General features: G+C 46.6%; 3 protein-coding genes across 10 annotated transcripts; 2 read left to right on the top strand and 1 right to left on the bottom strand.

Moving 5' to 3' along the window:
* Window positions 1-7,322: 7,322 nt before the first annotated feature.
* On the top strand, window positions 7,323-8,252 carry LOC133041519 (uncharacterized). Its single transcript, XM_061122263.1, has 2 exons — window positions 7,323-7,680; window positions 7,858-8,252. Exons 1-2 carry the CDS (start codon window positions 7,323-7,325, stop codon window positions 8,250-8,252), a joined length of 753 nt encoding a protein of 250 aa, XP_060978246.1.
* Window positions 8,253-8,313: 61 nt separating this feature from the next.
* RIMS3 (regulating synaptic membrane exocytosis 3) lies at window positions 8,314-45,349 on the bottom strand. 3 transcript variants are annotated; one of them, XM_061122261.1, is made up of 9 exons: window positions 45,220-45,349; window positions 28,679-28,869; window positions 23,537-23,702; window positions 22,922-23,169; window positions 17,392-17,533; window positions 13,632-13,744; window positions 10,054-10,155; window positions 9,573-9,712; window positions 8,314-8,694 (listed from the first exon to the last, which is right to left on the bottom strand). In XM_061122261.1, the coding sequence occupies exons 4-9, from the start codon at window positions 23,136-23,138 to the stop codon at window positions 8,482-8,484; spliced, it is 927 nt and encodes a 308-aa protein (XP_060978244.1). In that variant the 5' UTR covers window positions 23,139-23,169; window positions 23,537-23,702; window positions 28,679-28,869; window positions 45,220-45,349; the 3' UTR covers window positions 8,314-8,481. The 3 variants fall into 3 exon arrangements, with proteins under 3 accessions (XP_060978244.1, XP_060978243.1, XP_060978245.1); XM_061122260.1 differs by having other exon boundaries at window positions 28,701-28,869; XM_061122262.1 differs by lacking the exon at window positions 28,679-28,869 and having other exon boundaries at window positions 23,537-23,705; window positions 45,220-45,346.
* A 22,561-nt stretch (window positions 45,350-67,910) lies between these two features.
* Window positions 67,911-130,278, top strand: NFYC (nuclear transcription factor Y subunit gamma). Of its 6 annotated transcripts, none has more exons than XM_061122257.1 (11): window positions 67,911-68,127; window positions 98,191-98,268; window positions 102,093-102,205; window positions 109,187-109,258; window positions 110,674-110,787; window positions 113,996-114,091; window positions 119,159-119,332; window positions 122,470-122,628; window positions 126,028-126,135; window positions 128,538-128,597; window positions 129,856-130,278. In XM_061122257.1, exons 3-11 carry the CDS (start codon window positions 102,101-102,103, stop codon window positions 129,973-129,975), a joined length of 1,008 nt encoding a protein of 335 aa, XP_060978240.1. In that variant the 5' UTR covers window positions 67,911-68,127; window positions 98,191-98,268; window positions 102,093-102,100; the 3' UTR covers window positions 129,976-130,278. The 6 variants fall into 6 exon arrangements, with proteins under 6 accessions (XP_060978240.1, XP_060978239.1, XP_060978241.1 ...); XM_061122258.1 differs by lacking the exons at window positions 67,911-68,127; window positions 98,191-98,268 and adding exons at window positions 83,121-83,221; window positions 85,051-85,111; XM_061122256.1 differs by lacking the exon at window positions 98,191-98,268 and having other exon boundaries at window positions 67,912-68,127.
* The last annotated feature ends 12,174 nt before the right edge of the window (window positions 130,279-142,452 follow it).

The following is a 142,452-nucleotide window of genomic DNA, read 5'->3' as shown; positions in this document are numbered from 1 at the left end:
ATCAGGTTTTGGCTCCAGCCGGTTCCCCTGGTAATCATAGACTAGCTCTAATTCTCTGTGTGTGCTCTCCAGATTTCAAGGTAGCAGTTTGCCTTCCAATATCAGTTCTCTGCCGGGTCCAAGAAACATCATTGATTCTTCTTCTGTTGATCTTAAAGAGAATACATTAAATGTTTTCATTAACATAACATTTATTACAGGTTTTTATGTTGTTGTTCAGTCGCCCATTCATGTCTGACTCTTTGTGATCCCATGGACAGCAACATACCAGGCCTTCCTGTCCCTCACTGTCTCCTGGAGTTTGCCCAAGTTCATGTCCATTGCATCAGTGATGCCATCCAGCTGTGTCATGCTCTGATGCCCTCTTCTCCTTCTGCCCTCAATCTTTCCCAGCATCAGGGACTTTTCCAATGAGTCGACTGTTCGCATCAGGTGACCAAAATACTGGAGCTTCAGTTTCAGCATTCAGTCCTTCCAACGAGTATTCAGGGTTAATTTCTTTTAAGATTGACTGGTTTGATCTCCTTGCTTGACAGTTTGGGAGTCTCCAATGGACTGTCGGAGTCTTCTCCAATACCACAGTTTGAAGGCACCGATTCTTTGGCACTCTGCCTTCTTTAGGGTCCAGCTCTCACAATCATACATGACCACTGGGAAGACCATAGCCTTGACTATATGGATCTTTGTCAGCAGAGTAATGTCTCTGCTTTTCAACACATCGTCTAGGTTTGTCATCACTTTCTTGCCAAGAAGCAATCATCTTCTGCTTTCATGGCTGCAGTCATGATCTGTAGTGATTTTAGAGTCCAAGAAGAGGAAATCTGTCACTACTTCCACCTTTTCCCCTTCTATTTACCATGAAGTAATGGGGCCATACGCCATGATCTTAGTTTTTTTAATATTTAGTTTAAGCCAGCCTTTTCACTCTCCTCCTTCACTCTCATTAAGAGGTTCTTTAGTTCCTCTTCGGTTTCTGCCATTAGAGTGGTCTCTTATCAAAGCAAGGAAGTTGCCAGTAGTTTTATTACAAATACGATTAAACCTTACAAAATGCTTTTTCTGCATTAGGATAATTATTTCTCTCTGTTAGTCTATTGATGTGGTGAATCACAGTGAAATTTTCTATTGAATCACCCTTATATTCTGGGATAAATGCCAGCTGATCGCGCGCATGTGTGTGCTCAGTTGTGTCCAACTCTTTGCAGCCCCATGGACTGTAGCCCATCAGGCTCCTCTGCCCATGGACTTTTCCAGGCAAGAATACTGGAATGGGATGCTCTCTTCTACTCCAGGGGATCCTCCCAACCCAGGGATTGAACCCATGTCTCCTGCATTGGCAGGCAGATTCTTTACCTCTAGCACCACCTGGGAAGCCCAGGTGATCATGATTATATCATTTTTAATACACTACTAAACTTCATAGTTTATATGTAGGATTTTTTAATATATTTGATTCTATTTGTATTTTCTTAGTATTTACTCTAGATTTTAGAATGGATACTTAAGGAAGATTGAAGTTATTCAGTATCTTTCACCTCCAAGAACATTCCAAGGACCAATTTATGTGCTATCATTCTCTAGTATTTTAGTTCATGACTTTAATTTAAAAAAGTAAGGATTATTAGTTTTATAATCTCTATGTTAATAGTTACTAATCTTATTTCTTTGCTCACATTTCTTTCTTACATTTCAGCCATTCCATCATTTTCTTTACAACAGCAAACATAGTAAATGCTATGTGCCAGGCACTGTTCTGAGCACTTTAAACGTATTACCTCACTGAATTCCCCCAATAACCCTATGAAGTGTGTACCATTTTCCTTCTCTTTGAAGAACCTCTTTCAGAATGTCTCTATGGATCTCAGTTTTGTTGTCTGTCCCTCTTTTCTTAATTTTACTGACTCTCTTTTAAAAAAAAATTTTTTTTTTTTTTTTTTACTGGCTAGAAGCATGGAAGTTCTTAAAACCCATGAGAGTGTATGAGATGTCTCAGAGAGCAGAAGTGGGAAAGAAAGAAAAAACAGGATGCTGGGGGAGCACCAGAGCTTAGATATACGTCTCATGAGCCTTCCAACAAGAGATGGTGCCCAGTGGAACTGCAAGGTCAAGGGCCAGAGCCAAAGCAGTGGAGTTTACTCGGAAAGGCTCTTGGTAGGCAGGTGTCAGCCTTTCCCCTGGCAAGTATGTGCTGTGACATTGCTATACTTTATCCATCTTCCATACCCCCCGATCCAGTCCTAAGAGGACAGTGGCACTGCCCAGAAGTGACTATATCCTTCCTTGAGGCAAGGAAAGAAAGGGGTATTCCAGGGGTCACAGCACTGGAGGTCAACAGCTATGCTTACTGCTTGTATCCGGTGTGGCTGAGCGAGCGAGACTGCCCCAGCCACATGCCTGAGCAGAGCTTCTGGACCCAAGTGCTCAGAAAGCAGCAGTGGGTCAAGGGCAGTGGCCTCAGCTCCGTCTCACCTTTCCCTCTATTTGGTTCTGGGCATCCCTTGTGGACTATGTGGGAATAGAAGGCTTTGAGAGCCTGTAAGCAGGGATCCTGGGAGACAGAGCCAGGAAGCTGCCTGAAGTGGTCAGACTCCATGGCCCAGTGACATACTGTGACAATGGATTTCCCAGATGCCCAGGTCAGACCTTTCAGGGCTTTTTCTGAGATGTACTTTTCTCTCCTGCTTCTCAGCCAAGGCATCTTCCTCTTCCTTGTTTCAGTCCCCTGGAACTGTTTTCTCTCTCCTAGAATTAAGAACCATCTTCAGAAAACAACACGTGAAACCATTTTCAAACTGACTTTAATAATTTTTTTTTTTTTGCTGCCCAAATACTGTACATGCAGAAGCCATGTGAAGGATTTTCTCCTCAAGGGAATTGGCAAGAATGTTGTAAGAAACAGCCGGTAGTCCTTCCCAGCCATCCACCTGCCACCTGGGAGCCACAACGAGTTTGGGAAGATGCTGCATATAGAAAATGTAAAAGGCTAATTGCTTATCTAAACAGTGTGCTTGTCAGTCCCTATCCGCTCTCTCTTTGCAGGATGCATTTGGAAATTCTAAAAAAGGGGTTCCTGCCTCCTGTGAATTTACATTCTCAAGGAGTGGATGAAACAATCAAGCCAGCTTTTCCTAAGGAAGCAGCAGCCACTCTGCCTGTTAAGATGGTGTCTGCAAAAGGCATTCTGGAGAAGAGTGATATATATATTTTTTTTATTCAAGAAGCAAAATACTTTGAAGGGAAATAAGTTCCCTCTCTCCTCCCATCAGAGAGCCTCTTCTTTTAAGATTCTCCCACTGATCCCGTTCTAGAAGCAGAGACCAGGCCCGACCCAGCATCGTCTGCTGGTGGGGATACTGACCTACGCAGGATGCAGCTGAGGCTGTAACCTCGCGTCAGCACCTTGGACATTGTCCGTTGCAGACAACCCTTAATTATCTCACCACATAAGAGGAAGAGAACAATAAACCACGAGGAGGGGGAAGGAGCAGAGTCCGCTAGGATTCCCAGAGTTCTTGTCAGAAGCAGCATCTGGGCGTGGATGGGTGAGGACCTGCCCCCAGGGCTGGAAGGAACCAGCCTGTGGGACCAGGTGCCGGGTATATCAGGCTCATAATCCTCATCAGCTCCAGATCAGACTTTTAAAACCTGGAGGGAACCATGGAATAACTAGCAAATGCTCTGGTTTTGCAGATGAGGAAGCTGAGACCCAGAAAAGGGAGGAGACTTGCATAAAGTCACAGTTTCTCTGTATATAACAGCCTTGGATTCTCTGTAGCCGGCTGTCCAGGCCATTGACCTTTGGGGTGGATGTTCTGTTGCCTTTGGGATTCCCAGGGCCCATTTCTGTTTGCCAAGCTCTCTGGAACCCAGGCCCAAGGACCTTCCTGGCATTAGTGTGAACTGTCTGGGAGGCTGAAGGCTCCTGTCCTTGCTGGCCAAGTTTACAACCAGAATGTGGGGAGGTTCTCCTGGAGCAGTAACACGCATGCTTTGTGGCGAGCATCCTCCCCGAGCCAGTCTGGGCCCCTGGGAGAATGCAAGTTTCCCTCACAGGCACAGCCTTACTGGGCCCACAAAGGCCTGAGCTCAGGGTTGGGGGGAGAGGAAGTTGCTTTGCTACATGGAAAGATTAAGCCCTTTGTCAGAGAACAAGGTCCCACCATGGGGCATGCCGACACCCGAGCCGCATGTGTGAGGCTCAGCTGGCAAAGCTGCTGCCCGAGGAGGCCAAGTTGCTCTCTTTGGCATCACTGACATCACTCTGAGATGCTCAGGCACTCTTTCAAAATAACCCTTGCCCAGCCAGCCCAGGCCGATCCAGTTCCCATCAGGCCTCACCGGATCAGGTGGGGCACGCTTGCCCTTCAGTCACGACTGTTTTTGTTTTGCCCCAATCTCTTCTGACCTGAGTGAAAAGCAGACTCGAGGGAGAAGGTAGGGGACGAGTCTACGTTCCTATCTCCTCCCTGATCATGCAGGTGAACGGTAGTCCAGTACAGGAAGCAGCATTTTAAGGAACCTCTTTCTGGGTCAGGATATTGGAGAAGAAAACTCCGGGGAGAGGAAGAGAGAGGGAGAGAGAAAGGAGCCGGCGGGCAGCAGACCTCTCCCCCTCCTGGCAGCCACTGCAGATACCCTGCTGGCCGGATGGCCTCCTGGTCCTGAAGGACACGCACCCGCCCCCCCCCCCCCCCCCCGACCCTCTCCACCGATGAGCAAAGGCAGCAATTTGTCCACAGGGTTACACAGTGCAGGAAGCAACCAAAGAAGCAGAAGAGCAACCTTTCTGAAGCCCTGCTGCTTTCTGGGCTGAAGAAGATGGGGACTTGGAGGTCATCAGGAGCTCTGGAGCCCTGGCTGGGGGGTGGGGGTGGGAGCCCAGCTTCTCCTGGGCTGCAGGGCGTGGAACAAGGACCCTGGTCACGTGCCAGGGCTCCTGGTAATGCAGTCTAAGATTGTGCTACATTTCATTTCCAAAGAAGTGCCCTTGCAGGGCTCTAGCGTCTTTAAAGGGGGCGGGAGGCTCTACTCAAGGCTGGCAGTAAAGAAGAACTCAGGCATGCTGGCCCTGGTGGGTGTTAGGCCCCCGGAAGAACCAGTGATCCCATGAGTGGTGAGCGAGAGGAGTAACCCTCTCTCTCGGCCCCCTGAAATGCTGGCAATGCCTGGGCTTGCTGCATACGGAGAGCCTCCTTTCCTAAGAGTGCTGGGTCAGGCGAGAGACTGGGTGGGGAGTAGTTCGGGAGATGGTTTGACAAAAGGGATGTGATCCTTCAGGGAAGAACCAAGACTTGGCCCCATTCGCTGGAGTCTGATTCATACCAAAGGCCCATCACAGCCATCCCTTTAGGAAAGGAGTCTGTGAAGGAAGTGGGACAGATTGAACACGGCAGAAACATGAAGACAGATGCTCTGAATCATATCATGGTTCCTGCCCACAGCCCGGCAGCGCTGCAGGGCTGTCTGTGCCACGTCTTCCATGAAACCTGCCTGAGCAGAGGGAGATGGAGTGACAAAAAGCCCAGCCTGTCATCAGCCCCAGGGTCCCCTGGGGTGAGGAGCGGGCACGTGGAGCTGTGACACTGCATCTAACAGTGCCTGGGAGGAATCATGTTCCTCCCCTCCCCACCGTGCCCTCCTCAAGGGATGGATGCTCCCCGCTCCAGGAAAGGCCAGCAGTCACACTGCTCCCTCCTCCACTGGGACAGGCTTGCTCCAGAGCAGCCTCTCAGACAAGCCCCTGCATCCAGGAGGCCCAGACAGACCCGTAAGTCCAGCCGCTCACCACCACATGTACATGGAGCCTCACTAGACTTCATTCTCATGGGAGAAAATCCAGGTGGGGTAACTGGATTAACTTGATTTGGTACAAAGGGTTAAAGGTAATCCCCTAAGGTCGACTTGGGTGGGGAATGACTTCCCATTAGTGAGTGTCCGACCTCTAGGACAGGTCAGGCCATCCCTCTGGCTAGTATGTGCCCCCTAGCCAACCTTCCCCGGAGGCAAGGGGCCAGCAGCCTTTGACTCCCCAGCAGAGCCTCAGCTGGTAGCTCCCCATCTTTTGTCTTCCTGGGTCCCTAGGGGAAGAAGGGTGACACCCTCTCTGATAGTTCTCGTTTCCTGGGGGTGACCGCACAGTCTGGGTGTCACCGCTCCATGCCACATCAGGAAAGATCTACACGAACCTATGGGTCACGAATAACCCCACCACTCCAAAGCTATCGAGTATTTGCACACCATTCTGAGGGTGATGGCTCTGCATCACCCACAGGACATACAAATACTCTTCTGCAAGCGAGTTTCCTCCCTCTCCCCACCCCAGGATCCAAGACCACAGAGCCCTTTGCCATGGGAAATGCATTACCCAATCCCAATGCCAGGGGAGAAATTCTGAGAAACAGAAAACTCAACCCAGCTATCTCCTCTCTCCACAAACACAACAGTTCCTGTCCGGCTCCGGCAAGTCAGCCCAGGCGCTCGTTTTGTTAGTTCTTGTTGCCCTCACCCACATTTTGTCCATGGGCAGTTTTCTTGGGAGGGAGGTGGTCAGGCCCTGGCTTTAGCCCAATGCGGATCCTGCCAGAAAAGGAAACCCCTCAGTGGAGAACGGTCTGTCTCAGAGAGCCTCTGTCTCCACATCCCCGCCTCAGCATCCATCCCCATGTCCACCTGGCTTTGGTGATGAATGGAGTCCAAGCACCTCTCCACAGCTCCCCCCACGTACGCAGGTGAGAGTTATGCCGTGCTCGGGGGTGATGTCTGGGGAAGGGGCGGGGGCCCCAGACCTTGACCCCTCCTGCTACCTCTTTCTCCCCTGCAGTCATGGACCTGAGGGCTGCCATGTCCATCTTCTGGGCAACCTCTTGCCTTTCACACTAGACCCGAGGAAGCAGAGGGACAGATTTGGGCTCCTGAGCCAGACTTCAGGATTCCCAGCCGGCATCTCACAAGGTCCAGTCCAGGCCCTGGTGCCCACCCCCAGGGGCCCAGCTGTCCAATCAGGTCAGGGTTTGAGTGGCTTTGGGAAGCTCCAACCAGACAAAGGTGGAAAGACAGCAGAGACAGGAGCGGCGTCAAGAGCAGGCCGGGCCACTCTCCGGAGGGCAGCGGCAGAGCGTGGGAGGCGGGGAGGCCGAGGGGGTGAGTATTGCTTGTACAGAGCTGGTGACTGTCACGGTCTATAGAGTGTAGAACCAGGCTGTGCGGGAGCCCAGAGGCTGGAGCTTCAGTAAGTCTGAGCTCTCAAACACAGACGCTGGTCTAGAAATGAGCAAAAAAAAAAAAAAGAAAGAAAGAAAATAGAGCCCCTAATAGTCAGCTTCATGCAGCTAATCCCTGAAGGTCGGACAGGATTCTTAGAGCAAGTCAGTCCCAGCCCTCCTCCTTCCTGCCAGCAGCTGCACCCTCCGTGGCCCCTCAATAAGCCAGGCCCCTTCAGGATGAGCCCCGAGGGGCACAGGGCCACCCTCAGGGCCTGGAAAGGACACGGGTGCTGTCGGGGGCTGCCCACCCTGGTAGACAACATCCCCTATGAGGCCAACCTCTTGCAGGTCAAGACCATCCAGTCCGCACCTCCTGGGGTCCACTGGGAGGGCTCCTTTGGCATGTCGGAAGCGAGGAGGCTTAAAGGGAGACCGGAGGTGAACAATGCAAGAGGAGGCACCAGCACTTCCTGCCAAGGTACCTGGCCTGCAGCCCTGGGAACTGACACCCCCTCGGATCTCACTTTTAGGAAGCGGGAGGTGTCAGCTGGAGGGAGAAAGTGATCTCCAAGCCCGCAGCTCCCCAGCACTTTCTGCTCCCCGGGGCCCTGGCCAGGGCCCTAGGTGAGCTGCTATATGCTGTGGGTGCATTCAGGAGGAAGAGCGGCTGGAGAGCTCGGTGGAGAGGAGTGGTGTCAGGGTTCCCAGAGGGGCCTCAGTGTGGCCAGCTGCAATGGATGCTACATTCCTCAAAAAAGAGCAGCAGTGCTGGGAGAGGCAGAGGTGGAACAAAGGACAAGACAGAAAACTAAGCAGAGGACCACCAAGGACAGGTACGGCGGGGAACACGCGGGCTCTGCCCTGAGCCCGGGGCAGGCGGGAGGAACCAAGGGCCGTGTCCCCCACTTCCACCCCTGGATTCGGCAGGGGAGTGGGGGTGGGGGAGTCCTGGCCTCACAATTCTCCTTTGGGTTTCTTTACCACGAGACACCGAGAGACATGGGTTTCAGCCCATATAGTCACCAAGACCGACTACACCCAGACAAATGAATAGATCTAACATGGTCACACACAGACACACAGACACACACACACACACACGCACACGCACACGTGCACGCACTAGAGACTCCAAAGACAGCTGGGCTAGGCCCAGTAGCCAACGGGCATGCAGCAGGGCAAGGGGGCCAGAAAGACGTGAGGACTATGTACAGGGGGGAGGAGGTGGGAGGCGGCCACACCCCTTCTCACATCGCAGCCCGGCCTCTCCCAGAGGTCCTTAGGAGCACGAGGGGCTGGTGGCACTCTCCAGCGAGGACTGGGACAGGCGTCTGGTGAGGGAGCCGAGCGTAGAGTCTGCCACGGAGGACGTGGGGAAGAGTTTGTACCAGCCGGTGACTGCAGCACTCAGGTCCAGCTCGTCCAGCATGATCTGGGCCATGCCCATGAAGCACTTGTGGTCCATGCGGCCGTAGTCTCCCCAGACGATCACCTACCGGTGGGAGGAAGCGAGAGGAGCTGAGCCAGGGCACAGATGGGACTGCGAGAGGCAGAACTCAGACGGACTTCAGGCAACAACTTATTAAGTACTTGTGGTGTGCCAGGCTTATTAAGCACTTATGGTATGCATTATGGTGTACAGACTTTATATATATTCTCTCCGTTGTTACAACCATCTAGGTAGAGGTGCTGTATGGATTATTATTTCCACAAAAAGGAAATGTAGCTCAGAGTGAATAACTAACCCAAAGATACACGGCACAGCTGGGATTAGAAACTGGGCCTGACTTCCAGAGCCTCCTAGCATCCAGGATGACAGGCTTCCAGAGAGGGAAGCAGGCCGAGTCCAGGACCTGGGCCACAGCTCCCACTGTGTTGCTGGATCACAATGGGATGATAAACATTACCACCAGGTGGAAGAAGGCGGTGGTCAAACTCTGCTTCTAGGGGACTTCCCTGGTGGCCCAGTGGTTAAGAATCTGCTTTCTAATGCAAGAAGTGCAGGTTAGATCCCTGACTGGGGAGTTAAGATACCACACATGTCTTGGCCAAAAAAACCAAAACATAAGACAGAAGCAATATTGTAACAAATTCAATAAAGACTTTAAAAATGGTCCACATAAAAAAAAAAATCTTAAAAAATAAAACCTGCCTCTACCTACCAGCTGTGCAACCTGGGGGCAATCGAGTTATCCCCCCAAACCTTGGTTTCCTTATGAATCAACAGGAGGCAATAACACCTCACTAGGTTGTAACAAAAAATGGGTAGAGGGTATAAAGGTGTTGGCACAGGATAAACCATAAATACATTTAAAATGACAGTCTGCAGTCTTTGAGAGTTGCCCCGCCCCCTGGCCGTGAGATGCTCACCTGCAGCACCTTGCCCTGGGGTCCCTCGTCGAAGAGCAGAGCCTGCTGGTACAGGGGGTCACAGGTCTTCTTGGCCACCTTTGTCTTCTTCTTGGCCAAGCAGGCCCCGTTCTCAAGTAGGTAAACCTTGATATAGGTGGCTGAGGGATGGAAGAGAGCATGATGAGGAGGGGTCCCGGGGAAACTGCTGTGGCCTACCCCATCCCCTAACTTCCACGTGATCCTGGAGGGGAGCAGGGTGAGCAGGAGGAGCTGACCAGTGGACAGCAGGTGGACAAGATGGACTCGAATACCAACTCCTCCATCCTCTCCTCCCATTCCGCCCCCTCACTGGCCTTCCAGGCCATCCATGACTCCACTGTTGAGAATACTGATTAGGCCAATGGGGAGCCAGGACTTGCTAGACCCAGAGCTCAGCTGTGAATCCCTCCCTGGCAGGACCCCATTTCCAAGATCCCTCATCCCAGCTACTCTGCCTCACCTGGGAGGGATTTGGAGCCGGGTTTGGGGGTCAGGCCCCGAGCCTCAATCACTTCCACCTCCAGCTGGCCACTCCGGTCCATGATGGCAATGTGTACATCCCCTGCAAGGGAGAAGGAGGACAGTCGAGGCAGAGTCAGCCCAAGGGGCAGGCCGGCCCACAGCATGCAGTCTGCAGAGGATGCTCCAGCGCTGAAAGGGCTCAAGACAGACAAAAACTGCATGCGCTGGAGCTGCTCTCCAGAGGCCAATTTAAAGCAGTTGAGAAATGTTTTGATAGGGCCCTTGGGGTGGGGTGGGGGCCTGACCCTCCAGGGCCCTGCTTAGGGAATCACAAAGGAAAGCTGGGTTGGGAGAAGGGAGGGGGCCTGTTTCACTGAGCGGAATAGCAAGTTTGGGGACAGACTTCTGTATCAGGAAAACAGGAGAGGCTGTGTGCTCAATAGATGTCTTCACCTTCTACACAGCAGCCATCAGCTACTCCCCTAAATAAACATCAAACAGATACTTAATATCAGTTTGGAGAGGTGACGAGATACAAGACTGCCCGGGCCATGAGGCACGCCCTAGAAATGAGGGCCTGTTCCCACCCTTGATAAAAGATGGGGGAAGGCAGCAGATGTCCCAGGAGTACAGAGTTGTTGTTCAGTTGCTCAGTCATGTCTGACTCTTTGCAACCCATGGACTGCAGCATGCCAGGCTTCCCTGTCCTTCCCCATCTCCTGGAGCTTGCTCAAACTCACGTTCCTTGAGTCAGTGATACCATCCAACCATCTCATCCTCTGTAATCCGCTTCTCCTGCCTTCAATCTTTCCCAGCATTAGGGACTTTTCTAATGAGTTGGCTCTTGGCATCAGGTGGCCAAAGTACTGGAGCTTCAGCTTCAGCATCAGCCCTTCCAACGAATATCAAGGATTGATTTCCTTTAGGATTGACTGATTTGATCTCCTTGCAATCCAAGGAATTCTCAAGAGTCTTTTCCAACACCCAGCTCAAAAGCATCAGTTCTTCAGTATTCAGCCTTCTTTATGGTCCAACTCTCACATCCATACATGACTACTGGAAAAACCATGGCTTTGACTAGATGGACCTTTGTTTGCAAAGTAATGTCTCTGCTTTTTAATACACTGTCTAGGTTTGTCATAGCTTTTCTTCCAAGGAGCAAGCGTCTTTTAATTTTATGGTTGTGGTCACCATCTGCAGTGATTTTGGAGCCCAAGAAAATAAAGTCTGTCACTGTTTCCATTGTTTCGCTGGGTCATTAATATCTTTTTTGTATTCTGTATATTCTTGCCACCTCTTCTTAATATCTTCTGCTTCTGTTAAGTCCATACCATTTCTGTCCTTTATTGTGCCCATCTTTGCTAGTCACTTGGGATGTCCTTCAGAAGGGTAGACAGGGAATTCTCTGGCAGTCCAGTGGTTAAGACTCTGCTTCCACTGCAGAGGCACAGGTTTGATTCCTGGTCAGGGAATTAAAATCCTGCATGCTGCATGGCCAAAAAAAGGGGGTTCAGAATCATAAGCCTAATGCAGAAAAACTAAAATGGGCCAGACTTTGGGTTCAGCCACTCATTTTAGAGTCTGAACCATTATGCCACTGTGTATTTGCACACTTTGGAAGATGGGGACTTATGACTTTCAGGAGACATCCTGCAATTCATCCCTCTCCCTCTAGCTATTCCTGACCTCCCCATGGGGAATGGGGGAGGGGAGGTCTCAGAAATTAATTAATCTTAACTCTCACTGTAACATCCTCAACAAGGAGAGCCAATGCAAACCTGTCCTTCCCAATTTAGGACACCAGGGGGCGCCATACACGAGTGTTCCAGGCTGCGATGGCGCATAAGCCTTGTGCAAGTGGCTGGTTTTTCTCACCACCTCCCAGTCCTTGGCTGGGCCTAGAGCTGGAAAAAGCAGACTCTCCAGGCCCTTAAAAGCCTGAAAGCAAGGACTGGGAATTAGCCAAATCCCACCCAGGAGCCAGATGGGAACTGCCACTTACCCTCTGAGGGTCCCTATGGACCCTCTTCCAGTAGACAAAGGCTCCTGTGTGAGCCGTTTCCAGGAAGACAGGGCAGTGCAGTGGGAGGAGTCCTGGCCCGGAATGGAATGTCAGCTCCACTGCATGGTCACAGCAGGGCACTGTCTGCACTCAACTTTCTCATTTGCTGCGAGGTCGAAGGTTAGACACTGTCTATGTGAGGGCTGAGTGCAGACGTCTGGGTCAGACACTGCTCAGGTCAGACTGATGGGGAGGGAGGGGTGGAGGCGAGCGGGCATCTCTAGGGAAGCTAGCCTGGGAGCTGCTGCTTGAAGCCAACACAGCCAGAATCTGAGGGAGAGAGAAGGGGAAGGAGCCAGAATTGCAGCTAAGAGGACCAAGAATAGACCGTAGGGAGTACTTGCTAGCTACAGAGAGGAGGGATAAGAAAATTACTAAAAGGCTTCTAGGTGCCAGGCACTGTTAGAAGTAACAAGTCAAATAAGACACAGTTTCTAAGGCATAAATGTAATATTTCATGCAAGCATCACACAGGGACTCAAAAAATTGTCTTCAGATTGCAGAACTAAGGCAGGCATTATTATTCCCATCTTACAGATGACCATACCGAGGTTCACAGAAGGGACGTGGCTTGCCCAAGATCCCACAAAGAATCAGTGACAGAGCAAAATCCGTGGACGTCGATGCCACGATAATCTTATGCCTGACACTAGCACTGCCGGTCGTACTCCTGCCTGGAAAATCCCATGGACGGAGGAGCCTGGTGGACTGCAGTCCATGGGGTCTCGAAGAGTTGGACACGACTGAGCGACTTCCCTTTCACTTTTCACTTTCACGCACTGGAGAAGGAAATGGCAATCCATTCCAGTATTCTTGCCTGGAGAATCCCAGGGACGGAGGAGCCTGGTGGGCTGCCGTCTCTGGGGTCGCACACAGTCGGACACGACTGACGCGACTTAGCAGCAGCAGCAGCAGCACTGCCGGTCACATAGTAGGCGGTGAGATAGTGGGTGAGAGTGGTGATGTGAGGGAGGGAATGTGCCAGAAAAGCTGCTGCAGTGTGGCCAGCAGAGAAAGGCTGGAACCCTTCTCCTCTCTGCTGTGGGAGGGACTGAGGCTCGCTGTGCTGACGCCTCCTCACTGGCATAAGAGCCAGAGAGAGGGCTCCTTTCTGCGGCTTGTATTGCATCATGTGGGGCCCCCGCTGAGCTCACCTGTTCTGCTGCGTGGCTGCCACTGCCCTACTCATCCTGCCCTTAAGAAGACTCACCCAGGACTTCCCTGATGGTCCAATGGTTAAGAATCTGCCTGCCAATGCAGGGGACATGGGTTCAATCCCTTGTGCAGGAAGACTCCACTTGCCTCGGGGCAACTAAGCCCATGCTCCACAACAATGGAAGCCTGAGAGCCTTAGAGCCTGTGCTCCCTAACAAGGGAAGCCACTGCAATAAGTCCGAGCACTACCACTAGAGAGCTGCCCTCACTGGCTGCAACCAGAGAAAGCCCACGTGTAGCAATGAAGACCCGGCACAGCCAAGATTAAAATAAATAATAAATAAAAGAAAAAGACTCACCCATTGGCGGTGTTGCCAGCGTCTGTCGCCCCACAATCTGGGCTGGTCCCAGCCCATCCAGGAAATCGCTGAACTGGCTTTCGGCCCCAAGCCGGGTGGTGGGGAAGATGAACCTGGAGAAGGGGGCAGAGGGGTATGTGAGGGTATCTGGGTGGCGGGAGGCAGTAGCCCTGCCCCTGGGGCACTGTGTACTCCCTCTGTGCCCCCAGTCTCCCCTGGATATACTGAAAGTATACCACTGTGACTGGGGACGAACAGAACTGTTCATCTGCACATTACAGAAAAAGACTTTGATGTCACTTGAGCAAAGAGACTAACCATCATGATATTAAATCTTCAAGCGCTAGGATTTCTAAGGTGACCCTGAAAAGGCAGGACTTGCTAGATAATTTGTGTCCTCACCGGGGGTGTTAATGCCAAGAACCAGAGACAAAGGTCAGATATTTCAATGCCTGGAGCAAGTTCCAAAAACAGAGGTTGAGTTGACTATGAGTTTGAAATCCAAGTCAGGAATGTTAGGTGGCGCCCTAAACAGCAACTGAGACCAAAATAACACAATTACAGGGTTGAGATTAATGACAAGTGATGGGGGGGGGGGGGGGGGGTGGTCCACGGCTGTGGGTGGAAATAGTAATGAGAAAAACTGACAGTGATTGAAAGTTGGCCAGATGCCAACAGTGTACTACATGCTCCAAATGGGTATGGTTTCATCTGCACAACCACTGTGGGTGGCAGGAGCTATAATCCAGTTTTACAGATGAGAAAACGGAGGCTCCAAGAGGTAGGAGACTTGCCTTGCCTACAAAACACTCAACTCATACAGGACGATGGTGAGGATTAGGGCAGAGGGAACAGGAGAAGTTCCAGACAGGAAACAATCGGCAGTAGTTATTGCCACTGCTGGTGTGATCATCATAGGAAATGTGCTATTTTTGCATGTCCTCAAGCCCAGATGTTCTGGGTGTGGCCAGAAGAGAAAGGACAGGTGAGGGAGGGCTGGTCCAGAACTGCCCAGAGGCTATAATGGACCACAGGATATTCCCAGATCTCGTAGGACAGCCCAGGCTCCTGCCTCGAGAGAGAAAAGGCTGTCCCAGAAGCAATCCCCTGTTGGACCCTTTGGCCTGAGTCCCTTTTGGTCAGAGACAGGCAGGAAGGGGAGAAAGGCTGAATACACTTATCAGAAGGGCCTGTGTCTCTCCCTTGCCAGGATCAGCCTCCACTCCCTAGAAAGGGGCTTTGAGGTCCATCCATTTGTATTGGCCAGAGTTAGCAGTAGTCCAACATCACATTTTTTGGATAGTGGGATCTGAAAAGGCTAAATGAATAGCTGACAGTCTCAATTCATGTACTTGCCTCAAAACTCCACAGATCTGTAAAACACAGGCTGGTTATAAAAGTCATCACCTCAGTAGAACCAAAAGTTACCTTGCAGGTTTGCTAAGTTATTTCAACTTCTTAGGTCTCAGACATATCAATGGCCCAGAGGGAGTTTACTGAACATGCCTTATGAATATATATATATATATGATGAAATACTTCTCATCACAACAAGAACACTAGAACACCTTTTAACTCAGTATTCCCAAGGCTAGGCACCCATCCCACACAGTATCAAAAGCGGGCGTGATGGACCTCCCTGGTGGCGCAGTGGCTAGGAACCCGCCTGCCAATGCAGGAGACGCAGGTTCGATCCCTGGTCCACAAGCTGCAGAGCAACTAAGCCCATGCACCACAACTACTGAGGCCTGTTATGCTCTAGGGTCCGAGAGTCACGACTAATGAGCCCCTCTGCTGCAGTTACTGAACCCCATGTGCCTACAGCCTGTGTCCAGAGAAGCCACTGCAGTGAGAAGCCCTTGCACCGCAACTACAGAAAGCCCGCACACAGCAACAAAGACCCAGTGCAGCCAAAAATAAATAATAAAGTGAATAAATAAATATAGAGTGTATATGTCAAAAAAAAAGTAGGCATGATCCCAATGTTCATAAGCAGTACTATTCACAATAGCCAAGATGTGGAAACAATCAAAATGTCCAAAACAAATGAATGGATAAAGAAAGTGGGTGTATTATGTATCCATAAATATATATATTTATCCATGTATATATATATAAATATAAATATATATATATATATAATATATCCCCATACAATGGGATACTACTCAGCCATAAAAAAGAATGAAACAATGCCATTTGTAGCAACATGGATGGACCTGAAGATTATCATACTAAGTGAACTAAGTGAGACAGGGAAAGACAGATGCCATATGATATCACTTATTCATGGGATCTAAAAAAATAGTACAAATGAACTTATTTACAAAACAGAAACAGACACAGAAAACAAACATAATGGTTACCAGAGGGAGGGATGGAGGCATAAATTGCCTCCATATGGGATTAACAGATATACCCTACTCTATTAAAATATAAACAGAGCACTACATTCAATATCTTGTAATAAACTATCATGGAAAAGAGTCATAAAAATAATATAGACATATACATAAACATCACCAAATCACTTTTCTATATACCTGAAACATAATATTGTAAATCAACTATACTTCAGTTTTTTAAAAAAGAGAAAGGATAACAACAAAAGGAAATATAACTCTTGAGGTCACAGAATTTCAGGAGCTTAGTATAGACAGTGCTGAGATTGTGAACAAAGATTTTGGGGTCAAATGTCCTTAATTCAAAACCTGACTTCACTATCACTTTATAGCTGTGACCTTGGGAAGGTGCCATACCCTCTTCCTGTGCCTCAGTTTCTCCACGTATAAAATGGAGAGACTGGGAGCACCAACATCCCTGAGGGCTACTGTACTGACTGAGACACTCTTTCGGGCCTGATAGTGGCTGGTAGATTGCAGAATAAGAGGCCCTGATCTGAAGAGCCAGCAATGCCTTGCATATGGTAAGACAAGTTCAAGCAGCTACTCGCATTCACAGAAGCAGGCATAGTACTGAGACGTGATCATAGAATCTCAAATAATAGGGCCATAGAATTCTGAAAGTATTGAGCCTTAATGAAGCTGATTCAGAAAATCTTAGTCATATATCCATCATTTCATAGATTTGAAGAGATCAATGGAATATCTAACCCAGAGACTTTCAAATTTTTGACTGCAACCCATATGTATATGTAAGAAATACATTTAACGTCATAGAACTATGTGCATCTATATATACAAAAAGAAGCTCACAAGGTAACTCTTCCTTCCTCCATAGTTTATACCTGAATTTTCTATTTCCTTTCCTAATGTTGGTTTTGACCCACTAAACCGATTTGACTTCCTGCCTGTGAGTCACCACCCAGTTTGAAAAAACACCAATCTAGTCCAAATTCCTTCTCTAAGCTCCAAGTAAGTCCACCTGTGAGAATGCCATTCATCTGCGCTGTACCAGCTGCTTTGCATTTAAAAGATTTTAGGAGCCCATTTTCCTTTCTAGCTCTCTCCTCTGGAGTGGAAAGGTGGGTGAGTCCTGGGAGGTGGGAGGCATGAAACATCCCAAAGGGATGGGCCGCTCTTGGGCCACTGGAGTATTCTGATGGGGAACAGCGGCCAGGAGCAATAGGAAGACTGGGGCCCAGGCAGCTGGTGTCCAGGGGTTGGGGACCAAGGGAGGCAGGAGTACAGAAGAACTCAGATATCTGGCCTGCAAACCCAACCAGATTTTCCAGCCCTGCGCCGGTGACCAGAGGACCCAGGTGGAGGGTGGGGACACGGCAGGGGTGGGCTGAACGCACGTGCCATCGGAGCTATTGCTGTTGGTGCTCCCATCTGTGGACTCCCGGCTGCCCTGGCGAGGGACCCGACTCCGCATCTCCACGGCAACGCCCGTCTCCGTGCTCCGCCGGATGTTGCTGCGCAGTTTCTTGGTGGCCCCTTCTGTGACCCCCCCCCGAAGCAGAGAGAGGGAAGAAGGTCAGATCGCTGATGAGGCTTCGCTGAGATCACTGCTGAAGTCAACCTCTTGGGAGGGGGCAGGATAGGCAGGGCTCTGACTGGAGGCAGGGGCAATGCTGAGATGACCTCTAGAGCCAGCCCACAGCCTGACCCCTGGTCCTGCTCAGCGCAGTGACGCAAAGCAGATGAGAAGGGTGGCTGAAGGCAGAGTGGAGATGTTGGGGCTATGGGTGGGGAGTCAGCCGAGTTCAGCCCTTGTCCCTCAGCCTCATCCTCACCAGGATCCCCTGACCCACACCTTCCCACTCAATCTCAGCCCTTGCCCCAAAGGGTTAAGTTTCTTCTTCTGGAAAGTTTGCCTTCTCCAGAATCCTCAGATTTGTTTTTCCTTTTCCAAATACTCTCATGAACCCTATCACCCCCAGAGGTCACAAACCACCTCTGTGAAACCTTCACAGGTCCTATAAAAAAATCCACATGAACTCTGGTCACGGGCAAACTAACCACCCACTGTCAATGTGGCTCTGAATGTGGAGGGGGTTGTGTGTGGAAAGGCCACTAGAGAAAGAAGTCAGAGAGAGACTGCTAGGTTGACCTGAACTGATTTTGGCTTGAGGAAGAACCTCAGAACCTGTGTGTTGAGAGCTTACCCCCAGTGTCTCTTTACCTCCTGTCTGGGGAGGGGGGTGCTCTACATCTCTAACCCCTCTCTTTTGTCTTGCAAGGAACATGGGACACTTTGCTTCTCTGAGCAGCGTACCATCCTGCCTGGTTTCCACGGCAACCTCCTCAGCATTGCAGTGTGGTCCCTCTAGACACTCTCTCCTCCTGGGCGCAGGGCTAGGGCAGTGAGGGGGCAGAAGACAGCTTGTGGGTTTGCAGGGACTTCCCCTCCTGGAGCTTGTATGCCTGAGGATCTTGATGGGGAAGGAAGTGGTGTCACTCTGAGAGGGACGGTACCAAAGGAACCTTCTGCTGTCACTGGTTAGAGGCCCAGGCAAATTAAGAGCGGAGTTGCTTATAGGGATGGGGAGAGACCAGGGTGAGGCAGGCAGCACAGAAGCATGGGGAAAGTGGAGCTGGTCACCCTGGCAATTTCCACTCACACCCAGCAGTGGGTTGGGAAAGGATATTCAAGACCCCAGCCTGGGAAAAACAGGGACTTTATCCTCCTGCTTCGCCCTACTTATTTTTCAGGAAGTCCCATTGGGAGAAGAAAGGCTGAGAGGGGCAGCATCACTAGTGAGTGGGATGGGAGACTGGGAGTCGGGGTGCTGGTAAGGAGGAATGTCTTCTCTGAAACCTACCTAGCTTCTGGGATATTGGAATAGCTACTATGCAGGAATCAATAAGATCATCAAAGTGTCTGTGTTTCTTACATACACACATATTCACATAGAGTCATATTAGCTCATGCATTTCTTTCACTCAGGCATACATACACAGAGTGCCAACAATCACACATATTGATACAGTGATCTCACACACAAGGTCATGTGTTATGTTCATACATCAGTCACACAGTCACAAATGGTCCTACCAAGTCTTTGTCATATGTACACACGACATAGTTTGCCACATGCACGTGACCTTCACACCACAGCACTAGGAGTTGAACCCATCTGCTCAATCATATATATAGATGCAAATCCAAAAAATGGTGTGTGTTCCACCACACGGGACTGGGCAATCATTGTAGGTGGGGGAGACTTGCCCTGTCCCTTGGTCCTAACTGCCACAGCCCCTCTAATCCAGTTAGAAGACAGAAGGGTCTGTGGGGGCCGCACTTTATCTTCCTTCTCCTCAAATTCCCCCAACATATACCCTGAGCTGAAGTCAGAGCCTTACTACTCATGACTCCAAACCCCCCACTTCTAGAGCTTGGAAAAGCTTTGACCTATTTGAAGAAAGTTTACTTTCTTTGAGCTGCCCGACCTACAGTGAACCACTGCTTAGGGGAGTTACAGAATCCTGAAATGCCCCTGTCATTTCACAGATGGGGACCCTAAAGTCCAGGCACTCATAGAACTGAGTGAGACCTAGGCCCACTGACTCCCAGTCCACTGATGTGCTATTTTTCACTCCCCTCCACCAACTCCACATTGGTTTGAGATATGATTCAGCAGAGATTAAGTTCTATGTCTCTGGGTGGGGAGGAAGGTCTTGCAACCTCAGAGAAAATTCCTCTACTGGTTTCACACCAGTCCAGTATCTGAACCCTGTTGATCTAGGAAGTAACTTTACGTAGTCTTTCTCCCTAGAGAATTGGACCAAGTTGTTTGCAACAATTCTGTGGTCCTTGGGGACCAACAGACTCCAGAAGCCATCCCATCTATCCCACCACAAACAAGGAAGAGGAAGTCAGCCTCCAACAGCACTCCCCAGGGGATCTCCTGGAATGATCCTGAGCCCTTGCCCCACCCCTGGTCCAGAGTCCAGAGCCCAGAGCGAGGCAGCAGCTGTCCTTGGTACTGAAAAGAGAAGCTCTGTTTGATCAAAGGCAAGAACAGCCAAAGATGGCCCTGTGTGGACCCAGCTGAAGGCCAGACCAGAGCCCACTTGTGTCCTGGAAACCCAAAACTCTGACCCCACTTTCCTCTCTGCTCCCACAACCTAAAGAATGTTAGATCTAGAAGGAAGCTCCATTTTACAGAAGAAGAAACAGAGGCCCAGTGGGAAAGTGAGTTTCTCAACGTCCCTCAAGTAAGAGCCAGGACTAATCCTCTAAAGTTTCAGGGTGAGTCTTTGGAAGGCCATTCTAGGGCAACATGAGGAAAATAAAATGGAAGGAACATGCAAAAAGCAGAGGAACTAGAGGGGAGGCTGGTGCAATCATCCAGGCTTTGAAATGAAGAGGAGGGAATGGGCGAGGCTCAAGTCAATGAGAGGTATGGAAGATCCTGGGATGGGCAGACCCAGAACCCAAATAACTGGGTCCCAGAGAGGGATTTGTCCCCACTTTACACAGCCCTGCCCTTCAGAGAACTGGGCCATCGCAGCAGGGACAGCAGGGTCACACTGCTAGGATCTTAACCCAGAACAGAGCTTCCGGGCCAGTGTCCACAGTGATCAGCCCCATACCTCCTTCTGGGGTCAGACTGTCCCATCCAGGAGGATGGGCTCTAAACTGGGACACTGGCAACCCCAAGGCCTGGGAGAAAAAAAACAGGGACAAGGAACTGTAGATGGGAGGGGAGTATGCTACAAGCAAGGGGTGGCTAAAGAAGTCACTTCTTTTTTGGCCCTACTGTGTGACCATCAGTAATAATAACCAACAATTTACCAAGTATCTACTATGTGTCAGGCAAGAGGTGGGGGTACCTCTACCTATCCTATCTCATTCAGTCCCCTGGACAACTCAGCAAGGCATGTATTATTGTCCTCATGCTATAAATGAGGAAGTGGGCTCACAGAGGTGAAGTAGCTTGCCTAAGCTGCCCAGGTAGTAAATGACAGGGTGTCTCTCTGAAGGTCAATTTAAAGTCCTTATCTTTTCCAGGCTCAGATGCCTCATCAATGAAATGAGTACAACGGACCAGAGGGTCTCCAGGGCCCCTTTCTGCTCTGACATTTGGCAACTGGATGATTCAGAGGCCTTCAGTTAAAAGGGCAGTGGGCAATTCCCCTGGCCCCCCAGGCCTCCAGCCGTGCCCTTGCACTGTGCAGAGACAAGTGATCCAGAAGCCCCGTCATTGATCGTTTCTCCACAAGGCTGGAGGTCATCCTGGTGTCTGCTCCAATCCCTGCCTGCTGACTGTGGAGTCTGGGTAGGTGGACAGTGCCAGGCATATCACTGACATGTCTCTCAGTGACTCAGGCACTTGCCCTGGCCTTGGAACAGTGTCTCTCCAAATCATCTGGGCATGAAGAGACCTTTGGGTCTAAAGCTGAGTCAGCTGATTCAGTCAGAGATCAGCAGGGCTTGGTTTCCTAAAGTCAGACTCCTGGGGCCCAATATCCCCTCCACTGTCCTAGTCTAGTCTCCCAACCCCTTGGTCCTGTCCTAGACCAACTCCTAGATTCTTAGATCCCCATCTCCCCAACTCTCTTAGTGTCAGGCACATTCACAGGGGCCATGCCCGTCCAGGGATGCTGATAATAATCTCAAGCCCCCTCCTCGTCTGGCATTTCTTTGAGCCAGAAATCATATCGCAGCTTGATTGCTGGAAAAGACCATCCCACATGCTCCTGTGGAGGGCTTTGTAAAAATCTATTTTAAGGCCTGGAAAAATCCCCCCACCCCCAGCCCCAACCGGGAGTCTCGAGGAGCATTCTCCCCAGATCCTCTGGCGCCCGCACCCCCTCACCACCCCCATCCAGCTGCCTATTTGAAGGTTTCTTAGGGAAGTTGTTACTCTGAGCAAAATAAGCAGGAAGAGATTTTAAAACAAAACCAGCTGGTGTCTGGGTTGATGCCACCAAGGGAGGAGGTCCTGGTGGGGAGGGCAGGCTGGCTCCTCTGTGACGTGAGCTCCAGGGCTGACTGTGTGTGACGAGGTGGGTCACCCGCCAGTCTGGGGCATAAGTGGGATTCTATAACCAGCTGTTTGGGAAAGCATAATGTATTTATCAGGAGGTAGCTATTAAGGTAGTGTGTGAATGTAGCTTTGTGAGGTATGTGTGTACACATATGTGATGTGTTTCTGTGACCACGGGCCACTGAGGGTACATATATGTTACTGTGCTTCCACAATCTGGGTCTGTGCATCTGTGTACAGAGGACTGTGTATGATTTGCACAGCTGGTTTTATTGTGATCATGTTTAGTGTGAAAGGATGTCTTGTGTTCTCCTGGCACTAGGGGTAGCTTTTTTGAGCGACTGCGTGTGCTAGCCACGTGACTATGCAGGGCACGTATCTTTACGTGTGTGTCTCTCTTGAGGATTGTAACATACATGTGCGGCTATTTGTACTTAAGAAACTCAGACATTACAGGTGAGACTGCATCTCCTGGATGTGTCCGTGAAGTGGCCGTGTCTGAGCATGGTGTTAGGAGCACAACGGCTGTATAATGAATAATTGCTGATTAGTGGGTAAGTCTGTAGATAGAGGCGGCAGAGTATAAAGGTTGGGAGCATGAGCTCAGAAGCCCGATGCTGGGGCTTGAATCCAGGCTCCACCACCTACCAGCTATGCAGATTAGGGCGTCTTACTTCCCTTCTCTGTGCTTCAGTACCTATCTCAGAGAGGCACATGAGGAGTCAGTGGGTCAGGACACAGACTGGACTCAGAACACACTGGTGTATAGTACTGCGACATTAAGCGTTTGTGGGGGTGGGAGTGTACACCCACGAGGACAGCCCCTGGGCGCCCTGTGACTGCAAGGTGAGGTGCCCCCCCACCCCCAGCGTGGGGTGCCCCACGGCCTCACCAGCCTGGGGGAGCTGGAGCGTGCTCTTGCTCCACTGGGTCAGGCCCACGATGGCCACCATCTTGGCCCCGAGGCTGCTGCGTCGCTTCTTGGCAGTGCTGGTCCCGGCGCCGTCCCCGGCCTGCTGGGACCCACAGATTTCCCCACTGATGCTGGAGCTCCGCACCACGTTCCTTGAGGCCGCAGCCGAGGCCGGACCTGACTCCCCGTTAAACATGGTCCACGGGGCGGCAGGACCTCAGGCAACCCTGCGGTGGGAGGGGCAGAGAGAAAGGGGTCCCACATCAGACCCCGGGCCACTCGACCTCGGCCCCAGCCCTTCCTAGCTGTGTGACCCTGGGCAAGGCACTCAGCCTCTCTGAGGTCGCGAGGATTAAATGAACAGATCCATGTAAAGGGTGTGCACAGAATCTGGCTCCATCAATGCGATTGTTCTCATCAGCGTGTGGCTGCCCCGACAAGCGACCTGGTTTGGCAGGGAAGGTGGAGGCTGTGCAGGCATGTGACCCACTCTTGAATTCCAAGGGCCTCTACATACTAGCTGTGTGAACTCGTGACCAAACATCTCGGGGTTTCAGTGAGCATCTCAGCAAAATGAGAAACGGAAGCACTTACCTCATAGGATTGTTGGAAGGATTAAATTAGCTCAGATGAAAGTGCCTGGAACCGTGTCAGGCAAAGCGTAAATATTCAGCAGGCGTGACTGTTGTTTTCACAGCCAGTAATGAGAGAAGAGAGAACAAATGTGGCTCCAGCCGGGCAGACTGCCGAAGGGGTCCTCCTGCTTGAAGGGAGTGGGACAGAAAAGTGTAAAGAAGCAGGAAAAATCACCCTTAATTGCATGACTGGGAGGCGGCCACGACAGACATTTTAACCTATTTCCTCCCAGTCTCTTTTCTACACGTTTAAAAAAATAACAACTCATCCTGCCAATACAATTTTCTATCCTGCTATTTTTCACTTAATGTTATATCACAAGACCGTCCCAATGTCATCAACACTTTTTAGAAATGTTTAAATGTTCCATTGTATGGGGGCAGTATAATTAAAACACTTCAATACAGTTACTGCTTAGATCAAGTCCAACTTTCTCATCTCTCTCCCTTTCCCTTTCTCTCCTGTCTTTTAAACAGCACTGCAATAAGGATCTTTGTACACTGATTTTTATCTGCTTATTTCCTTAGGATCAGCTCCTGGAAATGAAGTGACTGGGCTATCGAGTGTGAATGCCGCTGGTAGCTTCTCCCTTCCTGCTTCCTGGCAGCGTGCTGGTTTTATCCACCCCATCCTTTGTTTCAGAGGCAGATCTTGATCTGTTTAAAACAATCAGTGAGCGGCATTCACCTTGGTTATTCTTACTGGTCCAAGGGTGGGCATGTGACTAAGTTGGTTCAATCTGATTTAAGGGGAAGATTTGGATTCCAGGCTTACAAGAGAGGTGGGTGCTTCTCCTTCTGTGTGTCTCTCTTTTCCCTTCCCCAAGGCCTCTCCCTGAGACACAGCCCAGCCTAGGATGAAACCAGTGCTGCTGAGGGTGGTACGGCACAGAGACGCCTCCCTGGAACCCGCCTTCTCTGGCTTTCCAGTTATGTGAGACAATGTGCTTCCCATTGCTTAAGCCAGCTTGAATCGGGTTTCTCTGTTACATCCAGAAGCATCCTACCTAACACCGACAGCATAAACATATTTCTGATTCTCGGAATACATTGCCAAATTCCTTTCCAAAGTCGACAAATTTACTCTCTAATGCTGCATTCAACAAATATTCAAAGGGAATGTAGCCAACAATTCATAGTAACTGGGTTTCTCTGATGGCTCAGTGGTAAAGCATCCGCCTGCCAAGCAGGGGAGGCAGGTTCAATCCCTGTGTTGGGAAAAATCCCCTTGAGAAGGAAATGGCAACCCACTCCAGTATTCTTATCTGGAGAATTCCATGGACAGAGGAGCCTGGTGGACTACAGTCCATGGGGTTGCAAAACAGTCAGACACAACTTAGCGACTAAACAACAACCACCATGACATATTGATGTTCTCTTTGGGCTTCCCTGGTGTATCAGATGGTAAAGCATCTGCCTACTATGCAGGAGACCTGGGTTCGATCCCTGGGTTGGGAAGATCCCCTGGAGAAGGAAATGGCAACCCACTCCAGTACTCTTGCCTCAGAAATTCCATGGATGGAGGAGCCTTGTAGGCTACAGTCCATGGGGTTGCAAAGAGTCAGATGCGACTGAGCGACTTCACTCACAGTAACTATATATTGGAGTGGGTTGCCATTCCCTTCTCCAGGGGATCGTCCCACCCCAGGGATTGAACCTGGGTCTCCTGTATTTCACGCAGATTCTCTGCAGTCTTAGCTACCAGGGAAGCCCAAATGGAGTATTGCTTTTCAAAACTGTCAATTATTATATTGTATACCTATAACATATAATACTGTACATCGACTATACTTAAATTTTAAAAACTATCCCCCCAAAAAAGAAAGTCAGTTATCCCTAAATTGACCTATAGTTTCAGTGTGATCCCAATCAATATTCTAACAGGGCTTCTTGTAGAAATTGGTAAGACTATGTCCTAAAATAACCAAAGCAATTTAAAATTTTTTACCTATTCATTTTTTCACATGGAATCATAAAGGCCTACAGCACTATGTTAGATCCAGGGACAGAACATAGTGATTTGGTGGTTCTATACATTACAAAATGGTCACCACAAGTGATCCCAAGTTTGAACTATTAGTCATATTCATGCTAAGGGTCATCACTTTATTTAATAATATACCTGAGAAAAATATCTTTTCTCTGAGAAGATAATTAAGAAAAAAGTAAGCCCCTAAAACTCCTGGGCCTACGCTGAGTGCCAACAACGCAGTAATGAGCCGGGCCAAATGCGTCCGGCCCTGCCAGAGCCTCCGGTTTGGGGGAGAAGACAGACAGTGAACAACTAGTTATGCAACTCACTGTTTAGTGGCAGTTCCGATGAGAGCTAGGAAAGAGGACGGGGGGCACTGGGAACTACTCTGGGAGCAGGACTGCAGGCGCCCAGGGCTCTGTTTAGTGTGGACGTGGGGTCTCCTGCGGTCATCCTCGAAGTCCGAGGCCTGGGCAGGGTTCAGAAGGGACGGCTGCAGGTGGGCGCTGCACCTGGCCCTCCCCAGTGAGGTCCTGGCCCCCAGGGCGGCGTCCCCCTTCCAGGGCCCTGTCATCCCGAGGGAATCTGATTTTTCAAAAGGACACAGAAAGGGGAGGGGAAACGGGGGTGGGAAGGAAAGGCATCACTCCAGGCAGATAGCAAGACAGGCCCAGACAGCCGAGCAGGGCTGCCTGCGCTCCTGGTCGGCTCCTGTCGGCCTGGCGAATGAGGGCTGACAGTAGGGATGAGTCAAAGCCGCGTCTTGCCTTCTTTGTGGCTGTCTGGCCTGTTCTCGCTGGCCCTGTGATGTCTGCAGAGTCTCGGATTGTATTTCTCCATCCATCCCCCATCAACCTCGCAGCTAATGGAAAGTCCCCCTGGACTTGGGTCTACGATGACCTCTTTAGTTTCCAATTCTAGTGCCAGTCTGTGTGTTTGTTTGGTATCTGCATGGTCTTCTGGTGGACGGCGGGAAAGGGCTTATCTGATACTTTGAACTGGCTACAGCATAAACCTAATTTACTCCTTAGGGTATTTCTGTTACATGCGCAGTTATCTCCATGTCACAGATGAGAAAAATGAGTCTCAGAGAACTGAAGGCCTCGCCCATCCAACTCAGCTAAGAAGTAGCCAGGCCTGGACTCCTGTTCTGGGTCTTTTGTTCTCACAAAGAGACAGATACGCTCAGCAGCCCCTGCCTTTTCGCCCCAGAGCCCACCCAAAGAGGGGAGCCCAGCCCTCCTACACAGGTTTGTCCTGTATCTCCAGGCTGAGAAAACCCCAGGCAAAGTATCTGTGATCCAAAAACCTGCTCTGGCCCAGGTTCCCAGGTTGGCAATGAGCATCTGAGGGGCAGCAGAAACACCACTCAGACCACAGCTGGAGAAGCAAGTGCTTCCTGGGTGCCACAGGGGAAGAGAAGAAAGAGGGTAAGGGACAAAATTCTTAATCCTGCCAACCCAGGGGCTCATGTTTCCTCATGAATAATGAATGGAACCAACAAGCAGATGGTTTGACATCCAGGACTCTGCACCATCCACAGCCGCGTTCTCATCTTTAACTGCCCGGGAGAGCTGCTGAATGTTTTGGAGGGCCCAGGGTCTCAGGGCCTGACCTCTGGTCCCAAGTCCAGGGCAGGGCAGCTGGGAGAGTTCAGAATCAGGAGGTGGGATGATAATGTATATACAGATTCTTTGTGTGACCTTCTCTGGGCCTGGGTTCCTCATCTGTGTGTAAACCGAAAGGGTCGGATAAAGTCTAACTCTTGAGTCCTTTCCACACACAAGGCTGCAGCAGGCTCAGAATGAGAGCTCCGGTTGCTTCTTGGGCAGCCAGTCTAGCTCAAGACAGACAGCCAGTCGGAGCCAAGTACCTGGCCTCTATGAGGAAGGCAGTGCTGCTCAGAGCAGCCCCCCAAATCATCAGAGCACAGGATGGGAACAAGGCAGCAGGTGGAGATGGGAGCAGAGTGGAGAGGGGCCAGCACACAGCATTTCACACATTGGTGGTCCTAAGAGATGACTAAAGGAATGTCTGCAAAAGTCACTGCAACAACGCCCTGCCTCCGAGCAGGACTGCCCCTTTTCTAACGCAGGTCATGGCTCCTGATGGAAGGAAACCCTCCCATGATCTTGCCAGGTCATGGAAGAATCACTCTAAAGTTCTCCCTCCTGAAGACTCTATAGTGACAGCTTGGACATCCCCTCCAGGGGTCCCTTCCCACTGTCTACCATACCTGCCAAGCTCCATGCCAGCATATACCTTCCAAGTTCCCCAAGGAAGGAGTGTTTTCTTTCCAGCCTTCGGTGTTGGATCTGTCCTGGGGTCTCAGTACCCTAAAGGCTCCCCACACCCTCCCCTGAATCCTGACAAAAGCAGGACTCAAGTTTCTGCCTGGCCACCCTGGGCCCCTTGCTCCTTTTGACCATGTGTCTAACCAAGTAATAAACCTTCTCTGAGCATCAGTGAAAGTGAAAGAAGAAAGTGTTAGTCTCAGTCATGTCTGACTCTTTGCAGCCCCATGGACTGTAGCCCACCAGGCTCCCCTGTCCATGGAATTCTCTAGGCAAGCATATTGGAGTTGGGTAGACATTTCCTTTTACAGGGGATCTTCCTGACCCAGGGATCAAACCCAGATCTCCCACATTGCAGGCAGATTCTTTACCATTTGAGCCACCAGGGAAGCCCGTGAGTGTCGGTAAGGCTACCCAAAAGCCCAAGATGAAACTACCTACTCACTCTTTCAACAGAAAATACCAAGGAATCTGTCACAGAGTGGTGGTGACCTGTTAGTCTGGAAGGAATGGCAAGTTACTAAGGCTCTTACTACCCCTCCCTAGACATCACTAATCCATCTCTCCTTCTCACTGGGGCCATAGCTTCAGAATTCTTCTTAACACAGTGCTGCATCACCAACTGATGAGAACCAGCTCATGAGGTCAAACTGATTTGCCTCCCTATTCCAACCCAAGCCTTTCATTTTGCAGAGGAGGAAATCAAGGCTCAGAATGGGAAGGAGACACACCCAGGGTCACAGAGAAAGCTGTCAACAAAATCAGACCTCCAAGCCAAGACTCCTAACTCCCAGGTCCTGTATCACCTGGCAGGTGTCTCCTCCTCCCCTCTCACCTTAAAGAAAACCCCGACTCACTGAACTGATGAATCCGAGTGTAGTGTTCCCATCACAGGGGGCCGCGCCCCTCCCAACAGCTCACCCCTAGGGCATTTACACAAGTCTTCTGTTAACTTCTGAGACACCAGTTTTCAAGAGAGGAGGTGAAGACAAAGTAGCTTCCAGGAGGAGGTGATGGGATAAGAGTCTGGAAGAAAAAAGGAGAGCTTAGAGGAAGGGCTGGAGAGGACACCTGTCCTCCAGGGCTTCCAGTAGCTTGTGGAGTAAAAAAAGACAGACTCTGGAGATAGGTGTGTGCACTTGAGCCAGTCATTCAAACTCTTTGATGCTATTTCCTCCTTTAAAACTGTCCAAACTCCTGGGTCCCCTAACCTACCTTTTAGGGACCTCAATGGTAAATTGCTGGTGCTAATGCCAAGGGACTCCTCCAGGTCCAAATGCTAACGAGTTCTAGATCCTATTCTCCCTCTGTCTTCCCCCTGACTGATGGGGTCTGTGTCCCTCCCCAGATGCTCTGTGACACAACCAGCAGTCAGGAGTGTGTGTACTGGGGAGAGGGTGTTGGAGGGCGGGGGCCCGACTCCCAGCTCCAGCTCCGCCCCCTGTGTGTGACCCTGAGCAGGTCATTCAGCTTCTCTGAACCTCCATCTCCTCTTCTATAAAATGAAGTTTACTGGCCACCTGGATCCAGCCCAGCTCTCTGGGCTGGACTGGAGATCAGATGACTTAATGAGCATCTGTGTACAGTGCTTTTTATTTTTTAAAGCAAAGTTCTTATATAGATATATCTATTTATTGGCTGCGCTGGGTCTCAGTGGCTGCACAGGCTTTGCTCTAGTTGTAGCAAGCAGGGGCTACTCTCTCGTGGTGCTGGCTTCTCTTGTAGAGCATGGGCTCTAGGGTGCTCAGGCTTCAGCAGTTGTGGTTCCCAGGCTCTGGAGCACAGGCTCAATAGTTGAGGTGCAGGGGCTCAGTTGGGCAGCGGCATGTGAGATCTTCCCAGACCAGGGATGGAACCCGTGTCTCCCATGTTGGCAGGTGGCTCCTTCACCACTGAGCTACCAGGGAAGTCTCAGCACAGTGATGAAAAGCACAGGCTTTGAGACTTGCCTGGTGGTCCAGTGGTTAAGACTCTGTGCTTCCACTGCGAGGGGAAGTGGATTCAATCCCTGGTCAAAGAGCTAAGATTCCCACATGCTGCAATGCTTTGCAGCCAAAAAAAAAAAAAAAAGCACAGGCTTTGGAGGCAGACTTAGTTCAAAACCTAGATCTGTCACTTACAAGCTGTATGACGCAGGGCAATTTCCCTGAGCCTACAGTTCCTCATCTCTGAAGTGCAGATAATAATGCCTGCTTTAGGATTCTTAGATGAAATATAAGTATTGCTAAAATAAGGATTGGTACATGCTACACGCTCAGTTGGGCCATCATATGATTACTTTGCATAATGTGCCCTTTGTAAACAGTAAAGGACTCCATAGGTGTTGGTGCTTATTAGTCTGGATTGCATACCAGGTACAACCACTTCATGGGAAGGCTCCGAGACCAACAGGATCACCTCCCACTGCAACCCTGGGTGCTTCTACCCAGAGTCTAGCATAAGTGTGAGACCTGGGTCCCTGCACTTCTCAGTTGAGGTGGGAGCTAGCATGTGATGCTGTGATCTTCCCTGCCAGCATCTCAGCTCCTGGCCCCTCATTGGATGCTGGATGCTAGGTTTAAGGCCCCTGCCTCAACCCTGATCCAGCACTAGGGCTTGCCCACCACACCACTCAGGCCAATCTGTGCCCATGTCAGAAGCCAGACTTAACCTCAGAATCCCTCTTAACACAGTACAGTCTTACCGACTAATGAGAACCAGTTCATGCGCTAAAACTGATTTTTTTAAACCTGTATCTGCAGAAGGCGGGGGGGTCCCTCCTTTCTAGCCTTTACTTTCCCTCAGCAGGGTGAGAAAGATGGGTGACAGAGCTGGTGCATGGTCGGGGATGGTGAGCTGGGCCCAGGGAGGACACCAGCCTGAGAGGGGAGCACTCTGCCAGCTCTTCTCCTCGTTACATGACTTTTATCTGCTCCAAACCAGGTTTGCACACACACTATGCGTAACAGTGAGAGACACAGGGCACAGAATTTCAAATGTGTGACTACACATCATACAGACCCATATAAATTATATTCATTTAAAGACACAATCACCTGTGTACACACACATGCACGCACACACACACCCCTTCCCCTGGCTCCTGCCCAGCTCAGAGAGGCAGGATGAACCTCATCCCTTCAGTGGGCAGGGAAGTAGGAAGTGTCCTTCCTGGATCTGTGGGTTCCCTTGGCCAGGCATGCACACTAGCTCTGAGCAGGCACTTGTGTGAGCCTGCACACACACACACACACACACACACACACTTCATACACACTCTGGCCCCCAATCTCACCCTCCTGGCCCCCATCCCCACAGGCCGGACAAAGGATCTCATCATGAGGTTTGTGGCGAGGAGATGAGGAGGCTGGCAGGGAGCAGCTGCTGTCACCATGGCTACACAGCTGACCCACTTCTCCTCCACCCAGCCTGGCCCCCCTAGCCCAGACAAGGGGGGACAAGCATCTTTGGGCCGGGGGGGCCCTCTCCCATCACACGCAGTAAAGGAGTGGCCTCTGAGGGTGTCGTAAAGGAGGAGTTGAGTCTGCGTCCTGATACAAAGGCCACAGCCAGACATCGCCTGGGGAGAGCAGGGTGCTAAGCACCCAGCCCCTGCAAGACTCAGGTCTCCCCCAGCCTCGGGGCTTCTGGCCTCAGGGGCCCACATGGTTCACGCACTTGCCCTGGACCCATTCTCAGACACAGTCCTCACAGCAGGGCAGGGGGTTGGGTGTCTGGACCCAACCTGTGTCCTCCAGACTCTGAAGACTCCGGGACACGCAGGGTGAGACAGGCCCAGAGCTGAGCGAGCCCGGTCTCCTGTTCGGGACAAGGGTCCTGAGGGTAAGGCTGGTCTTCCCTACTTGGGCTGGGGGCTGCTGGGGCACAGCCAGGCCCCCCTTCCTCCGACGGGGCTGCCTTGTGTCCTCTCAGCCAGGGGGCTCCTGAGGACATGGCCACACATCTTCCCTCAGAACTGGGTTCGCAGAGGCACGACTCAGCTCCAGACAGCTTAGTCTTGTGAGGAGCCGGCTCACAGGTAGGATGAATCACTCCAGCGTGACAGCCTCCCGCGGCTCCCCATTTCCTTCAGGAGAAAGTGAAAACCCCTCACAAGGCCCACAAGAGAAGTGACCCAGGTCATCTGGTACTCCTGCCCTCCCTCTGTATTCCAGCCACACCGGCATTCTCTTTATTCCTCAAAAGGACCCCTTTGCCTCCTGTCAGCCTGGAATGCCCTTCTCCAGCCCGTCCCCACCCTTGTGTTCTGACGACCCGGCAGCGGTCTGTCACACCACCTCCGCTGGCTCAGCCCCACTTCTAACCCTAACCTTTGCTGGCTGAGTCCTGCTCAGTGCTCGGTCCCTGACTGGACGTCACACCCTGGGAGAGTCTTTCCAGACAAGGTTAGACCCCCTGTCGTGCTCCCCCAGGCCCTATACTGTCTTTGCCTGTTCTGGGTTGAACTCTGTTTCCGCCCACCCTCTAAAAAAAGATAAGTTTAAAGTCCTAACCCCTGGTACCTCAGACCTTGTTGGAAATAGAGTCGCTGCAGATGGCAGATGTGGTTAGCCAAACTGAGGTCATCCTGAAGGAGGGTGGGTCCCTCACCCAGAAGGGCTTATAAGAACATGGCTATAGGAAGACAGAGAGAGACCACAGAAAGAATCCATGTAACGATGAAGGCAGAGACTAGGGTGACAGAGCAACAAGCCAAGGAATACCAAGCTCTGCCAGCTGTCACCAGAAGCCAGGAGGGAGCCACAGGACAGCCTCCCTCGGAAGGCACCAACCCTGCTGACACCTTGATTTTAGATTTCCAGCCTCCAGAACTGTGACACAATACATTTCTGTTGTTTTAGGCCACCTGCTCCGTGGTACTTTGTTACAGCTGGTCCTAGGAAATGAAGCAGTCTTGTCTTATCTTGTTCAGTGCCTGCCTCCCACACCATGCCCGCCTCGCCCCCCGCCCCAACCCGGCTGCGTGTTGCTTAGAAAGAGAAACTATGCCATCTTCTGCATCCAGAATCCTCCAGTGCCTGGCACACAGTAGGACTCTGTAAATATTTGTTGAATGAATGCATGGTGATCTAAAATAAGCATTAACATAAAAAGTGGTATTTATAGCTGGATAGTAGAATTGTGAGTCATTTTTATTTCCTTCATGTGACATATTGTGTTTTCTAGAGTTACTACGTTAGAAACTGTATTAATGCTCTCATAAAGAAAAAGTGAAAATACATATTTTTCTTTTAAAAACATACATTAAAATAACAGACATTTCCACCAGCGTGTGTGTTGTGAACAGGGAAAAGTTCTGCTCTCTTGATCACTGTCTTTTTATTGATTAATTGATTTCTTCTCATGTCACAGGAGTGCCTTCTAGAGTCAGATTTACAGCTTGAGCTCTGGGGCCTTGCGGGGCATAGATTTCAGGGGAAAACATCCAGGCAGAGTGCACACGCTTCCTGGCCATCTCCATCACCCAACCCCTCTCACAGCTCGTGGCCAGATGTGGCTGTTATTGCCTGACAGGGCCTGCGAAACTTGGTCCTTAAGTATCGGACTAGAAAACACCCTGGGGCTGAAGACCACTCCCAAACAGAAGCAAGATGCTGCCCTCAGTGGACACACCAGTCCAGAGCTTCTCAAACTTAAATGGGCACAGATATCACCTGGGAATCAGACTGAAACACAGATTCTCATTCCAGGGGTTACAGGAAGGTGGAGCTTGAGTTTTTGCATTTCAAACAAGCTCTCAGGTGATACCACAGTTGGTTGGAGGACCACCCAAAGCACCAAGAGGTAAAGATAAAAATACCCTGGCTGCTCTGCAGAAGGAGTGAACTCTTTAGGATGGGAAGACCAGAGCAGGCATCATGGATCAATTCACTGCAGAACACCTCAAGAGATGGGTGTGATTTGGAGAGGAAAGAGGTGGAAACTAGCTGAGAAGGACCAGAGGAGGAATGGTATGTTCAGAGGCTGGTGAACAGAGCAGTGCAGTTGAAGCAGGAGGTGGGTGCAGCTGCGGAAGAGAGGGCTGGGAACGTAGGCTGGGAACAGCCCAGAAAGGGCTCTGAATGCAGGGCTGAGAAGGTTGGCTTTAATCCTGAAGGGAGTGAAATCTGACATGGCTTAGATGTAACATTTTACAGAGATCAATCGGACACAGTGCAGAATCAGAAGAAAGCCTGACGGCAGGAGGAGCAGTCAGGAGGCATGTAAGAAGGGCTGCACTCCTTCAGACAGTGTTGGTGGAAAGAGAGAAGGGGTGCAAGGAGTCGTGGAGGGGCTTGGGGGACTGCCTGGAGTTGGTGATGGGACAAAGTCGGGGGAAGGGAAAAAAACAGAATCCAACATGATTTACAGGAAAGGTGGGGGCTGACAGGTGCCATCAGCAGAGCATGTGGTCCTGGAGGGAAAAGTTGGCTTAAAGGAAACATGAGTGCCCGTTTCTGATATGATGAGTCTGAGATAATTTTGCAATTCCCCCATGGAGGTATTGGGCAGGTAAGCAGATTCCCTGGAGTTCAGGAGAGCAGAGTGGGTAGGCAGGATTTGGGTGTGTACCCCAGAGGGAAAAGGGGGGTGTGGAAAGGAAGGAGAATGCCTGGAGGAGGGTGAGGAAAGAGTGAGAAGTAATGCCCACAGGTAGGGGGAGGAGGAAAATGAAATCCACTGAAGGAGGGAAAGTCGGCAAGTCAGGGTAGGAGAACTCAGATAAAATGTTATGAGTACAAGGATGACCAATCTGAAGACCTGACCACACCCTGACATGGAGACCAAGGAGAGGCCTGCGTAGCTCATGATGCAGGAGGGCAAAGGAAGCCCAGAGCAAGAGCGCAGCTTGAATGGAAAGCAGAATTTGGACTAGTGGAGAAGGGAGCTGGAATCCCTGGGGAAGGTCTGGGTTGCAGCAGGTTGCAGCAGGTTGCAGCAAGCCCTTATTCTGGCTCAGCCCATGCACAAGAAAGATAGTATCCCCAACCCACAGCACCTGCACATCCACCGACTACAGAAGGCCCAGGGGCAGAGCAGACAACTGGGGGAAAAGGTCTTTGGAGCAAAGTCTATTGCTGGGCAGCATAATTCATCATCCAATTAGGACTCTTTCTAAGAGTGAGCAGAGACACTACTAACAACCACACCACAGTAAGTTAAGACTGTCCCAGGCAAACCTTAGCCCTGGGGGATACTGGATCCCCCCAAATATTCATTTGGTCCCTGTCCTCCCTTCCTAGAAGGGGTGGTGGAACCGGCAGGTGATAGGGACAGCCTAGCTCAGCCTCAGAAGCAGAAGCCCCACTACGGATGTGGGTGGATAGAGAAATCTCTCCCTCTCTCAGCCCCGCTTTAGCCTGAGAGCTGACGCCCCCGCCAGGGACGCGGCAGCACCACGGACAGCGCCGCCACTTCCCTCCCCCCGCCCCCCCCCCCCACCCCCACCCCCACCGCGCGCTCCCTGCTCGTCTGGCCCTATTTGGTCAGGGCCACGGCTGGGTCGGATCAATATTTCATGGAGTAAGGGGCTCCGGTTACCAGGCCCGCTCTGAGCCGGAAGGCGCCGCCTGTGCCCGCCTTCTGCCCTGGGGACCCTCCCAGGGAAGCCAGCAATCCTCGCGGCCCCAGCCCAGACAGACACCGCCCTCAAAGCCCTCCGCCTCCCCGCCCTGCAACCCCGGCCCCGCACCCTCTCCGAGGCACAAAGCCCCAGGTGCCTGCCACATGCTTGCACGCAGCCACTCAGACACACCACACAGCCAGACATGCACTCTACAAAGATTAGGACATACACAAAACAACAGGCACACACCACACCCAGCACGCAAGCAACCGAGACACACAGCACATACACATAGACACACCAGATGCCTCACAGACACACACTACACACAGACACACTCACCACAGACCCAAAAGCACATCACACAGAAGACACCCTGCCACTCACACACACACACACACACACCGCACAGAGCCTCCCCACAGAGACCCTCAGACCATCACTCAGAGCTCCATTCACCATGCGCACATACATACAAAGTCTCTCTCTCTCTCACACACACAATATATGCCTTCACAGAGACCCTCAGACATTTGCCATGGATACACAAGCACATGTCCCACAGGACCCAGGCCCCCACCCTCCTGGAGCCCAGGCCTGCCCTCCCACTGTGAGCATGGGGGGGGGGGGGCAGGACTTACCCCTGCCCACCTGGCCCTGGTCTTGAACCCTAAGGATACATCCTTTGTGTCCTCTGAGGGGCCCCTCAAGGTCACTGTCCAATCCCCAGGGGCAGGAGTTCAGCGGCACAAAGAGGTGGGAAAGGGGACAGCAAGCAGAACAGGGCCTTTGAGACCCCAAAGCCTCCTGGCTTTGCTGTGTCTGGGCCTTAAGCTTTGGGGACAGCCTCACCCTCAACCCGCGGCCTCAGCCCTGTCTGGGACTCCAGCCCTCTGGGAGGACTTGAGGCCTGTCTTGTGCATGGAGGTCAGGGGGACTGTGGAGTCTGCAGCTCCTGTTCCTCCCAGGAGTGCCCAAGTCCTGCTCAGAGGCAAGGGACACCCATCCAGACACCCCCAATTCCAGGAGTCCCCCTCTCAAGCAAGGTGGAGGACAGTGGCCCACATTCTTCTATCTACACGACAATCATGGCAGGATTCTCTGAAAGCACCCCATGCCAGGGCACTGTGTGAGGAGAAGGGAGTAGGCTGGCACAGTATAAGACACTCCCAAATTCTCCAGGCAGATGGAAGGGAGCTTAAAGATTATCCAGGTCCACATACTTGATGTCTCTGGACAACTTCCCAGTCTTGCACTGTCTACATAACACCGTGTGTCCCTCAGTGATTTATGCCAAATCTCCATACCCCTGTATGGCTCATTATTTTCTTGAAATTGACACTATTAACTTAAATGCATTTATTTTACATAGAAATTTTGCATGACTATGCAGAAAGCCAGTACCAATTTTAATAAATAGTAAATGACAGTAAAATAAGTACAGTGAAAACAAAGATATATTATTAAAATTTAGCTACACAGAGCTGCCAGTCAAGATCTCTGCAGGGTTTTTTTGTTTGTTTTTTTTTACTATGCCACATAGTTTGCGGGATCTTGGTTCCCCAGCCAGGGATCAAACCCAGATCCCTGCAGAGAAAGGGCTGAGTCCTAACCTCTGGACTGCCAGGGAATCCCCAACATCTCTGTTTAAAGAGGAGGGCAGCAAACGTTGGAAAGTTGTCAAAGACACACCACCATGGCACCTTCTCCCTGGGACAACCGTGGACTTGACAGAGTTGAAAGGGAGCCAGTTTTCTCAGTATGCAAGCCAAGGGCGGGCAGTAACACATCCATGAGCTACTCTCCGTTCTCTCTGATGGTAGCAGGCCCATGTTGGGAAGGAAGCTCTAGGCCTGCCTGCCTCCTGCAGGAGCTTGGGTGGCACAGAGGCCAGCTGGCGCCCTGTTGCCACATTCCATTCTGGTAATAACAATCCTTAAAAATTGCTAGGTTCTCTCCTATTTACGAACTGTTCTTACACCTACTATCTAATACAAGCCTCACGGCAGGGATGACCATGCCCATTTCTGAATGAGAAAATGAGGTTCTGAAAAGTTAAAAGTCTCCCAGAGCCACACAGCTACATGGGGTAGGTCCACACGGAGGAGCCCCTCAACTCCTAGGCAGATGCTTTTTCTACCCTGCCTGCATCCTTCCAACCCATAGTTGAGAGCCCTTGCTCTGAGCTGGCCCCACACTGGGCAGTCGGGAGCAGACACAGTAACCTGGTGTCTGCCTGTGAGGCCCAAACAATCCTGAAAGGCAAAGGGGCAAGTGAGTAAGGAGCTACGGTTAAGAACTTTCCCTTGGGAGTCACACACTGCTGTCTGTCCCTAGCCTGTAAATGTCACTTCTCTGAACCTCAGTTTCCTGGTCTTTAAAATGGGGATAACAGAGACTTTCCTGGTGGTCCATGGCTAAGACTCTGTGCTCCCAGTTTCAGGGGGTCTGGGTTTGATTCTGGTCAGGGAACTAGATCCCACGGGCTGCAACTAAAGATCCCAAATGATGCAATGAAGATGGAAGATCCTGCATGCCACAACAAAGACCTGGATCAGCTAAATAAATAAATACTAAAAAAAAAAAAATTAAATGTGGATAATAATAGTATCTATCTTATAGGGTGTGAGGGTTAAATGAAATAATACATGTGGGGGCTTCCTTGGTGGTTCAGTGGTAAAGAATCTATCTGCCAAGGCAGGAGACACTAGGGAGTTTGATCCCACATGCCCAAGAGCAACTAAGTCCATGTGCCACTATGCATCTGTGCTCTAGAGCCCAGGAACCTCAACTACTGAGCCACACACCCCAGCTCCTGAAGCCCTTGCACCCTACAGCCCATGATCTACAACAAGAGAAGCCACTGCAATGAGAAGCCCATGCACTGCAACTAGAGAGTACTTCCCACTTGCTGCAACTAGAGAAAAGCCCAAACAGCAACAAAGACCCAGCAGAGCCAAAGTAATTTTTAAAAATTTTTAAATAATAATAATGCATGTGTATAGAGTCTGGTACAGAGTAAGTGTTCAAAAAACTGCTTATTACTAGGGAAGTAAAAGACTAGAAATGATACAGGTAAAGAATGCCTGATGGCGAGAAATGAAGGCATGCATGGTGCTTCACTGAGGGGAGGAAACGAGTTGAGTTCTAGGAGATGAATATGATTCTGGACGAGAGAACTGTCCTGACTGCTCATGTCCTTCTCAAGCCTTTCTCTCTACACTAAAGAGAGGTGAGAAAATCAGGGTCTCACCTCCCTAACTCTCTGTTCAGGCCTCTGAATGACATTTGACAGGTTCTTCAGTTCCTGCCCTGGGTACTACTGCTGCCTCAGGAAAAGACTCCCCTTACAGTCAAAATCCCAGGTCTGTTTTCTCCAGATGCCACCAGATAGAAAGCTTGGGGCCAGGCCCACCTGGCACTGTAAGGATTATAGCAGATGTCTCTTGAAGTACTTGCCCAGATAACTGACAGATAAGAGCCGTGTCTGTGTGTCTGACTTTGTGATCCTTCCCTGCAGGCTGCAGTTGATTGGACCAAGGTGGGCACCTGGCCTCCCCAGAGTCAATCAGATCCTCTCCTGGGAGTCTGGACTTGGGTCTGCCAAGCCCTGGGTTCTATCTCTGAATGTAGCTGGAACTGAAGGATGAAATACAGGAACTATAGGTGGCCCCCATGTCCGGAAAAGCAGAGAAAACCCAGCAGGTGGAAAGAGAAAGGCGAAGGCAGTCAACAGGCACAGAAATCAGTTGCTTCCATTTCTCTTGGCCAACAGGTCTCACCTTCTAGAAGCTAATGATTTTCCTAGTCCTCAGTTCCCAGGAACCCCTTGTGTCCTCATAAGAAACTCTTCTTTATTACTGAGGCTGGTTTGAGTGGGTTTCTGTTTATAAGCACAGACCTAATTAAGGACAGGGGGGAAGCTGGAATCTGGACGCACAAAGATGAACAATCACTGTGCCTGCACCGGAAGAGCTGGGCTTCACAGGAGACTAGGAAGAAAAGATGTGGACTCTGTGCAGATATGACTGAGGGTGGGGGACTCGGCTCAGGAAGGGCCGGGAGGGTTCCTGGGAGGCTTCACAGCAAAAGAGGCAGCTAAGCTTGGTTTTGAAGAATGAAGGATGTTCTCCAGGGAGACAAAGCAGAGGTGGGGAGGCATTCTGGGCAGGGGGAACTAGAAGGGCAGAGGCACAGAGGCACAAAACAGCCTGATGCGTTAGAGGACCAGGAGTTCAAAGTGCGGGGAGGGGGTAAGAGGGGAGACGAGGCTGGAGGGGGTACAGATCATAAAGGGCTTTGAATCCCATGCTAAAAAGCTGAGGCACTTCCTGCCCTCAATGGGGAGCTATTGAAGTATTTTAAGTAGCAGGGGGTGACAGGGTCAGTTCTGTGTTTTGGGAAGATCGCTCTGGGGTTGGACAGGGAAAGGCCTGGAGAAGGCAAGCCTGGAGGCAGAGAGACCAGTTAGGATGCTGCAGCAATGATTCATCTAATCCTTTCATTCATAGAACAACTCATTGTTTACCTACTGTGCGCAAGGACCAGGCAAAACTAGATTCTTGATCCCACGGAGCCCACAGTCTAGTGAGAAAGAGGGACGAGGAAAAGCAGGTCAGGTGTGACGAGTGTCGTGAAGAAGTACAGGGTCCTATGGAGGCGGCTGATGTTTAGTTTCTGGTTTAGGCTTCTCTGCAGAAATGATGTTCGAGCTGGTACCTATCTGAAGGAGATAGATAAGGAGGGGGAGGGCATTCCAGAATGAGGGGACAACAGCCGAGGGAGAGGGCGAACGGTACAGACGATCCAAAAAGGTAGGCAAGGACCAGATCTCATTACAGCCTTGCAGACTACGTCAGTCTGGCTTTTATTCCAGGAAATCTTGGAAGGGTCTTAAGCAGGGAAATGACAGAATCAAACATTTATCTTTAGAAGATCACTCTGACTACAGTGTGAAACATGAAATGAAGCCGGGCAAGAACAGAAACGTCAGGAGACCAGTTTAGGAGGCCGTCACTGTGGTCCAGGTTGAGAGCTGAGGCTGGGCTGGAGCAGGGCAGTGGACAGAGAGAAAGATGACGGAATGGGGAGGGAGTCAGGAGAACCAGCAGCACTTGCTGAGGACCGGCTGTGGAATGTGGGGGTGAAGGAGAGGGAGGTGTCCAGGAGGACTTCCAGCTTTTCAGCTTGAGCAAGTGGGTGGCTGGTGGTGGCAGAGACAAGCTGGGGACACGAGGCAGAGCAGGTGCCAGCAGGCGGAGCTGGGGCCCGAGTGTCCACCTGAGACTGACGGTGAGCCATCTAAATGTGGTCCATGAAGCAGTCAGACAGGTCTTGAGCCCAGAAGAGATTAAAGTCAAGTCAAGGAGATTACCCGGGAGTGGGGGAAGAGTGGGCGGTACAGGACAGCTATGAGGAATCGTGGTCACAGCAGGGCCTGGGAGCAGAGGGACCAGAAGCTCTGAGCTTGGAAAATCAGAACCGTGAAATCCAAAGGCCACCTTTCAACCCTGGGAAGCATCTGGCTTCAGCTCCATCTCTCCTGGCCAAGTATCACTTCTGGGCACAGGCACTTCCCGGCTGAGACAGCCCTCCCTTCCCCACACACCTCCTTCCTTCTCGGCAAACTTCGAGTTATCCTACAGACCCAGCTCATCCTGGTGAAGACTTCCCTGGTCCAGGCATGTGCTCTTCCATCTGACATCCTGGGGCTGGAACCCCAGCTCTGTCACTTGATGGCTGTGTGACTTTGGCCAAGAAACTGACTCTCACTCTCACCATCTATACAATCTCCCTACCTATTTCATAGGGCTGTTTGAAGATGTCAAGTGCTTAGCAGAGAACCTAGCACACAGTAAGCACTAAATAAATGTTACTATTATTAACATCCCACCCACCTTGGGACAGTTAGTCATGCCCTCCACCTCACACCTCCTCCATTTGGGGACTATTTGCAGTCTGTATTGCTCCCTGCCTCTTCCTATTCCAACCTCGTTTGTGGGGCCATATAATACGCAGGGCCCAGTGCTAAATGAAAAACAAGACCCCTTGCTCAAAATTATTAAGAATTGCAAGATGGTGACAGCTAAATATTTAAATGAAGTGTGGGGTCCTTCCAAGCACAGGTTGCCTTGTGCAACCACAGACTGGTGAATCCAGCCTTGCCCCCACCCCCTGCCCTGGAGTCGGGGTCAGCCTCAACGCAAGAGTTAAAATGCCAACTGACATTGCAAAAGGGTTTTGTGATTTCCATTTGGAATTTTGTTTTATCCTTCCTATGGACACATAACATCAACACAGCTGAGGATACTGAAGATCAGAGACAGGTGTGCCTTGCCAGAGGTTCCCCACCCCCATGTACTGCAGAGCTGGGATGTGAATATACGCCTGCCTGGTGCCAAAGCCCTGCCTCTTATGCTCTGGTTCCCCAGGGAGGTTGGGAGAACATGGGCCCAAGAGATAAACTTCGTCAACAAGGCCCAGAGAGAGAGAGCTGAAGGGACTGGGACTGGCCTCCTCCCCCCCAGAATGAATCACATAAACAACTTGCTCCCTGGGCACCCAGGCTGCTGTGCAGGGAAGGGGTATGAGAGGGCAGAAGGTCACCCCCAAGAAGGCTCTGCCTGAGGGCCACAGGCCTCAGTCTGCACGCTCTGGAAATCAGCCCTTGCTCTTTCTGCCTCAGAAATCTTTAGAGGCTGCCATCGGCTTCAGGATAATTCCCAAGTCTTTAGTGTCCTGCTAGACAGACCAGGAGGTCTGGCCTGACTGTGCTGACTCCTGTCCCCTCCCTCCCCTCTCCTGCCCTCCCCACCATGCCAGGCCTGTTTCTGCAACATCAAGGCCTTAGCACACCCAGTTCCCTCCTCCTCTGCCTCCTCAACTCCTTGTCATGCTAGCCTACCTGCATCTCTTTTTTCCAACACATGGCACATGTGTTATTACCTGCTCTGGGCCATCTCTGGCTAGAACGCCCACTCCATGGAGGCAGGAGCTGCCCGACACACAGAGGTTAGTGCATCAGGTGTCCTGCAACAGACGCAGAAGGGCCCTGTACTCTTTCTCCCCTTCCCCCCTCGCCTCCCCAACCCTCCTTTTCTTGTCCAGGCATCCTGAACTCAAGGTGTGAGGAGCCCAAATTTACAAATACAAGAGAATCATCACATAGCCTGCACCCTCCATCTGTCAGTCCTGGGCTAGGGGCTGTTCATCCAGTTACATTGAATTCACCAAGCATCTTCCAGATGGGGTGGGGCAGTATGGATGTAAATGATTCCTATTTTCCAGAGACGTCTGAGTCCTGAAGTATAACAGAGGCTGAAGCGGAGGATGTGGGTCCTGAACCCAAGAACCTGGAGTCCTCTCTGCCTCTGTGACTCACTCACTGTTCCCAGGCAGCTCACCTCCAGCCAGAGAGCAACTGTTTCTAACTCGTGGCCTCAGTTCACACACAGCCCGGGCAGCATATCTCCTTTGTCAGATCAGCAAAACACCAGGGCAGGAGACAGCTTCACTGTCACTGAGAAGCCAGCACAGAAGGCACCCCTCCCCTGAGTTAACAAGATGCCAGTGGGGGAGAATCACGCCCCGGGTCAGCCAAACAGTAGAAGGGGAGACACCCCTAACTGGCAGCACAATGCAGATACAGGAAGCATTTTCGCACCCCAAATCAGCAAAAAGGCCAGTGTGGGAGACACTTCCCTATCTCCCGCTGCATGTCTTGGGTGTATACAAAGTCCTCGAATGTGGTGCTCCCGGAGTAGGGTAGGAGATTCAGTGGGGCTGGATTTCGGCTGCTGCCCAGGGCAGACAAGGCTGCAGCCTGGGAGTGGGAGAGACCCTGGTGAGAGTTCTCACATGGCACTAATGAAATCAACCACCAGCCTGCCCCCTCCTCCCCAGGGACCCTCCAGCCTCCAGCTGATGCAATGCCCGGGCCAGATAATTGTTTTCTTCCCTCCTTAAAGGGCCAGCTGCTGTTCCAGCTGCAGGCATCACCCAGACCCCTGACAGACCCCACAGAGCTTAGCACCTGGTTAGGGACAGGGCACGCCCAGAAAGGAGCAGCTCAGCCCTGGGCTCCGCACAGTAAAATCCAATTATGTACATACAGAGAACCAGAAGTGGCTGTGGGCGAGGAGGGAGGGAGAGTTCAGGCAGAGACAGTGCCTGGCCCACTGAGACCTCACGCCCCAAGGGATGGGATCTTGGTCCCTGCGGAGTCCTCAGCCCTGGGCTCCTGTCTGCCTGTCCCGTTGGGTCCTTGGCCCTGGGCTTGCTCAGGAGTTCAGCAGTTACCTACTGAGCTCCCCTGAGTGCCAGCCTCTGTGCTAAGCAGCTCAAATCCACCATTTCATTTTCTCCTCCCAGCAGATCTAGAAGGTGGGTATGTTTTACTGAAGGAGGCTCAGAGAGAAGTGATTTCCTCAATAGCGCATAGCCAGAAAGTGGCAGAGCCTGGGTTGGAAGCCAAGTTTGCCTGACTCTGGGCTTCGTTCCCTGCAGAGGGTAGGGTAGGTATGGAACCCCAGGGCTGGAGGTCTCTAAGCCAAGCATCCGGACAGAGGGCGGGGAAGGGGTCTGTGGGCCCTAAACAGGCTCTGAAGGACACAGAGCTTGGGCTGCGCACAGATTTCACAGACCCTTCCTTCCCCCCGCCTCACCTCCACAAGAGAATGCCCCATTAGGCTGCCCACATGCCCCCAGGGATAGTTGGCAGCTGCCTGATGACAGACTAATTGGTGGCTGGCAGCAACGGTGGGGCTGGTTAGTTAACCCCTTGGTGACCAGGCCTGGCCCCAAAAGGCCCTTGCCCCACCACTTCAGGCCCCAAATTCAAGGACCCCAGACTTAAGTCATCATGCGCAGAAGACTGGACCAAAAGGGTGGCAGCCTTCCTCTCTCCATCCAGACCACACCCCTGGGGCGGGAATTGGACAGTGATCTTCATCCAGGCTCCCCAGCTGCAAAGGGCCACATCCAGAGAGCCCCCAGGTGGCAGGGCAGCCAGCGTCCCTGTTCTCTGGCCTTGGGACGGCATTGCTCTCCCCAGCCAGGACCACGGGGGCTATGGTCCTTCCCTGGGTTTCCAGGCCCAGGGTGCTGGGAAGAAACCCCTCCTCAGGATGGGTTGTCCAGAGAAGGTGATATGGGCATAAGTCCAGGCATCCTGGGGCCAGGAGGTGAAAACACCCTCCTCTTGAATGAGAGGATGCCCAGTTTGTGCACCAAGGGTCTTGCCAAGCCTCCTTGAACCCTGGATTCCCCACCATGGATTAACCAACTGCCTTTCCTGGCTTCCCAGGAGTCCCCTCTCCCCACGCTAGGGCTGGAGTGGGCATTACCCCTTTTCTTTATATGGGGTGGGGGTGGGGGGGTCCTCTAAGCACCACCATGATGTCTCATTGGAGGAAAGAGTGGCCAGCTTCTCAACCAGGGCACAGGCAGCAAAAAGAAAGGCAGGCTGCCTGCCAGCTCCCTTTCCAGGATAGATTTTAAGCACTTTCCAAAAATGCCATGGAAGGCAATGCTGTTGAGGAGCAGGGGCCCAGGTGCTCTGAGCATCAGCAAAGAACTCAAGACTCTGGGGCCCTCTACTCCATTTTCCGGGCTTCTCCAAACACCTAATGTTCCCTTCCCAAACCTTAGCCCCCACCCGAGTCATTACACACACTGTCATCCTTCCCGAAACCCCCGCCCTAGACCCTGAACACTTAGGTCCCTACGTGGCGCCTCACCATCAGAGACCCTTCCCCCGCCCCGTGGTCCCCCGGACCTCCGCCATCCCCTCCCCACATCCATTCCTAGGCAAGCAAGGCCTATCGACTTACCCGGAGGTGGGGCCGGGGTCCAGACAGGGAGGGGTCTCGGCTGGCCCCGGAGACTCCGCAAGGCGGGGCAGGTGCTGCCCCGGGACCCCGCCCCGCGGACCCGGCGGTAGGCGCGGCCCGGTCCCAGGCGCGCGGCGGACTCCGAGGGGCAGGGGCGCGGGGCGGGGAGGGGCGACGAGAGAGGCTCACGGGGGCATTGCCCGCCACCGGGCCGGGCACCTCCGCTCCGCCCGCCTGCGCTGCCGGCTCCGCAGCCGCCACGGTTCTCAGCCGCCGCCGGGTGCAAAGCCCAAGCCCCGGCTGGCGGGAGGCAAAGAGGGAGGCGGGGCCTGGTGGGGGCGGGTGGGGCCATTGAAAGGGGCGGGGCCGGTGGGGCAGGGCCTATGGTGGTGGGCGGGGCCTAAGGGAATCTGGAGAGTCTCGGTTTGCCTGGTTGGGGGCGACCTACGCTAATAAGGCCTCGAAGGGGCGGGGTCAGAGGACACCCCAAGTCTCTACTTTTCTCCAGAAAGCTCCTGCTAATGCTTGTCTCCCGCCCCCTCCTCCGCTCCCACCTCTACGTCTTTCTGTTCTTTCCCATCTTCCTTCTCTCTGGGGGATCCCCCAGGACTTTACTGGCACCACGAGACCCCTGTCAACCGTGGACCAGATCCAGGAATGTCGGGTGGTGAGAGAAGGGGGAAATGATCTACAAACTTCAAATCCAGTTTACAGATGCAAAACCCGAAGCCCAGAGAGGAGAGAAGGCTTGCCCAAGTGCCTGCTATGAAGAAAAAGACTTTACGGTGTCCCTTTCAGACAGAGGGTAAGAGAGGAGTGTCCTGCCCTGAGACCCAAGTTAACTCCCTCACCCTCTGCTCTCCTCTTCTTCTAGAGCAGTGGTTTACAACTTAGGGTAATTCTGCTCGCCCTAACTCCAGAGTGTCTGGAGACATCTTTGGTGTTCACATCTGAGATTGCTACTGGCATCTAGTGAGAAGAAATGAAGGCTGCTGCAAGACATCTACCAATGCACAGGACACCCCCAAATGTCACTAACGCCAAAGCTGAAAAGCCCTGCCCTAGGACTTTGCCCTCGGCCTAACTGGAGCTTCCAAGTGGGCTCCCCGAGCACTGGGATTCAAGGACACTGTATACAGTCCCTCCTAGAGTCATGTCTGTCCCATCTTCCTGTGCCTCATGTTGCTCAGCTGGTCAATTCCAGTGTTGCTCCAGTGTTTTGGGGGACTCCAGTGTTCTAAGTTCACTGATTTACAGAGGTGCCAGTATTATTACTATTTGCCTTCCTAACTGTTCCCTGAAGGCAGGCAAAGCAAGTAGTCTCCCAGCTGAGGGCATGGATTACAAAGTGACTGGGGAATGGAAAGGTGAGGGGGAGGGGGAAGGAAAATGACTGGGATTCTTTAATAAAAACAACCCTCCTGGGGATGGTGGAGGTGAAGGACAGGGAGAGCAGAGTCTGTGACGATGTGGAAGAGATGGGAGGAATCCAGATTGCTCTGTGCTCCTCCCATGTGTCCCATCACAAAGCCATGTAAACCAGTGGCTCCCTTGGGAATTGAGGTCCCTTTGCACATCTGATGAAAACTTGGACACTCCTTCTGGAGAAATGTGCATATGTACACTTCTACATAATTTCAGGGACTCCAAGGCTCCATAATGGCTTCTAGAATGATTGGGCAGCTGGTAGAGGGAGGGATAGAGGTTGATCTTTAAGTGCATGTAGGAGAATAAACATGTAGGGACAAATAAATAAAGCTAGAAAGAAGGAATGAAAAGGCATTTGCCTTACCTGATTCCCCCCACCCTCCGCATTGCGCAGCTTGTGGGATCTTACTCCCTGGACTGGGGATTGAAGCCGTGCTCAGCAGTAAAACTGCCCAGTCCTAACCACCGGATGTCCAGGGAATTCCTGCACCTTACCTGATACTAAAACATGGTTAAGAGGCTTCCCTGGTGGCTCAGTGGTAAAGATCAGCTCGGCCCATGCACAACAACTATTAAGCCTGAGCTCTAGAGCCTGGGAGCCACAACTGTTGAGCCCATGTGCCGAAACATCTGAAGCTCATTCTGGAGCCCGTGCTCTGAAACCAGAGAAGCCACCACAACGAGAGGCCTTTGCGCCGCAACTAGAGAGTAGTTGCTGCTCGCCGCAACTAGAGAAAAGCCCAAGCAACCACAAAGACCCAGCAGAGCCAAAAATAAATAAAACAAAAACCATATTCTAAAGCCAGTGTATTCAAAGCAGCATGGTATTGAAGCAGACCTAGAGGAATCAGTGAAACAAAATGGAGAGCAGAAATGGACAACCACACAGGGGAATTTGGTGTTGGATGAAGGTAGAACTTCAGGTAAATGAGAGGAAATTCAGTATAGGCCTTTTAACAAATAGGTGGACTATCAAGCAAGTTACTTGGGAAAATATGAGAAAGCTGTGTTCTTACCCTACACGGGTAATATAAATTCCAGGTGGCTCCCATATTTAAATAATAATGCCATAATGTACCAGAAGAAAAATAAGTGAATGTTTTCACAATCTGGGGGGATGGAATGGAAAAGATTTTTCTAAGCATGGTGAAACCTGTACGCCAAAGGGTGTACATTGATAAATTTGACTATAAAAATTATAAAACTGTAAAAATTTGTGTAGAGAAGTGTGATCATATTCAAGTTTGAAAGACTTGAAAGACAAACTGGAAGGCCTACATTCCAGGCCCTCTTCTCTTGCCTCTCTGGCCTGCCAGCCCCTCCCCCAAGCTGCGAAGGGCATGAGCAGAAGGGACGGACGTGACTGTGACAGTCAAGGCAGAGTACATCGCGAAGGCTCCTCCCACGGCACCCTGGCCAGAGCCCACCTGTTCAGGGGCCGGGAAGCCCCGGAAATCCCAGCCTGGCCATCTGGGTCCGCAGCAGGTGCCTTCGCACAGCGGAGCCAGTCTGTGCCAAGGCTGCTCACCACTTCCCTCGTGTGGCCGCAGTAGGAACTGCAACCTTCGATTCCGCTCATGCCGCTTGCCGGAGTTAAGGCTGGAAGACTTTTCTTAATGTAAATAAGAGTTAGATCTTTTGAGGAAGCTAATAATGTTCCAGGCCTTGTGCTAAACACTTAACATAGACTATTTCCATTGACCCTTAAAACAGCTCTTCTAGGTGGGTCCACTGTATTATCATCTCCATTTGACAGATGAGGAAATAGAATTTGAAAAAAGTGACCTGTCCAATCTGTTAAGTGGTGCCATCAGGATTCAAGGTCTGACTCTTGGCCCTACATTTAATGCAAGAAAGATAAGTCCTTGGAGAAACCAATAAAACAACGTTGTTGTTTTTTAAATTAACCTTGAGCCTGGCCTTATCCCAGGTGCTGGCAATTTAGAATTGAGAAAAACAGCCATTAGGAGAGACAGGCAGAGAAACATTTCTGACCCAATGAATCCTGGAAACAGCAGAGAACATGTTAACCCCAGGAAGGGGTGGAGGGAATGGGGAGGGATCCCAGAGATGTCCTTGAAGCTGAATCTTGTCGAGTTTCAAGGAGAGGTGAAGGAGTGGAACAGAACTTACAAGTATCCTATGAGAAGGAAGACTGGGGCTTTGGGGAGGAGCTGTTGGGATAGCTGGAGATGAGGTGGGACAAGTATACTTGACCAAGCTAGAGTTTGGGCACAGAAGATTCAGGGCACAAAGATTTTGAGAACTTTTCCATATTTCTGTTGATTTGGTCTAGGGACCACCTACTCTGCCAATCCAGCTTGCCTGGTTCCTCCCAGATGTTCCCCACCTGGGGTCAAGGTGCAGGTTGCCTAAACCAGAAACCTGGGAGTCAATGTTGACTCACCCTTGTCCTCAGTTCAGTTCAGTTGCTCAGTTGTGTCCAACTCTTTGCAACCCCATGAACTGCAGCACACCAGGCCTCCCTGTCCATCACCAACTCCTGGAGTCCACCCAAACCCATGTCCATTGAGTCGATGATGCCATCCAACCATCTTATCCTCTGTCGTCCCCTTCTCCCCCTGCCCTCAGTCTTTCCCAGCATCAGGGTCTTTTCCAATGAGTCAGCGCTTCACATCAGGTGGCCAAAGTATTGGAGTTTCAGCTTCAGCATCAGTCCTTCCAATGAACACCCAGGACTGATCTCCTTTAGGATGGAGTGGTTGGATCTCCTTGCAGTCCAAGGAACTCTCAAGAGTCTTCTCCAACACCATAGTTCAAAAGCATCAATTCTTCGGCGCTCAGCTTTCTTTACAGTCCAACTCTCACATCCATGCATGGCCACTGGAAAAACCATAACTTTGACTAGATGGACCTTTGTTGGCAAAGTAATGTCTCTGCTTTTTAATATGCTGTCTAGGTTGATCATAACTTTCCTTCCCAGGAGTAAGCGTCTTTTAATTTCATGGCTGCAATCACCATCTGCAGTGATTTTGGAGCCCAGAAAAATAAAGTCAGCCACTGTTTCCACTGTTTCCCCATCTATCTGCCATGAAGTGATGGGACCGGATGCCATGATGTTAGTTTTCTGAATGTGGAGCTTTAAGCCAACTTTTTCACTCTCCTCTTTCACTTTCATCAAGAGGCTCTTTACTTCTTCTTCACTTTCTGCCATAAGGGTGATGTCATCTGCATATCTGAGGTTATTGATATTTCTCCTGGCAATCTTGATTCCAGGTTGTGCTTCCTCCAGTCCAGCGTTTCTCATGATGTACTCTGCATATAAGTTAAACAAGCGGGGTGACAACATACAGCCTTGATGTACTCCTTTTCCGATTTGGAACCAGTCTGTTGTTCCATGTCTAGTTCTAACTGTTGCTTCCTGACCTGCATACAGGTTTCTCAAGAGGCAGGTCAGATGGTCTGGTATGCCCATCTCTTTCAGAATTTTCCACAGTTTATTGTGATCCACACAGTCAAAGGCTTTGGCATAGTCTTAAGGCAGAAATAGATGTTTTTTTGGAACTCTCTTGTTTTTTCGATGATCCAGCGGATGTTGGCGATTTGATCTCTGGTTCCTCTGCCTTTTCTAAAACCAGCTTGAACATCTGGAAGTTCATGTTTCACATATTGCTGAAGCCTGGCTTGGAGAATTTTAAGCATTACTTTACTAGCATGTGAGATGAGTGCAACTGTGCAGTAGTTTGAGCATTCTTTGGCATTGCTTTTCTTTGGGCTTGGAATGAAAACTGACCTTTTCCAGTCCTGTGGCCACTGCTGAGTTTTCCATATTTGCTGGCATATTGAGTGCAGCACTTTCACAGCATCATCTTTCAGGATTTGAAATCGCTCAACTGGAATTCCATCACCTCCACTAGCTTTGTTTGTAGTGATGCTCCCTAAGGCCCACTTGACTTCACATTCCAGGATGTCTGGCTCTATATGAGTGATCACACCATCATGATTATCTGGGTCGTGAGGACCTTTTTTGTACAGTTCTTCTGTGTATTCTTGCCACCTCTTCTTAATATCTTCTGTTAGATCCCTACCATTTCTGTCCTTTATTGAGCCCATCTTTGCATGAAATGTTCCCTTGGTATCTCTAGTTTTCTTGAAGAGATCTCTAGTCTTTCCCATTCTATTGTTTTCCTCACCTCCATCCAATTAATTTCAGGGCCTGCCCTGCCTACCTCCTAATGCTCCCCAGGTTCCCTGTCTGCTCTCCACCACCATGGCCACTCCCCTCCTCCAGAGGGCCATCCTCGCTCCTGAATCCAGCTGTTGAATCCAGTGACTGGGTCTCACCACCTCCAGACCTTCACATACGTGAAATCCGTCTACAGCAAATCTGACCACCTTCCCCCTCCTATGGAAAACACTTTCACTATTACATATGCAAATGGGTAAATAATGAGGTCCTACTGTATAGCTTAAGGAACTATATTCAGTATCCTCTAATAAATTCATAATGGAAAAGAATATGAAAAAGTATATATGTGCAACTGAACCACTTGGCTGTATATCAGAAATTAACACAATATCATAAGTCAACAAAACTTCAATAAAATTTGAAAAAAGAAAACCCTTTTTATCAATTCATTCAACAAATATTGAGCAAGCATTTGTTCCATGTCGAGTAGTGAGGACACAACAATGGGAAGGACATAGAATTTAAAGCCAATTTGGGTGCCAGACATCAGGCGAATGATTACAAGCTGGGATATGTGTCAGAGGAGGGCCTGACCTAGAAAGGGAGGTCCTAGAATGTTCTCCACGGTATCCATCCAAAGTTTGAATAGCAGTCAACCAGATCAAAGAGTCAAGGATGGGGTAGGAATTGATGCAAAAACTCTGAAGGTGCTCCTCTGAGCCTTAGTTTTCTTATCTGTGTAAGAAGATTAACTGAGTCACTGTGTGTAAAGTCCTCAGAACAGGTCCTAGGATATAATAAATTTTCCATAAGTATTAACTATAATAACAATAAGACTTATTATTATTTAAACGGAGAGCCATTGTAAGTATATCAGCAAAGAATTACATGAGACTAGCATGACTGAACGACTTCACTTTCACTTCACTTTCACTTCCATGCATTGGAGAAGGACATGGCAACCCACTCCAGTGTTCTTGCCTGGAGAATCCCAGGGATGGGGGAGCCTGGTGGGCTGCCGTCTATGGGGTCGCACAGAGTCGGACACGACTGAAGTGACTTAGCAGCAGCAGCAGCACTTTTTAAAGATCATTCTGGCTGTAGGAATCATGGGTTGGAACAAGGAAATAATAGATTTGGAGGGGTTAATGAGGAGACTTTAACAGGGGTTCATTGAGAGCTATGGGACATTTAAACTAAGGCAGCAGAGGGGACTTGGAGAGATTCTATGATTTAGGCGGTAGAAACTACTAACCTTGAAATTTGATGGGTGATGGGATGCTATAAGGGGTGGCAAGGGACCTCCCCACGTTGTGACCCTGGCAGCAGGGGATGGTGGTGATGTTCTTTACTAGGTGGGGGAGGCTGGAGCGGGGCCAGGCTGGGGAGATGCTGAGTCCAGTTCTGGACGTGTTCAGGTTCAGGTACGTTGGAGTAAGCTGGAAGACAAGCTGTAGAAGCACCTGGTTAGGTCTGGAGTTCAGAGAAGAAATTGTGTTGGGAGACATAAGACTGAGCTTGTTGGCAAATACATGAATATTGTGACACAGTCAATCCATCTGGAAAAGATGGGAGGAAGGAGATAAATAAATGATTTTTAAGGTCTCTCCTGGTTCCAACACATGTAGGATTCCTAATGCTGAGGTTGGTAGTACTCCAGAGACAAAGAGAAAAAAACCCGCATGGCCTGAACTTGGCAGAGGCCCCTGGGAGGCTGTTTGTTATTCTTTCATCTGACTTTCTGTTACTGAGCAGCTACTATGAGCCACATGCTCTGCTGGAGACGGAAGGGTCAAAAGACCCAAACCCTGTCCTCAGGGAATTCACAGCCTAGTGTGAAAACAGAAAGGGCAAGAGCAATTCCAAAATAGGAACTCAAGTGCCCTAAGGCAAGCCTGGGAGACCTAGGGATGCTTCCTGGAGGAAGTGGTATCCAAGGCAAGAGTGGAAGGTGAGCAGAAGAAAAGTGTGTGGAGAATCTGGGCAGAGAGGGTTGTTGCCGTGGTTATCTTAAAGGTTCTCATTCTTCTTGGGTTTTCCACTTTGGACTCTACTGGTGCGCCCTGAGAGTCCATTTCAGATGCTGAAAAACAGACACTACTACTTGCATCTCTCAGGCTGTGTTGAATTCACCTTCTTCTCCTGGATCCTTCTCCTCAAAACTCTTCCAGCAAACTGCACCCTCCCTGCCAGGTCTTGGATGAGGGTGGGGCAAGAGAGGTGCCCAGGGTGCAGATTTAGGGAGGCACTCACTCTTAGGGGCATGCAACCTGCTTCCCTGATCACACAGGTGCTGTTCACATGTGGATCCTTCTGTTTACAGTGACCCTCCCCTGGCCCCCTGAATATTCATTGGAAGGACTGATGCTGAAGTTGAAGCTCCAATACTTTGGCCACCTGATGCCAAGAGCTGACTCATTGGAAAAGACCCTGATGCTGAGAAAGATTGAAGGCAGGAGGAGAAGGGGACAACAGAGGACGAGATGGTTAGATAGCATCTCTGACTCTATGGACATGAATTTGAGCAAGATCCAGGAGACAGTGAAGGACAGGGAAGCCTGGCATGCAGTCCATGGGGTTGCAAAGAGTCAGACACAGCTTAGTGACTGAACAACAGCAACCTCCCCACCCCATCCTACTCCAAGGCTCAGTTCAGACATCAACTCCTCCTGGACGTCTCCTGCTCTCCACAGTCCTCCCCCTGCCTCCTCCCGAGTCCAAGGTAGTCCTCTGTGCTCACAGCATGGTGAAGACTGCACAACACAATGGTTGCCAGAGCAGGCCTTGGCATCAGAGTCCTGCTGTGCTGTTTATTATCTGCGAACTACTCTCTGAGCCTGTTTTCACTTGTGTCAAATGTGGTACCAACTTCACAGGAGAGCTGTAAAGATTAAATGAGAAAAATGTTTGTAAAGTGATCTGGCGTGATTGGTACAGGGAACTCAGTAAGTGTTCGCTATTATGACTTTGTTTATATTTCCTTCTAAAGCCCTCCTACACTTAGAGATGTAATTTAATTATTTTCCTGTCTCTGTCTTCACTATATCATAAGTTCCTCCGGGCAGGGAAGAGGAGTAGGAGGGAGAGATGAAGGAGGAGGAAGAAGACCTTCCTGGATGACATTTAGCAGGAATGAAGTCTTGTCTGTGATGTAACTCAAGGAGAGAAATGACAAATCGTCTGGGAAAAGTTCTAGGCAGGAAATCTGGAGCCTTGGGCTCGAGTCACATGGCTCCAGGGATGGCACAGTGTCCACTTTGAGGAAAGGCCGCCGGGACCACAGACCCGGTGGGGCTCAGGTTTGGACCATATGGCCCCTCCGACCTCTAGATGTAGCAGATGGGGGCCAGCCCTGAGCCAGGGATTACCATCTCATGATTAGCTGGTGACCTTTAACTAATAGCCCAGCACAGTCATCTGAGACAGGCCAGTTAGAGGCTCTCTTGAACCAAGGAACAGAAAGAAATTGTCAGGTGACAGAGGGAGGTGAGGTAGGGAGGTCAGGCTCCAGCGAAGCCCTGAGCGGAGATGAAGAGCAGGGACCAGCAGTGAGCAGCAGCCCGGCTGGAGGGAGGGAGGAGCAGGACTGTGCAGAGACCGGGAGGCTGTGAGCAGGGAGTCCTAGAGCTGCCTCTGGCGTTTGGATGCCAGTCCTTGAGAGAAGCTCCTTTACCGAGCCGGAGGGGTCGGTTTACCGTTCCTGGCCACCTGATGAGTCTGACTCCACTTATCTTGGCAAGTCTCTGCTCCTCACTGGGCCTCAGTTGGCCTAGACCATCCTTAAGGTCCTCCCCAGATGGATGCTCCCTTTGAACATAACATGCAGTGGTTTTTAGGTTGTGGACCACTGAGTTCAGCATTAGTTAAGCATGCCCACGGTACCCTGGGTCCCTAGAGAGCTTAGTGGCGGGCTGAGGAGCCTGGAGGAGGAGCCCAGCACACAGCTGGCTTTGAATCCGAACCTCTCCCTTCCGCTGCATCCTTCGTTGGATCACAGAAGCGAGGAACCAGCCTGGGTGTTTCTCCAGTGTCTTTTGGCTGCTGGGTGCCCTACCTGTCCCCGGAACACTTTCCTGGACCTGTGTCAGCCTTCAGAGGATTTCAGCGCCAGGTCTGCGCCAAAGAAAGTACCACTCCAGGAAGAATTTGAACAAAGAAAGTTTCCTTTTTTGGTGTTAAGATCTCCTGCCTTCCAGCTGTTTGGCTTTCAGCCTGTGCCCTGCCTTCATCCCTCGACACTAACGACTATGTTGATAATAACACTTTCTTGCCTTTTTATGGGGCTTTGTACTTTTCAGGGCCTTTTCATGCTTGTTGACTTATTTGATACAGAAACCCAGGGAGGATGGGCAAGAAGGAGGGATAAAAGGTAGCACCTATCATTTCTCCCATGCCATCTATCCCCTTAAACCAATGTATTTTAAAAATAAATTTAGAAAAATTATACCTTTGTTCTTTTTAATTTTGTTTCTGCCACGCCACCCAGCTTGTGGGACCAGGGATCAAACCCATGCCCCCTGCAGGGGAAGCTCGGAATCCTAACCAGTGGACAGCCTTTTCTGCTCTTTAACAAACAGATGGAAACGTTGAGATTGAACTTGATTAAGTGATTTGCCCAAGATCACAGAGCAAGTTAGTGGCTGACTGGGTTTAGGAGGTTTCCAATCATGGATCATAACTTGAGTGGGACTTGCCTAACACCATCTTGCAAGATGCTACTGGCCATGGCAAGGTGCCTCTGAGAAAAGTGGTGTTTTGGGCACAGCTGCTCCTTTGAGGCTTCCAGGAGTCATCCACAATCTCACTTCTCCAGGCCCTCAAGAGACTTGACTAACCCCTGGTGGCCTGGATAGCAACAGGAACCCACAGTAGTAAAGGTAAGACATAAGGATTCAGTAACAGTTCCTCTGGTATCAGTCAGGATAAATGCCATTGGAAGAGTCTGTTTTCTTGTTTTGATTGAAGAGCACTTGGGGAAGCGTAACACAGGAAACGTTGAGAACTGCGGGTTTGTCTCCTCTGAAAAAGAGGATGCAGAGGTGATAGTTCCTACCCCTCCTCCCTTCCTAAACCTCATTGGCAGCCAGGGCACACCCTTTCCCCACCTGTCCGTGTTGGGCCCCCTGCCAATTGTGTTTGTTTTTCTATTCCCACCTCATCATTCCAGAGCCCATCCCTTCCAGCCACAGCATGGAGTCAAGTTATCTTGGGAGGCAGGCAGTAAGTTCTCCATCACATGGTTCTAATAGGTAAAGATGAGGAAGCAAAAGGAGCGTGAGACTTTCTCTGGGCTCTCTCCAGGGTCCCCCTTGCTCCCGTCCCAGTGTCCCAGCAGGGGGCTTAATTGCTGCTCTGTGGCATCACCCAGCTCGACACCTGCAAGCAGCACACCTGGGAAATTAATCATGGCAGTCAGCTCAATGGCCAGGGCAATCCCATGCCAGTCTGGGTGAGGACAAGAAAACAGAAAAGGTGCTTGGAATTTCAAACAGAGGTAGTTTATTTCAGAGAACTGCTTGGCTTGGGGGAGCAAAAGGGTAAGGTGGAGAAGACTAGAGATTAGTAGCTGCAGGAAGCTTCTACCATCCCTAGACCTGGAGGATCAAGTGGAAGGGTACTACTAGATCCAGAAGTGCTACTGATGCTACTGGGATATTGCTTTTGAAATGATGCAGTGGTCACTGGAGCCTAGAGCCACCTCTTCAGTACCACTGACACTTTTGGAAATATTGAAGGTCTCTGAACCCAGAATCACCAGCTGCTGCCAGAGTCTCCAGCAGATGCAGAAAGAAAATGCTTTCACTTCTCCTCCAGTCATCCCATCTCCAGCCATACGGTTTCCCACCTGTACTTCCCATTGATTGAATCTGACAGGAAGTCAGCTAGCAAGAGGAGCCTGAGAAATGTGGTTTCAGGGCCCTTTAGGGCCTGGCACTCTTCAGTACAGAGCAGAACATGAAAAAGTCTAGACCAGAGCTCAGAGCAAACAGGCAAATGACCAGCACAAATGCTATTGAAACTTACAACTAATTTTGGCACTTAAAGGGATACATGTATGGGACATCAGTTGATTATCTCATTTCTCCATTTCCCCCTTTCCAATAGCTCCTGATTTCCTTTTCAGGATTCAAGTATTTCCAGGAAGCTGACTCTATCAGGGAAAAGGAGGGCTGAGCTGGTCAATCCCACTGGCCAGAGTGACTGGTTCAGGGTGGTCGCATGAACTCAGCCTGTCCAATCAGAGTGAATCTCAGGATTTTCTTCTCAGGAGGAAAGAGTATCCCTGGAGACTAGGAGACTAATGTTCAGGCACATATGGAAGCCACATGCTTAGGAAGCTCTGGCATACTTGATCAAGCTCTTGTACCTTAGGGTGCCAACTGCTGGTTACAAAGACCAATTTATAAGCATCATGGAAAACCCTGGAAGAGAAAGGAAGTTCTAGGAATCAGCCACTCTTCTCATGGTCTCATCCTGGAACAATGGCTTTAAAATATGTTGTACTGTACCCTCAATAAGAAATAAATTTTACAGTACACATGTATTACTAGCCAAATAAATAACTGAAACATGTTTCACAATAGTTTTCACAATATTTACCCTTGCTATGTGCAATTAATTCAAATTTTCAATTCTATGCTATTCCATTTTTTTTTTTTTTAAATAAAGCTGGTTGCAAACTTCTAAGTGGTTTTATGATCTACTAATAAGCTAGGACCTGCACTTTGAAAAACACTGTCCTAGACTATGCCATCATCAGTTGCTGCAAAATTTGACTTTTCATTTTAAGCATCCTAACCTTTACTAACTTTTCTGCTTCTGTACCCATATTCTCTTTCTCTGCTCTGAAGAAAAGTACACAGTGCCCTAGCTCAGAGGCCAAGCTCTAGCCAATCTTTGCCGAGGACCCCAAAAACTTACCTCTGCAGATCTTTTCTCTCTTTTTCATTGTCAATTTCTGCCTGTCTCCTAGAAAATGCATAGTTTACAAAATTGCTCTGGAGTTGGTGATGGACAGGGAGGCCTGGCATGCTGAGATTCATGGGGTCTCAAAGAGTTGGACACGACTGAGCGACTGAACTGAACTGAACTGATTCCTTCTTAAAACTAAAACAAACCAACAAATAAAAACTCCGCTTGACCCCATTCCAACTTCTACTTCCTTGAGTAAAAGCAGAGTAGATGTGGTTGAATGGGACATGAAACAGAAGGGTAGCCTAGAGGTGAACTCAGTAGAAGGGGTAAGGACCTTGCCAAGAAGGCAAGCAACGGGTGTTCCAGGGAGAAAAACATCATAATTTGTGTAAGCATATAGAAATCAGAAGTGAATTTCAACCCCAGAACTGCCTTCCTTAATTTCCTCTTTGGACACTTCTGCTTCCTGCCTCCCAAATGTTTGCTGTTGGAGCCTGGACTCCGTAGTCAAGGAAGCTCAGGTTCAACCCCAGCTCTGCTGTTTCTGAACTGGCTAACCGTGAATAAATCACATCTCTTTATGTTTCCTCATCTGTGAAATTAGTCTAATAAGATCTATCTTATTGAGTGGGACAAAGATTAAATGAAATCAATATAGGTTAGCTCCTATTATCATCAAGACTTTCCCTGATCTTTATGCAAAACCTCACTCCCCCACTAATAATCATTACCCTTGTGACCACTTGTTGAGCAATCCCCCTGTGCCAGGTGATATGCTAGGGACCATACAAACAGGGCTTCCCGGCCATGAAGGATTCCCTGGCACCTTCTCATTGTAGAGTTTCCTCTTTTTGATCATTTAATTAACATTTTTTAGAGAGAATACCATGCACCAAGGAGTGGACTGGCTTACTTGCATTCATTCATTCTAGCAGATGTTAATTAAACACCTACTATTGTGTCTGGAACTTACTAGGTGTTGGGAATACCAAGACGAACTTGGCTCTGAACCCTGAAGGGTTCACAATCTAGTTACACAGTAAGTGCTATGTAATGAGGATATTTTGTGAGTTGCTCTTTCCTTCTAGTCTCTTGGTCCATGCAACCCTGTCTTTGGCTCCAGAACCTTGGCTGACTGTTTCTGATTGTGTTTTTCTGGCTTGATCTTGGAGCCCTACCTTCAGGACATACCTTTGGGTTCTCAGCTCCCCTCATGGCCATCAGGATTAAGATTAAATTTTTTGTTCCCTGTCTTTCCCTTCCTGGGATCCCCTTCCAGAGGAAAGATATTTAACAGATGTCCAGAAGACAGGAAAATTGCTGGTCTGGCTCTAACCCCATCACACTTTGAATACTTCTGTCTTAAATCACTGCATCTTCTAATTGTTAAACCCAGCTGACTTTTTTTCCCTTTGCAGATCTTTTGCCCCTTTCTCTCTTTTTGGTATCATGTATTATTCATTATCCTTTGCATCTTTCACTTCTACAGCTCAGAGGGGTTAAGGAATCTGTTCAATTTTTAAGAAGTAGAATTGAGACTTAAACCTAGATCTGACTGACTCCAAAGCACATGCAATATCCAGTACTCCATGCTTTCTTCCCAAGCAGACCATCAGTGTGGTCTGACCTGTCCAGTATATAGTCATTAACTACATAGTTTTTCAAACTTAAAATAAAACGAAGCAAAGAATTCAGTTGCTCGGTTGCATTCACTGTCTTCAAGGGCTGAACTGCCGCATGTGGCTGATGGCTGCTATACTGAACGGCACAGATATAAAACACCTCCATCAATGCAGAAAGTTCTGCTGGATCGTATTGGTTTAGATAAAGAGCAGACAGCATTGGATTAGATGGTGTTCTGTCCTCAGATCCCTTCTCTTTATCCTTTCTCCTCTTATTTATTCTCAAGGAGTGGGCAGCCCTTGTTTGGTCTGCCCAACTCTCTACCCCTACTTTTCCTCCCTACTTGCTATCACACCATATACACAGCCTTACAGTGGTTACAGTCATATTTATACGTGACCCTGTGCCCCACAATGATGTTGATTGGTTCAGGGGTAGACATCTGGCTAAAACTAATCCAAACAATAGCTCATTCTCCCAGGAATTTGAAATTGAGACTAAAATCTAATCATCTGACTGATCTCTTAAATGGAGGTACCCTGGGATCCAGGGGTGACCACATTTTCTTTGATTTGAATTGGTAAAACTGGTCTTCAGGGAGATAAATAACAAAACAGTTATACGTATTGGGGAAAATTGAATCTTGGAGCTCAAAGGATGTCAGGCCTCTGTGTCCTTCTCTTTCTCTAAGATCTGCCTTCCTCTGTGATGCCTTTGTGCTCAGACAGGCTCTTTCTGTAAAGCAGAAGTGGTAGCCACCCACAGATCTTTATGACTCAAGACCTACAGAAGAAAAGTCTTGTTTCTCTATGTTCTACATCTTTAGGAAGGCTTTGCTTAGCTTGGCTTGAGTCAAGTGCTCAGCTGTTCAGAAACTGTGATCTGTCTTAACAAGGGCTCCTAGAAAACAAAACCTGAAGAAGGGATTAAGTGCTAAAGCTTTATATGGGATGCATAATGCTAGAGCAGTGAGGATGAGGGGACAGGGAAGCAGGAAAAGATGGCAAGCAATGCAAGGAAACGTTTGTTGCTATGTCTTTACAGTGAACTGTAAAGAGACACATCTAGTCTCTGGACAGTTCTACCCACTCAGACGTGCAGAGAGCCTACAGACTGCTTTTATAGAGAAACTATACCTTCAAACAGTCCATCAGAGGAAGGGAGGGAGAGTAAATTGTTCCTCCATTAATCACAGTTGGCCCTGAAATGAAAGTTACTCAGTTGTGTCTGACTCTTTGTGACCCCATGGACTATACAATCCATGGAATTCTCCAGGCCAGAATACTGGAGTGGGTAGCTGTTCCCATCTCCAGGGGATCTTCCCAACCCAGGGATCGAACCCAGGTCTCCTGCATTGCAGTTGGATTCTTTACCAGCTGTGCCACCAGGGAAGCCTATAGTTGGCCCCACGGGCAGTTAAATCTCTGGTATGGGTTATGTCTCCTGTACATCACTGACCCCTTCAGCAGCTGCTAAGGAAGCCAGATCTCATGCTCTGCGAGGTGGTGTGTCCTCAGGGTCTGCAAAGTGCAAGAGAAGCCAGACTGTCCGTGCTTGCAACTAGTTGGCTTCAGTCAGTGGAACTGCGAGGCCTCACTCAGAGCTGGTCAGCCATGTCTGTGGTTGAGAGGGACCAAGCATCTAATGGTCCGGGAGCCAAATGATGCAGAGAGACTCTGAGGAGGCCCTGGACCAAGGTGTGGGGCTCATGATGACTGCTCAGGGTGGGTCACACACTTACCCCTATGGCTGATGGGGTACGGAGGAGATGCTGTGAGCTCATCCTCCCCCCTCTCTTTTTGGTTCAGATCCTCAGAAAACAGACCCCAAGACAGGGTTAAATGCAAGAAATTCAATACGGAAAACACCTGTGAGAGACAATGGGGGACCAGATCTGAGAGAGACTGGGAGAGGACCACTCAACAGTGAGACAGGTCTGACCCTAAGTGAAGAAGAGAGAAGGCAGGAGTTCTAGGTAGAAGCACCTTAGACTGCAGTGCAGCTCCAGGGAAAGCTTGTGAGGTCACTGAGGAGTCCTTGAGCCAAAGTCGTCCATCAGAAGAGCGTCATTGATCCTAGGCCTGTCCAAAAATCCCCGCTGTGCTCAGTCAGTGGCCAGGAAGTGAGCTTGTGGGAAGTGAGGCATGGGGGTGAAGGGCAATGGATCTCAGAGCGTAGCTGATAGATTTCAGAGCTCGGCAGCTGGGTTGTGAGTACAGTGTCATTACCATTGGAAAGGGCATGGGTACTGAGCAGGCAAGACAATAAGTGTCCATCCCAGAGCTTACAATGTCCCACTCGCCACGCTCTGGAGAAGTCCAGAAATCTTCATCTGGAGACTACTCTACTCCCAGGGGTGAAAGGAGTCACACCATACACCTTCATGTCTCTTGCTCCTCACCTCCGCAATAGCAGATCAACAATCAAGTCCTTCAGTCCTCCATTGGCAACGTCACCTCTGCATTTGTATCTTCCTCCCTCCATGCTCACTGCTATTGATGTGCTCAGGCTCCTGTTAGACCTTGTCCTATGTGGAAGTCTCCAACTGGTCATTCTGCAACCCCACTCCATCCTGTTATTTCTGCCAGATAGCCATTTTGTGTGTTTGTTTTGGTAGCACTGGGTCTTCATTGCGGAGCGTGGGCTTCCTCTAGTTGCAGTGAGCCAGGGCAACTCTTGGTTGCAGCGCATGGGCTTCTCATTGCGACAGCTTCTCTCTTATTGCAGAGCACAGGTTCTAGGTGCCAGGGCTTCGGTTGTTGTAGCACACGAGCTTGGTTGCTCTGCAGCATATGGAATATTCCTGGAGCAGGGATCAAACCCACGTCCCCAGCATTGGCAGGCAGATTCCTATCCACAGACACCACTAGGGAAGCCCCATGTAGTGGTTAAACACAGTTTTGACCATGTCATTCCCATTTGTAAAAGCTTCTATCACTGGGAATGTAAAATGGTATAGCTGCTGTGGAAAACAGTATGGTGGTTCCTCAAAAAATTAAACATAGAATTACCATCTGATCCAGCAATTTCACTTCTGGATATGTACCCTAAAGAGTCAAAAGCAGGAACTCAAACAGATATTTGTACACCAAGTTTCATAGCAGCATTATTCGCAATAATCAAAATACAGAAACAACCCAAACTCCATATCGCCAGATGAATGTATAAGCAAAATATGCTATATACACACAATGAAGTACTATATTCAGCCATAACTAGAGATGAAACTTTGCCTGAAAGGCTATTCGACAAGAGGGCCCAGTCCTCCGGAAGTGTCTCAGGGGTTCGGGTCCACATCTTTAAGCAGTGTGGGCAGGAACAGCATTCAGGAGCAGAATGACAGGGCCTGAGACCAGGGGTGCTCTTTGGCCTGATGGCTGCTGGTTCTGAAGGCGTCCTTGCCCTGATGCCTTCACGTTGGGCTGCTGAGGGGAGCAAATGAAACTGAGAGGCAAGACATAGAGCAGGGCCCTGGTGGCAAGGCCCTTGTCCCCTGTGTGCCTTTGCACCTTCCTCAAGCATGCGTGTTTTCTCTACCCTCCTCTTCCTCCCTCCAAAAAAGAAAGAAATGAAAGTTTGATATGTGCCATACGACATGGCTAAGATCATGGCATCTGGTCCCATCATTTCATGGGAAATAGATGGGGAAACAGCAGAAACAGTGGCTGACTTTATTTTTTGGGGCTCCAAAATCACTGCAGATGGTGATTGCAGCCATGAAATTAAAAGATGCTTACTCCTTGGAAGGAAAGTTATGACCAACCTAGATAGTATATTAAAAAGCAGAGACATTACTTTGCCAACAAAGTTCTGTCTAGTCAAGGCTATGTATTTTCCACTGGTCATGTATGGATGTGAGAGTTGGACTGTGAAGAAAGCTGAGCGCTGAAAAATTGATGCTTTTGAACTGTGGTGTTGGAAAAGACTCTTGAGAGACCCTTGGACTGCAAGGAGATCCAACCAATCCATTCTAAAGGAGATCAGTCCTGGGTGTTCATTGGAAGGACTGATGCTAAAGCTGAAACTCCAATACTTTGGCCACCTCATGCAAAGAGTTACTCATTGGAAAAGACCCTGATGCTGGGAGGGATTGGGGGCAGGAGGAGAAGGGGACGACAGAGGATGAGATGGTTGGATGGCATCACCGACTCAATGGACATGAGTTTGAGTAAACTCCGGGAGTTGGTGATGGACAGGGAGGCCTGGCATACTGCTATTCATGGGGTCGCAAAGAGTCGGACATGACTGAGCGACTGAACTGAACTGAACTGAACTGATATGACATGGATAAAACTTGAACACAATGCTAAGTGAAACATGCCAGACACAAAGGATAAATATTGTATCGGGTTGGCCAAAAAGTTCGTTTGGGTTTCTCTATAACGTCTTGTGGAAAAGCCTGAACGAATTTGTTGGCCAGTCCAATATAATTCCTCTTATATGATATACTTGGAATAGTCAAATTCAAAAGAAGAAAAGAGAACAGGGTTTCCTAGGAGCTGAGGGTGGGGAGGATGGGGAGTTATTGTTTAATGGGCACAGAGTTTCAGCATGGGATGACGAAAAAATTCTGGAGACAAATAGTGGTGACGGTTGTACAATGATGTGAATGTATTTAATGCCAATAAACTGTCCCCTTAAAAGTGATTAAAATGGTAAAAGTAAATAAAAACAAGACTTCCACCACTAAGTTTCCCTAGCAGAAAATAAAACCCAAGAGCCTTAATCTGATCAAAATGTATTTTTCCAGATGATGCTTCTTTCCTTTCATCATCTTATATATTTCCTCCATCAATCCCGCTTCCTATACGTGCTCTAGTGGCCACCTATACATGGCATGCTCTTTCCATAATTCTACACATTTTTGAAATGTCACATCCTCACAAATCTTTCCTGAATTCTTCCCATTGTTTCATACTAAGTGGAAGTAATCTCTTCCTTTTTGAACTCTCACAACATGTGAATTATATCTTTAGCACTTACTGCTCTTCTTTGAGATCAAAGATGGCATCTAATGAGATAGAGGGGTGTAGCTTAAGGTATTCTAGAGAGGTCTCTCTATAGTTTTAACACTTTAGGGAATCTACCATCATCTCAGAACTGGGCCTGGGTCTTGCCAACTCAGAAGTCAGGTTTTAATAATAAGCACAGAGTGGAACCATCTCCCAGGAGGGCTCATATATTCTCTCAGTTCACAAAAATGGATAATTACATACACCAGTTTCTAGCAGATTAATTTACAATGAAAAATGCAATTATCAAGAGAACTGGGATCCTCTAGGTGGTAGCTCACTAAATTCTGTCCCAGAGACAGGACATTTGCTAGGTGAGCACAGAATAACACCAGGAAAGCATATTGATCTTAAGAAGCATTTCTTAGCTGAGGCACCCAGAGATAATTCACCCACTGCAGGGATGACATGGACAAGAAAATCTTAATGCCCAGGTCAGTTTGACTGAGACAGGGCTTAGAGGGACAACATTAGTGCTTGTCTCTGCCTTGTTTTCAGTTGTCATGTCTGAGTAAGTCCTTAGTTCACGGAATCTCTCTCCAAATAGGATACAGAACTATTGTTTGACTGAATAGTCTCCAAATATGGTACAGAATGGTTGGCTGACAAGATTGATTAGGCTTCTATTAAATTTCGATCATATCTGCCTTGAGATTCCTCTCATATGAACTGGATCCCCGTTTGGTTTATTTTTGATCATGTTTGTAGATAAGCTCTTGGCTTACCCCTGAGTGTGTGCACGTGTTATGTGTGTGTGCGCTCAGTCGTGTCCCACTGTTTGCGACTAGTGTACTGTAGCCCGCCAGGTTCCTCTACCATTTCCCAGTCAAGAACACTGGAGCGGTTGCCATTTACTCCTCCAGGGGATCTTTAAGACTCCAGGGTTGAACCTAAGTCTCTTCAATCTCCTGCACTGGCAGGCGGATTCTTACCACTGAGTCACCTGGCTTTCAGAGCTGTGTTTGCCAGTTTAGGCTAGCTAAGTTATGCTGCAATAACAAACAACTAAAACCATCTCAGTAGCTTATGACAAAGGTTTATTTCTTATGTTACATGTCATGTGTGTCAGCTGTGTCTCTGCACATCTTCATTCTGGGACCAAACCTGGAAAAGTAGCCCTATTTGGAACGTGATCCTCTCATGACTGAGAAAAAAACACGGTGGCATCATGAGATGGCTCATACATTTCTGCTCAGAAGTGGATCAAGCTATTTCTACTCACATTTCGTTGACCAAAACAAAGTCAAGCTTGATGACATTAGGGTGAGAAGTTCTAGGGACAGGCCAGATAGGGAGGGTTTTGTTTGTTTATTGGCTGTGCTGGGTCTTCATGGCTGCACAAGGGCTTTCTTCAGTTGGGGCTACTCTCTGGTTGCGGTTTACCAGCCTCGCACTGTGGTGGCTTCTCTTCTTGTGAAGCACGGGGTCCTTATTTGTGGCACCCAGGCTTAACTGTTCCATGGCATGTGGGATATTCCCAGACCAGGGATGGAATCTGTGTCCCCTGCACTGGCAGGCAGATTCTCAACTGCTGGAGCACCAGTGAAGTCCCTGAGGGAGAGTTTTAGCAAAGGAGGGGCAGAGAATATTGATAACCACAGTCTATATAGCAAGGACTAATATTCAGGCTGTATGTATTAGTGTGACTGTTACCAGTTATAAATATTAACTGTTAAAATACTGAAATACTTTCGTACTAGTTGGTAAATAGCTGCAGTTCCAAGTCTCCTGATAACTCGCCCCCCTGGGACCTACTACCCACAAACTGGCAACTGAAAACTTAACATCAAGCATAGAAGGTATCTCCAGGACCCTTCCTGGACTTCACACCTGGTAGATCAGCGCTTGAACACTTGCTGTTGTTTAATGTTTACTATCGTCCTCGGATAATTTCTTCTACTATGTAGATTTTTGTTAGTTTAATTCTGAGGGCAACCTGATTTCCATGCTCCCAGAGGGAAATTGGCTACAGCCCCTACATACTGTCAATGTTTGCTTAGCCACTAAGTCGTGCCCAACTCTTTGTGATCCATGGACAGTGGCCCACCAGGCTCCTGTGTCCATGGGATTTCCCCAGGCAAGAACACTGGAGTGGGTGGCCATGCCCTCTCCCAGGGGATCTTCCCCACCCAGGGATCAAACCCACGACTCCTGCATAGGCAGGTGGATTCTTTACTGCTAAGCCACTAGGGAAGCCCATCTACTGTCAATACTTAAATATAATAATGATCACTAATAATACTAATTTGTGTTGCCCCCTGAACATTTTTACTTCTCTTTCATAAGCATAGTATATGTAAAAACTGCTCAATGAATATTTGTAGAAAGACTTACCTAGCTTTTCCCCATTAGCTAAGCTTCTTTATCTCAACACACTATTTCTTGAGTCTGTTTTTAATTTTTATGCCATTTCTCATGTCTGAAAATATCATTATCGCTACTTTGAAATACTTTTGCACCACTCTCCCTTAAACTGTTTCATTCAATATCCCGGACACTCCCAGGAGGTAGGAATTACATCACTTTATAGATGAAGAAATCAACAAGACTCAGTGAATTCAACTGTCTTGTAACTAGTTAGATTTTATTTATTCATCAAATATTTATTGAGTGCATGAAGTGAGATTTATTAAGGCTGGATTTGAGAACAATTTTCCTGAATTCAAGTCAAGGGTTTATATTCCACTATTCTCAACAACTTTATCACTAGGGTAATAAACTCAAAGGAAGGAAATAATAATAGTGTATTGATTTTATTGTTGAGGACCTCTGCAAAACAAGTCTCAGAAAAGTCATTTGTAAACTTCAAGATAACTACCAGCAAAAGCAGTCTTATTTGTGCTTGCAACCTAGTGCACACTGTTTTATTGTGGATGATTCTACTCAATGTATATTTGATGTATTTATATACAGATTTGGGAACTATTCAAACTGAGTTTCGCCACTAACCAGCTGCGGAGCCTTCATTAAGTTATTTAACATTTTGGCGGTTCAACTTCATCACCAGTAAAACAGAAATAATGCTAATGCCTTCGGACTAAGTAGTTGTGGAGATGAAAGCGGTGAAGTATGAAAACGAATTCTGGTTACAGTTCAGTTTCCAGTTGTTTTTAAACAAGTTTTAATTCTGCATTCAAGTGACAAAAACAATGTGCATATAGACGTGAAGTTACAAGGTGACCATTCTAGGAGACTGCTGTTCTTTATTTTGAAGTATATCTTTACAGTTTTAAATCCCCTTTTACAGTGCTGGCAGCTGTCTTCTTTAACGGCGCGCTCAATCTGGCATTCTCCATGCCGCCCTCCATCCTCCAGCTGTTACCTCCTAAATTAAAAAAAAAAAAAACACCCCAAAAAACTATCTATTCACTTAGATCTTAGAACTCAAAAGCGTGCGTACCATAGCAGAGGTCCACAAAGACTGAACACGCTATCTATGACTCCGCTAGGTGCCTCTGGATCCTCTAAAGGGGGCGGGGTCAGATGGCTCAAGCCTCACCAAGTCGTCGCCCCTTCTCAATTCTCGCGAGACTTCAAGCAACTAAGCTTCTGCGCATTAAAAACACTAAGAGCCAAGGCGCCAAGGGGGAGGGGAAGCGGGGGGAGACGGTGTAAACGGCGTGGCCGCCATCTTGTTTGTACCCCGGCTTAGCGCGCGCTCCGTTCTCCGTGACGCACGCTTCCCCCTCCCCTCCGTCGTGCCCAGGCCTCTGCATTGCCCGACTCCGCCGGAGCGCGGGGGCGGCTCCTGCTCTTCCCTGGACTTCTGAGCCGAGGCGTGTGAGTGTGCGGGAGCGTCCGCGGGAGGGAGGGGGAGAGGTGAGCGGCGGCCGCGGGGGGAGGGGCGGCGCTTCCCGCCTTCGGCGGAGACCTCACTTCCCTCGCGTGGCTACTGCTGTAGTTCGGTCCGGCCTGCCCACCGCCATGTTGTGCTCTCTCTGGGCCCGCCGCCGTCGCGCTTGTGGGGTCCGTGCGCCTTGTCGGCCCGGCCCGCGGGCTTTCTCCCATTGGCGGAAGGCGACGGCGGGGGGGCTCGCTCGTGATTGGTCGGTGGCGGGGAGGCCGAGGACCTGGCACGTTATTGGTCGCGCTGGCTCCGGCCTAGGGGTTGTCAGGGAATCAGAGGCTGTGGGGAAGCAGGCGTCTTGGTTTCGGGCTGCTGGGCGATGACCAGTTACAGCGCAGGCGTGGGGTGGAGGTTGGGGGCGAGCCTAGAGGCCTTAAGCCGGGAGAGAGGGTGATGTCTGGCGAGTACTTAAGGAGTATCCTATGCGTGGCTGGGAGTGGGAGGCACTCCAAATTCCAGAGGTGCCCTCCGTGGAACGTGCATGGCCTGGGATAGGGGCGTGTAAGCCACAAGGGTGCCAGGCTTGGAAACGCTGAAACCTGAGTTACAGGTTAAGAGGATCTTTGAGATCCAGGGGTGCTAGACTTGGAGTATAACACAGGGAATGACCCTGATGTCCACAGATGACAAATCTGAGAGCATGGTATAGAAAGAGAGGGCATCAGGGCCCTAGAGACATATCCGATGAACAATAGGATCAGATCAGGAATTTTGCTAGAGAGTGCCAGTGCTGAAATACAGGTTTTGGTGAAACCCTGGAGTTCGTAGTTCCCAGGTCGGGGCTGTGGTTATGGTGTGAGGAGGAAGTAAACAAATCAGGCTGAGAGGGAGGCAATCTATTGGATAGGTGTGCTTGTTCTTAATAACAGAATGCCCAGCCTAGGGGGCACAGCATTTAATAGTGACAGATCTGTAGGAGTGAAAAAGTAGAAGCATTTGGGGAAACATTTTCAGATTTGGGAATCATATTAAGAGACTATTTATAGATGATGGGGTCTCAGGACCTTGCTGCTAGTTTTAGGTGTTCTATAAGAAGTTTTGTGGCTTAGACAGTAAAGAATCTGCCTGCAGTACGGAGACCCAGGTTCGATCCCTGGATTGGGAAGATCCCCTGTAGAACGGAATGGCAACCCACTCCAGTATTCTTGCCTAGAGAATTCCATGGATAGAGGAGCTTGGTGGGCTACAGTCCATGGGGTCACAAAGAGACCAGCACAACTGAGTGACTAACACACACATGTAGTTTTACTGCTCTAGGAAAGTTACAGATCGGCTCAGTTTCCAAGTTTCCAAAGTTACTGTTTATAGCAGATATCAGATACTTGGCAATTGTTTGTTTGAAAGGATGTTGTTAGGTTCCTCTTTAGTGGAATAGCGCTTGACGGATCCTGGGTCTTGGTGCATTTATTTCCTTTTATATATGTCTAAAAAGCACACCCACCCTTATACACACTAAAAGAAAATTTTTTTTCATAAGCAGCCTGGAGCGAAAATAAGCTAGTGCATAGCATCTTGCATCTTGTCTTATGTAACAGGGTTTGTCAACTCTGTGTGTTTCATATATCAAAAAGTTCTTTTTTAAATTGAGAATTGTTAAAAAGAGTCAGCTTGTTGGGGGTATGTTCCTTCTTCTTTGAATTGTAGTAACTTGGATTGTATTACGTTTGTTCCTCAGGTTTGGAGATCATGGAAACACATTTGTTAAACCTCTGTTTTTCTAACTTGTTTTTCCTTGTCTATTTTAGGTGGTTCTTTCAACTTTAGATAGATACATTTCTGTTTTCAAGAAACTCCTGTGATTTTCACATTTCTCAGTTTTTTGTGAATGCAACTAAAATTTCAAGACAGAAGGGGAAAGTAGTAGAGGAAGGGGATTGACATTTTGGAATACATTTAACACATTTCCTGTTAAGTAGACATTATCATCCTCATGTTGCAGATGAGAAAATTGAAGGTCAGAGAGGTTACGTAGCTTCTCCAGTGTTACTCAGTGATTGAGCTGGGATTAAAATTCAAGTCACCTGATGTCAAAGCGTGTGTTACCTGCTGTGTCTTGCTATCAGCATAAACCTGACGTCAAAACTCCCAGGTAGTTTTACATTTCACAGTGGATCATTTTTCCTTGACTTCTGGATGTTAGGGATGTATTGAGTGGGAGAATTTGAATAAGAATTTGTATTTATTTGAATAATTACAATAAGAGTTTGTTGTACTGTTCAGACCAAAACAGTCAATGTTAAAGAATGTTAACATTGTTAACATTAAATGTTAAATGTTAAAGAATGATAGCCATATAGAATATTGTGTCTTCAATTAGGTGTTTAAATTGTATCCCTTAGTTTCTATTGTGAAGGGAGAGATTTACATAGTAAACTGCCGGAGTTTTTCTGAACCCAGGTAGGTAATAGGGGAAATATGTGCAGAAAGTTTAAGAATCTGCATTCTTAAAACCAGGCTTCAAAATATTGTTGCTATCGACTTTCTATATATGGAAATGATTAATGCCAAGCAGTGAGGAACTACCAAGTACATAGCATAAAGAGCTCACTGGTGAACTTTTTCCAACATCACCATTCTTTAGCACATTTGTCTCCAAACATTGGGACCTATCAAAAAACCTAGTGCCTTCTTCAGACTGGGGTGATTGTAGGATATTCTTATCCTCAATGGCATGTAAATTAAAACTGGATACAACAGAATATTTGCAATTCCAATTTTTCAAGGAAACATTTAAATTCAGGTTTCAAATGAATTGGAAGTCTTATATAATTAGGTGAGGGTCCCCTCCCTCATGCTTATAATGACATTGCAGTGTGGAAGGTGAGTGTCGAAAGTATGAGGGCAGATAGGACGCCATGCATTTGTACATTGGTCATCTCAGCTTCATTTGGCTGAGGCATCAAGTGAATCAAATATGAAGACTGTTAAGACATCCATAACCTAGTCTCTTTTAGCAAATCTGGACAAGTTTACAAGGACAGGCATATACATATATCATTTTTATTCAGCAAGCATTTCTTGGTGGTAGCTCTTCAGCACCAGTACATCTTTCTGCATTCGCCTCCATACCTTCTACATTGTGTGTGTGTGTGTGTGTGTGTGTGTGTGTGTGTGTGTGTGTGTGTGTGTGTGTGTGTGTGTGCGCGCGCGCGCGCGCACACGTCTCACACGCTGTGTCACTTCAGTCATGTTTGACTCTTTGAGTCTGTGGACTGTAGCCCCCCAGGCTCCTGTCTATGGGATTCTCCAGGCAAGAATACGGGAGTGGGTTGCTATGCCCTCCAGGGGATCTTCCTGAACCAGGGATCGAACCTGCTTCTCTTAAGTCTCCTGTATTGGGAGGCCGGTTCTTTACCACTAGCTCCACCTGGGAAGCCCTACATTCTACATTAACCCATGGCCAATCGCTGGGCCTTGTTATCATTTGGAATTAACTACCCTAGAAATCTTGAACTCCCAGGAGGTCTGAGTTTATACTAAAACCTGTGAACATCAGCTTTGTCTTCTAAGCAGAAATCATACTAATACTTGGTGTGTGTGTGTTAGTCGCTCAGTCGTATCCAACTCTTTGCGACCCCATGGACTGTACCTGCCAGGTCCCTCTGTTCTTGGAATTCTCCAGGCAAGAGTACTGGAGTGGGTTGCCATTTCCTTCTCCAGGGAAAGAGGAGGCTGTATGATTGTAAATGTCCAACCTGGAGCCCCTCTCTTACCTCAGGGCCATAGTGTGTGCTGTATGCCTGGTTGCTCAGTCATGGCCAGCTCTTTGCGACCCCATGGACTATAGCCCACCAGACTTCTTTGTCCGTGGTATTCTCCAGGCAAGAATATGGAAGTGGGTTGCTACTCTCTTCTCCAGGGGATCTTCCCAACCCAGGGATCAAACTTGGGTCTCCTGCATGACAGGCAGATTCTTTACCATCTGAGCCACCAGATAAGCCATGGTTGGTGTCTTTTTGAGGCAGTTTTGAAATTTCTTAGTTCAGAGGTACTGAGCCACTAAAGCCATATGAGTAAAATTCAGGAATGTCATGAAAAGTGAAGTGAAGTCGTTTAGTCGTGTCCGACTCTTTGCGACCCCGTGGACTGTACAGCCCACCAGGCTTCTCTGTCCGTGGGATTCTCCAGGCAAGAATACTGAAGTGGGTTGCCATTTCCTTGCTGCCTTTTATTCATTGCTTTTACATTGAACCAACAAGGGTCTAAATAATATGTTTTATCCTCACATAGTGTGAGATAGGTACTATCACCCTAATTTTTACATAAGGAAACTGAAGGGTTGAATAATTTGCTCAGGATCACGCAGCAAGTAAGTGGCAGAGACCAGATTTAAGCATAAGTCTTTAACTTTTTTTTTAATTGAAACTTTTTTCAAAGTTATTTATTTTTGTTGCTATGGGAGGGCTTCTCTCTAGTGGCGGTGTGCGGGCTCTCAGTGCGCAGGCTCAGGAGTTTCAGTAGTTGTGGTGCAGGGGCTTAGGTAACCCATGGCGTGTGGGATCTTCCTAGACCAGGGATCAAACCCATGTCCCCTGCACTGGCAGGCGGACTCTACCACTGGACCGCCAGGGAAGTCCTAGTCTATAACTCTTAATTCTAACACAATTAGTGGTGCCCTTACTCTTAGAAAGTGTTCTAGTGACTCCTTAGAATATTAGGGGAAAAAGAAAAACTCTTGCATCTTAGCTCAGGAAGTGGCCTTTGGTTCTTTGGGGCACACCCCTTTGTCCTAAAGTCCTGAAAAGTGTGGTGACCTTGATAAGGTCATTTCTGTGCCAGGGTAGAGCCAAGTCTCCTAGTCACTGGATTCCCAGGCCACTGCTTATTCTGCTGGACAGCATTCCCTCGCCTGTGGAAGCACTGATTTGATGGCAGAGATGACTTTTAAGAAACCTACTGTATTTTGACAAGTGTGCCTCAGTCACAGGAGGGAGAGTAGCAGAGAACATTATTAAGGTCACAGATGACCTTCCTGAGGTTCATTCCAGCCTCAGGCATACAACCTAAGAACATTCCTTAGCCAGCACTTTCCCATTCCGTTTCTTGTGCCCAAAGCAAACTGCGAGTTATCTGATGTCTTAGTCTCTCTTTTCATTTTGTTTGTTTGGTTTTGCATGCGTGTACTGTGACTAGTTAGGAAGGCTACAAGGTCATTTTAGTATTTTCCCACAGAGGCTCAAAGCACCTAATATAATATTAATAGGTTAATTGTAGGAGGAAATGGCTTTAAAATACCTTGGCCAAAGAAAGAGTGTCTTTGGGAGGGCCGCTGTAGCTGCTGACCTTGGAGTCTGACCTAGGAAAGAATTCTTCTCTGTAAGGTATTTACCCTCTGTGGAGCTAGGGGTCAGATTCTTAACCTGTCTGAGCCTTAGTTTCTTCCTATGTAAAGTTGTGGTTAATAGTAATACCTGTCTTACAGAGTACTTAATGAAAAATGAATACAGTAGCATATGGTAGGTGCCTGTCACTGAATGGGCCTTAATGAGTGAAAGAACACAGTAATTTCTTTTTGAGAATAGTGTAAAATCTGCCTGACAGCCAATTAGAGCTTCCTTGATGAGGAGGCTTGTAATTATCTGCTCTGTTATGTACCATAGGATTTCTACATGGTGGGGGGATGGGGTGGGGCAAGCATTTGACATGAAAGAAATAGTCTGATTTAGTTGTGCCGTTGTGATTTAGGAGCTGATTTCTAGTGGACTGCTGTGAGGTCAGTATTACTTACAAATGCACAAAGTTGTAGGATCATTTGTTTCAGTGTTAAAGTGAAATCACTCAGTCGTGTCCTACTCTTTGGGACCCTATGGGCTGTAGCCTACCAGGCTACTCCGTCCACGGGGTTCTCCAGGCAAGAGTATTGGAGTGGGCTGCCATTTCCTTCTCCAGGGGATCTTCCCCACCCAGGGATCGAACCGAGGTCTCCCGCCTTGCAGGCAGACGCTTTTACCCTCTGAGCCACCAGAGAAGCCTGTTTCAGTGTTAGGTTGTCTCCTAGTCCCCTCTGTTAATCCCCAGGTGCTGAGTGGTCATGGTTCTTATGAGAAGAAAGTGTTTTCATATTTGCCAAAGAGTAATGGTTGTTAAAATCAGAACAACCAGTTTTATCATTATGTCCAGAAAGAGACTTGCATTATATTCATTTAAAATTTTTTCTAATTGTAGAAATAGTTGAAGTAGGACTGTCAGCTTGATTTGTAGTCACCTGGGTAACATTTTCTTTAAAGTAAGCAGAAAGACAACATTGTAGAATGGTTCAGGAAAAAAATCTCCCTGCCTGCAGAAATTTTTGCCAGGTTGCAAAATTTGCTGCACCCTTTCCACAGTTCAGTCACTCAGTCATGTCTGACACTGCGACCCCATGGACTGCAGCACGCCAGGCTTCGCTTCCCTGTCCATCACCAACTCCCAGAGCTTGCTCAAACTCATGTCCATCGAGTAGGTGATGCCATCCAACCATTTTATCCTTCATCGTCCCCTTCTCCTCCTGCCCCCAATCCCTCCCAGCATCAAGGTCTTTTCCAGTGAGACAACTCTTCGCATGAGTTGGCCACAGTAGTGGAGTTTCAGCTTCAGGATCAGCCCTTCCAATGAATATTCAGGACTGATCTCCTTCAGAATGGCCTGGTTGGATCTCCTTGCAGTCCAAGGGACTCTCAAGAGTCTTCTCCAACACCACAGTTCAGGAGCATCAGTTCTTCGGCGCTCAGCTTTCTTTACTTCTCCATGTTCTAATTGCTGGTTCTAGTTGTCTCCATGCTCAGCTTTCTTTACTTCTCCATTTACCCTTTCCACACTTATCCGTGTTTTAGCTGTGATGCACCTGATAGCCGCAAGGCTACCTCTGTGCTCATTTTCAGCGTGGGAGTTGTATTTTTCCATTTTTCATTTTCGTTTAAGTTCTTACTTGTCTGCAGGTTTCATTTAAATCCATTGTACTTTCTTTTATACAGTAAGTGCTTTCTCATGGATAAACTTAAGGTGCAGTTTAGACAGAGGGACTGGTCTAACCTTTGCATTTGAATGTTTCCAGTAGAAAAGGTTTAAATTAAGGTTCAAATCTCTATGTTCAAGGTACATAAGATATCCTATTTAAATGAACACCCTCCATTTAAAATCGACAGTATATTGTTATAAATCAGATTCAAGAATTATTCTTAAACACATTCATGAATATAAGCTAAAATAGTGATCTTGAGCAATGCTTCAATAGTGCTTCAGTGACTCACAGGAAATTATACTGGCGTGTAGAGTATTTTATATCTTATCATTGCCTTACATTTGTTAGAGTTACTGAGGGTTTTCAGAGTCCCTAGTTACTGTTAACCCTGTCCTCAGGAGCTGCAAGTTTTCCATTGCTGTGTCTGTATGAAGTGGGATTCTTTGCCCAGTATTAAGAAAACATATCCCGTCACCTGTGGCATGATCTGTCCATTTAAAAGAGAAAAAAGAAAGTACATGCTATCTCCACAGTTGAACATTTTTGTTTTTCTTAAGTCTCTCAAAAATTATTATTGTACCCTGAAGGTAAGTAGCTTAGAATTTGCTCATTATCAAATGACAAAGTTGGGGCCTATTTAAAAGCAAAGCATACTTGGTTGGCAATTATTTGAGAGGCAGAGGATTGCTATTTATGGTGATATTTAGTGTCATTGTCATGAAAAAAGGAAATGCCATAATGTGTGTAAAACTCCCAACCGTTTTGGAAGATGGTCAGAATAGACTTGCCTGTAGTCTTCTTTTCATTCCACTAAAATTTGTAAGTTGGCCTAGAGCAGCATTTCCCAAACTGTTTCACTGAACATTAGTTCTTACACAATGCTAGTAAGTATCCTCTGGGGGTGAAAAAAGGATCCTTGACAAAATAATGGCCAAAGGCATTTCTTTTCTATATAATTAGTATTGAGAATGTTTGTGCTCATGTACAGCTCTTCAAGAGAAAGAATACAGTATGCAGTGTTTCTTGAACTTATTGGGCCATGAAACCCTGTTTGTGAGAACACTTGATCAGCATTTCATGTTATGATGGGTGTGGAGTAGAGCCCAGTTGAGCAGTTCTGGTATAAAGAGTTTATGAATAAAAAATGAATCCTTTGTATAGGTTAGCTGGGCCAGTAGTGGGAAAGGACTTCTCTGGGAACTTACATGTTTCCAGACTAACATAGACTCTTAGGGATTATGTGATTTCAAAGATCATCTAGTCCCATTGCCAGTAGCAGTATTAACAGAAGCAGTCTCCGTCTTTTGGAGCACTTACTGTTCATCAGGCACTGTGTTATTCTCCATGCATCGTTAACCACTGGTCTCTCTAGAGTAGTTTACCATCCGTTGGTCTTCATTATGCTTTGGAGAATATAATTTATTCTTAAAACACAAATAATTGAGAATTTATGATCCACCTGTGGTCTCACCTATTAGGTTTATTTTATTCATTTGTTTGTTGACCAGCCCTTTACTGAGCACCAGCACCATGTTCCTTATTCTAATGATGTTACCGTTGCTCAGAATGTTTCTGGGACTTCTTTGGAGATTCTCTTCAGAACATCTGTCAGATTTTTTGAAAAATGTGTTGACATACTTTTTTTTTTTTTTTTTTTTACTTGAAGGTGATTTTGATTTGGAAAATAGCTAATAGTTTTTCAGGACCAAGTCAGGTGAAAAATAAGAGTCTGAAGTTACAGTCTGGCAGCCCTCAATTTTCTTTGATCTGCTTATAATTTTTAAAAAAAAATTAAACTTGAAAATGTGAAGATTTATCATTTAAAACAATCGGGTTTCCTTTTTTTCTAAACCAAACAAAATAATACTACTCATGAAGCCGTTCCAAGGGTTCTGGAAGAGATAATGAGGGTAGTGACGCAAGGAATCGGCGTAGTGGATGTTCTCTGTGATGCTAGTTACAATATTTTAAAATTGAAGGTATCCCTGGTGGTCCAGTGGTTAAGAGTAAAATTGAAGACATTGAAATTATCCATTAATATGGGACTCATTAAAAATTATATCCATTCAGTGGAATGTCATTCAATTATTAGAAGGGATGTAGGTCTTTATTTGATAGGGGAAATTATTCACATTATTTAAATGAAAAGATTACAAAACTTTATGGATTATCTAATTTGGGGGAACTAACTTAACCTCATATCTCATTTACATAAGAAAAGCTTTTAAAAGTATATAACCCAAAATACTAATGCTGCTTGATTCTGGCTACTTGGATTAAAGGTGTTCTTTGAAAAAAAAAAAAAAAAAAAATTCAGTCCCACGAACCTATAACAGCATCAGTGCAAAACTGCTATATATGTCCATTTCATCAGCTTTGTGTATAATAAGGCACACAACAAATTTAATAGTCAAATGAAAATGGCTTTGTTTGCCCATCTCAACACATGAAAAGTTCATTTTTCTCTAGATGTTCTCGTCTCTGATATTTCCTGGGACCCTGGGTTTACTTACTAGTCCAAAGGGGCCAATTCAGGACGCCATCAATGAAATGTTCAGGCTGCTGTAGAGCCCAGTTTCTTTGCTGCTGTTTTTGCTTCTGCTGGAATACCGTGTAACCTCCAAGATCAAGTCATCTGGGTACTGAGCAAGACCCTCTCCTTAGCAGGCATTGTCATGGTGGTTGAGACCAGCTGCTGCCGTGACTCTGGTTCTTTAGTCATTCTTCAGGATGCTATATCAGGAGTTGTGCTAGCTTCAACTTTTTGTGTGTCCAGGATCTGGCTTTTGCTTCTTTTATTGAATCTGAAGCTGTCACTGCGATGGGCCAGCATTCCCCCATGACCCTCATCAGTTGGAGCTGAGTAGTAACTGCTCCCCTCCCCTCTTTTTTGGCTGTGCTGCATGGCTTGTGGGATCTTAGTTCCCCAACCCTGGATCGAACCCAGGGCCCCCCGCAGTGAAAGTGCCAAGTCCTAACCACTGAACCACCAGGCACTTCCCCAGGAGCTGCCCGTTTGGATGAGGTGTGCACTCTCCAGTTCCCCTCAATCCCCATTACTCCTTATTATTTCATTGACACTATGGCCAGGTTCAGTTCAGTTCATTCACTCAGTCGTCTCCGACTCTTTGCAAGCCCATGAACCGCAGCACGCCAGGCTTCCCTGTCCATCACCAACTCCCGGAGTCTACCCAAACTCATGTCCATTGAGTCAGTGATGCCGTCTAACCATCTCATCCTCTGTCATCCCCTTCTCCTCCTGCCTTCAATCTTTCCCAACATCAGGGTCTTTTCAAATGAGTCAGCTCTTAGCATCAGGTGGCCAAAATACTGCAGTTTCAGCTTCAACATCAGTTCTTCCAGTGAACACCCAGGACTGATTTCCTTTACTGGTTGGATCTCCTTGCAGTCCAAGGGACTCTCAAGAGTCTTCTCCAACACCACAGTTCAAAAGCATCAATTCTTTGGCTCTCAGCTTTCTTTATAGTCCAACTCTCACAACCACACTTGACTACTGGAAAAAACATAGCCTTGACTAGATGGACCTTTGTGGACAAAGTAATGTCTGCTTTTTAATATGCTGTCTAGGTTGGTCATAGCTTTTCTTCTAAGGAGCAAGTGTCTTTTAATTTCGTGGCTGCAATCACCATCTGCAGTGAATTTGGAGCCCCAAAAAATAAAGTCAGCCACTGTTTCCCCATCTAATTGCCATGAAGTGATGGGACCAGATGCCATTATCTTAATTTTCTGAATGTTGAGCTTTAAACCAACTTTTTCACTCTGCTCTTTCACTTTCATCAAGAGGCTCTTTAGTTCTTCTTCACTTTCTGCCATAAGGGTGGTGTCATGTGCATATCTGAGGGTATTGATATCTCTCCCGGCAGTCTTGATTACAGCTTGTGCTTCATCCAGCCCAGCGTTTCTCATGATGTACTCTGCATGTAAGTTAAATAAACAGGGTGACAATATACAGCCTTGACGTACTCCTTTTCCTATTTGGAACCAGTCTTAGGCCAGGTTAGGGTTTGATTTATATCTCTGTTCTGAGCACCAAGGATATATGTAGATATAAATGAGACACAGTTGCTGCCTTCAAGAAGTCCTTGTCTGGTAATAGAGATGTGGTAAAAAGTAATTCAGTATGTGATAGGTTCTGTAGTCAAGTGTATATTTAAATATTAACTGAGCACCTACCACAAGCCAGGTATTAATGCTGAGTGCTGTAACTCATCTCAAATTTAAGCCTTAGCACTTCTGTGAGTTGGTGTTACTTTTTTAATTTCCATTTTACACTTGAGGCAGTGATCTCAGAGATGGTTAAGTAACTTGGCCAAGGTTATAAAGCTGGTAAGTAGGTAATTGTGATTTAAAATCAGTTTTCTGACTAAGAGCATCAATTCCCACCCTGCCTTCTTTGGAAGCATTAAAGTTTGACCCATGTAACCAGATGCACCGGTTTTTATCTTAGGGTGTTTTTAGGGCAAGATGATGCAATTGTCTGGTGAGAGGCTCCTGAGATGCAGGACTGGGGAAGAATGTGAGTTAGAATTGCAGAGGCTCTTGGTCCACAGTAATGATAAGCTAGAGAAAGCTATCCTGAGTGAGACTGCAGATGGAAATTCTAGGGTAATTTGAGTTCTCTTCCCACTTGTTGTTAAGTCATGTCTGACTCTTTTGAGACCCTATGGACTGTAGCCTGCCAAGCTCCTGTGTCCATGGGATTTCCCAGGCAAGAATACTGGAGTGGGTTGCCATTTCCTTCTCCAGTGGATATTCCCAACCCAGGGATGGAACCCACGTCTCCTGCATTGACAAGTGGATTCTTTACCACTGAGCCACCTGGTAAACCCCCACTGGTGGCTTGAATTCTACTAAGGTGACTGTTGATGTGAAATAGGGATTGAAGTGTTTTCTTGCAAACTGCCAAGAACTAATAAAAACTATGCCAAAGACCGTCACAAAGTATCAAGGGGCATGTTTGGTTTAATCTGGTGCATCAAAAGCAGAGTCAGAGGGTAGACTTTTGGAACAATAACCAGACCTCAGCCGGGATTGGTGGTGAAAAGCGTGGATTTCCAGAATAAAGCTGGGGAAGATTTTTAGTAGCAGCTGGTAGTCCTCCTACACTGCCCTTTATGGCTCAGGAGTTGCTTTCTGCAGGGTTGCAGGGTATGCTGGAGATAAAAAAGACATTCTTTCTTAGTAGCTTTGGGGCCTTAAGGAGCTAGGCCTTTCTGAACTTTAACCCCTATGTAAAACAAGGAATTTAGATTGGGTGACCTTTAGTATTTTCCCTTTTTTTTTTTTTAAATGCTTGTTCAGACACAGTACAGTATACCTTACATATGCTGGCTCATTTAATTCTTAGAGTGATACAGATGGTGATAGCCATATGTTACTGATAAGGAAACTGAGGCTTAGGGTTAGTCTAGTGTCATACAGTTACTAAGTAGAGGAATGTGAATTTGAAACTAGCTGTTTCTGATTCCCAGGTGTTTAGTTGTTTTGATGTGAATAAGCATATTCTTCTGCTTCCCACCCCTCAAAGCAGCTTTTTTGCTTCCTTGCAGCTGACCTGACCCCCAGTCTTATGAGGTTAAGCGAGGCTCTAGTGTGAATAAGGCACACAACAGGCCTGTTGGCCTTCTGCCTTCTCTTCCAAAGTTGGTAACTATTCAGGATCTAAACTTTTCAGAAAAGAACTGCAATACCTCTTAACTCTGTGTAGCTTCAGGAATCGTCCCACAGTGCACTCTGTTAGCGTAACTATGCCCTTATTTAGATGCTGTAGTGAAATTGCCATGCAGTTCTTTAATATTTTAATGTATAATGTTTTTAATGATTTAGTTGTTTCTAGTCCTTATAAATTATACATGTGATTTGCTACTGGTTAAATGTTTCTAGTGGTTTAGCAATAAAATTTGTATCAAATTATGGAGTGCTGTTTGTCAGATACTTAACTGGATCTCTAACCAACAGATGAAATTAAACATCAATCAGATTCCTAATTTTTAAATTAATGAAGTTGGATGTGATGACTAATGCTATCTATGCATACAGTCAGCCTCTATCTGTGTATACTGAACTCACAAATACAGAGGGTCAACAGTATTGCACCATCTAATATAAAGGGCTCGATCATCCTCAGCTGACATTTAGTAAATGCGGGGGCTCCTGGAACCAGTCTCCCGTAGATACCAATGAAAGACTGTAAATGTGACCCCTGAGGATCTCCTTGGACTCAGGCCTGGGGTGCTTCACGTCTTGGTAAGCACTGTAGTGCCGTGGCAAGGCTACCACCCTGGTTGGGCCCCGAGTTTAAATCCTGGATGAATGGCTGGGGGCCAGTTGCTTAACGTCTCTGCACCTCACTCTTTCTCTAAGAGAACTTCGCATGGCAAAGTGATTGGACCGTCCGCCTTGCTTCATCTTCAGGAAACTGCTGGATCTCTGCATATGTCTATAATGACCTCTTATGTAAAATTGAGGAATTTCTAGAAAGGATCTCATCTGTCTGGCAAAACAGTTGTGTTGTTTAGTCCTGAGATATTTTGTTTTTATGAGAGGAAGTAAATCTAAGGAGATCGTTAAAGGACTCAGGTAATAGTGAGATGTTTCTATTTGAATACTTTTAAAAAATGGTAACTGATTTTCACCATATTAGGAGGCTTCTCGTAAAACATAAATAGTTGGGCACGTAATCCATAACACATCCTTGACCACCACTGGTAAACTTTAGTACCCAGAATGTCTTCAGTAACCACGATACTTAAAATTCATCAGCCCTGCTGCTTATTCTTAAAAAATGTGGTAGAAAAGTTTATCCTCTTGATATCAAAACTCTGTTATATTGAAAGCTTATCAGCAATATTTTGTAACCACCCTAAATAAATTAGTTAACCCATCAAACTATATTGTTTTAAACAGTATATTCACTAATGTTCACTCTTTGCCAGTTTTCTCCCCCTTTGTCATTATATTTTTCTCTTGGGTTCCTGGTGGACTTTCTGAAAATACCATTGTCCCTGTCACTAACTTCACACATTATCACAGAATTTTTATATTTAGATTCATTTGCATTTCAAAATAAAGTGATTTGTCCTGGTACTAATGTGTGCTTTTGAAATTACCATGGACATAATGACAGATGCCTTTTTGGAAATCTTGCAGACTGTTCTATGCAGACCATGGATATCACTCTTTGTTACTTTAAAGAAGCTGTATTTTCTTTGGAGCCATTGGATTTAGCCCACCGAGTTTTCTTTTTCTTCTTCTGTTAATGCTCAGCAGAGAGCTGAAGATAGTTAAGCCACAACTTTCCAACCTTGTGCACATTGCTTTTCTGGTTTACTGCCATAGGATCCTGTAGCAGTATCTTACAGACATCTTTGATAGCCAATCAGATGCAGTTAAATTACCTTAAATTTTTTTAAATGGAACTCTGACAGCCAATAAGAAATCCTTTGGGTGGGAACTGTAACAACCCTTTCGGGTGATTTTAAGAACACTTCTAAAATTTCAGAATCTTCTGTTTTGGAAGCACATGTGGCCCTAGTGCATCTGCTCTGTGCATTTGCCAGGCATTTTGAAGCTTTAAGTTCCTTGTAGTTTGAAGTCTGGATCTGACCCCTGTTCTGCTTCTCAAGGTAACTTTAAAACAGGAAGTGTGCAAAGGAGGTAACTGATGACGTGAGCAGCCAATCATGGCTTTGTGTTCTTAGCTGATAAAGCAGCTCAACCAATGGGACCACTCTGGAGGCAAGGTTTGGTGTCAAATAGCATGCTAGATTGAATGCCTTTGACTGTTAAAGTGGAAGGAGGCTGCAAGGCTTCATTGGAGCCTCGGAGTTTTTCACTGAGGCAGGGGTCAGCTGAAAGACAAAGAAAAATGGCGAATAGTTTGCTGGGGGGGTGGGGGGACAGCTGTTCGGGCTTTCACTGGAGTGGACATTCCAGACTCAGGTTTCTGCATCTCCTGCTGCCTTTTGTTTCCTCCGTCCTTTTGAGGGGGGAGGGATAGGAGTGACTTAAATTCTCCCTGTCCGAGGAGATATAAATAACTACATGTAAAATTAATGCAGTTCCCGGTAAGTTTAATTCTTTGTTTTGTGTTAAAATGGTAGAAACTGTTTAGCTTCAGAGAGTGTGGACAAGTTGCACTGTTTCAGAAAATGGCCACTTTACATTCCATGCATACCTTTTGGTGCACCTAGAATACCTTGCTCTGTTTAGATTTTGCATGCCCTTCAACTAGGATTTCTTTTCCTAGTTGAGGATTGACTAGAGCAGGTACGTGAAGGAAGGCTAATCATTTTTCAGGGGTGCACAGAAGCAAAGCACTTTCTCTTTGCTTTCGGTAAACTTAACTGTTTTCCAAATAATTTTCCTTTGTTCAAGTGCACTGAACCTTTCCTATAGAATAAGCTGAGTTGTTGTGAGACTCTTTCTGTTTCCTTGCACTTTGTTGACATTTGTGTTTTCAGAGGTGGAAGTAGCACCATTGCTGTTCTAAATTTGTGTGAAAATATGATTTGCACTGGGATGCAGGTTCTAATGGTAAAGGCCCACATGCCAGTGTGAAATTCTCCCATAACTTTCTTGATTTACCTGTCTGCTTCTGCGTTCTAATAAGTACCAGTTAATGAACAGCCTTTGTTTTAAAATGCACATTTTAGCTTAGAATGCCGGTTAGAAACACCTCCACTATGTTGGCAGTGACAGGAACAAATCTTTTTCCACCAGTTTCACACATTTTGTTAGGTGTTGATTTGGTTCCTTAAAATGATGTGAGCAGAATGCTTTTCATTTTCTATATGAAATCTTTAAAATCCTAATTTTACCTACAGTTTGTGAATAGGAAAGTTAAGGGTATAGTCGCCCTGTCTTTTGCCCTTGGTTCCCCCCCCGACCCCCTTCAGGGATATGAAACTAATGTAGGTTGCTGGCTAATCGGTAACCAGCCTGTTCTTGTGACTAGTGAAATCTTCCATCTTATGTACTAAGATCTGTAAGACACTTGATTCCAAAAAGCAATTCTTTGTTTTCTTTATTTGAAAATATGGAATGAAGGTCATTGGAACATTTCTGCAGCAGACTTAGTATGGAGCAGTGAACCGGCAGCACTCAGCCTCTGGGTAGGGAAAAGGAGCAGACCCTATTAGAGAAGTTTGGAGGCTGCTAGTTTGCCTTCCCCTTGAATAAAGGATTTACCTGAGAGAATTGATGGGGGTTTAGGTTTTGGGCTCTTGGAATTGGAGTGGTATAGCAGTCAAAGTTGCTAGATACAGGCCTCTGTCGTTGCTCGGAAAAGTGACCTTGAAAAACTGCCGAGGAGTTGAAAGATTGAAGGACAAAGTTTGTTTATGCAGATTTTGGACCGAAAAGCTTCTATTTAAGATGAAAAGAAGCTGTACTTCTGATGTTCAAGTCCAGTGGTTAGTAGGGTTATGTTATAGATTCCGATTAGGAGTTTTTCAAGCAATACAGCAGTGAGGCTGTGTTCATTTTTCTCTCACACTCTTCTTCATTCCCTCCCCCCAGCAAAAAAATTTTAAATCCTTCTGGTATGATGGTTGAGTGGACTGCCTAACATTCAGAATTCCTTGCATGCTACCTTGTCTTCTATGTAATCTAGAGGATTCTTAGTGAAGAATGGTATTTCAGGAGTTCAAAGTAGTTATGTTTGTGAAACTTCTTTTGGGAAATTGGAATGCTTATGGTAAGAAAACAGTCCTTCTTTACGGAAAAAAAAAAAGGCAAACGGTCATTCTGAGAAGTTAAGTCCTAAGAGAAAGGAGTACGTGTTAAAGATTATGTTTTAACAGATTGTTATTTTAGTTTACATTTGTTTTTTTACAAGTCATTGATTTATATGTTACCAGTTACTCCAGTTTTTAATATGGGATTTAAAAAACAGTTGTAGATACTGAATGACCCTACTGGTCCTGGGAGAAGGCCTGGAGCTGGGGAGGCAGAAGGTAAGTGGCTCACAGTGTGAGGCCTAGGTAAAACCCTTTTTTAACTTAAGAACTTTGTGGATTTAGCTTCTTGGAAAGATACTACCTCTAGCCTGGGTCCTTAACCTTTTTAGGGTCATGGTCCCTGAGAATCTGACCTACTGCCTGAGAAAGTGCACATAGACATGCCTATGCAGAGCCCCTGGTGACTAAGATATTTTCCAGTATATGTTGAATGGTGTTACTATGATCTCATTTAACACTTTAGCCAGATAAATGTTTCCTAGAGAAATGAAGAAAACTCTGCTTCCATAAGGCACAGAGACCTAGAGCTAACTATAACTTAGGTTGAGAGGTGGGTGCATGTGTAGAGGAGAGGCTTAAATGGGATCTGAGGTTTGGATATTTATTAACTCTGATTACAGTATTTGAGGCAGCATAGTGTATTAGCACAAGCAGGAGATGGTGTGTTCTGCTATCACCAGCTTTGTGAGCTTGGGCAAGTCAGCCATTTAGTGTCAGCTTCCTCACATGTAAAAATGGAACCTAAAAATAGCGCCTTCCTATTTAGTGGTGAGTCTCAAATAAGATCATGTATGTCAGAGTGCTTTGTAAACTGTGAAGTGCTGCATAAATGTTAGTTGTTACTAATCCAAACATGGGTTAAATGCTTATGGAGATAGATGTGGCATCAAAGAAAATGCTATTATTTTAATATGTTTACAAAACAGTTTGTTTAAACCTGACACATCTCTTTGTAAACTGGCTTCACATGCCTTCACCTGCATATTCCTGTTTATGCTTATAGGACCCCATGTAATACAGACATTGAGACCATCAAACATTCCTTTACCAAGATTCCTATGGAAGAATTTTAACTCTTTTGTCAAAAATCAAGGATATCTTAGAGCAAGATGAAATGAGAATGCTGATTTTTTAAAACCCTTGTTAGATTTAGGGACCTCTCAGAATAAACACTGCAAACCTGTTCTAATCGTATATTAAGATTTGCAGTATAATTCAGGTAAGTTGTAATAGTTGCAGATGTTTAACAGGAAGGGGTTACACTTTTAGTTTGTGCACCAAATATTTATAAAGTAAACGGGAGCCACTTTTCGTTTGCTTAGTGGTCATATGATCTCTTTTATGTCAGTTTTCAAACTTGTAAGCTAGTGAATGTTCGGATGAAGACTTAAAAAAATATACTTGGTCTCATCAAAATATAAATGCGGGAATAAATTTCTCACAGTTAATACCTATTGTAAGATACAATTCCAGGGTAAATGGTGGGAACTCATGGGATTTTCTTTCTCACCCATTTTACATGCCTGGTGTCATCTATTTTTAGGCCCCCCCCCCCCAGGGGGGGCGGGGTGGGGGTGGGTGGTGGTGGATGGTTTATAATCTATTTGATTTCCGGTCCTGTTAAGTCACTTCCTCTCAGGCATGGTCAGTCAGCATTGATGTCTGCCTCCTTTCTGTGCACCGAAAGAGTCATTTTTATGAAATAAGGTTTGGCAAAATTGGCATTGACCCTACAAATAAAATTCTAGTTTCAGGGATGTGTATGTTTGAAGATAGCAATCATGGTCACTGGGAACTTTTTGTTCTTAAAAGAAGACCGGGATCTCCTTTTAAAGAAGCAGTGTACTTTCGTGGAGGCTTCAGTAACCCAAAAGGCACTTTTAGAGCAAATCACTCATACATGGTCTTCTTCATGACAGACATTATTTTTGCCTGTCCCTATTCCCAATGAAATATGCATACAGAGTGTGTATACTCTTAAGTTATCACAGTGAAAATTATTTAGGGATCTAGCCTGATTCCCTTCTTGTGAAGTGGGAAAGTTGAGGTCCAGGGAGGTTAGTTGTCTTAGTCTTTCAGCTTTTTAGTAAGTGGTCAGAGATTGAACTCCAGCTCAGTTCATTCAATGTTTCTTTTATTCCTCTAGGTTGTTATTACTTACTATGTTTCATATTTGTCTTCCTTTTGGGTACATCTGTACAGGGTTGCTGTTTGAATACAGAAGGAACAGAGAGAAAATGGACCATGGAAGACGTTCAGAAGTCTTCATGTGGAGTCTGTCGGTTAAGAAAGTCTGCTGTGGCAGCAGACTTACTGTCGTTTTGGGATCTGAAGATCTCTGGCCTCAGTTAGTTTCTTATTCAGAAGGCTGAGAGTCAGCTGGGAAGCTAATGGTACCCACCTGGTTGAACTGTCCCAGAGAGCAGGGTCTCTTCTATGCATTCTTTTCATTGCAAGGAAGTAAAGGTACACAAATACAATGCCTGCATGCCAGTTAGTTTTGTTGTTATTGTTAACACACCTCAAGAACATGCTAATCCCCAAACAAGTTTGGGCCTGGTTCTTCAAGTGGTTCCTTAAAGCCAGCCAGTATGTAATAAACAAAGATCCTAGGATATTTTTAAGCATTTGCCAAGACTGAATAGAAATCATTGTGTATATACTTCCAAAGGAACATTTTAACAACGCCAACTTTAATCATTACTGACAGCAAAATTAGTATTGTATACCTGCATATGTGTGTTTGGGTAGTTGTAGGTTTGATTTTTGTTTTTATTTTATATATTCTCCGGTAGACCATAATGTACTTGAAAATTTTTAATTTTTCCCTTTTGTGGCTGGATTTCTTTTAACTACCTTCATATATTTGAACAAAAGATATAGTTTGTTGGAAGAACAAGAGCTTGAATAATGTAACTCATGTTATATTTAAGTCTTGAGGTATACTGTGACTGAAAATTATAGTAGACACAGCTGGATGATACCTACTTCATGTCTGCTTAGTTTTCTTTTTAATCGGTTCTTTCTGCTACCTCTGTTGGGCTTGGCTCTTTAGAACTTAGATTCTATTTGCATTATCACCCATATCTTCCTGTCTCTCCCCTCGGCATCTAAAAGCCAGACTCCACTGTTCAGTAGTTGACCAAAGTTTTTCTGTAAGAGTATTTACTGTAAACTAAGTTACAACTCTATACTCTGCAGTGGAAAAGGGCAATTGAAGGATAAGAAATGAAGATAAATTCTAGTGTAAGGCAGAACTAAAGGAAAAAAAAATCTTGTAAATGTTTAACTTTAAAGTGGCATGACATAGCTTGTGACCTTGTGTTCCTTAGTTCAGAGGAAGAAAGGATATATAAAAATAACCACAGCAAACAGCAGTGCTGATTCACTTGGTTATCCTTTTTCTTGGAAGTTCTGTCATTTTGGTCTGTCTCCATAGTTTCAGTTATACAGAAAACTAAAGAGAAAACCTGCTTAACTGGAAATATCCAGACACAGTGAGTTTTTCCTTTATCTACCTATGCTATATAGTTCTTGTGTGTATTTGTGTTAGCAGTTCAGTCATGTCCGGCTCTTTGTGACCCTATAGACCATAGCTCGCCAGGCCCCTCTGTCCAGGGAATTCGTGGGGCAAGAATACTGATGTGGGTTGCCATTCCCTTCCCCAGGGGATCTTCCCAACCCAGGGATCAAATCTGCATCTCCTGTGTCTCCCACATTGCAGGTGGATTCTTTACCACTTGAGCCATCGGGAAAGCCCCTGTGAGAAAATACTAAAGTTGAATGCTTTATACTTCTTTCACTAATTCACCTGCATGCATGTCTCATTTATGTGGAGATTTCAGAAAATGTATACAGATAAAATTGGTGTATACTGTAGTTTTTGTAACACTACAGGATCTAACAGTCAGGTAGGGGAGACAGATGATGTATGTATATCAAGTGTATGAAACTGATATGGAAAGTACAAGCAAAAGGCACAGAATTCAGAGGAGGGGAGACCCTCTGGCTTAGGAATGAGGGAAGGCATTTTAACTGGGTGTTGGACTTGGAGGTATGGGCATGAGCACTTCAGGTGTGGGGAACAGGAGGAGCAGGGTCATGATTCAAAAGGTATAGTGTGGGTTGAGAGCAGTAAATGGTCTTGTCTGCATAGCGCATAAGGAGATGAGTTAGGGATAGGTCCGTCGGTCCCAAGTGGCTTCAGTCGTGTCCGACTCTTTTGCGACCCTATGGACTGTAGCCTGCCAAGCTCCTGGAGTGGGTTGCCGTGCCCTACCCCAGGGGATCTTCCTGACCCAGGGATTGAACTCATGTCTCTTATGTCTCCTGCATTGGCAGGCGAATTCTTTACCACTCATGCCACCTGGGAAGCCCCGAGGGAGTAGCAAAAGAAAGAAGTCTCAGAAGTGAGTTGAGGTCAGATATTGGAGGGCCTTGACTGCGAAGCTGAAAAATTTGAACTGTCTCTCCTTAATAATGGTAAACCATTGGAAATGTTGGGTGATAGGTTGATATAACATTATCAGAGCTATGCTTTTATAATATTCATTAAATATAATTGTAAAAATGACCAGAGGATCCTAGAAATAGTAAACATTATGCAGTGAGTTCACATACTAGGTTCACAACCTATAGGATTATTGTGAGGGTAAAAGAGCAGTGTAAAAGGCTTAGAACCATACTTGGCACACAGTCCTAAATGAGTAGCATTAGCTGTTATCCATCATTTTTATTATTCCATGGAAGAGATGAGAACCTGAGTAGAGATAGTGGCAATATGAAGAAAGGTCAGGAGATGGACACTGTTATTACAGAGTTTACCAGTTAATTAGAATTGAACAGAATCTAGGATGACTCAGATTTCAAGCCTGGGAGACTGGAGGATGGAAATAGAAAAGTTAGAAGGAGCAGGTTTGGGGAAAGAAGAAGATAGATTTAACTTTAGACAAAAGGAGTTAAGAGTTCTGGGTGGCTTTCCAGTTGGAGATGTTCAGCAAGCAGGACTGGAGCTTTGGAGAAATACCAGAATTGGTAAAATATGTTTGGAATTTAAGCTCATCAAGATCATAACTGAACCTGGGGAATGGATGGAAAATCAAGGGAGAGGATGGACAGAGGACCAGAAGAATAAAGCTTTGTGTCTATGATGGAAACACAGGAAAGGTTGGACCCTGAAGTTGAGACATCTAGAAATGAGCATGGTGGAGTGCCATGCATGATACACGATCTTGTCACAGGTTCAAGTGAGCAAGGCCATCAGTATTAGCCCATAGGTTAAATATTCAGAAAGGTAATACTAACATTTTCAGTGTGTGCCTTGATATGAAGAAGATTAGAAATGCTGCCCTATGATCTGGCCTTCACTTTTTCTGAAAAAGTACAAATATTTCCTTGAAAAGTTATGCAGTAGCTTTTTGAGATTAGTTGTATATATGTTTATGTATATGTGTGTGGATGCATAACCTCAGGCTTTCTTGTTTAACTTCTTAAGTATACACACACATCTCCATCCAGTGCAAAGACTTTTTTCCCTAAGTTGCATCCACCTAATCTTATCACTGTTAGCTTTGTAAAGCCTCCAATGGCAGTGTTCTGCATGAAGCCAACCATAAATACACAGTAGGAATTTGGCAACATTTACTTAGCAAGTAATTTATATCCACATGGTCATGATAACACTGAAGAGCAGCACACACAGTACATTACCAGGAATAGGATGGCCTCATCTGTAGGATTTAGCAGATTTCTAGGCTAGGTATGTTGTAACTATCCTGAGTCTAACAGAGGCAATAAGAACCTTTTCATTAGAGGAATAGTGGTAAGTTTCCAGCCACCTTACTCCGTTGTTTATATCCTGAACTCCATGATTATTTCTCTTCTGGTAATTAACAGGCCAGATGCTCATAACGCTACCCTTGAAGGTAGTTAAGTAATGTAATATGTTTGTGTGAAACATAGTCCTTTACAGTTCATGGAGTGATTTTTAAAGTTTTTGTCAAACAAGATAGGTGAACACAACTCTTTCTTTTCAGAATGAAACATAGTACAAATAGATAGCATACTAGTTTGAATACTGCCATTATGTTGGGGAATTATCTAAATTTACTAAGATCAGAGAAATAGGTGAAGGATTTCCAAATAGATACAAGGTGAGAATTGTGTTAGTTGTTCTCTAGTGTTCCTTAGATGTGCAAATGTACATCTGTGGTATGTATTGGGTACCTCTTATATTTGAGTTCTTACCTTGAACCACACAGATTAGTGTTTTTAGATGAGTCATTGTGTTCTTAAATAATCAGCTGCTTGTATTTCCTAGCTGTGATTTATAATCTTCATTTTATCCCTGTTAGGTAGTTAGAACAGGGATTTTTGATTCTAAGAGGAATGGCCACATAATTAAAATAACATTGCCACTATGTTCCCCGTGTAGCTATGGCAGGTGATTCCTCCTAAAAGTGTGCAGCAGTGGAAGCGGCTCCAGTAAGTGGGGGCTAGAAGGCAATGGCACCCCACTCCAGTACCGTTGCCTGGAAAATCCCATGGACGGAGGAGCCTGGTAGGCTGCAGTTCATGGGGTCGCTAAGAGTCAGACACGACTGAGCGACTTCACTTTCACTTTTCACTTTCATGCGTTGGAGAAGGAAATGGCAACCCACTCCAGTGTTCTTGCCTGGAGAATCCCAGGGACGGGGGAGCCTGGTGGGCTGCCGTCTATGAGGTCGCACAGAGTCGGACACGACTGAAGCGACTTAGCAGCAGCAGGCTAAGGCTATTCCTCTCAACTATTGTGAAAAGATAGTGACTTCTCATCATCATTCCCCCAGAGACTGAACTTGATCTACTGGACCTTTTTATGTCTACTCTTGGTTGGTGACCAGATATTCCGAAGTCCTCGTCTTTATGGGCAACTGCAGCTTTAACAAGCTTGAAAACCTTAAACTTTCTACTCTGAAATATATAAGAATCTGACATCTTGGCTTTTTAGGGTATATTCTCCAGGAGGATGATCAGGAAAACTAAAAGATAAAGGGCTTGATGGGTTTATGTTTCAGGCTGAGAGGATCCATAGGTTCTCAAGTGTTTGGTCCTTTGCTGAGTTACCAGTTCTAAAGAGGGAGGAGAGCACGCCATGAAAGAGCACAGAGCTGAGAATAAGGGCATATGGGTCGTGGTTCTGGCTCTGGCATATACTTGCCCTATAACCCAAGACATGTCCCTCAGTCTTCTGGATTCTTTATCTGTCAGATGGGAATATTAGTATTTGTGTTTGTAGTGAAGAATAAATTAGATAATGCAAAGGAGGAAAGCTACTTTACAAAGTGTAAAGCATGTACAAGTGCAAACGATTAGCGTAACCATCTCCATTGCTTTGCATCCTTTGAAGTGGTCTTTACATTCTCTGTTCCTGACAGCTGTATACACAGAGGTGGCAGATTCAGCGTTTGGTTGACCTGGAGGATTTGTTTATTCTCATGCTCTTTCTTGCTTGCTTGCTTTTAACTTTCAAATCAGTGCTAAAGACACTAAGCAGAGGGCAGAATTTAGTGTCTGTGAATCAGCAGAATCATGCAGCTAAATCAATAAAGCCAAGCTCTTATTGACACTCTTTTAATGCCCTCCAAGTTTTTAATCGAGAATTCTCCAGTTTTTAGATGGATTAATTCACCAGCACAATCTTCTGTTTTTCACTGGAGTCTGTGATTAGATAATTATGAACATTTGTGTTAACATTTTCTAAAGTAGAACAGGTTTCTTCCCATCCCCACCTTTTTTTTACTTTTCCATTGTATTACTACACAACAGTTACTGCACAGCTGAGCTTTGGTACTTGAGAAGGGATTTCCCCATATGCACATTTCAAAGAAAAGAACCCAGAGTGAAGTCAAAGGTACCTGGCATCTTAAAATAGTTCTTGAGGAGCTTGTGTTTGTTCATTAATAGATGTGTGTGGAGTCCCCACTATGTGCAAGCCATGTTTTCCTTGAGGATGTGCCAGAAACAAAAAGATAATTACATAAGAACTGGAGAGAAAATAGGAGCATGAAAATTTTAGGCTTAAAAAATAATGTGCCTAATAATAATAATGTGTCTGAAGAAAGTGAATACACTAATTATAGAAATAGATTTTATTGGGTGCCAGGAATGGTTTCTTGAGGAGAAAAAAATTTAGTGATCACTGATCAGTAACTGTGTATGTTTAACTTCTTACAGTTGTACATAGTGTGAAAGCAAGCTCCTTAGCAGTGCTAGTCCCCAAAAAAACTTTAAAAAGTTGGTTTCAATCCATTAGATAGTTTCAAAAATTAATACTTTCACAACATGTTCCCTTTACTCCAAGATCTTGGAGGTAGAAGCAGCCAGGGCTCTTTTCAGAGCTTGAAACAGAATCTTTCTCTTGGTTGGTGGGGCCAGATGGGATGGGAAGCTGCCTAGATTCCAGGTCTCCTCCACCTTCTAACATAAAAAACAAGATTCCTTCTACAAGACAGAACAGCCACATACTCCCTGCTTACAGAAGTCGGAGGTGTCCAAGGAGACATGTTCTAAGAATTTTAGTTTTTTTGGATTTGTCTAGAGAGAGAGCCTGCATAGCTACTGATCATTGACATTCCCAAGGATTTAAGTTAAGAGCGTACCTAATCATATCTATCTTGATTTCTTTATTTGGAACTAGTATATTCATTCTGAATTTAAAACTTTAAAGGGCTTTAAGTTATTTTACGTTTATAAAAGAAGTGGAAGAAGATTTCTCAGTGCATTTGTTTCTATGCATCTGACTTTGCACTCCGGAAACTCTTAAGTAGTCTAAATTAGAGAAAGAAGCAAATTGGGTTACTTGTTACTGTATGTAAGGGAGATTGGTCTTTTGGTGTGGTACTGTGTTTGAGACTGGTCAGACCAGGATAGATGACTTGTTTAGCTCTGAGCAGTGATTTTGATATGCCATATGACATTTATATGATGCTTGGTATTTTTCAAGGCCTTTTTACATGTGTTTCCCATTTGTGTGCTGCAGCTGCCTTGTGAGGTGACCAGAGCCCTCAAGAAGTTAAGTGACAAGTTAGTAGCCAGAGAACAAGAACCTCCAAAAGATTTTCAAATAGAAAATGGATTTTAATGGATTTTCAATAGAAAATCCAATAGATTTTTCTTTATGTACTTACCCTGTACTTTACTGCCCCCCACTGTTTGCAGCTGAGTATTCATAGGTGCTACTGACTTTCCTAGAGACAAGCAAGAGGGAATGATAAAATAGAAAAGAGAGTGAGGGAGCAAGGAAGGAGACGCAGAGAATTAAGGATGTTTGTATGATAGGAGATAGCAGTGCCATGAGCATCTTCTCTTCCATGTTTGCCACAGAGATTTTGGGAACAAGTGGATTAAAATGATCTTTTGGGTTAAGGATTTGAGTCAGTGATCACAGCTGAGATTGCTCATATCTCTAAATAGTTTGCATATACACGCACCTTAAAGCAACATGAAGTGAGAATGAAGAAGCTGTACCAAATCAAGAACAGAGTTTTAGAGCTTTTGTATTTCCAGCTCCTCCATTTACTGCATGTGACCTTGAGCACAAAGATACCCAACTCTTGGCTTTCTTATCTGTAAAATTGAAATAATACGGATATCTTTGTCCCTGAGCTGAGTGGAGATCAACTGAGGATAATGTATGAAACAAGTATTATGTAAAACTCTAAAGCTCTTAAGTTGGTATCTTTGAAACATTCTTCAGAATCACACTTTTCACTTCTGGGCATACGTCAACTCGGGATCCTGCTAGAGACTGGGTGAAAGGTTGTTCTTAGAGTTTCTGAGTCTCAGAAGGGATCCAGGAAGCAGAATGACTCTTTGTTTTGAACATGATTTAGCTTAAACAACAGGCACTGTGGACTTCCCTGGTGACTCAGAAGGTAAAGAGCCCACCTGCAATGCTGGAGACCTGGGTTTCATCCCTCGGTTGGGAAGATCCCCTGGGGGAGGACATGGCAACCCACTCCAGTATTCTTGCCTGGAGTATCCTCATGGACAGAGGAGCCTGGCAGACTACATTCCATGGGGTCTCAAAGAGTTGGACACGACTGAGCACACATAGCACTATTCTTTCTCCAGCTTGTGTTAGAATTTTCTTTGAGGCTCAGAGTCTGAAAAAAACAGTTACTTGTCATTCTTCCTTCAGAAATTTATTTACTTTCATTAGGTTGGAGTGTCAAGAGAGAGTAACAGGTATTTTTGTGGCATGGAGCGGGCTGGAGATTGAATGGGTGAGGAAGCCATCTAACAGTTGTGTAATCTACTGCAAGCTTTCCAATCTCTGGCACTCAGTTTCCCCATTGTTATGTTAACAAATCCCCTTTTTTGGTAAAGGGCTAGATAATATTTTTAGCTTGTTGGTCATACACTTTCTTTTGTAACACTTGAACTCTACTGTTACCGCGTTGAAAACAACCATAGACAATGTAAATGAATGAGGCTGCAGTCTTCCAGTAAAAGTGAATTTATAGAAACAGGCTGCAAGCCAGATTTGGCTTAGGGGCTGTAGTTTGTGGGCCCTTGCCTTTAGAATACTTCACTAAAATACCTGTTGGTCTTTTTTCTCCATAATACAAAATACTGATAGTGTTTTGTTGCTGTCATACAGGCCTGTGTATATAACATATATCATGTAAGTTGGACATCATTGAAGGAATGAGGAAACAAGTGTGTGAAGTAATATGTTTACATATCGTTTCTATTCCACAGAAACAGGTTTGTTTTTTTTTAATGTTCTGGTCATGCCTTCCTGTTAAGTTTCATACCATAAGTTGCTCTACCTTCCTTTTTTTCCAGACACACTGTATTATGATCTAGTCCTTGTTTGAAAGGTTATGTTGTAGTAGACAGCAAACAGAAACATGTTTTTGTTTCTGAAGGAAGTGTCTCTGCTGCCAGTTTGAAAATGTGTCTTTGTGAACAGATCTTCAGGAAGAGTAGTGTGCAGCCAGTTCCAACCTATAGTCTTTTGGAAAGCACAGTTTCTTCTGTAGGCAGTTAGAAAAGGGGCTTCAGACTTACTTAGCCATTTGGAGTTCAAGACAGACACCCCCTCAAACACTGAACTTGGCGTTGTTCAGGATTAGGGAAAGGGGTCTCCAGTAAGACTACATTATTCATTATTATAGTAGTGGGGTACTGTATAGTAACCTGTCAGTAAGCATGACCATCTGGTATCCAGTTATGTTTAGAACTTAAGTAGTCAAGTTTCTGGCACTAGGCTTAGTGCTTTCTTGCTTCGGTAGAAACCTTAGATGAGCTTAAATAAAGACAATTGAACCCTCTTTTCTCTCTTTGTCACCCTGCCTTGTATTCATTCACTTATTGCATCCTCAAGCAGTGAAGTGTAGGCCTTCCATACCAGACGCCCTCTTTGCCCTTTGGTGTATGTGTTCAGTGGACATTGCATCTGCAGTGGCTTAGTACAGTGACTGGCCCAAGGACACTAGCTAGTCGGCAGCAGGCCAGCTCACAAACGAAGGTCTTTTTATTTCCAGAACAGTGTTATTTTTCTTTTGAAATTGTCATATGCCTCCTTAACGCTTGAAATCCTTTTTAGCCATTGTGATTGATAATGGTTTTAGGCGCATCTATGTAAACATGAGAACCAGCTTGATGTTGGAATTGTTTTGTTGCAGAAATTTCAGTTCTCAAATTTAGTTTTCACTTTTCTTTGTAGTTTGAGAGAATATCTAAAATAGCAAGCACAAGTTAGCTTTCTTCTTCATTCATTCATATTAATATTCTTTCTTTATCTCTCGTTGTCTCTCATTCCCCGTTTGAAATATAGTATCTCAACAGTTTTAGCCAACTCAAATAAAGAAGCTTGGAACTAACTTCAATAAATACCTGAGTACTGGAACATAAAATGTGTGCGATAGAGCTACTAACTGGGCAAAATGAAAATCATGTATCTAATGACAGGAAACCATGATCAAAATGCAAGTCAAGAAAAGAAGTGAAGAAGTTAATATGCTTTGAACATAGGGAGATGCTTCATATATATTAAGTTGGAGATACATAGGAACTATTAGGGACATTCTCAGCATTCAGCCTAAATAAAGGCTGCAAGTTGGATGGTGAGGGCCACTGAGGTAAAAGAAGGTACCAGTGTTTAGATTTGTTCTTCAGTCACAACTGGGCTAAGGCATATTTGCTTACATTTAACAGTGAGAGCATTATTTTTAAGTAAAATTTGACTACCTGGAATGGGGCAGCTCTAGTATTTTAATAAGAAGCAGCATTGATCAAAGATTGGTCTTCATTTTAGGGGAGTTTCCTGTGGTCTTTTTTCCTTGAATAGTTGTTGCGATGATAGGGATTTAGGTATTGTTTCCCAACAACATTTGTTTGGCTTTAGTTACTTTAGAGAGCTATATGTGGGTTTAGACATATTACAAAGGATTTTTGTAGAGAGAGTGAGGTATATGCCAAGAAATAGGCTTTAGCTCTAAAGGCGCAGGGTTTTAGAGACTAGGGGATATTGTAGTAAAACCTTATGTTTCTTTGTATTTTATGAGCTTGATCATTTTGATGCATCCTGTTCCATGTCCAGCATGTCACTCAGGGAGGATTTGGTAAGAATGGTCCCTGGTCAAAACCAAGAGCTTGAAAGACTTCCAGGAGAATCTCAAAGGAGGAGCACTCTGCTTTTGAGATGTTTTGAAAACTGCTTAAGTCTTCTTTCTTCAAGAATGATAAAGAGTAACTGGATATTTGAATGACAGTTAGATTGTGTGCCCTTGAGTGATCTGATCGAATCATCTCATTTTCTGCATGATTTTCTCCTTATCTTCCTGGCAGTGGATGGCCAAACAGAGGTATTCCCCACCCCCTTTCTCCTCCTACTTACTTGTCATTAATTTTTCAAACTTTGTTCATCTGTCCTGGTCACCTTTCTGAGAAGATTCTGACTTTCAAGAGTTTTATGCGGTGGAATAGTACACACCGATGTTTCCAGCCTTCTGGTCTGCCTTGTAACTTCCAGGACATGTGTATGTGTGTCTGTCTGTCCTCTTCCTTCATTTTATCTTAAATTCACTTCAGCAAGTCACGTGTATTTCTTTCTGATTGTAGTCCTACTAACGCTTTAAAGGCCCAGCGAGAACCTCATATATTCTGAACTTCCTAAAAATAATTTGCGGTCCCAATAAATCTTATTTCAGAGCCAGGCTTCCCAAGAGGCCTCTTTTTCCTCAGAAAATACATATGCAACCACTCTCCTTCATTCAGAAGTAATTATTTATCAGACTTTGTTCTAGGTGCTGTGAGGGATTCCAGAGATGACTCATACTCATGTCCTACCCACAAGAAGCTTATAAACCAGAAGGGGAAATGTGGTAAGAAATACATAAATAATGATCATACAAGGTAATGCGGTGAGGGCAGGAAGAAGTACAGATTAAGAGCTCTGAAGGTTCATGGAAGGAGTGATCACTTGTGGTGATTTAGAGACCTGGGAGAGATGGCAGTTGATTTGAGCATTGGAGAAATGGCCTTTTCCTGGTGGCCTTTGATTCTTCCCATTTTAGTTTTGGAAAAGAAGCTGTGTTTAAAACCAGATAAATTAAAAGATAATGAGTTGAGATTTCTTATAGCAACAACCATTCAATACTTTATCTGATTCTTAAGTCTTTATTAAATAATTAATCAGGCACTCTTATTTGGGTATTTATAAACTAATTAATGAACATGAATGATAAATCTAATATTAATTATGAATTAAATCTGGGAAATACTATTGTCCATTTTTCAGAAGAGTCAGTTAATGCGGCTTGGTCTTAGTGTATGTAAATAGCTTTATCTCATGATAGCAATAGCAATTTAACATGGAGTAAAAAGCATCCTGGGATATAAATCTCTTTCTTACTTTTAAATCCATTCCTTTCTCATCATTCTAGAAGATGAACCTGGCATATTTTCCATGGGTTGTAGATGTTACAAATAGGCTACTTCTGTAGCAAAATCAATTTAGTTGCAATTAATGTAATATTAAAATAAGTGATAAGTTACTTTATGTTTTTCAACATGGGTGTTTAGTGAGCAAAATTTGTTTATGATTAGGTTTTATTATTTTAATTTTAAGTTGTGCCACGGTCAGAAAATATTGAGAATACTAGCTTATTTTCATAAAATCTGTTGCTTGAGATTTGGTCTAATTTATAAAGCCCCATGTAAAGACTGGATCTGCTTTAAGGAAAGCCTTTTGAATAAAAATACTCACCTTTTTTAGGAATTTATAGTAACAATTTATGGTCTTCCAAGAGATACTGAGAATTATCTACAAATTATTTCTGTGCAAAGATGCTAGAAAACATGCTCCAAACCATTTTCTCTTTTTCCTCATGAAAAGATCTTCTGTCCCTGATGAGGAGAGTACAGTACCTTTGTTTTTTTGAAGTCAGGAATTTATGAAAAGAGGTTTCTGGATGGAAAAATCATAAAAGTTGTAACTACATCCAAAGCTGAAATGATCCTTTGTTTGTAAATTCAGCTTAATGTAAAGAAGAGCAGTGAGAGCTGTCCAAAGATGGAAAAGAATGCCTAGCCAGTGCACCAGGTTCTCAGAACTGTAGGGGGAGGAGCTCGTGTTTCAATGAATTGAGGGAGCTGGGCAGAGGTTGAAGTAGAGCTGTGAGCATCTTTTAGAGGAGCTGAACCTGAGTGGTTCTTAAAGCACCCCCTGCTCCGTTTTAAGGTTCTATGAGGCAGTTAAATGTAAAGAACATTATTATTGATTTGGATTTTTTTGCCATTATCCATTTATGGTTTTCTAATTCAGAATGGGTCTCTCAAGTTAAAAACTTAATAACCTTTAATATGTATGTCAGTTCCAGAAAAATTTTTTTAACTTTTGTTTTGTGCGCACCCCCACTCCAACAGTGTGTGGCTCTGAGCCAGCCAAAGATTCATTCATGAACTATTGACTGCACAGATGTTTGGGAACTGATTGCGCCAGCACATGCTTAGTTGGGGCCATTCAAGATTTAAAAGCAGACTATGCCCAGATGGTTTTAAAAATGCTTCTTGAATTATGTACCTTGATAACATTTGTGGGAGGAGATCAGAGGATAGTCAAAACTGGTTACCAGCTTTGTAAATCTTAAAGACCTTTGCACTCAGAGGAATCCTGCTTCTCATTAGCAAGTTATACAGAGTATCACACTGGCAACTATGCCTCTTCCTTCTTTGACCATAGCAGCTTACATGGCAGATTCTGTAAGATCAGGCCTCTCCTTGGGTCCATACAGTAAAAGGTTAGATTCGTTTTTAAAGTTTTTTGATAATTAATTTCATTTCTGGAAAAATTTTATTTGCACCTTTTAAAAAAGGTTAGATTCTCGCTCTCATCATTGTCATGAGTACCTCATAAGAATCTATTAGTAAAAATAAATAACTAAACTTCTCTAGATTACCTTGACTTCTTTGCTCTCAGTACATCTAAGAGAATAGTGTATAGGTCACGTGCATATGGTGATAAGTGAAGATGTCATGGGAGCTGAGCTGAAACGTTCTTACTTGGATTTTTAGGACTCAAGATTTTAATCTAGTCATTTCCAACTGTGATTCAACACTCTTCACTTTAATTCCCTCCAGAAACTCCAGGATCATATTGCTTCCTAGGACTTAGAGTTCCTGCTGATGTATAGAGCTGCTTGTGGGCCTTCAGCACCAGAAATTGGCTCCAAACCTTTTCCCATTACATCATCACCCACTAATGTCATTACACCAGGGTGAAATCTGCTTTGAAGATTGTACTCTTGTTTTCCTTCTGTTCTTTCCTCTCATCATTTCCTTTAGAAGAAAAAGGAAAAAAAGAAAATCAGAGATTTCTAGGACAATCCCAAGCAAACATTTAGGAGTGAATCAGACATCCTCACAGTCTAAACTTAGATTTATCAGCCTTCGTCCACTCTGCTGATAGAGATTGATCTGCCCGGCACGCATCCACAGGGACCCTGGGAAGTAGCAGTTTGGTCATGTGACACCTGGCCTTGCTGCTTTTCTTTCAGCCCTTCAGAGTTAGTTCTTAAAGACTTACATAGCTCTCCGCCAGCATCCTGTCACTGGCATGTTAAATCTTTTTGAGTAATTTCACAGAATAGAAATTCTTGGGATATCACTAAAGTTTATTGTTCTTTCTGTTTAATTAAACTGTTTCTTAGATTTAAGTATTTGCCAGATAAACATTTAAGCCATCTGCAGTTTTTTACTTTCCCTCTGTAAATCTTTTCAAACATTACTGTATTATCTATATTTATGGTATAGATATAGCTGGTGCAGTGATCCTTATTCATCTTCCTTCCCTCATGACAAAGCAGTTGACCAAACTTTGGTCCTCTTCTCTCTCTACTGAATTTAATTCCCCGTTGTTTTTCAACCGTCTTTAAAGCTTCCAATTGTCGGTGGGCTTTGTTTGACTTTGTGCCTGACGACAAGGTTCAGGTAAGGGAAGAACTGGAAGTGACTTCAAAGACTTTGTGCCATCCACTCAGTTACTGGCCTGGGCTTTACAGATTTTGTGTCCTTTGAGGCAGATTAGTTTGAGATTAGAAAGAATAATAATCGTCAGCCCCAAAGAAATGGGACCACAGTGACTAAAACAGCAGAATGAACTTGGCTCTTAGTCTTAAGACTCTGGTTTACATTTATGTACAGTGTTAGTCACCTGGGACTCTTAATATATGTGCTGCAGGCTGTGGCACAGAGAAGCCACGTGGAACTGGAAAACACTGGAGAGGACGGCACTGAAAACTATGGACAGCACCAGGGCAGCAGAGTACATTTTTTTTCCCCTTCTCTTCAGAATAAGACATTAAAAGTCCTTGATTCACATTAGGATTTGAGTTTGGGTTTCTAGCAGTTTATATATATATATATGTATATTCATTTATTTATTTATTTTTCCCCCTAGGAATTTTAGATTTTCTGATTTCAGCTTCTTCTTAGTCTCTGTGATATAAGCTGGAGGAAAGGGAAAACATTCCTCATTTTTTTCTAAGACTTTAAGTTGGTGTGAAAAACCTCTTCAGCACAATTGTATTATCTTCTCAGACTGAAAAACTGAATGAATTAGTGAAAACATCCACAAGGAAAGATATAAATAGATATAAAGCCTGACTTTATTATGTGTAACATGTGTCGTGTGTGTGTTTGTTTTTAGCTGTCAGAATGTCCACAGAAGGAGGATTTGGTGGTGCTAGCAGCAGCGATGCCCAGCAGAGCCTGCAGTCCTTCTGGCCTCGTGTCATGGAAGAAATCCGGAATTTAACAGTGGTAAGGAAAAGTGAGAGACTTTTAACGAGCTTTGAGATGAATAACCAAAACTTAGGCTAAAGCATTTTTAATCTCAAGCACCATTTACAAAGGTATAGTTCATTTCTGACCTGTGGGTAGGAAGATGACGATTTAATTTACTTTAGGTGAAGTAACTACATGGATTTTTTTTTTTTTAATGGCTTTCTTTAGGCCTGTGGATGCTTTGACTTGGAGACTGTTTAGTGTGAGGCAGATCTTTTAGAGAATGCAGGAAAGCAGGGCTTCCTTTCCCCCAGAAGCTGTAGTTCTTTTCTGTGGCCTGATTTAGTGGGCCTGCCAGGTTTCTAGGACCCGGTGAAAACTGTTGGGCAATTAATTCGACAACAAATAAATATGTATTAAATAGTTACTGAGTCAGGCACAGTGATGAATCTGAAGCATTAAAAGGGAGAGTACGATGTTATATCCATAATGAAGAACGTTCTGTTTGGTGCCATTTCAGCAAATGGCTGAAGGAGTACTATGTTAGATATGTCATTCCTGCCGCAGAGGTTTTAGCATCCTGGCAGAGCGAATACTGAATTCTTTCCTGATGTAGAACTCAAGTTGCAATTTCTTAAGAGTTTCTGGTCCTTAATCTCTGACATACCTGATCAGTTTTCATGTACTCGATGAATACTTAGACACCTACTATGGCTAGTCTAGTTATTGTGAACCACACAGACAAAACTAGTACACTCACAGAGCGTGCATTCTGGTGGGAGAGACAGAAGCAGGTAATGAACAAATAAAATAAACGATAACTTCTCATTGTGATGAATGTCCACTGACTTCAGGGGTCAAAAAAAAAAACACCTATATTCTGGACATATGGGGGATTTTTAGCATTTGACCTGGTTTGGGCTTTCTCTGAGTGGCCTGTGTTCACTGGTGGATTTCCACTGAAAAATCATCCTTCTGCAGTCTAAAGGTGGTAGTTATCAATAGTATCTTAGATATAAAACAGAAGGGAGGGAAAAAATGGAATTATAAAGTGAGAAGTGGGATATTTTGTATGTTTTGAGGAGATAGTGTCACGGTTAAGCTTTCAGGTTTTAGTGCTGGGATCAGCCTGGTGTAAAACTAGTGCTTCCTGAGTTCTGGTGGGACTAGGCAGTGCAGCAGGTTTGCTCCAGCTTGAGTACAGAAACAAATTCAGGATCAGACAATTGACCAGGTGACCGTTAGAAGTTCAAATTCAGCACCTAGCTTTTCTGTATTTTGTTGGACTTTGAATTTTTTTTTTAATTGTGGTAAAAACAACACAACAAAATTTACCATCTTGACCATTTAAAATGTACACTTCCGTGGTATATTCACATTGTTGTGAAACAGATCTCCAGGACTTTTTCATCCTGCAGAGTTGGAGCTTTACACTCGTGAAACAACTATCCACTTTCCCCACTCTCCAGCCTTTGGTAACCAGTGTTCAGCTTTGTTTCTATGAATTTGGCCACTCCAAGTACCGCATATAAGTAGAATCATATAGTACTTGTCTTTTTGTGCCTGGCTTATTTCACTTACTTAGCATAATGTTTTCAAGGTTCCTCCATGTTGTAGCATATGGCAGGATTTCTTTGTTTAGGCTGAATGGTATTTCCTGTATATATGTATATACCACATTTTGTTTATCCAGTCAGCTGTCAGTGGGCATTTGGGTTGCTTTTGTCTTGCCTATAGTGAATAATGCTGCAGTGAAGAGGAATATGGGCTTTAATTTTATCCTGCTTGGTTTAATTTTCAAGTTTGATTGACATCAGAGAAGATAGTGGTGTTGACCAACTTTTTGTAGCTAGACAGCTAGTCCTTCAGAGGTTAAAAGTGGATGACTTTGAGGGGTTCACTTTTAGTTCAAGTTTTATGAGTAAGGAGAAAGAAGACCAAGGAGGAAAGTCATTTTTAATCATTCTGTTGATGGCTAAAATTTTCCTTCCACATACTCTCAAGAAAAGAATCCTAGACTGCTACCATGGTATCTCTTAAATCAGATGCTTAGAATAATGTTTGGCTTGTAATAGTGAGTGAGTGAGTGAGTGAAAATTGCTCAGTCATGTCCGACTCTTTGCAACCCCATGGACTCTACAGTCCATGGAATTCTCCAGGTCAGAATACTGGAGTGGGTAGCTTTTCCCTTCTCCAGGGGAATCTTCCCAACCCAGGGATCAAACCCAGGTCTCCTGCATTGCAGGCGGATTCTTTACCAGCTGAGCCACAAGGGAAGCCCTGGAGTGTAATAGGTGCACAGTAAATGTTTAAATGAATCATAGACTCCTCCAGTTCAGATTTAGTGTGAAGCAGCATAGTGCTAAGTTTGAGTGAGAATGCAATCCAATGAAGTCCCTTTGCAAAACTTTTATTTTCCCTCTGCTGATGGCAAATGAAGACATCTGCTTCTCTGACCTAACCTCTGCCTGTGTGACATGGCTGATATTTAGTATGTGCCTTTATAGAGCTCAAACAGCACTTAACAACGAGACTTCCTCAGATATAGCAGAGCTTCTTAGGCTGATACCTCAAAATGTCTACCAGATTTTTTAAAAAATCTGTATGTTCAAACTATCCAACGTAAATAAAGTTTATGAGAACACTCATAAGGTGTTGTGGTCTCTCAACATGTCTCACAGTAAGACTGTGACAGAGATGTTCCAAAAATAAGTCATTAGAGTTTGCTAGTCCATGGGGTCGCAAAGAACTGGACACAACTGAGCGACTCAGCACAGCTGATACAGCCCATGATATATTGGAGACTCTGGCCACAGTTGTCTTGGTCTCTGTTCTGCAGAAGCAGTCTGTCTTTTGTCTCAGCTTGGCCGTCATGCTCTCCTCATTCTTGAAAGCTCTGCGTTGTCCATAAACCCAGGTGGTGCTCACCTGAAACTGAAGTTGATTAAAAATCATACCAAAATGATTATATACCAGGATGATTGTGTAAAATACTATATTCCTGCTTAGCAGAGCTCTGGGAGCAATAATTAATAGACTTCTTGGCATTAAATCTTACTCTCTAGACCTCTTTGAAAGTGGGGAAGAAAGAGCTCACTTTTGTCCTTTGTGGGGCAGGTGGGGAGGTAGTAATGCTGAATCTTAAAGAAAAATCTAATCCTCCTTCAACCTCCCTCCCTACACCCCATTTAGCCTTCAAAGTAATTTAATGCTTTGGTCACTTTCTTTTAATTGCCAGTTATATCTTTTCATTCTTCAGTGTCCCCAGATTGGAAGATGACATTTCCACCATTACAATCAAGTCAGATAACCATTTAAACAAGAACTTGGAGGTGAAGTTTGGTGGACTGCTAAAAAATAGGTCCTGTGCTGTTTGAGCCCTTCCTGTGGAACAGTGCTTCACAGACTTTATTGTCTATATGTGAACCACATGAGGGTCATGTTGAAATACAGATTTTGATTTAGCAGGTTTGGAGAGGAACCTGAGATTCTGCACTTCATTCATGTTCCCAGATGATGCCATTGTGGGTCTAGGGACCTCACTTTGAGCAGCAAGGCTTTAAAGCAGTGGTCCTTAACCCTCACTGTGGATTATACTCACCAGGGTAGTTTTCAGAAAATGTGATGCCAGGACTGCGCTCCCTAGAGTTCCTGATTCAGTTAGTCTGAGGTAGAGCCCAGATATCTTGTGTTTCAGAAGCTCCCCAAGGTTATCCTAACATGCTGTCCATGTTGAGAATCACTGCTTTTGAGAAGATAGAATCTTTATTTTGCAGAGTGAGTGCCTGACAAGTAGGCCTGCAAAAGATTCCTCATCATTATTTGAAACTCCAGATGTTGTTTAGTTCAGCCTGAGACCTATTGACTGTAATTTGGCTTTAAACTCTCATTGAGTGAATTCAGACTTCTTGAAGTTCAGCAGTTTCAGATGGCAGCATTTTTAAACATACTTGTTTGGTTGTGGTCAGGAGCACAAAGATGTTCTGAGAGAGAATCCGCTCTCCCACCTTTCTGATGTCACTCCCAAGAATAAAACGTGTCAGTTGTTACTCCACTTGGATTCGCATCAGGATAAGAAGTTAAATGTTACTCCTGTCAGTTGCGTGGTTGCCAATGACAAGGGGAGCATTGAATTGAAAGCCAGTTTACCGATCGTGAAGGGGCGCTTCTCTCCAATAAGCTTGTCATAAAGCCTTACATGTGACTGGAAAGCTGGGCTGAGATTATAGAAAGCTGGGCTGTTGTCAGAGATAATGAGCCACACAAGCACAACTGAAGATCCTTTAAGATCTCAGGGTTTAGAGATCATGAGAAAATTTCTCACAAAAGAAAAGATGTATGAGACTTAGAACAGAGTTTTTTGTAAGTTTCTTCCTCATTTTACTCTTCATCAAGGTGGGACTGTATCTTGACTTTTCCTTGTTGTTTTTTTTTTAATTTTAGTCTCATAAAAATTCTGAAAGTAATATTTTATTCTTTCAAGTTGGGGAAGGAGGTCTTTTTATCAGCTCTGAGCTTTAGTTAAGTAATCTTAGAACAGTGTTGTGGGAATTATATTAAATGACGAAGCCAAATGAGAGCATACTTGTAAGAGACCTAAATCTTGTGGTCATAATCTTGTGCTGTTATGTATCATCCTGGGAGGCCTTCCAAAGGAACTATCATCCCTAGCATTTTCTTTGGCATTTCTGTTTAGCATCATTTTGCGTGATACACCACACAAGAAGGAGGACCAGTGATTGATTTCTGTAGTTAAATGTTTTTTGTTTTTAAATCCCTTTAGGGTCTGGCCCCAATCCAGCATTCCCTTTCCTGCTTCTCCCCTCTGTACTGAGGTCATACATCTAAAACTTAAATAGGCCAGGTTTTTTTTTGTCTCTGTGCTTCTGTGTGTGCTGTGTCCTTTGTCTGAATAACATTCACGTAACACTTTTCCAGCAAGCAGATTTGCAGGATCCCCAGACACGATTTAGGTGTCAGCCCCTCTGTGAAACATTTACCAACTCCTCTTGCTCACTCCAACACCTCCCCCCAACCCACCACTGCCAGTTGGTCATTTCTTTCTTTTCCCTGTGGGATTTTACACCCCCATTCTAGTACAGCTTAGGGGATTATAATATTTCTTAAGTGATAGTCTTTAAACTATTTGGCTGTTCAAAGAAAGTGAAGTTACTCAGTTGTGTCTGACTCTTTGCGACCCCATGGACTGTAGCCTACCAGGGTCCTCTGTCCATGGGATTTTCCAGGCAAGAATACTGGAGTGGGTTGCCATTTCCTTCTCCAGGGGATCTTCCCAACCCAGGGATCAAATCCGGGTCTCCCGCATTGCATGCAGATGCTTTACCATCTGAGCCACCAGGGAAGCCCGGCTGTGTATTTGCATCTTCCACATAGTAGTAGGTATCATACATTTGCTATCAGTTGAGTTGCATGAAGGTACAGATGAAAGAGGAGGAGAAAAAATTAGAATGTGTTATGCTATCTCCTTTTGGTGAAATTTTAGTAAGCTGGACTTCTAAGCCTCTACCACTCCAGAGTTAGATTTTTAGAGGCTTTGTGGAAAATGCTGATACTTAATGTGGAAAAGGAAAAGATAAAAAATTGATGTTGGGGTTTTGTAGAGGTCAGTGGTAGCCAAGCAGCTTGTTGGATTTGGGTGGAGAAATTAGATATCTTGGGATTTCCCTGGCGGTCCAGTGGTTAGAACTCCACACTTCCACTGCAGGGGGTAATGGGTTCCATCCTTGGTTGGGGAACTAAGATCCTGCATGCCACAAGGTGCGGCCAAAAAAAAAAAAAAAAAATTAGATGTCTTGGTGTACATTTCATCTTAATAGTTCCTATTTTTCTGTATTCATAAAATAGATTCTGGGAAGGCTGATGATATTTCCCCAAAATGATCCACTGCCTTCTTTGACGTATAGTTGGTGTTTTTTATTGGTCTTGGAAAAGAAAGTTCACTAATGCATGTTAATTACACCAAATCTCAAATAAGAGCTGCTTCCTCCGTAATGTAATGATGTAAATTCCCAGGTGAGCATATTGGATTTGGTGAATCACATTTCAGACCACTTATAGTATCAATCATTTGACACCTAGTGCCAGTAGGGATTTTGCTGATTTTAGCTAATCTCTGCCTTTTGAGTTTTCTCTTCTTTGCAGCTTTGAAACCCAAAATTGATTTTTATTTCTAGAATTCCATCCATCATTGGCTGTGTATTTAAATACCAGTAGTATCAAAATAAAATGAAAAAGCACTTAAATCACAAGTAATTGAGTAGTGCTGATCGAAAATTCCTTTCCTAAATCCTTTCCACAGTAAAGTTAAGTGGTTTCTTCCCAACTTACTTAGTCTTGTTTGTTAAGAAAAAATTGACAGGACTACTCCTACATAGCAGCTGTTAAATTCACCCTTACCCTTTTGCCACACTCTTCTACTCCTACCCCCACCCCCAGCAGATTTTGAAGATAGGGCCTTTGATGCTGTGATGGGTAAGGAGCTCCTCCCCAGTTTCTGGTGTCATGTTAGTGCAAAGGTCAGAAATAGCCAGTGTCACATTGGCTGAAGAGAGCAGTCACTGTGGTCAGGTATTGCTGGCACTTGCCCTTGTAGTGCTTGATTAGAAGGAAAAACTAGCAACTTGGAGAAAAACCCCTAAGGCCAGAAATCTCATTTTAATCTGCATATTGTAGACTGGTAAACTTTCTTAAGGGGGAAAAATGCATTCATAGTGCATCTCTATATTCTTGCAAAGAACCTGGTATTGTTTGGGGTTACTTTTCATGAGGGCCCTGTTAGAAGGCATCGTAAGTTTATCCTGAAACCCTTTGTTGGAAGCTCTGCATTGGTTAAGAAGTATTTTGCTCTAGAGCTTGTGTTTTCTTAATTTCATTTGTAATTTCTCTCCTGCCATATTTTCTGAAAGGAGGGACTAAATCAACCAGGGGGTTTCATGCTGCCTGTCACATCCTATTAATTATTCCTACCATTTATGCACCTCTTGTTCCTCATTTCAGAAAGATTTCCGAGTCCAGGAACTCCCACTGGCTCGTATTAAGAAGATTATGAAACTGGATGAAGATGTGAAGGTGAATTCACGTTCATTTTTATCATACTGAAAGTAAAACAATGGGAAGATTATTGCTCATTTCTCTAGAGCTCAGAGTTTAATTAAACAAAAATGAAAGTATTACTGTCTGTTGGTTTTGTATTTGGTTCCTCTCTAAAATTGTTAAGTGAGCTGAAATTGAACAGTTTTAATTATTGTATGGTACTTTTCTGAAAATTGGGAATATCCCTGTTTGCTAGCTGTTGAAATCCAAGATACTAAGTATTTGTTTTTTGAATTGCCTGATTCTTTCCACTATGTAGCGTAAACGTGTATCATCATGTCAGCAGGACAGTGACGTCTTCCTAGCATCTTATTTCGGTCTGTAGTTAGTTGATCCAAGCTCTAAGAAATGTTTGATGATGATATTGCACTTGTTATAACTTTTCAGGCTGTGAGTTGTTTTACACAATTGATGCTTGTGAGAAGATTTACTTGGGTTGACCATTTTTGTATTCCTAGGAGTTCGCCTCTTATTACAGTTCTCTCAAGAAGAGAGCAAGTCTCTCCACTCCAAATTAATAGTTTCCTGTATTTGTATAGAAAGCTAACAGTTTACAGCAGTTTTCCTTTTTATTAGCTTACTTCCTCATAGTAACGTGAGATTTCACAGGATAAGAGTTACTAGTTTCACCATCCCGTAGATATGCGATAGACACAAAGAGGTTAAAAGAAACTCATCTAGAACTGGAGAACCAAGATCCCAGTTCTCAGCTCCTGCTTCCTTAACTCTGTCCTCACGGAGGACAGACCCCCTCTGACCACACAGACAGACCACACAGACCACCTCACGAAGGCTGCACAGGGTCCAGAGCTTTGTTTGACCAAGAGGTTGAACTTTGAATTCAGGTTCATCAAGGCAGCTTCCATTACTTGAGGACTTAGTATGTGCCAGGCACTTTTACATACATTGTCTCATTTGAGTCCCACAGCAACCCTGGAAAGTTGTTACCTCTTTTCCCCTATGTAAAAAGTAAAGCCAAGAAGGATGAGAAGCTGGAGATTTTCCCAAAATTCATTGGCACTCATTATCTTTCCCCACATTGTCTCCCTTTGGCTTAGAACCTAAATCCTTCCACTTGCTGGCTCTGTGTCTATAGGCAAGTCACTTCACCTCTCCTAAATCCTAGTTTCTCTGAAAGGCTTTTATGAGAGGAAGAAAGTACATGGAAGGTGCTAGATAAATAACCTTTCTCCCTCGTCCCTTCTGTGTGCTACCTGCTTTGTCCCTGCTTTGTCATGGATTTATTTTACCTTGGAATCTCTTGAGGCGACCCCCTTCTTGTTCTCTAGTCCTTGCCCCATAGCCCATTGGCAGGACATGAGATAAGGGACAAACTGACTGGTTTGAATGACTTGCTGGTGATTGACAGGGAGGGCCTACGTCTGTTGCAGATGATCAGTGCAGAAGCCCCTGTGTTGTTTGCCAAGGCAGCCCAGATTTTTATCACAGAGTTGACTCTCCGAGCCTGGATCCATACAGAGGATAACAAGCGCCGGACTCTTCAGGTAATATTGTAGAAAATTAGGCAAGCAGCTGCCTTTGCCTTCTTCCCTTGCATGGCTTTGGACCAAAGATTGTTCTTTCCTAGACCTCTGTCAAACTGATGTGTTTAACTGGCATCTTCCTCTACTGGTGGGAAGCAGGCAGACCTTATGGCCAAGATAGTATGTATTTCCCTACCAGGAATGTTAATTTCCAACTTCCCTGTTTGTCACAGCGTAGTGACTGAACTTTGTACTTGGTGAGCTCTCACTGTAAACGGAGGCTAAAGTGATTATTTATCTATTTCCAGATCTAAACAGCTTCCAGTTGGAAGCCTTCAGAGTCTCCAGGAAAGAACAGTCCCAGGAAGAATAGCCTCACTAACCTCTTCAGCATTTTTGTTCCTTCTCTGTTTTCCTGGGAATCCTTTCCTTCTTTCTTGTTTCTTTTTTTTTGTTTTGTTTTAATCCAGCAAATCACTTTCTTATTGTATGAAGACCCCTTAGTCATTGGGTGTACAGACCCTCCACTCAACACCCAGACCCTTTCTTAGAGGAAAGATTTCCCAGACATAAGAGGAAAAGTATGGCAGATACAGGAGTGCCAGTATTTTAACAGCAACGCCAAGGAAGTACATTATGTTTTCTTTGTTTCCTGTTACCTCCAAAACTGAAAATGCATGTTTTTGTTCATTTATTCTGCAGATATTAAATGAATACCCGCAGTGTGCCAAGCACTGTTCTAAGCCCTGGGAATTAATACACAAAACAGACAGATTCCTACCCTTAGAAATTCTATAGTCTCGTGCAGCTAGATATTGAAAACTTACTTTATATTGTCTTGGAGGAAGTCTGTGGATCTAGAGAGATCTAATTAAAGCTACCTTCAGGATCAGTTCAGATTGAAAAGTAAAATGGGCAAAGCACTTGAACAGGCCCTTCAAAGAGGAAGACACCCAAATGACCAATAAACAATGAAAAGATATGCAACATCATTTGTCATCTGGGAAATACAAATTAAAACCACAGTGAGATACTGGTTTGTACCCCCTAGAATGGCTAAAATAAAAAAGACTGACAATACCGAGTGTTGACAAGAAAGTGAAATGACTGAAACTCATTTATTGCTGGTTAGAATGTAAAGTGGTGTGATCACCTTGGAAAACTATTTAGCACTTTCTAATAAAATGCATTTCCTTAATCTCAGACCCAGCCATTCCACTCTTACATGTACTCCCCAAAGTGTGGACATTCTTGTATAAGACTGTCTGTAACAACCTTGTTTATAATAGCCAAAACCTGTAAATAGCTCAGATATCCATTGAGATGTAAATATATTAACAAATTGATGTATTCTTAAAATGGATGACTAGTCAACAGTCAGAGAAGCAAACTATTCATGCAACAATGTGGATGAATCTCAATCATATTTAAGCAAAAGAAACAGAGGAAAAAATTACACAGCACATGATATCATACACTGTCATCATCCATGGAGACAGGAATCAGAGTGTGGTTGCTTCAGATTAGTAAGGGAAGGAAGTTGGCTGGAAAGGAATAGAAGGAACCTTTGCATGTTCTTATATGGGTGATAGCTGTCCAGGTGTGTATATGTATTCAGATTCATCAAGCTGTGTACTTGAAGTTTCTCTGGCTTTTTTGTTTTGTTTTTTCACTAAATATGATAATTGGTAAAATATTAGCATTAAAAAAGGCAAAATAAAAATGTTTAAAAGACCTGTTTAAGTATATGTTTCCAAAATTCTGTAGAATGCTTCAGTATATGTCTAAAGGTGATCATTTATTTTCTTCTTCCCCTCATTCTATCCACAGATGAGCCATCTGGGTAGCTTGAGTAGGTGACATCATCATGAATGTGATACTCTGTCGTACTAATCTTAAATGAGACCTGGCACCCTTAATGTGTGCCCTGCCTCTGTTGGGAGGGTTTATTATCAGGCTGGTGGTTGGCAAGAAGGTCGGACTGGAGTTTTGCATTTCAGTGGCTCGGGGCCATTACAAAGACAAGGGAAGGGGAAAAAAAAAAAAAACAGAAAATTTCCATCCCCTCCTATTTTATCTGATGAGTCACCTTTTAAGTGTGATATATAGAGCTTGCTGAGGATTTCTGTTAGCATGTTGACTTTTCCCTCCAACATTTTATTATGAAAAAATTTAACCATGAGCAAAGTTTACAGTGAACATCTGTGTAACTCACCACCTAGATCCTACCATTAACACTTTACTCGTTTTAGTCCCATATTTGTCTTTCCCTCTGTCCACCAAATCATCTGGTTTTAAATGTATTTAAAACTTTACATTCCCCTGAATACTGCAATATGTGTATCACTTATTAGTGTTCTCTATTTTTTTTTCTTTTGCTTTATAATTGTCCTACAATGAAGTACACAAACCTTAAGTACACAGTGTGTTGGTTCTTAATTTAAAAATCTTTTAGTTTTATTATTTAAAGAAAGGGAATGGCACTCTTAGAAAGAACCTCATCAGAGCAGGCCTTAGTTTCAGTAGCATTATAATAGTCAGCTGACTCATGTTCTCTTCCCCCCAGTCCCTACCCTAGTGGCTTCAGATTTCCAGTATTCATGTCATGTTACACAGTATTTAAACTGTGAATTTGACATTGTCATTTTGAATTTCAAAATAAAAATTGTAATCTTGTAGAAACTATCATATATAGATCCAATGACTAGAAAAATATTGTAAAAAGTTACTGAAATAGGATTTCAGCTAAGAAATTCAAAATAGATTATAAACTACATGTGAACCAAAGAGTCAAAATATTATTTAGGGGCTTAAAAGGTTATAAGGTTGAGTAATAGCCTAACTTTGCTAACCACAGAATGACCAGAAACCTGTCAGTTGAAAGGCTAGATTTGTACGAATGTATCTGGAGGATGATAATCTTAACAGTTGTGGGGAAGACCTTGGGGCAGGATCTAGCAGAGGTGTTAATAGTTGGAGGCTCAAATATCTAGTCTGTAGAGCATGAGCTATATGTATCTCTTTTTTTGTCAGTGTTTGTCCATCAGGTGTGATCATTTGAAGTTTGTAAGAGTTTGAGTGTGCTTTTTTTGGCTATAGGCTTGGCCGTGGGTCTTTAGTTTGACTTAGAAGTCATCATCTTAACCTTAATCGTAACTTGGAGAGTAGAAAGCCAGGTAAACTAGTTTCTCCCCAAGTTAAGTTTTCACCCTGCTTTTCTTTGTTACAGAGAAATGATATCGCCATGGCGATTACAAAATTTGATCAGTTTGACTTTCTCATCGATATTGTTCCAAGAGATGAGCTGAAACCACCGAAGCGTCAGGTGAGCTGGGAAGGCGTTGCCGACGAGAGGGTGCCTTGCATCCTGGTATCAGATGATCTCCGTTTCCTCTGTCAGCACAAGTCATTTGCTCTTCTTTTGCTTCTCTTTCTCTAGACCAGATCCATCCTTAACATCTCCTGTTACTCATTTTGGGATACTTTTAACTCAGTGCCTCTGAGGTGGTGTCTCAGTGAAAATAGACAAAATGAAAAGTAAAGACGAGTTAACAACAGTAAAGTGTAGCTCATTTCAAAGTAACCTAGGAAGTCTATCAGAGTTCTTAAATCTGGGATGGGAGAACAGGTTATAGAGATTTTAGACTTCTGGGAAGCAGCTTCTGTGTGTGCATAGTTGTGTTTGAAGGGAGTGGACTTGGTTTTCTCTCGCTCCGGATTGTGGTTCTCTACGAAGTGTGCTGGCTGCACATTAGAATCACCTGTTAGAGTTTTTAAAAATACCAGTGCCCATGCTCTGCCCCCCACACTGACTGAAACAGAATCTGTGAGGGGGAGGCTCAGGCATCAGTCCTTTTTAAAGCTCTCCAGATGCTTTTAATGTGCAACCAGATTTGAGAACCTCTACTTAAACTTTTTCTAAGCAGTGACGAGAAGGAATGTGCCTGCCTTTCCTGCTCTTCTGTTTGCTCCTCTCCAGAGGTCACACCATTGTTTTTCAGCACTTTGGGTGCATAAAGCTCTTAATTGCAATTTTGATAGATCCCTCTCCTATGTTGCTCATCATTTTAGGCTTGCAGATTGCATGACTCACTGGCTATAGTAGAGATACTTGGAATAGTGGCAAAGTCTGGCAGGAGCAAAGCTGAGCCTTGATCTGCTTGCTTTGTTCTTGTTAATAAAATTTTCAGTGTTTTTAATGAATTATTTCATAGTATATTATCCTTAGAAATAGGAGTCATTCAGTAGTGACCATTCTCTTGTGCTGTCTCATGTTAATAACCAGTAAGAGCATGTAGGAGAAGTGGGCATCTCTAACGACCTTTGTAATTGTGACCCTGCCTGGGACCTTCGGGTCAGCAAGCCCTCTGTGCCCCCTCCCGGCCCGGGGCCCCTCTCCGCGTCTCCGTCCTCCTGGGCAGTCTTTGCGACTGTAAACATCCTTGACTGGAAGCTGTAAGGCGTCGCAAGGAGCTTTCAGTCGGATGTTTACAGCGGCAGGCTGCCACGGTCGTCCCGCCGCACGTGGCCTTTGATACACTGCAGGTTTGTGCCCACGGCGCAGTTCCTCCTCTGGGTGCTTCCCTCCTCCCTGAGAAGTCCCTAAAGAAGAACTCAGACCCCTTCTCTTCCTTCCAAACAGTTGATACCACTCACCCACCCTCCCTGTTGGAATTTGTTTCAGAAGCCCCCTTTAAAAACAAGGTGGTGAGCTCTGTGACAAAATCAGGCCTTGCTCAGGCTCCTTGCATCAACTCCTGCTTGTTTCCTGTGGGCTGCCTGCCGAGCCAGCTGGCCAGAGAGAATGGTCCCGTCCTCTCCCTTCCTCCAGTGTCCTCAGTGCTTGACTCTCTTAGGGTGTCAGAGAGCTCCTTGTTACATCCTAGCCTGACTCTGAATGCTGTGATCCGTCTCCTTTAAAGTGTGTCTAGCTGAGACAGCTCCTTGCTGCCTGGGTTCAGTTCTTTGCAGGCGTTCAGGCCATTGATTGGCATCCTGTTCGGGACAGCTGCTGCCTGGCCTTTTTTGAAAGGTTGAGATTGCTGAAAGCTGGCCTGAAGTTCTAAGATAGCACTTTTAATCCTCTGTAGACATGAAGTTTTCCCAAGCTCCAAATTGGCTGGCAGCTTCCTTAAGTCTTTTAAAAGCGCCTACTGTCCAAAACTCACCCTTTCTGAAGGAAGCAGCAGTTCATTCTTGCTACTGAAGCAAATGTACTTTTGGGGGCTGGCTGCACACCACTGTGGTGATGGCCCTGGGAGGCAATGCTGCTCATTCTCTGGTGGTGTTCATCAGACTCCACTGCTGAAGAGGTTCCAAGAGCAAGCACTCTGGTTGGGGAGGCCACTGCTAAGCTGGGCAAGTGCCCCATCGTGGAGTGATCCAGTCATTCAGAGATTGTTCTAGCACAGGGGGTGGCTTCCCACTGCTGGGGAAAGAAATGAGCCAGAAATACTGAGTTGTTGATCTAAGGTCCTTGACTTCTCAGAGATGCTTGGGGATGTCTCTTGTTCTTTGGTGAAGCAAGTAAAGACTACTCAAGCAGGAGAGAGTTGAGACCTGACTTTTACCCCATAAAGCTATGAGTTGAAAGTTCCTGCTCATTTAAACGTCATTTTCTCTTCACCCATTTCTTTAAACCAAGCATAATCACTCCCTTTCTAGCTTGACCTCCATTGGCAGAATGAGTCTTCTAATGCAGAAGCAGCTTAGATATGCTTCCTTCCATTCCAGTGATTGGAGAGCTGACATGCCTGTCCTCAAAACGCAAACCTTGGTGCCTCTATTTTATACTCACAGAGTGTCCCAGACATTGCCTAATTTATAAACAGCTTAAGAGGGTACTGTAGGCAGCATAGGAGAAGCTCTTTACATGTTCTCACAGCTTTTGGCAAAGGATATTTTAGCTTCGGAAAGTGGTAAAGTGTTTGCTATTTTTCTGGCAAAAAGACAGTATTCACTTGCAGATTCGCTGTAGTCAAGGATAACTGGAGGCAGAACAGTCACAGGCCAAGGGCAGGTGAAGTCGTGGGGCTCCCTACTCCCCAAGACTTCTACAAGTTAGTTTTGGAGTTCTTAGTCCTCTATACTCGTTCATTACCCAAGAGCTTTTTCAAGTTAGGTTTGGACTTTAATGGTTAATGTTTTTTATAAAATGGGAAGGGAGTTCTGAGTGGGAAAATAAATTCATTGAACCTATTTCCGGAGCCTTGAAAAGAGTAGTTGGCCTCAGTTTCTTGGCTGGGGAGGGTATCAGTATTACCCCTGTCATAGCCAAGATCTAGTTGACTGGTGGACCTTTATTTATAAGGGTGAGAAGTTCGAGTTGAAATGGAGATAATGTTGTCACAGTTAAGTTGTTCTGGAAACTGAGACCTAGATGCAAATAAAAGGGGGCTTCCTGTTTCTTCTGCCTCAGCATGATCATGTCCAGGGTTCATACTGTTTGGGCCTGAAGCACAGAATACATTAACTTAGAAAGTTGGTTCCTGTTGAAGGGCTAGCTTAGAAACCCAGAGTGTTCAAAGTGTCTGCCTAGACTGGGTGAATGGACGTCAGGGAACCTTGCATGCTGAGATCCAAGTTTCTCAGAAGCTAGATCTCCGCAGTCCTAGTTTTAGTATCCTGGGCCCCCCCAGTCCCTGGGAAGCAAAAGAATACCCAGCCCCATCCTACAGTGGACAAGAGTGTATCCCCACACGGTGGCTGCAGAATCCTAGAGGGGGCAAGAGTTTAGGGGTTCTTGTCTGTTGCTGACAGTTGTTGGGTTCAAGAGTGTTTGTCATACTCCCAACTTGGGTTAGGGCTTCCCTGGTGGCTCAGCCAGTAAGGAATCCACCTGCAGTGCAGGAGACTTGGGTTCAATCCCTTGGTCAGGAAGATCCTGTGGGGCAGAGAAGGGCAACCCACTCCACTATTCTTGCTTGGAAAATCCCATGGACAGAGGAACCTTGGTGGGCTGCAGATCGTGAGGTCACAAAGAGTCAGACGTGACCGAGCAACTTAAGCATACATGCATGCACGCAGCTTGGGTTTAAAAAAAAAATACTTGCCTACCTCCAATTGTCTGCCCGACCCTATGAATTTGTTTATCATTTAGCACCTGCTTATTGAGTGCCAGAAAGGAGAATAGTAATAGGGACAGTAGGGGGCAAGAGAGATCGAAGCTTTGCCTTCATAGGCCTGTCATTCTAGCAGGGAAGGTAGTGAATTTGACCAGTACAAAAAGTTTTCATGAGAAAAGGACCGTGGAAGAACAGATTGGAGATAGGGTCAATACCAACTCTCTGTATGTCCCTTTGGGGAGCTTTGAGGCAATCCACAGGGTCTCTGCCTTGGAGAAGTCTTTTCCTCTTTCCTTGAGCCTGAAAAACTCAGTCCAGAGCACAGAACCGAGTAAGCTTAGCTGATACTTTTGCTCAGCTAGCCAAGTGGTTGTATGTTTGTACTGTTTCTGTTGTCCCAGGTAGGGGTCTCGTGTGTCGCACCCCTCCGGAGCAGACGCCGATCTCTGTCAGTGGTCAGGGGCCGGCCAACCCCGGACCCTCAGACTGTAACCATGCTGTAGTGCGTGTAAACATCCTACACTCTCAGCTGTGAGCTCGAGGTGGCTGGGAGAGGGTTGTTTACTCCTTCTGCCATGGAAAACGTCTGCTGAAGAAGGAACAGGCTCTTCACCCAGCAGGTCGGCCAGAATGCGACCTCCCTAGTCAGCCAAGGCAGCACCCCAGTGGAGAGCTGTCCCTCAGGCTCCCTGGGTTGCGCGTCTGTGGCTAAGTACCACCAAACCAAATATGATGCTGGATAGACACGGCCTTAGTGACCACCGAGCTCTCGACATGCTGTGAAAAGCTAGGCTCTTGACTACCAATGTTCTTGGTCCTGACATTTGCTTCTGAAATTCCAGCCCAGAAAAAGCCCTGTGTCCCTTTCCCCTGCTCTTTCCCTCCGGAGGTGGTGGGGGAATGAAATAAGGAGAGTGCTGCCTATTTGGGAGATTGGGAGCCAGCCTGAGTGTTTGGGGTACTTGCAATTAGCACTGTTCTCAGATCACAGGCCTTGACAGCATTTACTGACAAGCACAGCTAGTGCGTGGTTTTTAGTTATGGTAATTATTTGCCCATTTGCAACTCATCACGCAATGGGTGATTACTCTGTACTTCAGAAAATTGGCTGTACGTTTGTTTTGTGAAGCCTATGGAATCTGTTATTTTTAGTTCGATTTAGCACAACTGGTCTCTTCAAATTCCCCTTTCCCTTGGCTTCAAATGTGGAGAACTCAGCATTCAGCAGGCAACTGCGCAGAGCCCGTCTGGGGGAAGAATGGAAATTCACTGCGGCGGCTGCTGAGTCGGTTCTTTTCCTCTTACCTGCCTCTCCTTCTGCCCCTCAGGAGGAGGTGCGCCAGTCTGTGACTCCCGCCGAGCCCGTCCAGTACTACTTCACGCTGGCTCAGCAGCCTACTGCCGTTCAAGTCCAGGGGCAGCAGCAAGGCCAGCAGACCACCAGCTCCACAACCACCATCCAGCCTGGGCAGATCATCATTGCACAGCCTCAGCAGGGCCAGGTCTGTGAGCGGCCGAGGGTGCCGTCCCAGCAAGACAGCACCCCTTAGGTTTGGGATGGGCAAAGTGGGGCTGGGGTATATGGGCAGTCAGATCATTGTAGATCACTGGGTTTGAATTCTGGAGACCTGGGCTTGCCCCCAGACTCGGCCACTGAGGTCATGTGTCACCTAGTCTCTCTGGACCCTGGCATCCTCATGGGTCAGATGAGGAAAGTGCAGTGAACAGGACATTCTCTGGGGTCCCTAAAACATTTTAGGAGGAAAAAAGTCTCTTTGATGCTTCCTTGAAGAGAGTGACATCTTCGTATAAGGTCTCTTAAGTGGACTCCATGCCTGCTGTCTGCGTCTCCCCACCAGTATGGGAATTTGTATCTTTAAGGGGGTGATCAGGCATCATTGCCAGCTTGCATACATTTCCTCTCCTTTTTCTCATCATTTCTGTCTCCCACCGGATGTGTTCAATGACCTTCTCTTTTTATAACAATAATCAGAAGATTCCTTCTCTCCCTGATGGTATTGTTGTGAAAGCAGTTAATATCCACATTGTTGGGGATCATGAAAGGCTAAAGAGAACTATGTTTCCTGAGCCCCACCTCCAAATTCCCTATCAGTCATTGTTTATCCATCAGACGTTGAGTGTCCTCTTAGCTAAAGTCCAATGCTGTGTTGAGGATAGAAGCATGAATAAACCAGCCCCTGTTTTTAAGAATTTAAGAATCTAGTTGGGGCTACAAATACTTACAGAGTACACCACTTGTCATGTGGGAAGTGTAAGATATTCTTAGCATTGTGTAGAGGGTGTCATGGGAGTGCTTCACAAGGGGTACCTGACAAAGATGTGAGGGAGGTGGTAGCAGAGAATGTCAGAGAAAAGTTCTCTGAAAGGAATAATGTGAGTCTTAGAGGGAATAATGGAAATGAATCAAATAAAGGGGGGAAGGAGGGCTTTCCCAGGAGAGGGCACAGCATGAGCAAAGGTGGAGAGAGACAGCACAGGGAGTGGTCGGAGGGGAGGGTGCAGCCGGCACAGGGGAGCATCTAGGCAGGTTGAAAAGATAGGCAGAGGATACATCCTGAGCAGCCATGTGTATTCTGTTAAGGAGCTGGGTCTGCCTAAAGAAAAAACATTGGGACAGAGCTAAATTTAAATTATTATGGTTTTAGAACTTATTCCCTGCTCACTTTTTTATCCATAATTTGGAAGTTTATGGAGTGCTTGCTCTTTGCTAGGCACAGTGCTGGGCTGGAGAGGTTTAAAGATGACCACATCTCAGTCCCTGCCTCAAGGCATCCACTGCAGCATGATGCCTCAGGGACCTTCTTTGGCCGGTGCTTGTGCCTCCCCAGTGGTGAGCGCTTTGCCTGCCTAAGGCTTTATCCTGGTACAGGCTAACTTCAAGGGAGTCTGCCAAGAGCTGGCCCTGATTGGCTAATCATTCTGAAAAGCTCATGACTATGGTGCCCCGACTGCAGGGCACGCCGTATGTGATTTGACATCTGCCAGGCTAACATGAGCCCTCATTTTCCTGAAATGATTTAGAAGTACCTTGGAAATCCTCTTGGGAAAATTGAGTTGGTAGTACAGTGATGAGTTGGCAGTATGCATTTCTTTTTTTTTTTAAGTCAGCGAGAATTTCATCTACCTCTTCTCTGCCACCCTGGACTTGCTCAGCTTGGAGCTGATAAGGCTTGTGAGGATGGTGACTTGGTTCCTCCCAGCATCTCCCAGCTCTTGTTCCCCTGTCTGACTGGTTCAGGAAGCCTTGTGGCTGCGCTTTATCACACCTCCCTGGGCCTGTAGGAGTGGCTCTTTCAAGTTGAGCTCAGGTACCTTTGTAGGACTGATAACATATTAAAATTGGGAGGAAAGTACAGTTTGGTCAAGTGAATCCTGTGTTTCCTGTCATAAAATTGGAAACATTTTTGGAGATTTGGGGAGCAGGCTGAGTTGGAGATCATGGTGTCAGAATGGGAGATGTTTCCTGTTGACCTGGCCCACTGCCTGCATGCATTACCCTCTGTCATCTTTCTCCCTACCCTCTGACAGTTTGTAGTCATTTCTTCTTACCTAGAATCCCTTGAGTCCCATCTACAGTTCCCAGAACACCTGCCCCTTCCCTGGTAACGTTACTGCAGAGTAGACCTGTGAGGTCAGAATGTAAGAGCAATAGGGATAACAACATCGATTAAAGACCAGGATTCATTAAGACCCTCAGAGTCGTCTTAGGAGGTGATTCTTGGTTTCAGGTGGGGAGAAATCATACCCAAAGTGAAGGCTTGGGGTGCAGGTGTAGTTAAAGGCTCTACTAGCACCACCGCCAGATGAGCAACTTATGCTGGGATCTGTAAAGGTCACATCTTTACCTCTGTAAAGGGGAGATTTAAAAAAATAACTGACCCTCTCGACAGTTTGAATCCGCTGTCTCTCAAAGGAGCAAGTTTAAATTCTGTTAAAGTGTTAAATTCTATTATAGTGTTAAATTCTATTATTTGCATAGCCTCAATTAAGATCCAGGTCTTAACAGTGTCCAGGTCTTAAGGGCGTTTGCCTCTCCCTTGGGAAGCCATGCTGTGATCTGGAGCAGCCAGCTGGCCAGCGTGGGCTGGAATCACTCTCTGACTAAGTGGGGGTGACAGCCGGTGTGCCCTTTATGTTTCTTCCAGTTCCTTGCATGCCGAGGAAGCAGCCCAGGGTCCTAAACTGACCCTACTTCCCATTTGGTTTGCCCTCCAAACTCACCTGCTCCAGACTTGACTTCAGCCAAGTCTCGGGCGAATTATCATAGTTGTTTTTAGTTCTTTTTTACCATACGTGCCTTTCTGTCACTGATGGGGCTGTGAAAAGTTGCAACATTTGAAGCATAGAGAGAGGTATTGGGGTCGAGGCAAATACTTTGCACCCTGAGCCAAAAATTCCATTCGGCTTTCCTGTCTTTTACTTTGGAGAATGATTTTATCAGTGCTGTGCGTGTGCGTAGTCCCAGGGGACTCTGCAGGTTGAGTACTGCTGGTGTTGAGATGAGGTCAGGCACTCAGGAGGGCTTTGCTCCTGGTTAACTGCTCAGCATTAACCCCTTGGTAGGCCTGATGGCTCTGGGCTATAACGCAGTCAGCTTTCTCATGACTCTTCCTTCCAGACGACACCTGTGACCATGCAGGTTGGAGAAGGTCAGCAGGTGCAGATCGTCCAGGCCCAGCCGCAAGGCCAAGCCCAGCAGGCCCAGAGTGGCACTGGACAGACCATGCAGGTGATGCAGCAGATCATCACGAACACAGGAGAGATCCAGCAGATCCCGGTAAGCCAGGCCCTGCCTTCAGGTCTGTGCGGCGCTGTGCGCAACAGTATAATCAGAAATAGTTCAAGATTTTAACACACACACACACACGCACACTTTGTTGTAAACCTGTATATCCATTACCCTAGACCACAGCTGGCTTCACTGTGTACTCCCTGCTTTCCTTTAATCCAGGTTCAGACTCACCACTATGGGGCAGCTCCTCTAGAGTTCCCCTCCCACCGCCTATGCAAAGAGGTCATTGTAGCCACTATTCCATGCCAAGGCCCAAAGGCCCTGTGAGGCAGTCCTGTCTTGATTTGCAGAGAATAAGAGGGAGGTGTATAGAGAAGGCCATAAATACACTTGTTGCATATTTATGAGTCAGTTCCCAGTGGAGCCTGCAACAAAGTATATTTTTGGCTTTCATTTAACTTATCCATTGCTTCACTGTGGACTGCTACTTCCTATGTGCCTTGAGGGATTTCATTTCTTATATTTGTTGGCTTTTTCACTTGTACTTGTATTTTTATTTAAGAAAAAAAATGAAAAAAGTCCTTGTCGTAGCATGTGCCACCTATTCATTGGTCAATTTGCCACAAAAAATGTGGAAAATGCATGACATAGAGCAGGTCTGTTCCTGCCTCTCACCTTTCCTATTGTTAATGAAATGTAGGCAGATGCAGAACCTCACTTGGTCTTGGCTAACCACTTCCTCTTTGAAGGAAGCTTGAAAAGTATCCTTAGCTCTATTTTGGGGACTGCTCTTCTTAATTAACAGAGTAATAGGCCAAGAGAAAGCTGAGGAATGGGGGGTTTGTGCATCACTATCTCTTTTCTTTGTCACCTCTCTCTTTTTCCCGGACCCTTCCTTCTTACATGGGGCGGGGTTGGAGTGGGATGACCACATACACCCAGAAGCACCTATCGATTTCAGATTCCTTACAGCCACCAACCCATGACTTCTCTCATAAATGGTTCTCATTTTTGCATGTTAGGGCACCAAAATAAGATCATCTAAGCCAGAGTAGACTTCCCACTTCGTAGTAACTTTGAGTCTTTTAAAGACTTGGGGGCACAGAAGACTTGTTGCAGAATTTAGGACTTAGTCTTCACTGTATGCTTCCATAGGAGTCTGCATTTCTAGACTTACCAGAGTGCTAGTATCAGTGGTAACTTTCAGGAAGGAAACTATGCTCCTCTTTGGAATGCCCAGGGAGTGGGCTTCTTTGCTTTGTTGCTGTTCAGTTGCTAAGTTATGTCCCCCTCTTTGTGACCTCATGAACTGTAGCACACCAGGCTTCCCTGTTCTTCACTATCTCCCAGAGTTTGCTCAAACTCATGGTCATTGAGTCAGTGATGCCATCCAGCCATCTCATCTTCTCTTGCCCCCTTCTCCTGCCCTCAGTCTTTCCCAGCGTCAGGGTCTTTTCCAGTCAGTCGGCTCTTCGCATCAGGTGGCCAGAGTGTTGGAGCTTCAGCTTCAGCATCAGTCCTTCCAGTGAATATTCAGGGTTGATTTCCATCCAAGGGGGTAGGCTTCTTTGCTGTAGTTAATGTTAAAGGGGTGTGAGGGGCCCCAGGATTGTCCCTGTGGGAGAGGACTGAAGAGCAGAGCATCCCCAGGTATCTAAGCCCAAGCCTAAAAGAAGGCCTTCTAAGAACTGCTTAGAGCTGTTTGACTCACAAGTTTTCAGTCCCATTTGAGTTTCTGCAAAGTGCTCTTCCCAGCTAGGAAATGTGAAATCCCCGTGGCCGGCAGTGTACTTCCCTACTCCTGGGACCAGACTTCTTGCAGTCTTCCATCCCTTGTCCCTGGCGGGAGTTCTGGAGACTCCTGGGACCAACCACCACCAGTCTCGGCACGTGAGGTTTCCCAAGCCTCCACGCAGCTGTCTTCCTCCTCGTAAGCAACTTAATGTTGGCCTGGAGGCTGCACTGTGGGATGTAGTGGGGGGTTAGGCTTGGCATCACAACTTCCTAGCAACTCTTCTCTGCAAGTTCTCAGGAGAGAAATGACGGCAGGTCACAATATCTTGCCCTGTCTCCCTTAAACCAGACTCTTAGTGGGTTTAGATTTTGTGTCCCTCCATCTTGCCTTAGACAGTTCTGGAATGTTCTACCAGGAACTTCAATGTTCCTCTTTTCTTGGTTCAGTGTTTATCTTTTCTTGATGGTTCAAATCCTCTTTGAAGCTGAAGTTTCAGAGAAGCAGTTTGATTTAACACTATGCAGGAGCTTCATCTATCAGCATTTTACTCGTGTAAGTAAAAGCCCTTAAAATGAAGTTAACTCTTGAAGGCAAGAGGAAAATTTTCTCCAGGACAAAGGGGCATGACTTGCCTATTACCCTCAAGAAGCTCACCCTTAAAAGAAAAGCAGGTCAGGCAGCTTTTTTTCTGGAGGGTGGTGTCTAGGCCCCCACATGGAAGGAAACCATATCTGACGGTTTTCCTGGAGCCTCTTTCATCCCCCATATCCCAAGCGTGACTGTTCATAGTCTTCCTTTGCTGACTGTTTTCTCTGCTGAGCCACAGTTCCCCTTGCATTGTAGCTGCCTTGGTCCTCTCCTCATCCTCAACGCTCAAAGCACTAATAGTTTCATGATATGCTGGAGCATTAAGAGCCTGAGTTAAGGCTTTTAGCATGCAATTAAATGCAGCATGTGGTATTATTGTATTATCTGAGACTTAATCATAAGCCTGAGGGACTCTTAAGGGCATTTTTGTAGCTTTAGTTTCCCATGATGGGGTATTCTGTGAAAGGTTTATTGATTTAGCTTCCCCTTGGGAGGTGTTTGGCCAGAGGCTAGTACTGAATACCAGGGATCCTTAAAAGTCCCACAGACCCGCATTGGTCCTGGCTCTTGGGGACAGAGATAGTAAAGCGGGCCAGCTTTCTCTTCCAAGGTGTGCAGCATGGGGCTAGGTAGTTCTCGGGCTGTAGTCCTGAGTGATGACCATCTGCTCTGGGTTCCTGGTGGACGGATCAGCCATGCTAGGAACTGGGGTAGCAAAGAGTAGAGATGGAGGAGAAAAAGGCCCACACTTAAGGTACAAGCATTCCAATAACATCAAGACAGTTGGGCATAAACTCCTAGTGTAAACTGTGAGCAGACAGCTAAGAGCCAGTGAATACTGAGGGTCCAGCCATGCTGTTCTCACGTGTATGACAAAATCCTCTGGGAATTTCCCCCAGGTCCATTCAAGGAGCGTGCTCTTTTGTGTGACTTACAGGATTGGGATGTTACGGTTTTGCTTGTTTTGGTCTCTGTTAAAAAGGAGCTTTTCAGAGTTGGCTTCTTTGAAGAGGTGGTGGGTGATGGGTAGAGGACAATCACTACTTCTTGTCATGAAAAGTTTGCCTATTGAAGGTTGCATTCAGTCTCCTGTGGTCTGCTTGTCTCTGCCCCTGCCATAGGTGCAGCTGAATGCCGGCCAGCTGCAGTATATCCGCTTAGCCCAGCCTGTATCAGGCACCCAAGTCGTACAGGGACAGATCCAGACGCTTGCCACCAATGCTCAACAGGTATGTCCCCCAGAGATGCAGGGCTGAGTTGGGGGCCAGCAGGAGCTGGCTTCTGACTGGAAAGGAGGGCTCAGCACACAACTCTCTGGCCACTTCATCTTCATCAAGAGCCACCTCCACATTCTGCACATGAGCTCTGTACCCCAAGGGACAGATGGGGTTTATCAAAGGATTGGATTCAAAGTGTGTCTCTTACTGCCTTGTTCTCGAGGGACAAGGAAACACAAGGCTGAGAAAGTCTCAGGATACCTGAGGAAAGCCCGATGTGTGTAAACGCGCAGATCTGACTGAAGGAAGCATTTTCACAGGCTGCCTCACCATCAGGCTCAGTTTCCATCTTTAAACCTGAATGACTGTTGTGTCCTGGCATCTTCTGTGCCCTTTGGAAAGCTACTTAGATTTCCCCCCTCCCACCTTCTTGTGCACCCCTAACCAGAGACTGCCCCCTCCTCTCCCCTCACGCCCCAAGATATTGAATGCTGTGAGCCACAGGTGCTGAGGGGGTCACCTCCCTGGGCGTGGGGATTGGGGGTGTGGGCATTATTTGCAGGGAACATGGATGCTGGACGGGGAGGCATTGTTAATCACTTCTTTTGCCTCGGACCCAAAAAAGCAGTGATCGTTTAAGTGCTGGACTCGTCTGGCCCAGTTGCATTTCTAGCGATGTATCTATTGACAGTGATGACAGAGCTGAGTTTGTAGAGCAGGTCTCCAAAGATCTCATTGGGAAAAATATGAGGAATGAGCCAAAAGCCGGGCTTCTGAGTTCCCTGTGGTCTCTGGGATGGTTAAAGAGCCCACTCCAAATCCATCCTTCCTTGGCTTGCTCACTGACAGGGAATCAGATCTCAAGACTGCCCCACCCTTTAGTGTACCCGCCCCCTTTAAACTTGTAAGATTCTAGCCTAGGATCCAGAAACTCTCTGTGGCACGGGATGGGAAGAAATGAGAAGGAAGAGTTCTTGGTTCCCCAGAGGTCAATTTTGGGACCAGGAACTAAAGCCAGAAAGTGGGGAGAGGTGGGTGTTAGAGAGAGAAGGAAAGAAGCAGGAAGAGGCACCTTAGGCCAGTCAAGAGTCTTCATAACAAACCGATTGACAGGTTGTAATTGTAACAGTTTGACACTTAGTAGGTGCTCAGTAAATGTTTGCTGACTGTTGAATAAATTATATGTAAATGGAATTTAAAGGTAAATGAAACTCTGTTCAACTGATGTGAAGGGCAGTCCTGCTGGCCACAGGAAACAATGAAAACCTCATCTGTGAGGTGTATTTTCCATTTGTCTCAGGATCACTCATTTATTCTGCAGGCGTTTCTTCAGTACTTACTTTGCACTGGGAGATGGAAAGACAAAACTTAACTCCTGCCCTCTTGGGAGGTGAAAGATCCAAAACAAAGAACAGTAGTTAGGAAACCCTTTCACCCCTGTCCCCTTATTGTTCTCTCAGCCCCGTGGGTAGGCCTGATGGGTTGTTTTTGGCCATTGTGAGGACACTCGAGAAGACAGTCCTTACCTTGCAGGGAGGCTGTGATGATTCCAGGAGAAGGTACACAGAAAGCATTAGCTAGTCAAATGTTCCATAGATAACACACACACAAACATTCTTCAGTCTTTTTTCTAGTCTACCAAGCTGTCTCCAGCAGCTGGCATTAGATGATGCAGTTCTCCATATCAGTAAATTTCTTTTAAAATGTATTTAAAATGCCCACATAAGATTTTAAGTACATGTGACAAATGGTTTCCTTACTGCCGCCTGCCCCCACCCTTGGCCCAGAGGGTTGCGTGTGGCCTGTCTCGGAAAAAGTACTTCATAGGTTTGCCACAAGGGCTTCCAGGGCCAAGGCCACCTGCTTGCCAGGGTGTTTCATATTCCACTGAGATAATCTGGGTGATACGGGTTTGGTTTGGAGCCCACCGACCACTCACCACTTTGCCCAGTGTTTTGCAGTCTGCCATCACAGGTTGAAAGACAGACTCTTAGGGTTTCTGCCTAAACTGTAAATGTTGTGCCTTGTCCTGTCAGCATCCAGGAGCTAGGTGGTTTTGTTTCGACTTGAGCCTCAGGCCTCAGAAAGACCTTATAGTGAGGGGTGGTTTGGGGTGGGGGTGGGGTTTGTGTGGACACTAAGAGAGATGGTTGCGGACGTTGTATATTGGCATCTCCACGGGCCTGTCTGTGGTGCCAGCTCTGAGGAGCCGTCAGTGCTCGGGGCGGGGGAGGGGGAGGGAGCCTTGTTTTCCTGCTACTCATCCAGCCCCTGTGCTATGCCAGGCCTCGTTCGGGCACCTCGTATGCACTGTCCATTTGATCTTCACGACCCTCTCTGGACTGGTGGGCTGGTGGACTGATGGACCAAACCCTGCAGCTCATCTGCCTGCTTTGCCTTCTTGATTCCTACAGATCACACAGACAGAGGTCCAGCAAGGACAGCAGCAGTTCAGCCAGTTCACGGATGGACAGGTAGGACACCAGCCAAGGCAGGCGCAGAGGATGAGGAGTTGTTGGAGGGTAGCAGGTGCTTTCTGTGGGTTTGGTGCTTAGGGGAGCTGTCCCATCATCTTTTCACAACAAGTGGACAGAAGTTGTTAAAAACAAGTCTTACTTGTCCTCTAGGTTTAGAGACTTGTGGAAGTTTAAAATAACCCTAGACTTTATATAGCCCCCGTGCCCATTTTACAGATGAGTAAACTGAGCCCTTGAGGTGGGAAGTGCCTTGTCTGTGCTTGCTTGGCTGTTCATTGCAGAACCAGAACTAGCGTGCAGGTCTCCAGTCTCCTTCTTTAAGAATAGCTTTTCTCTAAGCTGTGCTCTTTTTAATCTCATGGATTAGTTGAAATGCAGAGAATGTGTGACCTCTCAGCTCTCTCGGTGCCTGGAATTCAGTAATTCTAAACCCATGTGAGGAAGGAATCTTCCCTTTTCCCTCCGCCTTTCCTTCCGTGCCCTGGCCCCAGAGACCCCTGAGGACATGGTAGGATGACATGCGTAAGCCTGTGTTCTCTGCTGCCCAGAAAGGGGAGGAGCTGGCATCAGAACACAGCTCTGGCTTCTGCCAGCACCAGATGCTGGGCTCACACGCAGGCCTCCTGTGTCAGGGGGTCTTAGCTCCGGGGTTTCTGTGGAAACACCTGAGAAGTTGTGTCCAGTTGACCCTGACCTTTCTTGGTGGCTCCGTGAGCATCTTCTCCACCCCTCGCGGGTCTTGGCTGTAGGAAGCGACTAATCCCAGGTGACCGGCCTGCCCATCAGGGCCAGTGCAGGGGCCTCAGCCTGAACCAGACACTCTAAGGAAAAAGAGAGGGGATAAACCCTTCTGTCCCTGCCAGTGAGGATTACCAAGAGTTGGGGAAATGGTGACTTCCAGGCTGTTGGTACAGTGGTTCAGGTTGCTTGTGTTTGTCACAGAGGAACAGCGTGCAGTGAGCTCGAGGCTCTGAGCTAACGGGAGAGGCAGAGCCCAGAGAAGTGAAAGCCACAGGAAATGCAACCCCCCAACCTCCTCCCTGCCCACCACACAGCCCCCCCCTCCCACTGGGCTGGTGCCTCCTGGGTCTGCTGCTCCCAGCCCCAGCAGACTGCCACTTCCTCTCCTCCCTCAGACGCCTTGCAGTGGGTGGTGGTTGAGGTATCCGGGGCCCCCAGCCAACTCGAGGCCCATAGGGAGCTGCATGCCCCTCTCCCCGGGGTGACCTCACTCTCTCCTCTCCACTCCTCGCAGCAGCTCTACCAGATCCAGCAAGTCACCATGCCTGCCGGCCAGGACCTCGCCCAGCCCATGTTCATCCAGTCAGCCAACCAGCCCTCCGACGGGCAGGCCCCCCAGGTGACCGGCGACTGAGGGCCTGAGCTGGCAAGGCCAAGGACACCCAACACAATTTTTGCCATACAGCCCCAGGCAATGGGCACCGCCTCCCTCCCCAGAGGACCCCGCCGACCTTCGCGCCTCCTGCAGGCTAGGACACTGGTGCACAACGCCCCATGGCTGGGGGCCGAGATTCTCCAACAGAAAGATGCAATATTTTTTATTTCCTTTTTTCTCATTTTTTTTCCTCCAAGGAATCAATATTTCAATATGTTGAGCTGTGTGTCCAATGCTATGAAATGAAAATATTAAATAACATATTTATGGCATTTTCTCAAAGAGTGTGGTTAAGAAGTATTTCTTTTGTTTTACTTTTCTGGGTTCTTACCGCCACCACTTTTAGGGGCAGATCTCCCTGGGGTGTGTGTAGTCTCCCGACTCTCAGAACAGCCGCTGCCCCAGGATTCGCCCCTTGTTCTGCCCTCAGGTGAGACTGGGTGACGTGTGTAGCTTCCTTTCCACTAGTGCTCTTCTCGCTGGGCCCTGCTCCTGCCCCAGAGCCCTGTGGATTTGCCTCCAGAGGCCATAGGACCATTCCCTGCATTTACAAGACTCATTTGCCGTGGAGAGTGGATGGTTTCATTCCCAAACCCTTCTCTTCCAGGGACCCAAGGAGACTAGAACTTTGTGCATACCCCCCCCCCCCCCAGCCCCCGTTTTCAACTTTATTTTTAAATGCATTAGAAATTGTGCTAGTCTCCTTTGCTGCATGGACTTCAAACTGCATGGAATGCAATAAATCTCATTTTAGATAATTTGGAGTCTGGGTTTCTGTGTCTGAGGACATTCATGGGACCCTTTGCTTGGGGTTGCCTGCCTGCCTGCCTTACTTCCTGGACTATGTGTGACACATGGGCCAGATTCAGCCTGTGTCCTTCTTGGCTGAGGGTCAAGAGAGCATCGCTCATGGAGGAAGCTCTCTCTATCCTTCAAGCAAGGCCTTGAGTAAGTCCCTCCACTCCAGCCTTGGCACATGCTGGCACTCTGAGCTGCCTGCTACGGCCATGCCCATTACCAAAGGCCTGGCATCTGCCATGGAGGGCAGCCCAGGCCCCTTGTCAGCCAGCAGGTCAGAAGGCGTCTACAGCCAGGACTTGCTTCCTATTAATTGAAGTAGGGAGCATAGAAGGAGCGTGCCACTTCTTCACTGACCACAGAGGCCAGTGGTGAGCCATCTTCCTTACCTTCACCCTGCCATTTACAGCTAGAATGAGGCCTGATGTCATGGGAAGAGCAGAGGACTGGGTGCCAGGAAAGGAACTCATGTTTTCTCAGACAGTAATATGTCATAAAACCTTGGGCAACTTCTTTCTGGGACTCTCTTAAGGGGTGGAGGCCAGCCTAGGGAAGAGGCTTTAATAGATGATTTCAAGGCTGACCCTAATGCCTGCATAATTCCCTCACCAATTGTCAACCGTGGTAAGCTCTTAGACATCTATTTCATTTTCAGTTATTTACCTAAATGGACCTTACCTTACTCCACAGGAAAAGATGGTATGTCTTACATTGAAAACATACACAGTGAAATAATAAATCATGACAGAATTATGAAGACTTATCATTGAGTAGGAAATCTGAATCATTGAAAACAAGAACAAATGTTCTGGTTGCAATGATGTAGACAGAGTTTTTAAAATGAGGTTTCACCCAGATCTGAAAGAGACACGTGCACCCCAATGTTCATTGCAGCACTCTATAATAGCTGGGACATGGAAGCACCCTAGATGCCCATCAGTAGACGAATGGATAAGGAAGCTGTGGTACATATACACCATGGAATATTACTCAGCCATTAAAAAGAATTCATTTGAATCAGTTCTAATGAGATGGATGAAACTGGAGCCTGTTATACAGAGTGAAGTAAGCCAGAAAGATGAAGAACATTACAGCATACTAACGCATATATATGGAATTTAAAAAGATGGTAACGATAACCCTATATGCAAAACAGAAAAAGAGACAGAGATATACAGAACAGACTTTTGGACTCTGTGGGAGAAGGCGAGAGTGGGATGTTGAGAGAGAACAGCATTGAAACAAGTATACTATCAAGGGTGAAACAGATCACCAGCCCAGGTTAGATGCATGAGACGGGTGCTCAGGGCTGGTGCGCTGGGAAGACCCCAGAGGGATGGGATGGAGAGGGAGGTGGGAGGGGGGATCGGGATGGGGAACACATGAAAATCCATGGCTGATTCATGTCAATGTATGACAAAAACCACTACAATATTATAAAGTAATTAGCCTCCAACGAATAAAAATAAATGGAAAAAAAAACAACAAAAAAACAAACAAAAAAGGAGGTTTCACATTTGATCCTGAGCTTCAAGAGAGGGATGTGACTAGGTGAGAGATTCATGCTATAAAAGAAACAAAACATTCTTTGGCAAAAGCAGATGTTCCTCGCTGTAAGGTTTTGGATACATGGTCCCCGTCCGGTGTCATCAAGGCAGATGAATCAGGTGATTCTGTCACCGTAAGTCAGGTCTGCCCCCTTCATTCTAGACCTGGACTCATCTGAAGGGGATTATGTGACCTTTCCCACCGTCCTGTACCCAAACATGTCTCAGTGAGTCATGCAGGTAATTTACTGAGAGTCTGTGCCCAGCCCCACATGGAGAGGCTTTAATAGATGAGGGCTCATCTATTAAAGGGCTCATGAGAGCGAGGAGCACCCAGAAGGGATGCTGGGCTCATAGAGGAAGGACAGAAGCTCAGCTCTCCTTTCCTGGCCAGCCCCTCTGTACTGGGGCCACTGCACTGTCACACCTTGCTGCTCTTCAACTCATTCCCCAAAACCCAAGCATAATTGGAATCTCAGACGAGTGAGGCCCCATTTTCCCACAAACTTCATTCTTAATTTGGAGATATTTTGATCAGTTGCCTTACTGAGCACGTTCCCTTTAAATTTCCCCGCCAGCAGGGCCCATGCGGGTGTAAACAAACACTTTGGTACAGCCCAAGAGAGCCCCTATCTAATACCCAGCATGATCCCCTTACATCCGGAGCACTCTTAGACATTTTTCCTAGCACTTGCAGCATCTGTCCTCCCAATGATCTTCACAGTGACCCTGCAGGGGAGACAGGAAGAGGGATGGTGATCCCTGTATTATAGATGAAGACATAGAAGGCCCAGTGAAGTGCAGTGACTTGCCCAAGGTCACTGAAGGAATAGGGTGGCGCTGAAACCAAAACACTGATCTCCTGACCCCCTGCATACATGGTTGCTTTCTGGCCAAGGGTGCTGGTGACAGCAGCGGGTGGGGGCGGGGGGGTTGTGTAAGAAAGAACAAGACTTTACTAAATATGAATGGTCTCATTTTGCTCTGTCTCCCGAAACCCATTGGTGAAGCCTTGAGTATGCATGGAATAAACAGCAATTAGATCTGGTCGGTGGACAGCTGGTGGTTGGGATAACTCCCAGAGGGTGATGCTGGAGACCACGGACTCCTGGGATTATGAAAAAAAAAAAAGACCACCTGGCCAGCCTCCTTGCTGCTCAATTCTACTGAGGCCACAAGGGGGCAGCAGGTAGCACTCACCCAAGACAAGGAGGTGTCTTGTCCCACACTTATCCCAACTTGAGACAACTAAGGAAATTATGAGGCATGACTGTCCCCTTTCTCAAGGGGTACTAGACCCTTAACTCCCTTTTGGATAAGACCTCTAATTTTTGAAGGGAAGGACCTTCCTTGGGCAACAGTGAGGGCTGGAAACACTATCCTCTCCAGAGTATTACATCCAGGCAGGTGGTTAGATTCTGTTGTTCAGTTGCTTGTGTCCAACTCTTTGTGACCCCATGCACGGCAGGCAGCATGCCAGCCTTCCCTGTCCTTCACTATCTCCCACTGTTTGCTCAAACTCAAGTCCGTTGAGTCGGTGATGCCATTCAACTATCTCATCCTGTCGCCCGCTTCTGCCCTCAGTCTTTCCCAGCATCAGGGTCTTTTCCAATGAGTCAGCTCTTTGCATCAGGTGGCCAAAGTATTCGAGCTTCAGCATCAGTCCTTCCAGTAAATATTCAGGGTTGATTTCCTTTAGGATTGACTGGTTTGATCTCCTTGCTGTCCCAGGGACTCTGAAGAGTTCTCCAGCACCATAATTCGAAAGCATCAATTCTTCATCGCTCAACCTTCTTTATAGTCAGATTTTAATAATGACTTTTTGACAGCCCTTTCTATCTCCCCATCCTTGTATCTTCTCATTCTTTTCTCCCCTGCACTCTACATTCCTGTCACACTCAAATTACTTGATGTTTCCTGAACTCACCTCCATGTTTTCAGAAATACTGACCCCCGTGGCTGTCCTTTTTTAAAAATGTATTTATTTGTTTATTGGCTGCTCTGAGTCTTTTTTGCTGCACATGGGCTGTCTCTGGTTCAGCGATCGGGGGCTGCTCTCTAGTTGCAGCGCATGGGCTTCTCATTGTGGTGGCTTCTCTCGTTGCAGAGTGTGGGCTCTAGGGTGCATGGGCTGAGTAGTTGTGCACGGGCTTAGTTGCTCCTCAGCATGTGGCATCTTTCCAGACCAGGGATCACACCCTTGCATTGGCAGATGGACTCCTAACCACTGGACCACCAGGGACGTCCCCTGGTTGTCCTTTTAGTTCTTTTTCCACTTATTGAATTCCTATACACCCATCAAGGCCCAATTTAAATAACCCTTGCTGAGAAACTTCTAACTCATAGGGCAGAGTTAGCAAAGAGCTCTTTGATGCTCTCATAGCAACCTCTACAGCCTCTATCATCAGTGCTCATACACACAGTCATTCAACAAATATTTCTTTGGCACTTTCTGTGTTTCAGACATAGTTTGGACATTGTGAAGATATCCGAAAACAAGCCAGATGAGCTTTGTGCTATCATGGAGCTTATATTGGGTTGGGGGCTGGGGGAGAGGAAGGAGTGGGGAGGGGACAACAAACACAAGACCAGTTAGGCTCTGAACAGTCTGTTAGAACTTTCTCGTTTGGGCTGTCTTCTTCACGGATGGTCCTTCTCCAGTTCAGGATGGTCTCTGTGCCTCCAGAGCCCAGCTCAGGGCCTGGCACCGAGAGAATGACAGTAACTGATGGGTGAGCGAGTGAACACAAACCCTTCCCTGAAAATGGGGCCTCCAACACTGCACACATTTCTTCCCTCTGCTCATTGGCTCTCACTATCACTTCACCTGCTGACAGTTTTCTGCTGAGCACTGATGATATGCTAGGCAGAGGTATTCGATGGAGATTACTCTTTTAAGAAAATTTTGTGTAGGAAAATACATCTAAAGCTTAGTATTTAGATGAATTAAATCTCATTTCATCTTCACATCCTCATTAGGTAGATATTCTCATTAGTGAGAAACTGAGGCTCAAAGAGGTTAAGAAATTACCCAAGGGCACCAACTGGTTAAGTGGAGCCAGATGCTCCATGAGGCCTCTCGCCTCAGTGGGCCCAGCCCCACCGGTCATCCCCTCTGATAGTGATTCTCTTCCTACAGAGAATGGGAGTCGCTGCCTCCCAGTTCCTGCATAGGGACCTAACCTTTATCCCACTGCTCCAGCCATCTATAGGCCTCTGTATAGGTCATCTATAGGCGCTGACCTCCCAGGAGGAGAGGACCCCAGGGTCGAAGGCCCAGCAAGTACCTGGTCACATGAGCAACTTGGGCCTGGCCTCCGCAAGGCTCTCAGAGCCAGACTGGCAGTGGTACCCAGCTCTGGTACTGGGCCGCTACCACAAGGGGATAAGAGGACAGCAGGCTGGCATTCAGGAGGGGAGAACCTGAGCTGGGCCCCAGCTGCACCAGGCTGGGCTGAGCTCCTCAGGTGGGCGGGTGCTGAGCAGAGGTCTGAAATGGACCTCAGCCCCATCACCTCTTTGGCTCCCAAGCCCTGTGCCCTTCTCTTCCAGCAAAGGTCTACGGGACAGAAGCTTTCTAAGATATTGAATGTGTCGAAATGTCTTTACTTTGCCCTTTGTTTAAATGACCGTTTGGCAGTGTGTGGGATTCTAGGTTCACAATTACTTGCCTTCAGCACTCTGAAGGTACTATTCCATTGTCTTTTGGCATCTGTTGTTGCTGATGAGATGCTTATTGTCAAGTCAATTATTGGACCTTTGTAGATAATCTGTCTTTTCTTTCTGGTGGCTTTTACAATTTCATTATTATTCTTGTTATTCTACACTTTGGTGACAAGGTGTCTAGATGTAGTTTTGTTTTTAAAGATATCTTACGAGGCCGTCTTGGCCTTTTAAATCTAGAAATTCATGTCTTATTTCTGGAAAGAACTGAGTCACTCTTTCCAGTATCTTTTTCTGGAAGCAATAATATATATGCCAGAGTTTCTCATTCAATTTTGTCTCATTTCTTTCATATGTCTAATTGTTTTATTGTTTTATGCTTCATTCTGGAGGATTTCTTCAGTTCTAGCTTCTAATTCACTTATTCTCTCTTCAGCCATATTTACTAATCCATCTATTGAATGTTGGTGAATTTAATTCTTTTATAAAATTTCTAGATAACTGTTCATAACTGCTATGTTTCTGTCTGATATCTTCCTGTTATTTTATAGATGCTATTCCTTCCCTTGTCTTCTTAACGATCTTAACTATAATAAACTTCCTTTCAGATTGTTCCATTATCTCTAGGTCTTTAAATATGAATCCTCCCATGAGAGAGGTGTCTCTCAAGATAGTGTATTTCTTACATGTTGTGGCTTATCCTTGAGATATTTATTTTTAGCACATTTTCCTGACTGTACCCTGGGATTTGGAGGCCACCGTATGACATCCCTTGTGGCTCAGCTGGTAAAGAATCTGCCTGCAATGCAGGAGACCTGGATTCAATCCCTGGGTTAGGAAGATCCCCTGGAGAAGGGAAAAGCTACCCACTCCAGTATTCTGGCCTGGAGAATTCCATGGACTGTATAGTCCACAGGGTTGCAGAGACTCAGATAGACTGAACCACTTTCACTTTCACTATGGTATTACTGCTCAGCTGTATCTGCCCAAGCCTTGTAGAAGTACACTTGCCCCAAACTAGATCTTATATGTGACTTTTTGGATTTTTGCATGGCATGAATATCAGATCCTAAGTCCATATCCATGTGGATGGGCTTAAGGTATCCTAATCCTATGGGCATTCTTTCTACCCAAAGCCAGGTCAGGTGGCTAACAGGCAGAGATAATTTAGTCCTGTTTATGGCAGGCAGCACTTCCCCAGGCCCAGCATTAAGTAGGGAGTCTGACACTAGTGGGGTCTACAGGTGTACTTCCCACCCCATTGGAATTCTGAATCCCTCCTCGGAGGTACAGCTTCAACCCCTGCTCGCCACTGGAATCTCCTCTCATTTATTGGCCTTAGAGATTTCTCATTCTTGCTTTTAAACGTGGATATATGTTTTTCTTTTTAGTTATCCAGCATTAATCTTGTACATCTACTTCTTTGAGGGGGAGGGACTTTAACAAGGTGTTCCATCAAGTTTGACCAATCGAGTCCTCTCTAGGCCTCCCATCCCCATCACTGAGCCCCCGTCCCCCTCTCTGAAACTCTGCATCTCTCACCCAGTCTCATCCCTTTTAAGAGCCCCCTTCCCTGACACTCCATCTGCCATCCCTACTATTCATGTCCTCTTCCTCCCTGATCATGGGAGAGGAGAGAAGGCAAGCGTTCCCCGCTGCATTCTCAGCAACTCAGAAAGGTCCTTCCCCCTCACTGGAAAACCAACGAACTCCACCATCCCAGTGGCTCTCAGTAAGAACACGGAGCCTGCCCTATGGTAGTGTTGTCCTCTGCATGGTCTTCCAGGAGTTGGGGTCACGGAGGAAGAATCCTGAAGGCCAAGGAGAAGTAGCACAAGAAGGGATGGCTCTGACCTTCATTCCCACACCCCCTTCTCCCTCAGTGTCTCCTCCTGGTGGGCCCCCCTCCAGCCCTGGGGATCAATGGGGGCTCACTTTCGCTGAGCTCAGCGACACTGCTCCCTCCCCACTCCCGTGGCTCTGAGCTGCCTGGCCCAGCAGGCCTGATCTTTCTCTTACTTCCTCCTCCCACTGTCAGTGGAGGTGGATCCCTGGAGGTCAACAGTGTCACCCTGTGAGAACCCCCCATTCCTACTAGAAAGACGTCCCACTAGGAGGAGGGCTGCTAGGAGTGGGGAATTCTCACAGCATCTCCTGGCCCCGTCTGAACACACGCCTGAAAAGCGGTAAGATCGGTGGTTCACATTTGTACAGCTCCCTGAACAGGTGTGACTTTTTCTCGTATTGTTGCATTTAGTCCTCCTGATAGCCGGAGAAACTGGGGCAGAGGTGGAGTGCCCAAGGGTACCAGCTAGTCCAAGGGCAGAATCAGGAAGCCCAGGCTTGACCTGTTGTTCAGGGCTCTTTCTACTGCTCCCCACAGCCCCCCACTGCCAACCTTCTCTAACTCCTCTCGAGAAGTTAGATGCCTCTAACTCCCGTCCTGAGCTCTCTCCTACAGAGCCCCAGGCTCCGCGGCATGCCTAGGCTCAGCCCGCGCCAGGCTCCCTGTTTCCTATCAGGCCGAATCGGACCCTTCAGCCCTGCATCCAAGGTCCCTTGTGTCCCCCTCATCAAGCTTGCTCTTCCTCCTCCATGCTCTATAAATCCTCCCCTTTCCCACTCCACCTCTCACCTACAAACACTCGCACACACACACACACATTCACTACAGCACAGGGGTATTTACTAGGCAAGACTCTTCACTGAGTCTCAGTCTGCTTGTCTGTAAAATGGGGGTGTTAATAGTATTACCTCAGAGGGCTGCTGGGATGCTGAAATAGACGATACAGGTAAGGCATCCTACACGAAGTTCTGGGCCACCTTCATGCGACCTGCAGGCATTACTTGTTGCACTTCTCAGCACCTCTCCAAGTCCTCCCAACCCCATCCCCAAGAAGGTTCCAACTTTGCCATTGCCAGTGGAGACTACCCCTTATCTGACTTCTAGCAACACTTGGATATATAAGAAAACCCAAATAGCTTCTGGGGTGTGGAGAGAGAAGAGGAGGAGGTCTGGTGGGTGCGACCTTGATCCCCTTCACCCCGACTCAACCCAAACACCTCTGCTTGAATGCTCTTTACACACTAGGGTGCTACCTTAAGATTCTGTCTGTAAAAAGGATTCTATTGTTAAAAAAGCCTGAGACCCAATGGCTTAAAACCCTCTTCCTATTCCAGAAAGGAATCTGCACCCTTGGGTTCACCTGAAGTTGTCAGTCAAGGACAGGCTTGAACTTGGCCCCGTAATGAAGGTCCCTACCACTTCTAGACCTCAACCTTTTCAGACCTGGGAGTCTCAACCCCTGGCAGAAATAAGTCCTAAAGAACAAAGATTGGGGCATCTGTGGTTCCCCTCAGCACTGATCTCAGTACCCAGGGCACAGTGGGTGGTGCTGGCCAGGGGAGAGAAGAGGTCACAGGCAGTTCTGGATACTGGCTGTGTATCCTTAGGTGAGTCCCCGCACCTCTCTGAGCCTCAGCTTTCTCACATGCAAAGGGCTGCTCTGGTCCCAGCAGAGGCAGGGCCTGGCACAGTCGGTCCTCAGCAAATGGGAGCTCTCTCCCTGCCCACCCTTCCTCTCAATCAATACTTGCTCCATTGATGGATGAAAGTGACAATGATGAATTACAGACGATCCCGGAGCCCCGCCCCTTCTTGTGGACAGATGGGGAACATGAAGCCCAGAGCCAGGCATGGACTTGCCCAGGTGGGACAACGAGCAAGTCAGGGCAGAGCGGGATGTCTTCTGGGCAGTGTTACCAGGAAGAGATGTGGGGGCTTGGGAGGGGGGGTGAGTTGGAAGGAAGCTGCTGAGGGCGGAGTGAAGGGAGCAGGTGGGAGAGAGGGCGGGAGAAGGGTGGGAAACCACAGCCTGCCCCCCTCCCTCACCTCCAGCAGGGAGGCTGACTGAGAGCGCCTGAGATAGCTGTGGGCTCAGAAAAGTGTCTTAGTCACTAAAGGCTGCGCTGGGAAAAGACCCTCCTTCCGGTCGTACTCATGTCCTGGAATCCGGATGGGGCAGGAAGGCCACTGGATGACCCTCAGAGTGGCCACCTGTCCTCTCTGCAGTGGACTGTCTCCTCTGCCTTCTTCACTTTCCCAAGTGTGGGTGAACACACGCGTGCACACACACATACACACACAAAGCTTTGCTTACATCCTCCCAGAACCATCATCCCCATCCCTCCACTCCTTAGGAAAAGTTTCATGATTCTCCACTTTATTTATCAATATTATTATTTGTTCTTGCCACACTGCGTATGGTATCTCACTTCCCCAACCAGGGACTGAACCGGGCCATGACAGTAAAAGTCCAAAATTCTAACCACTAGGCCACCAGGAAACTCTCACATGACTCTGCACTTTAAAAAGCGGTGGGCCTGTCCCACTACACATGCTTCTGCAGGAGACACAGGCCTCTGGGCCCCAAGAAACTTCTTCCTGAGATCTAACTTCCATCCCTCTAGCTACACTCACAGTCTCTTTCTTCCTCTTGCTGCCTCTGAGAGGCTCATCTGGAGCTAGAGTTGGGAGAGGATGGGAGACCCTCTCCTGACAGTGAGGGCTCCTCACACATTGGAAGAAAGCCATGGCATCCAGAGGTGATGCTGCACTTGATGCTCGGCGTTCCCAAAACAGACTCAATTTCAGCCCTTCTGGCTGTTGCTGAAGAAGTGAAGTGAGAGTCGCTCAGTCGTGTCTGACTCTTTGCAACCCCATGGACTACACAGTCCATGGAATTCTCCAGGCCAGAATACTGGAGTGGGTAGTCTTTTCCCTTCTCCAGAGGATCTTCCCAACCCAGGGATCAAACCCAGGCCTCCCACATTGCAGGTGAATTCTTTACCAGCTGAGCCACAAGGGAAGCGCACAAAGGAAGGGGTGTTGATGAGGGTGTGTTCAAGTGCCACTTCTGCCACAGAAGAAGAGCCTCAAAAAGACCCCAGGAAACCCCCTAGATCCCTTCCAACTGCTTTCCTTCCCACCATTCAAGTCCCCAGACCTTAGTCTTACCCCCAGGGCCCCTGATTGGGGAAGCACAGTCAAGAGGTCCCCTAGCGACTGTAAAGGTAGTGCTGCATATCTAAGGGATGCTAGCTTCAGCTCATGGAGAGAGGAGGGGTTAACCCAGCTTTAGCAGTGCAGCCATAGCTGGGCCCTGGGGTCCAGAAACCTTCCCCAGCTACCAAGGAGAAAGAGGCATAACCTGCCCCTGGGGCACCAGGCTTTGGCCCCAGGTGTACCTGGAGCCAGGGACAGCCAGAGAGATTCAGGTTAGACCCCAAGGCAGCCCCTGTCTTTCAGAGGGGAAAGGGTCACTGCTGGGGAAGGGGTGCAAGCCGACTGCCAAGCCCAGTCGGGGACTCCAGGTCCCTGCAGCCCCCTCCTTGCCCGCTAGCAGCTCTGCCTCTCTCCCTCTCTCTCCTTCCCCCACTGGCGCTCAGCAGATCAATGCTGCCTTTGCTGACAGCTGAGAATCGAGCTCTCCTTCCCGCCCCCTCCGTCGCCCCTCCCGCTCGGCTCCGTCCCCCGAGATCCTCCCGGAGGAACCGGGAAGAGTTTGCTGCGGAAACGCTTCACCCTGGGGCAGGGCCTGCGGAGGGACGCGGCTGGTGTGGCCGAAGCTTTGGTCGGGGGAAGAGGGGAGGAGGATGGGGAAACGCAAACGACCACCGTGGGCGGGACCACGGGGGCTAACTGGAATGAAAGGGCCTCCCCCAAAGCTAGAGAGAGTAGGTCAGGCACCAAGAACTTTCCAGCGGGGAAAAGTCTCGCCGTTTTGGGGTGGGATTCTGTGAACCTCTGCGGGAGGGTGGGGGTGGGCAACCGTCTGGCCTCCGTGCCGGTTCAGAGCTCACCTCCCAGCACCCGTGTGCCCTGAACCGCGCCCTGACCCGGAGGCGAGGCAAGGTTACGCTTCAGACCGGCTTGGCGCGGAGCAGGCCCCTCTGATCCGAGGAGACTTTGGGGGCAGCGCGGCCTAAGCGGGGCTCTTCCGCATCCTAAAGAAGGGAAGGACAGAGGTGCGGTGGGTGGGAGGGAAAGCAGACACACCTGAGCCCCACAGGGCTACACGCGCAGGCCGTTCAGGCAGGAGCGCACCCCGCCACACACTGCGCGGGCACACTTCACGCACCACGTGTACGGGGCACAAGCCGACGGGGCACACCTCGGGGCCACCGCCACCCTCCGCGGGCGGGCCCCTGCACACCCATCCACCGCGTGCCCCCGCCCCGCCCCTCCTGACTCAGCCCCACCACCTCGCGGAGCCACAGCCACCCACCCGACACACAGCGGGCCCGTCTGCACCCACTCGCTGCTAAGCTCCGCGGGACGCGCGTCCCCCCCGCCGCCGGGCAGCGACGCCTCGCTCCGGCGACCACACCGGAGGCGTCCCGCCTGCCCTTGCCCAGCCTTCGGGTCCACGCCGCCCCGCGAAGCCCG

The sequence above is a fragment of the Dama dama genome, chromosome 20 (assembly GCF_033118175.1).
Source record: "Dama dama isolate Ldn47 chromosome 20, ASM3311817v1, whole genome shotgun sequence".
NCBI lineage: Eukaryota > Metazoa > Chordata > Mammalia > Artiodactyla > Cervidae > Dama > Dama dama.
The sequence above is the reverse complement of the archived record's forward strand: the minus strand, read 5'-3'. Positions and strand labels throughout refer to the sequence as shown.

What these genes read in the sequence shown, in the direction of transcription:
- RIMS3 (XM_061122261.1), bottom strand. Translation starts at nt 23,138, where the DNA reads ATGTTTAACGGGGAGTCAGGTCCGGCCTCGGCTGCGGCCTCAAGGAAC. An exon ending in CGGCTCCAAATCCCTCCCAG is followed by an intron (nt 9,713 to 10,053) that starts GTGAGGCAGAGT and finishes TCCATCCCTCAG; the next exon opens with CCACCTATATCAAGGTTTAC. An exon ending in CCCAGGGCAAGGTGCTGCAG is followed by an intron (nt 8,695 to 9,572) that starts GTGAGCATCTCA and finishes TCCCACCGGTAG; the next exon opens with GTGATCGTCTGGGGAGACTA.
- NFYC (XM_061122257.1), top strand. Translation starts at nt 102,101, where the DNA reads ATGTCCACAGAAGGAGGATTTGGTGGTGCTAGCAGCAGCGATGCCCAG. An exon ending in GAGAGATCCAGCAGATCCCG is followed by an intron (nt 122,629 to 126,027) that starts GTAAGCCAGGCC and finishes CCCCTGCCATAG; the next exon opens with GTGCAGCTGAATGCCGGCCA. An exon ending in TTGCCACCAATGCTCAACAG is followed by an intron (nt 126,136 to 128,537) that starts GTATGTCCCCCA and finishes TGATTCCTACAG; the next exon opens with ATCACACAGACAGAGGTCCA.
- LOC133041519 (XM_061122263.1), top strand. Translation starts at nt 7,323, where the DNA reads ATGCAGCTAATCCCTGAAGGTCGGACAGGATTCTTAGAGCAAGTCAGT. An exon ending in CACCAGCACTTCCTGCCAAG is followed by an intron (nt 7,681 to 7,857) that starts GTACCTGGCCTG and finishes GGGTGCATTCAG; the next exon opens with GAGGAAGAGCGGCTGGAGAG.